Genomic DNA, 144179 nt, shown 5'->3' with positions numbered 1-144179 from the left:
TTGTGTAATAATATCATAGGAATAAAAACATCTCTTAACTGCTTACTAGGTTTGTTACTATTGATGTTGTAATTCTGAAAGTGTTATATATTGCAGTTTGGGATAAATGAGTAAATACAGTGATGTTGTCAGGAACCTAGAGTTTCATTGTGGGAGGAAAGGGATATAAAATGGAATAGGGGAAAACTCCTGTGCTGTTGAATTTCATTGGAACTATCAATACTGAGTTTTTAAAAAATTATCTTAGCTCTATTTATTGAAAGGGCCTAGGTCTCAATTTCTAAATACCGTTCTCCACTAAAAGGGGCTCAGGACTGTTTGGAGAAATAACTGATTCCAGAGCAGGGGGAGCCCGGAACAACTCCTTGTACCACAAAGCAAGGAGGTACTCAGATATCAACAGGACACAGGAGCTGGCTTTTGCAGTGGCACACGTGGGCTACATTTGGAACATTGCTGGCGTGAGAAAGAGTAACGATGGCCATGGATTTTGTCACATTGAGCAGGACAATCCTGAATGTGGGGCGTGTGCAGGACAACATGCTTGGACTCTTGAATGGACTCAGTGTCTTGAAGCACAGAGGGAGGTTATGGGATTGTTCTAGACTGAAGGAGACTTAAGAAGGACCAAAGAAGATTGGAAGGTGCACATAATTTCAAAGGCATGCAAAGAAGCCCAAGGGAATCATCCCAATATAAAAAAATTCACAAATTCATTTTTTTAACCTTTTGTACTTGGATGTCGAGTGTGACTCGACACGGTTAGCATTAGAATAAAGGAATCGAGAAAAAAGCAAGCTAGTGCAAAGGGTTAAAAAAGTGCAAAACTCCTCAAGGTTACCAATTGTGCACTCATCTCTTCCTAATGGAAATACAGCAACTTTTATGATTAACATACTAACGAAGGTCTTGCAATCTACTCTAATATTAGCACTGTAAAAGTTAAGGATAGATTTGCTTTTGCTAGTGACCTCTGGTTTATGGTAAATGTTCAAATTTATTTTGTTTGTTTGTTCGGGTCAGAAATACCCGGGGACACCAGTTACTTTTGCTTATCTCAGAGGACAACGTACTTTTTCTCTCGACTGTGGTGGCTTATGTGAACCATAACATAAGATACTAAAGAGTATCAGTTTTGCATCTACAAGAGAAAGAATAGCCATGCGTAAAGTAAAGTATGCAAAAATTAAAACAAATTAAAAAACTACAATAGATGTTTGGGGATAATTTTGGAACACGCAATATGGACTTTATGTTAGTTGATTCTATTAAATTAATGTTCACCAAATCATTTTTCCCTTCTTACCTATGAACCCAACAACTAAGGATTTGGTTTCTGTAGAATAGTGTTCTTGTTCTTGGGATAGACACGTTGAAGTGTTTAGGGTGAAATGCCATGATTATGTATCCTATTAATGATTTGGGGAAAGGGAAAGGTCTTAAATAGCTGGGCCAATTGTGGAAAGATTTGATGAATTTATGAAAGGCATATATGAGCTTTTGTTTTACTCTTCCTTTAATTTTTCTGTGGGCTAGAATAGGTTCTTCTTTTTAAAATTAAAGAAGTAATGGTCAACCAAAACCCCCATAATAGCAATAGGTTAAAAAAAAATGGCATGCAGAAAAACAAGATGATCAATAAATCAAAATTTTTGTGGTCAACTTTCCATTGAAGAGAACTGATCTTGGTGAAAGTAATTCAATAGAAGAGATATAGTGAGAAAAATCAGAAGGGTTTTAAGTATGCTATATAAAAATGTTTGATCAGGTGATTAAATTGAATTAAAGAAGATTGTGAAAAGTCCTCAATGTTGGCTCAATTCCATTAAAATATTGTAGTCACCAGTCATTTGTTCAAATATCTATATTGTCTAACTAGGGTACGTGGGGAAGGGGTCTCTCTAAACATGAATGTATTTCTTTGGTCAAAATGTCTTGGTGGGGGGGTGGGGGAGAGAATAGTATACACTTGTCCTGAGAATGTGACAAATACTAACTTTTAAAAACCTGCACCTTGGAGTTGTTAGGTCAGGTGGCTATGACTAGCCAGTTAGTGAGAAGTCAACTTGGGAGAAGGAGGAGAGAAACCTGGAGGAAAGGCCTGATTCACAGACTTTCACTGAATCCCAGGGAGCGGGAGTCAGCACAGGTTAGCCACTCTCCAGTCTTCCCTGCAAGCAGTTTCAGGGTTCTTGACTGAGAAGCAGGCTCCAAAACTTTTAGGCTCCTACCTGATTCTCATTCAGCGCTGTGAAGAAATAACCATTTTATAGATGAGGAAACCGAGGCTCCTAGAAGTAAAGAAACTGTCCCAAGCTAACAAAATCAAGCAAGACCCCATCCTGTTATCCCCTTAACTGCAACATGTTTTAAAATGTAAAGGAATGTTGGAGGTCTCCAGGGGAAAAGGTCATATTCAGCATAATTCTGGCTCTGCTTTCTATACTAGACTCTGTGTTCTGTAATAATACTGATGAAATGAAGGAGATGGGTCTTTCTTAAAAAAAAAAATGATCTTTGATTTTATTTTCCAGTTGTCGTTACGAAGTGGAGAAACCAGGGTTTTGTTTTGCTATTAAATAACTGCTAACACATAACACAGAGATCAATGAACCGTTGCTCTGTAAAAGATGCACTCAGAACAATAGGCATCCTGCCATTTGATAAATGGTTAAGTGATTTGATAAATTATTTTAAATTTTTGAAGATTATGGGTGAATCCATACGAACTTCACAACAGTGTTCTTAGACCGTAAAACTTAATCCTGCGCTCCATCATGTTGTGGCAGTTGTTTGTGCCTATAAATTACCATCAAGTCATCCCACAGAGCAGAGGCCTGATTTAATAACACCGTGGTATCCTTCTTACCCGTTACAAAATCATTGAAAGCCACGGTACACTTTGCCCTGGGAAGTCAGCATGTGAAGAGACCACATCAGCTTGCCTGGTCTGGCCGAGGAGCCCGGCCTATGAATGCCTGTGTTTAAACAGACAGGGAGGGGCTGCGGGAGTGGGAGGGTGAAGGTGGGGGCGCCCCATGAAATGAGGCCTTCACTTCAAAGGGGCGGCTGGCGAGTGCAGGTGGGCGGCTCCCTGGGGAAGGTGCGGGGGACAGTGGCTCTGCTGGAACACACATGTGGCCGGGCAGCAAAGGAGGGGGGCTGGGAGATCAAAGGGAAACCTGAAAATCACAGGTCACCCCCGACCTGCACCTCTCCACTAGGATTACAATGTCAGGCATTTGAAAGGGAGCGCCTGACCTTGACAAGGTCAAGAGCCACAGACTCCGTGAGTCTGTAATGGATCCGAGGCGGCCAGTTTCATTACTGCCAAGTGCAGAATCCATTCCGGCCCAAGACACTCGGGGTGGTTCCCGCAGCCCGGGTCAAGTTCGCGGGGGACACCTGCACGCCACAGGCTCCCAGGGGCTCCTCTGAAGGATCTCCAGGAGCCCAAGCAGCCTGTCCGAGGGCTCATTTAACGCGCTGCTAAAGAAGGATGCTCCCGAGTGGCCCGGTCCATCCAGCCAGAGAGAGGACCACCTCCTCCTCCTTTGGCCTGGCACCAGAACGCAATCTGGCCGCGATTCCATTTATAAACATTTCCTGTACAAATGACATCCAGTTTCAAAGCAGCACTCTTTAAGCCCTGGTCTCTCTTCTTGGTGAGAGAAAAAGAGCCTGTCTCTAGGTTTCTTTATTTGTTTTTGTTTGTTTGTTTGTTTTTGTTTTTAATTGATTTTTACAGAGAGGAAGGGAGAGGGATAGAGAGCTAGAAACATCGATGAGAGAGAAACATCGATCAGCTGCCTCCTGCACACCCCCTACTGGGGATGTGCCCGCAACCAAGGCACATGCCCTTGACCGGAATCTAACCTGGGACCCTTGAGTCTGCAGGCCGACACTCTATCCACTGAGCCAAACCGGTTTCGGCTCTAGGTTTCTTTAGATGGAATTTCCCATATGGAATTTCAGCAGAATCGAGTCAGGTGAACCGCGTATCTTATGCAGCCCTGTGGTTATGGCGCAGGACCTGGTGGGGGTCGTTTCCTTACACATCACGAAAAGCAAAGCATCTGGTCGTCCACGTTGTTAATGAACTGTGTGACGATCATCAGTGGTGCATGGGCCTTTGTGTTCTGGTTTCTTCCTTTTGAAAGCCCCTAATCCAGTCTCGACGGAGGTGTACAGTATCTATGAAAAATTTTGACTAGTTCAACGTAACATTTTAAATAAGCTGGTTAAGGACTAAACAAATCAGCCAAATGTTTTTCCCATTCCAAAATTTAAAATTTTGATGGACTTCTACTGTTTTGCTTTAACTAAATACATTGAAAACATCTGCAAAATGTAGTTGCAATTTTGAGGTTCCTTGGAGGAAAGACCCTCGAGACTGAAAAGAATGCATTTTTTTTCGAGCTGTAATCACACGTATGCAGGTGATATAAGCCGCCATAACTCAGGCCTTTCCCCCCTTAGCAGGTGCTAAAAAACTGGACAACACATATAACAACAGATTTTGCTCTGTGGATAATATGTGAGGCTTATTACATTTCATATCTCATCTTGCCTGGTTCAGTGTGTCCATCAGCAAAACTCCACAAAAATAACAAATCCTGTCCAATACTTGTTTAAGCCGTGTTCTCTCTGCCTGGGTACCTAGAAATGTCAGCTTATTTGATTTGATTACAAAAGAGCAAATCAATCAAACACTATGGCCAGAAAATTTCAAGCTATGCACACTCAATAAAATTATTCATTTAGTTGCCAGAAAACATGCCAGATACTCTGGCAGAAAAATCAAAATTATCTGATTCTATTTGATTAAAACTGATGTGAAACCAATGGGGAGAGAACATCAATTGTTGGAAGTGATATTCCAATAGGGAAACAGCTCACATAAGTTTTCAATTGGATAATGTTTAAGACCCATAATTCGAAAACCCAGGTCTTTAGCGACAGGGACTGAAACAAAATCAGGTCCATTATATAGGTCTCTACTTCTGAAATGCAGGTATCAACTTTTTATAATAATAACTCATTGCCCAATGGATGCGTGAGGTGGTTTACTGTGGGGAGGGGCTTGGCAGGGAGGGACAGGGGTCCAGCTGTATGGGAGCAGGTGTGAGGTAGCAATGCTCACACCTGCTCCCATTCAGCCTAAGCAGCCACCACTATGGCAGGATTTTGGCTGTGCTTTATCTGTCCTGATTCCTGCCCAGGTTCTTTTCCAGCTTTCCCATAGATTCTGTCAGCCTAGATATACTTTTAATAGATTCAATTTCAGCTTAAATCAGCCACATTTGCACTGTTGTTTGCAACCAAGAACCCTAAAAGGAAAAAAGTATGATACAAAAAGTACAAAATATGAGAAGGAGGTATGGCAAACAGAGAAACGGACGATGTAGATGCATTTGACTGGAAACTATAGGGAAGAAATAAACAAGAACCCAACTAATGCATCTAGCTGGCAACTTTCTTAGGACAGTGGTCGGCAAACTCATTAGTCAACAGAGCCAAATATCAACAGTACAACGATTGAAATTTCTTTGGAGAGCCAAATTTTTTAAACTTAAAACTTCTTCTAACACCACTTCTTCAAAATAGACTCGCCCAGGCCGTGGTATTTTGTGGAAGAGCCACACTCAAGGGGCCGCAGTTTGCCGACCACTGTCTTAGGAGGTTGTGACAGGGCTGACACAACAGTACTGTAGGGTGCTGAAGCTGTTGCATAAAGTGAAATAGGAGAAATGTATGATGTTGGAACATGACTGTTTATTTCTCAAAAAGAATGGAAGGGGTGGGGAGAAAATCTGGGCAGATGGTAGGCAATTTGAAAGCTGAGCTCTTGAGCGTGATTCATCTGCTAAATCCACCAACTTGGGGATCTCCTCTTGTCTGAGTTAATGCACTTCCCGGTATCACCCCACCTTGAGTTGCTGTCAGTTTCCAGCAAATCCATCTTAATGGCATGCCAAGAAATTGGGTCCTCATTTGTTCAGAAGATTGAGGGCCTGCTATGCATCCCGTTGCCCAAAGTGGGACCCCAGAGAGCCTGCCTCCCTTATCTTGGGGCTTCTCCACACACAGTGCTAACTGAATTTTGTCTTGACTCATATGGAGGGGGGCCAGGCATTCAAGGGGTAGACTGTCCAGGCATGAGTCACCCCTTCATCAGGACTCATACTTGGTTCTCTTGGCAGCAACGCCCTCCAGGACGCTTGGCCATTTATTTTGCATTAGATGCCATGGCCCAGGCCCACAGGGCCCTGCCTCATGCCCCCTCCCTCAGCTCCAGCTATGGCTCTGTAGTGGGGGAAGCCAGGCAGCCTCTTAGTGGCCAAGTGTGTGCACCCGGGACCTATACAGTTAATATCCCATGAAGAGTTAACATCCTGTGGGGTAAATCTTTGACTGATGGGAAGTGGGGGTTGTCAGATAAATTCTCCTCCTTTCTCTGCTCAGAAGAACTTTCCTAAAATGCAATTGTCCTTATGGCCTCTCAGAAAATGGCTCTGGAAAGGGGAGGGGAGACGGTCATTCACTCTTGCTACCCAATGTGGCCAGTCCTGTAATGCACTTCCTTGTACTTGCTCTCCCTCCTCTGCCTCATTTTCTGTTTCCCTCCTTCCTGCTCCTGTGGATTGCAATTCCTAGTAATGTATCAGAACGCAAGCTTTTACTGGCTCTATTTTCTACAGAATCAGGGCTAAAATACTCCCCCCGCAACTCCAATATTTAAAAATAGATCCCTTATGTCCAATCATCCTCTTAAATTTCAGCCTTGGCTCCTAACTTGGAAAAAACTTTACTATTTATAAAATGTCTTTTCCAGTTATGCACACACATGTACTTTGGCTAATTTATCTCAGGATTCCTGATGGCCCACCCTTGCCCCCCACTCCAGAGAGAGACTCTGACCTTTGCAAGTACTGTATATTAGCCTTTGGAACCCCATCTTGACAATCTTATCTTTACTTATTATTAGTCTGAATTGAGCTGACAGTGGCAGATGTCATCACCAGAAGACACTATGTCAGAGCTTCTTCATCTCTTCTAATAAGTCAGATAGCAAATCTGCACATAAGTGTACCAACTACCATGTCCTCTCCTCACTAACATCTATTTTTCCAAGAGTATTGATGAGAAATAAAGTGATTCAGTGTTGTAATTGCTTGTTTTTTGATATAGGCCCCTCCTGTCATAGGAGAGGTAAGGTTAGAGTTAAGGCTACCAGACCGCTGTACCGATTTTTCGGTAATTTCCGAATCTGCCGCTATACCGCTTTACCTAATTTTCTGTACTTTGCCTAGTACCTATTTTCTACAATGTCTCCAAGTTCCATCTTATTCTAACCACTTGTTTGCATGTAACTAACATTTTTCTACATCATGTTGATTTTTTTCTCTTTAATGCTCAGGAGCCCAGGTATAGGGGACAGTTAGGTTCAGGGCCTCAGGTCTGGTAGGGTTAAGGTAAAAAAATGTCTATGGTTAAAAAAAAAAAAGTTTCCATACCTGCCATACCTGAAGCATCCCAGTTAACGTGGACAAGGCTACCCTGCCGAAACTTCTCCTATTGAGGCTCTAACAGGCCTTCTGCAGTTTCATAGTTATTTTCTTTTTCTTTTAAACATATATTTTTATTGATTTCAGAGAGGAAGGGAGAGGGAGAGAGAGACAGAAACATCAATAATGAGAGAGAATCATTGATTGACTGCCTCCTGCACGCCCCACACTGGGGTTCAAGCTCACCACCCAGGCATGTGCCCTGACAAGGAATCGAACCGTGACCTCCTGGTTCATAGGTCATGCTCCACTCAGTGTCGCTGGCCAGACTTCACTTGATAAAAGTGCAAATAACACACTCTTTTTGCCTTATCCCACACATTTCCTGAATCCAAATATCACCATCAATGATGCAGCAACTGATCTGAATTTAGGAGAAGAATCAACATTTCATTTCTAAATGATGGGGATTAGCAAAGACATTGTTTTCCCCCAACAAAGATTTGGACTAAACGGTTCATTCTATCCACTATGTTGATGCTCCAAGTTTCTGCTAGAAAACATTTATCTCTAAATAACAATTTCAGCCTATTTACAGAAATAATCGGAGACAGAAAGAGTTTAATCACTCCTATATGTAAACAAAACTCTGGTAATCAGCCCAAGAATTCGACGACTGGTATGACAAAATGCTAAAAGAAACCCCAAACCCGAAAACAAAACAAAACAAAAAAACATGGTTGGCTCAAGTTAATAGCTCAATTTCGAAAACGGAGCGGGAGAGACTTTTATAAAATAGAAGCTGCACATAAAATCAAGGTCCCAGGAGACAGTGGGACAGAAAAACACCAGGATGACGTTAGCTGTGCCCTCAGCCATTCACATGATATATTCTCTGGGTCTGAGCAAAGTGGTAGCCTTGGACACCAGCCCCAAAACCCTGTCCTCAGAGAGCCGGTGGGCTTGGCAACCAGCCATCCGGCTAAGCGCACACAGCAGGCAGCTATCCTGAGAATACACCTTTCCTCTGAAGTGGGTAGCAATGCCTACTCCAGATTAGGAAGTTTGGAGGGTTTTAAATAAAATGTAAAGCTGTCAAACAATGATCATAGAGCTGGCACAATGTAATTCTTCAATAAATTATCATTATTTTCTTATCCTTGTTGTAGAAAAATCACATGTGCTCACAATGTGTTTAGTTCAGATAATGTCCTTATTCTACGTACTCTCCCCCGCCCCTGACTATAGAGTGTAGCCTCATGTTGCCTTACCTTCCCTGTTTATATGGAAATCAGACATTATTCTGTCCTGCTTTTTTAAAGAGAGCAACTGAAGCTAAATGTTTTTACTCACATCATCTTGCTGGGCCGAAGCAGAAGATAAACTAGTATTTAATAATATATGCTAATCCAGTGTTCCTCAAGGACAGTATTTCCCTTCACGGAAAATTCTGGGAACTTGTAGGCACATCTTTAGATGTGCCAATATCTGAGGAATTCTAATGGTATTTAAGGTAGGGCAATAGATGCTAGACAGTCCAGAATTACTAAAAAACAACAACAAAAAAAAAACCTCACATTCCTCTGAATGTTCAGATATTTTTCTGGACATTCTTATGAATCAGAAAAACATATGTTATACCTGCTCACAAACATCTGAGCCAAGACCCAATTTTTTCATATATGAAGACAGAATACATATGAACACACTGCTTTAAAAACTCAGAGATACAGAACAGAAATTATTTCCCAACTGGAATGGGAATATTTCATTATTTTAACAACTAATATATCCATATTGGAACAAACCATCCATCAGCCCTGCAAATGTACCTGTGTACTTTCTTTTTTTAAATTGAGGCTACAATGAATCACCAAGATCAACTGAACATTTTACAAGAAACACGTTAATGGAATTGTCGAAAAAGAATGATCATCCTTGTAGGAGTCAGAAGGGAAGTGTGAAAGCTATTAATATTGCATTGGAAGTTTTAAACAATTTTTTAATCAGAAAGATCATCAAATAGCACTAATGATAACAGATGGGGTAAGACACCAATATTAGAGAGTAATCTTACCAGGTGTATGATCGGCTTTTAGTGACGGGGGGGGGGGGGGGGGGGATCTAACCAAAAGTATTGCCCTCCATTGAAGAATGATACTGTTTTGTGAATAACCAATAAGATGGTGAAAGATGGCAAAATTCAGCTGTGTGATAATTAGCAGTCAGATGGACATGTATTCTGCAAATAATGAGGCTTTTTACTTATGTAACAGTTTTAAGGAGAAAAATGATTTTTTTTTCATTTTAGACAATGGATACAAAAGAGTTGCCAATGTTTGATTTGTTATACAAAAGGTAAAGTTACAACTATAATTGGTTAGAACAGTGGTCGGCAAACTCATTAGTCAACAGAGCCAAATATCAACAGTACAACGATTGAAATTTCTTTTGAGAGCCAGATTTTTTAAACTTAAACTTCTTCTAACGCCACTTCTTCAAAACAGACTCACCCAGTCCGTGGTATTTTGTGGAAGAGCCACACTCAAGGGGCCAAAGAGCCGCATGTGGCTCGCGAGCCGCGGTTTGCCGACCACGGGGTTAGAACATAGTATAAAAGGTAAAGTGAGGGGCAATGGGGGGATAAAGACACATATGTTATACCTTAATCAATAAAGAAAAAAAAGGTAAAGTGAGGCATGTTAAAAATGTTTAGTTTATTTGAGGGAAAAGTGGGCAGAATTCAATCTAGCAGGTAAAAAGGAGCTCCAAGAAGTTGCACAAAGTGAGAGATGTTTGTAGGCAGAAGGGAGCAGGGACACGTTATAATAGGAAAAGGAAAATACACCCCGGGTTGGTTATTGCAAAGCTGCTTTCCTTAAAGACAGCGGTTTCCCACCAGTGTGCCACCGAATGCTGGTGTGCCGCAGAACGTTTAAAACCCGCAGTACCTGACCGCTTAGCCAGGGGCACTGACCTCTTTCCCCTTGGAATCTAAGGGAAATCTTAGCCTCTACAGCAGCGGTTCTCAACCTGTGGGTCGGGACCCAGAGGTTGAGAACCGCTAACAGGGTCGCCTAAGACCATAGGAAAACACAGATATTTACATTACGATTCAAAACAGTAGCAAAATTACAGTTATGAAGTAGCAACGAAAATAATTTTATGGTTGGGGGTCACCACAACATGAGGAACAGTATTAAAGGGTCTCGGCATTAGGAAGGTTGAGAACCACTGCCTTAGATCGTCAAATATAAAAATGACAACAGCCAACACAATTGCCATCCATTGTGAATGAATCAAAATTATACTTTTTTTTTTTTGGTCAGAATATATTTTGTGGTGTGCCACAGAATTTTAGTAATTAGATCGTGAGCCATGAGGTGACAAAGGCTGACAATCGCTGCTTTAGGGGGGTTTCGGGGATCTGTCAAACAGATTTCTTACTGGTGCTTAGCAGGAGACTTCTCATTGGCTGGTGTAGGATTCCATTTCTGGGAAAACCGAAAATTGTAACTCCTGTTTTGGTGATATGTGACTCTATTTTGATCTCATGTCTTATTTTTTTTTAACAATAGATTTATAGTTTTTAAAAAATAGCACCAAATATTTTAAGAATTCATGATGTTATTTCTTGACAATTAATTACTAAGAATTGTACTGAGAGACTCAGCAAATCAATAGTTGCTACCAGCTCTATTTATAACATGAGATTAACCCCTTAAATGATAGATTATTTTATAAAATGCTCAGTGATAGGAAGAAGAGTTTGTATATCTTACCCTACAAAAGTAAATAAATTGACCTTTCAAAGGAAATCATTTGAGTGTTTTGGCTTAATATTTGATACTATTGTTGAATACTATTATTGATTTTTATTTTACTAGATGAAAAATTAAGCAATAAAACTAAAATATTATGAAATTACATTAACCCTTTTAAAATAGATTTAAAAGCTTAAATGAAATCTTTCTTAAGCCAGAAGGAAATGAGATTAAAGAAGAAAAAAAAACACCTAATGAGAGTTAATGGACAATTTTACATAATTTTAAAGTAAGCTTGCCCACAGAATTTCCAGAGCTTCTGTTTTTACAGTAATGAGAAAATGGTCGGCTTAAACTATTGATTTGAAAATATACTACTCCCAATTGGAAGCTGTTAAAAAGACTTGATGATGACATTTAAAGATTTATATGATCTTTACAATAGCATTTTCTGGGATTTATCCATTTTAAAAATGAAATGGAACGTGTTAGCCAGCATTTCAGAAAGAATTAACTGAGCTAAAAATTGACTTTGAGAGTAAAGCATAATTTAACTAGGACAACTACAAAAGAATTGGATCTATTAAGGCTTTTATACTTCTTGGGAAAGATCTCAATGACTTATTTATAGCATTTCGAATTACATATGTGGTTGAAAATGGCTTCACTGAAAAGTGAAGATGTTGCAAAATATCAAAGCAGCATTGCGTTAGAACAGAAGAGATTGGAGGTTCCGTGTTTTTACAGATTTACAGCAAAATCCTATTAAATTACCAGATATACATGAAATGCTCAGTTTCAGTGCTAAGATTGTTTTTAAGATACTTCATATAGTTGCCGCAGTCTTAAAATATTTTGAATCATAATGACAAGCAACCTCAGCTATGAAAATTCTATTTTGAAATTCCTTGTCCTCGTGTTGTCTGCTGTTTCCCACTCTCCCTCTGGTCCTGTGGCCCCAAGCCCAGGCCCTGCTGCCCTCATGGGCTTGTTTTTGTTCTCTCTGCCCTGTTCCTCAGCGCAGGGTATGGTGCCGGGGGCCTGTTCCCGTTTCTACTTGTCAGTCCTCGCGTGTGTTTCTCTAACCAATAAGCATATTTTAAAAATAAATAACGAATACTCCCTTATCACATCTCACACTGTGACCATATGTTATTTGGCCAAACTTGATACTTTTGTTATCCAAGTGTTCCGTTACACGGTGGGTTTATTTTTCTATTTCTCCGAGTTACCCTTACTCCTGGGGAACAGCCCCTTCTGACAGCCTTACTGGAAGCGTGGGTGTTTCCAGGGCTCCTTCTTTGGGGGACCCTGAAATCCTCGTGTGTATGGGGTGGGGGGAGTTTCTCTCTCCACCCTTGTGAGAGAGCGCCAAGCGCTCCGCAGATTTCTAGCTTCTGAGCAGCAGCTGTTTGACTTCTAAGCTTCCTGGGTTGGTGTCACTTACAGCTCCACTCAGGTTGGTTTTTTGGGGGGTTTTGTTTTAAATATATTTTATTGATTTTTTTACAGAGAGGAAGGGAGAGGGATAGAGAGCTAGAAACATCGATGAGAGAGAAACATCGATCAGCTGCCTCCTGCACACCCCCACTGGGGATGTGCCCACAACCAAGGTACATGCCCTTGACCGGAATCGAACCTGGGACCCTTCAGTCCGCAGGCCGAGGCTCTATCCACTGAGCCAAACCGGTTCTGGCTCCACTCAGGTTTTGACGGGGAAGGTCCACCCTTCAGGGCCCTTCTCTGCTCTCTGGGGTCGCGGTGCCCAAGTCTCCGATTGCCTTGGGAGTAATCTAATGTCCTAAAGCCAATGTTTGTTTCCTCTGCCCAGTGTTTCTAGATGAATTCAGTACGCGTGTTCGACGTTCATTAACTTCTCTGCTAATTGCCAGAAGCCCAAGTCCTGCTGTGTTAGCTGAGAGCAATTCCGGGAGGACTCATCCCTTCTCTCCCGTATCTAACACCACTGCTCACCAGGACCGGAACGAGTGCTTCCTCGCACAGTTCCTCCACTCAGCCTGCTTCCCTCGCTGCACCAAGCCGCATGTTGACCCCCGTTCTCTGGACTGGGGTTCAAGCAATCGAGCCTCGATGGTGATGGCATGTTCCCCTTGAGGGCCTAATTCAAGATCCCATCTTGACCTTTGATACTAAGACTTAGTAATAAATGATGCTGTTAAAATCTCCCCGGAGGCCTGAAGGCTATCAAAGATTCTACTCGCCCTGGTTCACAGAGCTATCACGACGTCAAAGGCAATGATTTCTCTGTAATTTGACATTGCATTATCAGCTCTTTTTACCTTGATTTCCTACGGGGGTAAATGAGACACAAAGACATTATATTTCCTGGTTCAAGGGCTACTTAGTAAGAGGTAGGACTGCAATCTATTTATTTTAATACATAGGCTGTTTTCCACAACACCCAACTATATTTTTTTAACTGAAATGCAATATGTTAGGTGGCATTGGAAGACCTTCCAGCGGTGGGGGGCATCCCTGCGTAGGGGCCTAGTGGTTCTCAAACTTCAGCCTCTGTTCCCTGTGATTCCTGCCAGGGCTCCGGTTAGGCTCCCGCGGCTCTGATCTTATTAACACTCCATCTCGTAGGAGTGGGAAGTGGTGAATCCCATGCACCTCGCTCCTCTCAGCGCTCCCTCCCAAGGTTTTCTGATCCCCTCGGGAGTGCCCACACTTCCCTCAGGGACTCACTGCCTTTGGCCGTACGTCCACATGGTGAACCTGAACCTGCCTTTTGAGTGCAGTTCAGTGTCCTCTGCAAACACATTTGCCTCACTTTGAGGATCAGATAACCTTAGCCTGACATTTTCCTGAAAAAAACAGAATCTCTAAATAAGTGGCGTCCATAAAGACTGAAGACCCGTGTGTGGGCTTCCAATTCAGTTACCCCAGCATTCACAGCTGCAAGAGGGGTGATCTAGCTGCGAGTTCTCACCCTGAGGGCTGGTGTTTGCTGGCTCAGGGGCGCGACATTCACAGGAAAACCTCAAGATCCTTTCTGCATAAGCAGGAGTTTCTGTCCCACGGGGGTGTCTACTAGTACATGTGTGCCCATCTGTAAAAGCCCTCTTTAGTTCACGCCGACACTGTTTTCTGGAAGGAAAATAGGGCATGCCCAACACTAGTAATGCCAATCGGCACTTGGATTTTTCAAAGTTTTCTCTCTTTGCTTTCTTTGCTCTGTCATCTACCTACGAGGGATAATTGGTTGGTCAGTAAATAAAACTGCTAAAAACAAACGATCAAATACATAGTTGAACTCCTAACATTAACCGTTCAAAAACTAGGAAGTGCCATGAACCCCACCCTCACCCCATCTGCCAGCATTGCCATCCAGTTCAGGAAAAAATATTATTTGATGCTATGAACTAGCAGACTTTGTGAATCAGCATGCTCCCCTGAGGCACATAAAAGAGAAAAGGTTTTAATGGGCGATGGGTATTTTTATGCTTTTTTGAGAAATTTTAATTTTCACTTTTATCAAACTGTCAACTTACAAGGATGGAGGTGGTTACAAGCAGAAAAGTTACAGTATGTGCAAAAACCCTTGAAATTAAAAAAAAAAAATCTGGCTTATTTATGGGTATCCCAAGACAATTTTAATATTTTCTTGAGAGAAGAATACACTTCTAAAAAAGGAATGCGGATTCATACCAACAGAGGGAAAAGGCAGTTACATGTGAAGGGAAAAAAGTGGCAAACACTTTTCTTTATATTTAAATGTGGTATCATTTAGTGCAAGAGATTTCTGTCCGTTTGTTCCAGATGTTTCCTTAATTCCTGCTAATAGTCCCTTTAACCATGAATAAAGATTTGCTTCTTTCTCATTATTTCTGAGGATCAGGTTGAGCATTTCTCTTGAGAAACAACTAATGTCTTTAGGACCCGTTCTCGTGTCATGGGAAATAAAAAGCATGTTTCAAAACAGGATTTCTTTCACCTAATTTCTTTCTTAGATTAATTTACCTCTTACTCTCAGTTACACTCTAGCATTCCAGTCTCATGTAGATATTCCCCGGGGCAAAAGCAGAAAATATTCTGTTGAACTCCCCGATTATAGGAAAAATGATTATCCAGGCTTAAAGTTTGTTTTGGAAATTTCTTGAATTTCTGACAGCGAACATTTATTGGGACCTTCTCCGTGCATGTTTACTACACAATACAATGAGGTTTATGAAATAGCTTGTAAGTTGATTCTTGCCCCCAGTAGAATTACAGAATTGCAAAGAAACTCAGAGCAACAAAAAAATAACCATCTGTCCTGCATGTAAAATATTACAAATTTTTAAATAATTTATAAACTTAAAATTTATAAACTTTCAAACACCACAGTCTTGTTTCTAGGAGCACATTTGTGAGCAAGCATTCATGAAACTTTTTGACAACCATAATATTCCCACACTGCTGAAAATTGATGGTAGAAATAAACTGTTTGTTTCAATCTATTTTTTATTAGCTTTGCAATACACAAAGGAAAAAAGGGCAATGACATAAACATAAGTGAAAATTCTGTGATCTCTTGATTTGGGATCTGTACTTCAAAACGAGGATTGTTTTTGTGCTTCATGTAAAATGATGACTGCTATGAAACTGAGAGAATAAAACACAAACTAGGTGTTTGTTTCATTAAAAATAAAGTATTTTTTCTCTCTAAAACATGGGGGGAGGGGGGTCCCAGAGAGCGTGAAAGCAAGTTTACAAGATGTGTACTAATTGTGTTAGCACACTTATGTGGAAGTGTAGGACTGTCTCTACTTGTACATAGGCTCGAGTCATATCACATCTGGGATTGTGTTCATCAAAGTATCAAACAATGCTTTGCTCTGGTGGAAAGACGTGGAATGAATGCTACTCAACACTTCATATTGTTCTTGATGGTTTGAGTAGTTTTCCAGGAAAGACAAATTCCTTTTATTAATACAGTCACAGCAAGGACTGCATCTCCCAAAAGGAAAATGTTGCTTCTTGGGCCACCATTGTGGTTCCAACTTGCAGCAAGGCCTCCGGAGGGCCTCAGACAACGCCTAGGGCCCAGCGTCCTGCAGGAACAGCCCACTGCTCCCAAGAGCACCCCGAGGACAGGAATTGGAATAACATCCCGTGGAGCTTTTTTGTTCCAATGTCTACTTGCAGGAACCTATCCGTTACCACCAGTCTCTGCCTTTATCCCACCGGCTGGTAGCATGCAGCAAGCAGCAATGTTCCCCTTTGAATTCGGTATACCTGGGGTGGAGCCTGGATGTTTGCATGGCGAACAAGATTCACAGGTGATGAGACACACCCAAGTTTCAGAGCGTCTGGACTCGGTACATCCCCAGGAATATTCTCGGCAATCCTGTGCCCTACCTATCAGTCTGTCTTCAACAACCAGCCAATAAATCCAGCATCCCGAGATGACTCCTCAATGAGGTGGGGAGCCAGGCCATGTCAGAACTATGTGCCTTAGAAACATAGCTAATAGTTTAAACAATAAAGAAATTAAATAAATACAATCTAAAAAATAAATTAATTAAATTTAAAAAAGAAACCAGGCTGGACCATAGGTCCCTGTAAAAGTTACTCCAAGCTCACTCTCTACTTCAGGAAAGTCTAACAGCAGTAGAACATTCAGATCAAGAATCCAGGTTTTGGAGTCGACAGACTGTTTTTTTGTTTTGTTTTGTTTTTTAATTTCTTTATTGATTAAGGTGTTACCTATGTGTCCTTATTCCCCCATTACCCTTCTCATCCCCCTCCCACTCATGCCCTTACCCCCCTGTTGTCTGTGTCCATTGGTTAGGCTTATATGCATGCATACAAGTCCTTTGGTTGATCTCTCCCCCAGACAGACTGCTTTTGAACTCCAGTTTCATTAGTAGCCCATTTGGCCTTCAGCAAGCTTCTATTACTTTATCTATTAAATAGAATATCTACTTCATAAGAATTTTTTGAATTTTCACTTATTAATAGCTTTATTTAGATATAATTCACATACCATACAATTCACATACCTAAAGAATACAATTCTGTGTTCTTTAGCATATTCACAGGGTTGTGCTACCATCGCCACTAATTTCAGAACATTTTCATCAGCCCCAAAAGGAATTCCATACCTATTAACAGCCACTGTACATCTCTCCTTCGGTCCTCACTCTCTATAGATTTCCCCATTTGGAACATCCTATATAATAAAAGGGTAATATGCAGATAGACTGAACGGCAGAACAACCAAACAACTAATCAAAGCATAATATTCTAATGACATGCTAAGGTTGCTCAACCACTCGCTATGACATGCACTGACCACCAGGGGGCAGACTGTCAACTGGTCGACCAGTCGCTATGACGTGCACTGGTAGGTTAGCTTGCTGCTGGGGTCCGGCCCATTAGGACTGAGATGGGCCGGACATGCCGTGGAGCCCTCCCGTGGTCCCTCCCTGGACAGATAGTGCACCAGTGGGGTCCCTAAGCCTGGCCTGCACCATCTCGCAATCCGGGATCCCTCGGAGGATGTCGGAGAGCTGGTTTCAGCCTGAACTCGCAGGCCACTACCCTTGGGAGGGCACCGTACGCAGGGCTCATAGCTGGTGAGCACAAGCCTCTCCCGATTGGGACTGATAGGGTGCAAGCCCACGGCAGGCACAGTGGGGCTGGGATGAGAGGGAGTGGCAGGTAGGAGCTGCAGGCGGCATTGGATTGCGGGTTTCAGCCCAATCCCTGCAGGCCACCCAGAGAGACCCCACCGTGCACAAATTTGTGCACCGGGCCTCTAGTTTTATATAAATGGAATCATGCAGTATATGGCCCTTTGTGACTACTTCCTTTCATTTAGCTTGTTTCCAAGGTTTGTACACTTACCAATATTTATTCCTTGTTATCACCAACGGATATCACATGGTATAAATATGCCACATGTTGTTTATCCATTCATCAGCTGATGAACATTTGTGTTGTTTCCAACTTTGGGCTCTGTGTTATGAGTAGTGCCATTATGAGCATTCGAGTACAAGTTTTTGTGTGGATGCACATTTTCTGTTCTCTTGGGTGTACGTGTAGGAATGGAATTGTGGATCATATAGTAGTTATGTGTACAAGTTTTTGTGTGGATGCACATTTTCCGTTCTCTTGGGTATACATGTGGGAGTGGAACTGCGGATCATATGGAACTGCGGATCAGACTATTTTTCAAAGCAGTTGTACCATTTTACATTCCCACCAGCAGTGTATTAGAGTTCTTATTTCTTCACATCCTCATTGTCCGATTTTTTTTTAAAGCTATTCTAGTGAATATGCAGTGGTATCTCATTGTGGTTTTGATTTGCATTTCCCTAATGATGTTGAACATCTTTTCACATACTATTGGCTACCTGTATGTCTTCTTTGGATGGATGTTAAGATCCTTTGCCCATTTTTTTAATTGAATAATTTGCCTTTTTATTCGTGAGTTGTAGGAGTTCTTTATATATTCTGGATACAACTCTCTTATCAGATATATGATTTGCAAATATTTTCCCTCTGTGGGTTGTCTTTTCACTTTCTTGATAGTGCTCTTTGAAACAAAACAAAAGTAACTGAGATAATTCATGTAAGTCCTGGGCATGTAAATAAGAGCAGAAAGTATGGTCATCATTAATATTATCATTTGAAAAATTCGGGGTTCTGTCTTCCACCCTTAGCTGGTTTCTCTGGTTTCTACCCCAGTGCCTCTCTCCTGGATTTTCTTCGTGGTTGGACTGCCTATCTGGCTTTGATTCAGACTCTTCCTGACGCCCTGCCTCAGGAAACTACAGGACCTTTAGCTTGAAGCACGTGAGCTGACCCTTGCTGAATCCAGGCTCTGGAGTGTCCAGGAGGGGGCATCAGATAACCAGAAGAGAAGCCCCTGGAAAAAATGAGCCTCAGCCAAAGATCTACCATTCACTGAGCACCCGCTGTGTGACATCCTGTCTGTATTATCTCCAGTCACTGGGATAACTGTGGGCACAAGTATTATCATCCTGATGTTACAAATGAGCCTCAGAGTTCAGGGAAGTATAGTAACTTTTTCAATGTTTCTCAGTTGAGTAATTGAGGAACTGAGGTTTGACTGACTCTGAGGCCTGTGGTATTTCCTTTACGGCAGCAAGTCTCTCAAAGCAGCACCAGAGCTTTCTTCTTTCTCGAGCAGCTCTGCCCAGTATTGAAATATTAACAAGAGTGAGCTAAGAGCGTGTGTACTGGACTTGGAGGACAATGACCAACCTGGAAATCAAGTTCACTGACCACAAGGATTTGCAATAGAAATAAGAATGCAACATGCAAACAAGCAACAGACCCTGGAAGCGGGTGTGAAGTAATAATGCCTCGATCAAGTCAACCTCTTCTCTCCTGGACTGGGTTTTGATATTTATTAGTAGTAAACCCTGGCTTCACTTTTAAGAAACTTGAACCTGACCAATTTCTCTAAGTCACTATGCTTGCAATTTGAGTATCCAGCCAGGGCACAGTGAGCAGGGCTCTCAGACTGCTGTCCGGGATCCCCTGCAGCAGAACCCCTGGTGTGCTTATTGAGATGCAGATTGTAGGGCCGCCCCCACACTTCCTGGCTCCAGGCCTGGGCCTGCCCTGCTGCAGGTCTAAGCAGATCTTCACTAAAAAGCAAGAAACGGCAAGTAACAGTTTTTTCCTCATCACTGGATCCCACATATCACCCACTCGCTTAAGGCCTCTCTCTCTTTCTTATTATAGTCCTAATCACTATTTTTAAAAAGTTTATAAAGCCAGTAAAATTGATATTGTTGCTAAACGGTTAGGCTCAGTGGCTAGAGCATCGGCCTGTGGACTGAAAGATCCCAGGTTCAACTCCAGTCAAGGGCACATGCCCAGGTTGTGGGCTCGATCCCCAGTAGGGGGCATGCAAGAGGCAGCCGATCAATGATTTTCTCTCATCATTGATGTTTCTATCTCTCTCTCCCAATCCCTTCCTCTCTGAAATCAATAAAAATGTTTTTTAAAAAGATGTATATTGTTTGTCACATAGTGATAATAATAACAACATTTCAATAGCAATTATCACAGGCCAGGCATTATTCTAAGCTCTTTACCAACATATTAACACATTGAAGACTCACAACAATCTCATGTTGTTGATACTGTTGACTTCAAACCCATTACACAGATGAGGAAACAAAGGCCCAAGGTCAAGGTCATGTAGCTTGAAATTGATATTAGTCAAAATGTGAATCCACAGGCAACTGGATTCCATAAACTCTTGAACATTATAATTCTCCCCTTCAAAACATGTTTTAAAGCAAGAGATTGGAAAAAAAAAAAAAAAAAAAGCCTGTATGTCTACCAATAGGGGCCTGGGTAAGGAAATTATGATTTTTCCCAAACAATGAAACAGCAGTAAAAAGGTATGAAGAAGTTATCACTAAGCTGAAAGGCAAGATGCAGAATGTGTATAACATGCTGCCTTTATGTTTTAAAACATCTCTTTTCAAATTGATTTTTGTTAGATCTTTTATGTATTGGGAGTTTAACCTTTGGCCTTACAATTTTTTGCAGTTTGTCATTTGGTTTTTTCATGCTCATGGCATAATTTGCCATGCAACAGTTATTTTTACTTATGTTCTTGAATTAACCTTTCACTTCATGGCTTTCGGATTTTGAACCATCTAAGTAGGAAGACCTTCCCCACTTCAAGGAGACAAAAGAATTCTCCCAGTGTTTTCTTCGGGTGCTTTTAGGGTTTCTTTTTAAAATATGGGATTTTTCAATGTATTGTAAGTTTATTATGATATGCGGGTGAGGTATAAATGAGCTCACCAGTCTCAGAATGCCCACTATTAAATTGCCCTTTGCCCTCCTGCTAAGGGATGCCCTCTTTATCACAAAGTGAATTCTCCTATATATTTGGATTATATCTGGACTTGCTGTGTCCCTTTGGGGACCATGTTTTTTGATTTACAAGGCAGCCAGAGGCCTTTGCCTTTGTACTTAAATATTATTTCAGTCCTGGAGTTAAATTTATGGCCTGTTTAATGTACCATGTTATTGCCAGCATCCCTCATTATCCCGGGGACGTTCCAGGAGTATGAACAGTGGTTTTACAGTGGTGGCTTCAGAAGCCAGCAGATCGAGAGGAGCCTGCCCCTGTTGATCAAGATAGTGGGCCCTCACTTGAGGAGATCTTTGAAGTCATATCATTCTGTCCACTCAACTCCACTGGTACCCTTTGGAAAACCACAGCCAGGAGGATTGGTTAAATTCTCATCGTCTGCACCCAAAAGAGAAAGTGTACTACCTCCGGCCACTCACCTCCCCCTTGACATTGTGTGAAAGTACAAAATCAAAATCAAACGTTCCAATTTGCCAGACTCCTAACCGGGTGTGTGTCTGCTGCTGGCTCCTAAGACCTGCCCATATCCCCCCGAAACCACAACAAAATAGCAGCTTGACTGGGGAGTAGGGTAAGAGGGCCGCACTGTTCATACCACAAAGCTCCCACCGGGGCCCCTCTGACCCAAACTCCCCTGAAACCCCTAGAAAGGCCTGTTGGAATGCGATGCACTTTCTGGCAGCTTTTGAACTTTGCGGACTCCATAGAAGGCTTAAGTTACCAGCACGTGGTGGGATAGATAGCAGGGCAGGGTGCTGGCCTCCAGACCTGCGTGTGACCTGGCCAATGCTCGTGGCTCAGCCCCTGCCCCGTGGTAAGCTCCCATTGCCATGGCTGGAATGTGTGTGCGTGCTCTCTAGGCCTGAGCAGCTCGGGGGCAGGGGGAAGGGGGCCTGTCACAGATTACATTTGGAGGTGCAAAACGCTGTGGGAAGAAAACACACCAAGATGCCTAAAACAGATACCGAAGAGCGTTTGTTCTCAGCTCCATCGCTACTTCATTTCTTTGTGTATGGTTGGCAGCTAACCGCCTCAGAGAAAATGTCGTGCTTCTTTAACCTCTGGACGTCCTGGAGAGAGAAAGACCGAACACCTGTTGCCGAAAGGGTTTCCAGGAGAGGAGGCACTGCTCCCCAGCATCTCACAGGCTCATGCACTGTGGATCCCGCACTGTGGATGGATCGGGAGAGCCTGTCCTTTAGAAACCAGCATCTTCAAGGACTAGCTGACAGGTACAAGTGTCCCTTTACTGTAATTCTGACAATTTATTGTCTGAGGATTACCTCTTGTTACGTCTGAACTTCTATCAGAAAGACCTTAGAAAGTTGCAAGCTTGCATCACACTAGTACTGATTGGTTTGTCATAGTCCGAAGCACCTCTCACGAGCTCCTAATGATTCACGAGCTCTAAGTGGGAGACCCAAAGGGCAGCATTTCCGGGAACAGCCACACAGCACCATTGCACAGTGAGCTTTGCCAGCACAGCCTGTAGGTAAACACTGGGTTGCAATAAAGCCACCAGTGACTGGTTCTCTGGCTCCACTGGTCCTGGTCCTTGCTGGGGGACCCATGAGCCCTCAAATTCCCCCTGAACTGTCCCGGAGGCAGCACATTGGTTCCTTGGCCCGGTCTTCCTGGCTAGCCCTGAGCTTCCAGCCTTTCTTCCTCGCCTGCCCTGGCTCCCTGTGCTGTGCTGATTAATGCCTGTAGAAGGCGCCCCAGGGCTGCTGACTCACCGTCACATCTCTGTGTCCAGGTTGCAAATACCGGACCTCCACGCTGAGCGATGGTGTCTGGTGCTGACACCCAAGTTCCTGACACCTAGTGCTCTCAGGATCCGGGCTTGACCTGATCTTTCATTATAGCCTTCACCTAAATACTCAACGTGAAAATAGGACTTGAGGGCCATCTAAATGAGTGACAGACATCTTCCCTTGAGGCCAACCATTCACTAATCTTCTGCCCTTAGAAGAGGCTCTAAAAACCCTCTTCCATCTCAGAAGGCTTCTCAGTCCTTCGTGCCACTGGAACCCGAGCCAGCCTGCTCCACCAGTCCTTTAGGCGTGTCTACGTCCCAGGCCTTCTGCTGTGAGATTGAAAGCAACGCTGACGTAAAACAACTTTGAAATCTCAATTCTTCTTGAAATCGGCATTCTGAACGTGTCATCCTTATGGGTGTGGAAAAATAGTTCTACCTCTGATACATACTGAAGGTCACTTGAATTTCCTTCTACATCACTGGAGGGGAGCAAGAATTGACAATTCAAAGGCAATGGTCTATATATCCATAACCATCACTTCATACAAACACTAATTAACATGCAGCATTAATGACGTTCCACATTCCTATGTCCAGCCCAGTTTTTGAGGAGCCATCCACTTCACCAAGTTATATATTCAGGGTTCCTAGATCCATGAACTAGTCAAGTTCATGTGCTTGTACTTCATGGGCCGTGGGTTTTCCTGACCTGGCCATTTGTCTGACTAATTCTGACCCAGTCTCCTTGCTTTCAAGCTTGGCTTTGCATCCAATAGCATGTCCCTCACTACTTGGAGGCAAGATGGCATAGTGATTGAGAGCAGCGTGGCATTCTGGCGCCACAAAGACTTAACTGTGTGACACTACACGGGTATGTGCCTTCCCCCAGTGAGTCTCTGCAGCTACAGAATGGGGATAATTAATAATAATAATAATGCTTACCTCATGGGGATTTTTCAAGGATTACATAAGGCCAAATATGGAAATCACTTCAAATGTTAAGCATTCCTTAAATGTTAGCCAGGGTTATTATTATTCACGAAAAGGCCCGCTATTAGCCCTCCATAAAAACAGGCTCATGAATGATGCTCTGAAATATAGCTAGAGGATGTGATGTAAAAGTACCTGGTTATTTCTTTATAAACTGGCTCTTGGTAAGTTTATCTCCATGATGACAGCTCAGCACCATTCATTGCTTTGCCTCTTGCTATTTGATGCTCTTCTATCCAAAAAAGAAAATCCCCCAGCTCAGCCGGCATGGCTCAGTGGTTGAGTGTTGACCTATGAACCAGGAGGCCATGGTTCCATTCCTGGTCAAGGGCACATGCCTGGGTTGTGGGCTCGGTCCCCAGTAGGGGGCATGCAGGAGGCAGCCGATCAATGATTTTTCTCTCATCATTGATGTTTCTATTTTTCTCTCCCTCTCCCTTCCTCTCTGAAGTCAATAAAAATATATTTTTAAAAAAGAAAAAGAAAACCCCCCGAGGAATCTGTGAACTCAGCAATCATTTGAGGCATTGGAAAGGGCTCTGTGAAAGAATGTGCGGGCCTCACCTAGGAAGCCTACCTCCTAACAGGGGACGAGGAAATCCAATGACTGAGGCCTGCAGGAGGTAACTCCCAGAGGAGTGGAGTGCAGAGGCGGGCCCAGGGCCAGGGCTCCGCGGGGCCTCGGGCCCCCAGCGCTGTGCCGGCCAGCGGTTCCCAGCTGCCCGAGATGTGCCCTGGTCCCCAGCCCCAAAGCTGCGGTGGTGAAGTGAAGAGAGTTCATCTCGCTCCATCTCTGAGCCGCACTCTTGGTTACATGGGTCCCAAATCATTACCCTGTGACACCGAGGCCTGGCGGGGATTTTGGAAAGACCCCGCTATGAAATGCTGCCCTGGCATTGTTCTTCCTTTCGGACCACTTGGGCACTGTTGTCTGACCAGGCTTCTATTCAGAGTCCCTCTCCCTTCCCTTGGGACGCACGCTCTTCCAGGGGGTCTGCAGCCTCTGGCACGTCTGAATTGGAGAACAGGCCCAGCGGAGGCCAAGGCTGGCCCTGCCCCAGAGCCATTTGTCAGTGCCCAGGGTCACGGCCGGGGGTCACAGAACTACCCCTTTCCCTACAGGAGTCTGATGCCACGCCCTTTTGCTTTTTACTTTTCCTCTCTGCATGCTGCCTACGCGTGAAACAGCCTGAGTCAATCAATGAGGAAGGAGCAGGGGCAGCTGTCAGGAAGGGACAAGTCTCACAGCAGCTGAGGGGAGGGGGGTGTCTTTCCCCAGGGACCCTCCAGCAGAGGGGCCAGTTAGCGAATTCCATTAAAACTTTTCTGTGTGCCGACTTCAAGCAGGTATAGTTTTGGTGAGATGTGTGATTCTGTCACAATAGGAACCCGGACCTGGCGTCTTATCCTCAGTATGTTATTAACTACATGATGGTAGGCGTGTATCATTTAAGCTTTCCTCTGCCTCCTCCTGTAAGTTCTAGGTAGAGTGGAAGCAACTATCTCCTACAAACTCATATACAGCTATGGACACCCAGAGGATGTCCCTGTCTACAATCAGAGATGAGCTTCTATGCAGTATTTCTGTCATTTAGGGCAGGGTATGAGAATTATCTTGATTTCCCTGTCCCAACGAATGATTTTGCTTTTCCCACCTTGCCCTCTCTCGCGTGGGAGAGGAGTCTGCCATTCCTGGGATTCAGGCCATGCCCACGCATCTCTCTACAGAAATCCCCCTGCCCTGCTGAGTCAGCTGCAGGCCTGCAGCTCTACACCCCGAAGCCCTGCTGTGGTGACCAGACAAGGGGCTCCCGACCCAAGGCTTTGTCCTGAAAGCTCCATCCAACGGAAGTGCCCTAAACCGAATGTTGGTTGAAGCCATCAAATCCTCTCTCCTGAATTCAACACAAAGAGAAAAAAAGCATGGCGACAAATCCCAGATATGTAGGATGCCATCAACTGAACTAATATATGGGTAAGTGGAGTCCCAGAAAAAGTAAGAGAGCAAGAAATAACATATGTAGATAATTTTCCAAAAATAATAAAATACATAAACTCACAGCTCCAAGAAGCTCACATAACTGTTCCAAGCAAGATGAAAATGACATACAGGTGCATGGGAACATGCGCACACACACAAACCTGGACACCTCATAGTCAATCTGTCATAAAGCAAAGATAAAGAAAACAATCTCAAAGACAGCTGGAAAAACAAAAGATGCAATGTGTATAAAGCAACAAAGAATTACATCAGACTTCTCATAGAAAACCAAGCAAGACAGACAACAGTGACATTTAAAAAAATCATCAATAGACTTTTGATAATGATATTTGAATTCCAGAATTGAGAGATAGTATAGAGTTCCGTATACCTATTCCATTAATAATTAACATATTAATATATTAATAATTACGCCCTTAATTATAGTCCATGGTTTACACTGTTTACTCTTTGTATTAGCTTTCTATGGATTTTGACACGGGCCTAATGACATGTATCTACTATTTATTTTATAAAGAATAGTTTTCCCAAACCTAGCCAGTTTGGCTCAGCGGATAGAGTGTCGGCCTGTGGACTGAAGAGTCACAGGTTCAATTCCGGTAGAGGGCACATGCCTGGGTTACAGGCTCGATCCCCCATAGGGGGTGTGCAGGAGGCAGCCGATCAATGATTCTCTCTCATCATTGATGTTTCTATCTCTCTCTCCCTCTCCCTTCCTCTCTGAAATCAATAAAGATATATTTTTTTAAAAAAGAATAGTTTCCCCAATCTAAAAATCCTCTTTGCTTCATCTAGTCCTCCCTCCCTTCCCACTTCCCAAAACCCTGGCAACCACTGATCTTTTTACAGTCACAGAGAAGCATAAGTCTATGGGAAATTCAGCCCAGAATTCTATGCACAGTGAAAATAGTGTTCTAAAATGAAGACATTTGTAAACAACAAAAATTGAGAGAGCTCAATGGCAACAGACATGTATCACAATGTTAAACTTACAATTTTCAGGCAGGAGTATTACTGCTAGGTGGAAACTTGGATTTGTACAAAGGAATGAATGCCGGGGTTCTTTTCCCAGCCTTACAAAGGGTTCAGCATTCTGGAGAAAGGGCTGCGCGTAGATGATTAAGAAGGAGTCAAAAGACAAAAGATAATTTTGAAAGGCATTGGGGGTCAGAGGATCTTCAGCTAAAAGAACTGAAGACTCACCTGGTCTAAGGACCCCGTGCTATTTATTTAACACCATTTGTCCTAAGGCAAGGTGGAGATATACACTTCAAAGGGTAAGGTTTCAAAGGGTATACAGAAGCATTGTCAGTTTGGGGAATAGCCTACAGCTGTTCAGGTATTTGGCCAACAGGAGGCAATAAAATGCCCTGAGCTGTCTGGCAGCAAGCAATCCTATTTAGGTTTGAGGGAAGTGCCATTTAGCTGTTCCAACAGGTAAACTACATTTGTGGCTCACCCTTGTTGAGCCGCCCAAGCTTCACCAACCTTTTGGTGAAACTCTTGTAATTATGACATGTTGGAATTGGTTCCCGGCAAATGAACAGCATTATAAATGGTAAAAATGAACATAAATATATACTTTTTCTTCTTTCTAATCCCTTTATGAAATGTTTGACTAACATAAAACCATTAATAGTTTACTGTAGGGCTTATATGTAAAATAAAATGTATAACAATAAAACAACAGAGGGAGGAATTGGAAATATATTATTGTATGAGTCTTACACTATAAAGAATTATAATGCTATTTTAAGGCATCTGTGATAAGTTGAAACTTTTTTTTTATCCTCACCGGAGGATATGTTTATTGATTTTAGAGAGAGAAGGATAGAGGAGGAGGAGGAGAGAGGAATACTAAGGGAGAGAGACAGACAGAGAGAGAGAAGCATCCACTTGAGAGATAAATGTCAATAGGTTGCCTCCCACATACACCGACAGGGAATTGAAACCAACACCTTTTGGTGTATAGGATGACACTTCAACCAACTGAGCCACCTGGCCAGGGCAACAAAAAACCTTTTAAACAGGGTCAACACACTATACTCCATGGGTTAAGTCCAGCTGGCAGCATGTTTTTAAAGACCTTTATTAATAACAGACAAAGTGGACACTTGAACAAAGATTATTAGCAGGGATAAAGAGGAACATTAGGCCATGATAAATGGGTCAATGCATTATAGAGACATAAAAATCTTAAATACATATGAACGAAGCTTCAAAACAGGAAGCAAAATCTGACAAAACTAATAGGAAACATAGACTCACAATTGTAATTGGAGATTTTAACACTCCTCTCTCAGTAACTGAGACAAATCAGAAAAATAAAATGGGTAAAGATAGAGACCTCAATACCACAACCAATCAACAGGACCTAAGCAGCAATCAGGGAACATTCCACCCAATAACAACAGAATATACATTCTTTCAAGTAAATATGAAATGTTCACCAAGATCAATCGAATTCTGGGCCACAAAACAAACCTCAATAAATTTAAAGGAACGGATATACGTAAAGTACATTCTCTAACCCAGTGGTCGGCAAACTCATTAGTCAACAGAGCCAAATATCAACAGTACAACGATTGAAATTTCTTTTGAGAGTCAAATTTTTTAAACTTAAACTTCTTCTAACGCAACTTCTTCAAAATAGACTTGCCCAGGCTGTGGTATTTTGTGGAAGAGCCACACTCACGGGGCCAAAGAGCCGCATGTGGCTCACGAGCACAGTTTGCCGACCACGGCTCTAACCAAAACAGAATTAAACTAGAAATAACAGATATACAGAAAATCCCAAAATGTTTAGATACTAAATATACTTTTCATTAACTCATGGATCAAAGACAAAGTCAAATAGAAAAAGCAATATCTTTTGAACTGAATGACAATGAATAAAAATAGTTGAGGCGGGTGCAAGGTGTTCCCTCCTGGGTGCCTGGGGGGGGGGGGGGAGAGAGGGAGAGAGAGAGAGAGAGAGAGAGAGAGAGAGAGAGAGAGAGAGAGAGAGAGAGAGAGAGAGAGAGAACAGGCTCCCTTTTACAACTTCATCCATGAACCGAAAATAAAGAACAAAACTCACCAATGTGTTGCAGCAGCACTGGGAGGAGGGAGGTCAGACACCGGATTGCAGGGAGCTGCTTTCTTTCCAGCAGGCACAAAACTTTTTTCTTTAAAACTTTTTAGTATGTAGTACTGTGTAAATCAGACAAACAGCACAGAACATTCTACCTGTGGCAAAAGAAACACCATCCGGGTGTAGGCTGCAACGTGACTGCCTTTAAAACCCCACAGGTGAAACCAACTGCCGGCCTAAGCTTGTGTCTGAAAGGCCAGTCGATACCAGGAGTCCTTAAGACGGGCAAACAAACAGACAAATGGCGGTTTGATGGAGAATCAGAAGTTCAGACGGCAAAAATCAGCTTCCCAACATTGCTGCCACCAATGGATTTATACAGCAGCTGTGCACTAATCAAAAGCAGAACCAGATTTGCCCAAGACCCAGAAAAAGAACCGGGAGGCGGGGGGAGTAAAGGGTCAGCAAGGATAACAGCTCTGATTGTTGGAGATGAGCTCCAATGGCGCTTCATCCCTGGAGGCCATCAGCGCAGGTGAGCCACCTGGGCAGCCCAGTGGATGGTGTGGATGGGAAACTCAGAAACAAGAGCCTTTAGGAAAGGTGTTCACTTGCAAAGAAGACTGAGAGGGAATTTTCAAGCTTTGAGAGGACTGGCTCACAAAATAACGATTTATAAGGAAAAGATCCCATACGTATCCACGATGCTAAGTTCGTAGCCTGGGCATGAGAGTAAAACAGCCATGTTTTCATTTAATCATTTATCTCACATCTTCCAAGAAAAGAAAAAAAACCTGTTTGTCTTATCTCAGGTTCTCTTCCACCACCTCCACCGCTGCCTCAACTATGAGATGCTCACTTAACAAAGTCAAGTTAAAATACTTGGTTTGGCAGCCTCCCCCAGCAAGGCAGACTCAGGCATCCTGCTTACATTCTCCCTACAAGGCAAGCCACAAAGCCGCCAGGTGTTTGCTTATAAAGACACAGATGTCCATAATTAGTCTTCAGTCCCTACTTGATCTTGCTTTTGTTTTCGCTGTTGTTTTTGATCCTCACCAGAGGATATTTTCCCATTGATTTTTAGTGTGTGTGGAACAGAGAAACATCAATGAAACACATCGATTGGTCGGCTTCCTCACAAGCCCAGACCAGGGCCTGGGCTGGGGAGAAGCCTGCAACCGAGGTAGGTACCCTTGACTGTCATCAAACCTCGGGACCCTTTGATCTGCAGGCTGACGCTCTATCCACTGAGCCAAACCAGCTAGTTCTCAACTAGTGCCAATCTTGCCCCAGACATCACTTGGCCATGTCTGAAGACATCTTTATCACAACGAGGGGTGGGAGTGAGGGTGAGGGGTGCTCCTGGCATTATCTAGTAAATGGAGGCTGGGATGCTTTCCCATCCATAAACTAAAGAGAAATGTACCTACACTCAAAAAGTTGTGATTAGTAAGTGCTATATAACTGTTGGCTATGGGAATCTTCCTTAGAAACACAATCTGTTCCTCCAGTTTTTTACATATGCATATGAATATCACTTTATCTTTTTTCCTTTCAAAGTCTACATCTACATTTTTTTCTGCCGTGTTTCTACTTCTAGGCATGGGGGCTTCTACACAGGGATAGACCTTTTTGAGCTTCAGGGCAACTCGAAACTTTCTATCAGCCATTTCTTTGCATCAAGGTATATAGTTGTACAGAAGAGTTAACATAGCAGGTGACTGCTGTTCTTTGAAAGGTTTGCTTACAAGGTTGGCCCCTGTTCTCAGAAATCTTAGAACTCAGATTTCAGGAGTATTTCTACAATTTCCCAAAATGATAAAAGTGCCTCACTATGCCTAAACTTGTTTGTACAAAATATATATGTATATGGTAGTTTCTGCAGAACACAAGCTTACCTTCTGAGAGTCCGGAATTTTGGTATATGCCAGGCAGAGGGTGCCTACATGAACTGCCTCCTATAAAAATCATAGGCAGTCTTGTCCCAACCAGGTGGTTCAGTTGGTTGGAGTATTGTCCTGCACACCAAAAGGCAGCGGGTTTGATTCCTGGTCAGGGCACATACAGGAGGCAACTGATTGATGTTTCTCACATCAATGTTTTTCTCTCTCCCCCTTCCTCTCCAAAAAAACAAAAACAAAAAGAAACCCCTCAGGTGAAGATTAAAATGAAATTTTAAAGTCATAGGCAGTCTTTTTTTCTCCTTTATTAAGGTATTACATATGTGTCCTTATCCCATTGCCTCCCCCAACCCCCACTCATGCCCTCACCCCCCTGGTGTCTGTGTCCATTGGTTAGGCTTATATGCATGCATACAAGTCCTTTGGTTGATCTCTCTCCCTTACCCCCACTCTCCCCTGCCTTCCCTCTGATGTTTGACGGTCTGATCGATGCGTCTCTGTCTCTGGATTTGTTTTTGTTCATCAGTTTATGTTGTTCATTATATTCCACAAATGAGTGAGATCATGTGATATTTATCTTTCTCTGACTGGCTTATTTCGCTTAGCATAATGCTCTTCGGTTCCATCCATGCTGTTGCAACTGGTAAGAATTCCTTCTTTTTTTACTGCAGCGTAGTATTCCATTGTGTAGATGTACCACAGTTTTTTAATCCACTCATCTGCTGATGGGCACTTAGGCTGTTTCCAAATCTTAGCTATGGTAAATTGTGCTGCTATGAGCATAGGGGTGCATATATCCTTTCTAATGGGTGTTTCTAGTTTCTTGGGATATATTCCTAGAAGTGGGATCACTGCGTCAAATGGGAGTTCCATTTTTAGTTTTTTGAGGAAACTCCATACCGTTCTCCACAGTGGCTGCACCAGTCTGCATTCCCACCAGCAGTGCAAGAGGGTTCCTTTTATTCCACATCCTTGCCAGCACTTGTCGTTTGTTGATTTGTTGATGATAGCCATTCTGACAGGTGTGAGATGGTAGCTCATTGTTGTTTTGATTTGCATCTCTCAGATGATTAGTGACTTTGAGCATGTTTTCATATCTCTTGGCCTTCCTTATGTCCTCTTTCAAAAAGTATCCATTTAGGTCCATTGCCCATTTTTTGATTGGATTGTTTATCTACCTTTTGTTAAGTTGTATGAGTTCCCTATAAATGTTGGAGATTAAGCCCTTATCGGTGATAACATTGGCAAATGTTCTCCCATGCAGTGGGCTTTCTTGTTTTGTTGATGGTTTCTTTTGCTGTACAGAAACTTGTTATTTTGATGTAGTCCCATTTGTTTTTCTCTTTAGTTTTCATTGCCCTAGGAGCTATATTGGTGAAGATATTGCTTCAGCATATGTCTGACATTATGCTGCCTGTGGATTCCTCTATTTTTATGGTTTCCCATCTTACGTTTAAGTCCTTTATCCACTTTTCTATTTTTTGTGTATGGTGTAAGTTGGTGGTCTAGTTTCATTTTTTTGCATGTACCTGTTCATAGGCAGTCTTGAATGAGCTTCCTGGTTGACAACATTTCACATGTCACAACTCATTGCTGGAGGGGGAATTAAGTGTATCCTTCAAGACTCTAGAAGAATCTTGGAAGGTCAGGCTTGGTTTTTTGGACTTAGCCCCACCAACCCTTTCCCTTTGATCTTGTTCTACATCCTTTTGCTGTATCAGATATTAGCTGTATGACTCTAGGTTGAGTCATGTGAGCCCTCTTAGTAAAGCCCCAGGGGATGGTCTTAGGGACTTCCAACACATAGTCCTCTATTGATTTATTCTACCCGATGATACGTGAAAGGTCGTTTACCAATTTAAAATATCACATCTCACATACATTTCAATACATTGTGCACTGGTTGATGACATGAGTTAATTCTAATTTTCAATCTATTAATTTTTTCCTTGTGAAACACTAGGTTCGCAGCTGCTGCAATTTTTGCTAGATCAAACACAGTACCCGCCATTACATATAGGGCAACGTTTGGCACACATTTTAAAAACTGACTGTACAATATTATATTTCTCTCTCCCTCCTGCATTTCCTAGTTACTTCTCTTTTGATCTCATTCGCAAGGTCCTTAGCAAGTATCTTTCCCACTTTATTTCCCCTCACTGAGTACATTATTCTGATACTCAGGGCAAAATTCAATTCTAACATCTACTAATCAGCCATTAATTTTTCCATATTCTTTTTATTCCAAAAACTGAACTTTCCATTGGAATGATAGGCAAAAATATAAAATCTTGTGTCCCCAATCCACTGCTTTTTCCGTTTAGAGTTAATATTCCTTAATTATAGTAGTTTCCTCCTATGACTGTTTTTCAAACCATGTTCTTTAGGTTTGAATATTAGGAATGTTATCCTCAAGCTATTAATAGTTGATTATGACAAAAGATTCTATGGATAACTAAGTTTGGGAAGTTAGGTAAACAAAGTGTTTACTTATTATAAAACTTTTCAGAACATTTGATATAATCGTTTGAATTGTGAACATTTTAGGATTTTGGCTAGCATGTAAATCTGCATAAGTTATATAAAAGTAAAAAATTATTCTCCCAAGAACATCATAGAGAGATAAATATTTTACAGTATGTATTTTGAGAAATATTGTGCCTGTCCCTGGTAAGGTGGCAGTATTCACACCTGAGGTCTGGGAAGTCTTGTGGATACAGATCCAGGGAGGCTGCAAATATTATGACCAACCAGATATAGCTACAATGCTGAGTAATGAAACAACTACTTTTAGAACTGAAATGTCTAAAACATTAGGCAAACTATAAATTAAAAACGAGAAAAAGTAAAAACTGTTAATAGATTATTATAGATCTATGGGAAAATTACTTTATAATTCTGAATGACAGGGAAGTATGAAGTTTCTTTAACAAAGTGGTAGTAAGTTACTTGCCCCATAAAAGGAAAATTAAATTCAGTTAGTTATAAGTCAATCACTCAATAGCTCATCTAGCAACCTGGATCTTGTATTGTTTGATTTCCAAAATGAAAAGGAAAAAAAATACACAGAGATACTAAAAATAAGGCCACCGAGCAAGCATTTTTTTTAAGTAATAAAAATGCATTACTACCAAATAAATTCAACAAAAAGGTTTGTTAATACTTTATTAGTATTTTCTAATGGACAGAACATAACACAAACCAAATAAAATTTTTACTCTTCTTTTTTAGTTCAATAAAAATAACACATTCTGATTGTTGTTTCTTCTTTGTTAAAGAAGGAAAGTATTGATAGAATAGTTAGGCACACAGTTGACACGAACTGTACAATGATATGCACAAGTTATCTTTTAACAATTATAATCCTAAGATGTGCTCTTTATATTTTCCCTTGTAATACAGGAGCCATGCTCCTATAAGCAAAATTTACTATTAACAAAAGAATTTTACAAGGAGTGACAAAGAGACTTTTAAAACAAGTCCTTAAATAAAAGGATGCAGCAACAACGGAATGTAAGTTGTTGGGTTAAGAAGACATTAGTTTAAACTAGATCTCAAAACATTAAAAATTCATTTATTTTACAATTACTCAAATATACATGCATTAAATGAAAATATTGCACAAAATTAAAATTTTAGATTGTGAAATTTATATTGTTCTTAGTTTTTTAAAAATCGGTACACTTTCTGGTAGCACTTAACTGTTTGATTTTTTTTCCCCAAACACCAGTAACACAACTTAAAATGAGCAAACTGAAATAGAAAAAAAGTTTTTAATGTTTGTTTAAAAAAATTTAAGGCTAACCAAGTGCATCCATTGGTCAATGGCACAATTATTTTCAGCAACTATTCAGTACACCCAAATTATAGGAAATGCCCATCTAACTGCTATATTTAAATCATACAATCAAATTTTTTTAGGTGAATAAACTATTGAAAGTTAATAATAATGGTTTCTAAATAGTCTGTTACCTGAAAAATCAGAAAACCCAAAGAATGATTAATTTTTATGGTTTTTGCCTACAGGCACCACTGACTTAATAAACATTCAAAAATCAAATATCAGAAGACATAAAGCCTCTTCATGTATATTTATATATGCAATAAATGCATTAAATGTAATAACTTCATTTAACATAGTACACTGTACTTATGGGTTAAATATTTTACACACAGCTTGACCAAGTCATTCAAACAATATCTCTAATTTTAGCATGACCACGGCTCTCTCTGATGTAAAACATAGATGTGCATGGAGAAGATGCACAACCGTTTACATAGACTACCATTTGACATTCCTGCTTTTGAAATATAAACTCTCTTAACAAAAATTATTTTAAAAACCCATTTACTCAAATATTTGTTTGGTATAATGCAGTTACCTTGCAGGGCTCTGTTATGAAAAGTTTGCAATCTTACACGACATCTCTTTCCCTGGTTGATGGCCAGCGCTCCTCCCATTCTCTAGAAACGTTTTTTCACATGTACACACTAGACCCTTACATGAGTGCTTCTGTTTACCCTTAGATTTATTTATGTCAAAAATATCCTTGAACTGGGCAGGGGTATATCTGAAAATCATTGCACTTGTGGCCATGCTGATGCTTTTGACAGACATGTTTCAAACAGCCTCATTTTTAAAGCCTGGTGCATGAGGAGGGAGGGAGGTACACTGAGAAGAAGAAATATTATTTCTTCCACCAGAGTTAATAAGGATCTTTTCTCTTTTGTTAAGTTTCAATGAAAGGGATTTCATTTATGTAATTTTGAAGACATGCAACACACAATGAATAGATGCATACAAGTATGCACACCAGCATCATTAATATAAATACGATTATTATTATAAAGCTTTAAAGGAAGGCTTTACTCTGCTATTAGGCTTCACTCTTTCAGTAGGACCTCAGTGAAAACAAGACGATAATATCTTGTTCAATTCTCAAAGCTCCCAAATAACTGGGATACCAATACTCTGTCCCTCTATCTTAAGCACCCAGGTGTTCTTTTAATACCAGGATTTTGGCTCAGTGGCCCAATAAGTAGCTTCACTATTTTAAGGTTTTAGTGTTAAATATTTTTAAAACAAAAAAAGCTGACACACTCAAACCCTTAGTCAGTGGAAGTGTTTAAAACTATACAGGAATCCTGCATATAAAGGATAGAAAGACTTCCAAGATGGACACAAGGAGAAGGCGAAAACTAAGGGAAATGCAGAGGCTCCAAAACTGGAAAAGGTATTTTGTTGTTGGTATAAAATTATTTGAGGGACTTAAATGTATACACTGAGGGGTTTTGCCAACTTGCTTTACTTAGTAAAATTTTACATTATGCAAAATATAAATAAAAGCATATTTTAAAAAATATTATAGTTCTGTTTTTCATTATTTTCATATATGTACACTATAATAGAATTAGGGATTTGTATGTTTACATATGACTAATAAACTCATTTAATCCTTTTATTTTCTATTTTTAAAATCACCTAAGGTATGTCTAGATCACACAATTTAAATTATCAAATGGTAACTTTCAATAGAGTGCTGTTTCCTTTCACATTTTCATTATTTTTAGAAGGACAGAATTTTTTGGCTGTCTTTCAACAAATTATACCCCTATTTTATAATGGTAATTAATCTCTTAAAGGTAAAGAAAACTGCAATAATTTTGAAACTTAAGTGAGAGCCACCATATGCTTCTTTTTTTTTGCATAAAGAATACCAAAAGAAAACGTGGATTGAGTACCGTAAGAGCAAAAGAGAGCCCTTAAAGCACATTAGAATCAATTAAAGCTAGTTTTATACCAGTGAACAAATCCAATCATTCTGTTTCTGATTGGTTTTATTTTATGTCTCAGAGCTGTAAATTTGGGTATAAGGTTAATTCATACCTTAAGGGCATTCTGTCACTTTTCCCAGACCCAAAATAGATGTTCCAAAGATCATTCATCTGGCTAACCTACAATATATCAAAATTCCAAGAGACCTATAAAATCATTATGCAAAACAAATCCCTCCAAATCACACATTGCACAGTCTCCCACTTCAGACAAATTAGCTAATGTATCTGTGAACCGTTCTTTGTGCTTTCCTTGGCTCTCATGCATACACTCTGGCACTGTGTCACTGCTGCAGAACGCTGATTAGTTTAAAACGAAAGAGACAGACGTCGTTCTTGCTTGAGATGGGGGCAGTATCCTCTCAGTGTTGCAAAAATATGCACCAAATCATTTAAGACACGGCAACTCTCTTGGTAGTGATGGATTACAGACAAGGATGAAAAAAAACCACAGTTTTGTGGATGTATTAATAATCTATTTGAGACATTAAGAGACTGGTGCAGGCACAACAGTATATGAGTTAAGCCCCAGAAGATCTGTCCACACTTTAGTTCTGGAAAAAAGGAACACCAGCTTCACAGATTGGAGTGTCACCTTTTCTGCAAAGAAGGCGCTTGAGATGTCTGAAGTTTCTGTTTATATTTCTGCATCTGCATTGATCGTGAATGCAGTTTGTTGAAAAGTTCACGGAATTTATACTGTGGAAATAAGGTTTCCAAAAAGCCTTCCAAGAAGACATAAACCATTCTCCTATTTAACTGGTTGTGCTGAAACATTTCAAAAACACGAAGAATACCTTTCCGTGTTGTCTCAGCCCCAATAATGTGCTTCAGTTCATCTACATAGGGGGGAAAAGAAACACAGTTCATTACTCAAATAAAGGAAGCACAGGGCCTACTAGTACACTATGCTCTACCAAGTATGCAAAGAACACAGCAGAGTAAGTAAAAAGTACTAGGTGTTCAGTTAATGCGTTTCAGCCATGTATTGTAACTGAGGTTTAAAATTTATACATGTGCATGCATGCCTCCAAATCACTGATGCAATAGATACTGGGAGACATGACAGCACATGAGAAAGAAACAGGACCCAGCTCAGGAACCCCAATGAGAATTACAATCCTGTCCCTAACACATATACTATATGATACTCACCTGCCCTGAGTTTGTTTCTTTATCTGTAAAATGGGGATTTATAACAACCAATATCCTTATAAACACTAAGGATTTATAAGGCTTTAATTAAATAATGTGAAAAGTGACCTATAAACTCAAAAACATATTCTTTTTTTTTAAAATATATTTTATTGATTTTTTACAGAGAGGGATAGAGAGTTAGAAACATCGATGAGAGAGAAACATCGATCAGCTGCCTCTTGCACACCCCCTACTGGGGATGTGCCCGCAACCAAGATACATGCCCTTGACCGGAATCGAACCTGGGACCCTTCAGTCCGCAGGCCGACGCTCTATCCACTGAGCCAAACCGGTTTCGGCTCAAAAACATATTCTTATTATGTGTAATGCACAATGAGAAATACGCTATAAGGAAATTATGTGTGAAAGCTGACATATGATCTCAAAAAAACCTGTGACACAGTAACAGTGCCATTAAAATACAAAAATTATAAAAATGTATATGGAGGGTAGAATTCTACACGAGAATATAAGGCAAGGTCCGTTCCAGGAAGTAACAAATGAAGTGGATGTTGCTACCTGGGCAGGAATTTGACAGATACAACCAGATGAAGGATTCGCTTTGGTGGAGAAACATCAGTGAGTGAGCACTTAAGGGCACAAAACCAGGCAGATGCCAGGAGTGGGGGTGGTGCCATCGGCTGAATCTAGGGTTTCCCTTGAGAAAGTGGAGAAGAGAATGGGACTGACAGTGCTGTGACTGTTGGGATGAGCGACTTTGGAGTTTACTCACAGGCAACATGAGGCCACTAGAGATATCTGAGTATGGGAACAACATGTATGATTATTCTTAGTTATTCATAATCAGGACCCTAATAGTAGTACTAGTAAATATTACTCTGGTGCTTGTGAAAGAAACATGCAACTTCAAAAGGTATGTTTCTAACTAGGGGTACAATATACTTTAAAACAAGTGAGGGATTATAAACATGTATTTTTATATCTACCTTCACTTCCTGCCAGTCTTCACACAAGTGTCATCTTCTCAGGGCCTTCCCGGTCACCCCATCTATGTCTGCAACTTACTGACACCTCCCTTGTCCTGCACTCTCTGTTGTCTATGGAACATACTGTGCTATATTATTGTTTTGTCTGATTTCTGTGTCCCTTCACTAGAGTGTTAGCTCCAAGTAGGCAAAGATTAGTGCAAAGAATAGTGTATGGCACATGATACGCTCTCAAAAAATACTTACTGAATAAATGCATTAAGAATTCTTTCAGCTGCATAATTGAGTCAGTTTATAGCAAGACCTAATATATTCTAGTGGTTTATTACATAATATTTTAAGTTATTGTGTCTTTTTATTTTTCTGAAATGTTATTTCTATAATTTGCTTTTAAAATCCAAATGCAACAATATAGTTTATAGGGCAGAATTAACAGCCATGTGGCAACTTTCCAACTTAACTGACAGAAGAGAAAGTTGATTATTAAAATCTATGATGGAAATTTAGTTTTAAATTATAGAAGAATAGGTATTCTATGATATTAAAGAACTTAACAAATACATATTTTAGATTCTCTACATCCATAATTTAAATGTGGAGAGAAGATACCTAGGTATGTCAAAGATATTCGTAACCAAAGGAGGGACCAAATAACCACGCAGCCACACAAACTGCTTGTCATATTACATACCTTCTCTTACTGAGAGAAGACAAAAGGGACAAAGTGAATTTAACTTAGTGAATAGGCGTGTTCTAAAGAAGTAACTCAAATTAGACCACAGGATGCCATTTTGTGTACTTTCTTTGAGATCATGTTTTAATAAAGATTAATATTAGATCAGTCAGTTGTTCCTATGTAAAGGCATTCTTTGAAAAAAGAACAAATATTCTTCCTAAAACCTCAAACTTCAGATTCCTTTATTAGCCCTTAAGTCTGTTACATATTTTATTTATCATCCAATTATCCTCAAAATATTTCAAGGCAGCAAAGTGAAGTGGTTGAAAGCACCACTTTTTTTCAAGTGGTTGAAAGAACTGGCTTTCATATCACTCAGAGCTGAGTCAGAATCCCAACACTTGCTTATCAGCTATAAACTTTGGGTACCTTACTTAATCTCTTTGAGCTTTTGTTTCCTCACATATAAAGTTGCAACATTAACAGTGCCTAGCTTCATAATATTGTAACGGGGACTGGTTAAGAAAAAACGAGGACTGCCAGAACAGTGCCTCATATATGGTAAGTAATCAAATGGTAGTTGTTATAATCAAACTAGAATGCTCAATGCCAAAATTCAGAACTACAAATTAGTGAGTTTTTTACCCAACATGTTCACTCACCTGGCATAATTGAAAGTAGTTTAGTTTTTCCTGCAATTCTTGTTCTCATTCGGATAGCTTTATCTCTGCATGGAACAGCTTCTGCTAAAATGCCATTTGGCCAAAAGGCATCTCTATTTAAAAAGATTAAATTTTATAACTATTTTTATTTTCTAATAATACAAGTTGGTACAATTATTCCAATTTTCTACAGAAAACACAAATGTAAACAGAAAGAGGAAATATTTCTGAAATTTTATAAAAGTATGATATTCAACAAATAGAAACTAAGTACAAGGTTCAATTTTAGGTATAAAAGGATACACACAAGAAAGATACAGATGAATTCTGCCCTGATATAACTTATAAACACTGACAAATGATAAAGATAGCAAAACGGAATACATAAACAACTATATCACAGCATTTAACTTCAAAGTAGGCCTCTCCTCTCATTGAAATTGAACATCTCATCTAAATACAACGCACAACATCCTGAATTTGGGTAGCGTTAATCTCCCTCAGGTCCTTTATCACTAAGCCAACATAAAACAAACTCTGCACCCACACCTTACAGCTGGATTGAGTACAATGTTCCTTTCACACATATAATCCGTTCTCCTTCACTTTCACAGCATGCTTAATTCTTGTTCCTTATTTATGAGGCCAAAAGCAGGAATTCAAGCACAATAACTAAGCTTCCGTCAGGGAATCTGGCCTAAGGGAGAGAGAATCCCCAGAACGGTCGTTCTTAACTTTACACAGTAGAAACACCTGGGAGCTTTAAAACTCTTAATGTGCAGGCCTTCCAACAGATTAATTAAGTCAGGCTCTGGAGAGAGGCCCAAGCACCGGCACTTTGTAAAGCTTTCCAAGCGATTTCACTGTGCAGCCAAGGCTGAGAATCACTGCTCCTGAGGAACACCATTTACCTACCCTGAAACAGAATCAATGTGCCAGGGCAGTGGTCCAACTTTTGGAAACAGTATGGTACAGAGGAAAATGTAGCTTCAGATTAGAGAAACCCGGTTCCCTGTTTCCAGCACCCAAGCTTTTGGGCAAGCTGCCTAACTTGTCTAATCCTCAATTTCCTCCTAACAAAATGGAGACAAAATCCCTATCTCGTGAAACATGATAAAACCAGAAAGTGTACATAAAGAAGTTGGCATAGTACCAAGCAAATAGTGCTTATACTGATAGCTCCCTTCTTGCTTCTATCATTTTAAAATACACGATGCCATGAATATTGATGTCTTTGCTTATCTTTCACTCCTAGAAAAGAGGTCCATTTCTCTGCTACACCAGGCTTTTCTTGAAGGAACTGCATCAGAGTCCCTGGTGATTGGCAAAGTGCTAGGCATAAAGGAGGGGCTCGAAATACTTTTATAGAATGAACATATAAACTGGACTATAACTGCTCTTAATGTGTATTATTTTCAGAGGTTCAAATAGTTAAAAAATTAGACTATGGCCAGAGACATACATACTTTTTAAAGTTTTCATTTAAAATCAAGGTTAGCAAACAAGCAGGAAAAAGAAATCCCCAACACTAGGTATTGGATTATATGGCCATGCCTTGTCCACACTCGTATTTCAATTATTTTAAAGCCACTTTAAAATGCCTAGCATCTTAAGAATTTTCTTTTATGCTTTTTTTCTATTCTGGTTTTAAAGAAAACAAAGATCAACATGCCCATGTAAAAAATGTTTATTACAATTCTTAGTCTTTTGGCTCATCAGTGATAACTAAAAACAACTTTGGCCAGGAAGGAAAGAAAAGCAATCAGAGTTAATTAGTGATAACAATGCTAAACTCTGTACTACCTGAAAGAAGTGACTGTGTCTTAGATATACCTGAAACGTTTCACTAAGTCCGCTACTTGCTCAGGTGAGGTCATCCAATCAACATGGTCGACTATTTTTCTGAAAGTAAAGAAATTTATATACAGTCAAAATTTAAGGTGAATAAAATAAACACTACTTTCATGGAGTAATAAGCAACTTAATTTGCATATAAATAATCTCTGAGAAAAATAGACTGCTTTAATAATGTTCTTAAAGGGCCCAGAGAAGGACATATCCTAAGAAGGTTGAACAATTTACTTTCAGAAGTAAAAGTTTAAAAGCTAAGTAATAAATGAAGGAATAAAAATAAAAAAAATGTGGTACCTATTAATAGTATCACCATATGTGGCTCTAATAAGCTGTTGAAGTAGGTTTTTGATATTTCTTCGCAACCACTGATTTCTCTCTTTTAAGTCGAACACTTCATCCATGAGAAGCAGCATTACCCTAAGCGGAATATTGTCATCCACCTAACAATGTATGAGAAGAAATAAGCATGTTTAATTGAGTTACCTACCTACCATAAATGGACACTTCACAAAATTATTGCTACCATTTCACAGGTCAGAGAACAAGTTATATTATAGCTTGCATAACCTGACATTTCATTCTAACTTAGAAAAGACATTTTTAAAGTCATTTTGACAGAATACAGAATTTTACAGCCCTATAATGATGAGTAAATTCCATGACTATAATAATGGTCTTGGGGAAAGATTATTGGCTCTTTTACTTTTAGTAGAGTCTGTATTAGCTGGATAAGGCAAATACTAGCCCCTTTGCCTATTTCCTAGGGCATGTTTTTCAAAAGAACAAAGTAGTCTCAACATTCCTCCTTATCCTACCTAATAATAGACAAATATGCAAATTTACCACACCTTCGCTATACCCAAGCCACGCCCACCAGCCAAGCCACGCCCACCAGCCAATCAGGATGAGTATGCAAATTACCCCAACCAAGATGGCGGTTAATTTGCATATCAAGACAGCGTAGAAAGAAGCCAAGAGCTGCAGAAGGGAGCAAAGCTGCGGAGAAGCAAGCAAGCTGGGGGGAGGAGAAGGGAGGAGCGGAGGCGGGGCCGGGGGAGAAGGAAGGAGAACAGGTGGGCTGGCGGAGAAGGCGGGGCGGGGGAGAAGGGAGGAGAGCAGGCGGGGCGGGGTAGAGTGCAGCAGGAAACCGTATTGCAGGATTCTTCCTGCAACGGGAACGCTAGTCCTATATAATAAAAGCCTAATATGCTAATGAATGCTAAGGCTGCTCAACTACTCGCTATGATATGGACTGACCACCAGGGGGCGGACAGTTGACCAGTCGACCAGTTGCTATGACGTGCACTGACCACCAGGGGGCAGACGCTCTGACAAGTAGGTTAGTTTGCTGCTGGGGTCTGGCTGATCAGGACTGAGCAAGACAGGCCGGACATGCCCAGGAGCCCTCCCGCGGCCCCCTTCCCGGCTGGCCAACCTCCTGCGTCTCTCCCTGGCCCTGATCGTGCACCAGTGGGGTCCCTCGGCTTGGCCTGCGCCCTCTCGCAATCTGGGACCCCTCGAGGGATGTTGGAGAGCCGGTTTCGGCCCAATCCTGGCCAGGCCAAGGAACCCCACTGTGCATAAAATTCATGCACCGGGCCTCTAGTTTAATATAACAAAACACAATCTACACAAAATGTGTTGTGCTTGATTAGTGAGTTTTATGTATTTAGGTATTTTCAGGGAAAAGAATTGAATAAAATCTAGTAAACAGCTAGCAGTACTAAGACATTTCTCTAAACTATGAGAATTTTAACATTTAACCAGTAAAAATGTGAACACTTTTATAATGGGAATATTTGATTAACAATGTAAAAAGTAAAGGAAGACAATAGAACGCTTTGATGCAAAAAAAATATATACAAAGCCAAAACAGGAGCAGATTTAGAAATGCGAAAGAATTGCATATAATTGCCAGTTAAGCTTATAACACTTTCATCACTAAGATACTCTCTCTAATGATTTCTTCATCAGTGCTGTAATTTAAACAATGAGAAAACAGTATGAATTATACATTTTTCACTGTCGTGCTGTAAACATTTTCTTAGTGTACCTTCCCTTTCACAACATACTGAAAGCTCAGAGTTTAACCAAGGGGAGGGGAACATGGTAGTGGGGGAGGTGAGGAGGGATACATTTCATTACAGAGGCAAAATAAAAACTGTTCTCTGATTAAGTACATTCGAGTTTGGTGCCACATGGCAATTCTAATAAAAGGTTAAACTGTAAAAACCCTTAACAAAAGGTATGATGTTATGGATATTATACCATAATATAAATTATTCTGAAATAGTCTTAAAATAGATTAAAATATTGTATTTTTAAAGATAGTTTATCATAAAGAAGTTTAATGAGAAAATGAAGGGAAATAATCATAACTGTAAAATAAATCTGCCTAATACAATAGAATAGAGCCCAGACCCAAACATATACAATAATCTGATTTGTGACAAAGGAGAAGCACAGAAATTGGGGAAAAGAAGGCCTTCTCAGTAATTGGTGCTTAGGTCAAATGGACCCCTACCTCATCCATACACAAAAATCAACCTTAGATGAATGCCAAATGTAAGTTTCAGCATGGTAAAACAAACAGAAATATTAAAGAAAACCACATATATTTGTGACCTTGCAACAGGTACGATTGTATATACAATTAAACAAAAGCACACAAAGCAAAACACAATCTGACAAAGAATTAATATTTAGATCATATAAAGCACTCTTACTAATCAAAAGACAAAAACAGCCAAGCCAACAGAAAAATAAGGAAAAGCACTAGACACAAAAGACAAGACACCCAAAAGGCCAATAAACATATGAAATGGGGTTCAACATTTCAGTCATAAGAGAAATGAAAATCCACATGAGATACAAAAACCAGAACGACTAAAGATAAAAAGACACACACTGGCAGGCTTGGACCACTGGAATTCTCATGCATTGCAGGTGGCAGTGAAAGTGGAAAAAACACTTCGGGAAACTATGGGGCAGTATCCATTAAAACTGAACCTTTGCATACCCTCTAACCAAGCAATTCTACTCCTAGGTATAGCCCCAACCGAAACATGTTTACTTTTTTAATCAAAAGACATGTACCAGAACATTCATTGGAATACTATTCATAATACAACAAATAAATTGTACTATATTTACAAAATGGGGTACTGTAAGGCCACAAGAATGAAGAAATTACAATCACACAAAACAACATGAACAAATATCACAATGTTGAGCACAAAAAAAAAAAAAAAAAAAAAAAAAGCCAGACTTAAAGGAGTACGTACCTTATAGTTTCATTTACATAAAGTATAAAAGCAGGGTGGAAGTCAGGATAGTGATTACCCTTGGTGGGGGAGAGCATAGTGACAGGAGAGAGCATTAGGGGCTTTCTGGGGTACTGACAACAATCTGTTTCTTGTTTAGAGTGCTGATTACATGGACATGTTCAGCTTGTAAGAATTCATCAAACTCAATACTTACAATAAATGTACATTAACGGTAGCTATATGTTACTATACTTCATTAAAAAGATCTGTCAAGTATGATTTGAATCACAACTGAATACTATCCAAAATAAAATTAACTCACAGTATCATCAAGTTGAGCTGAGACTCGACAATGTTCAGGATCTGAATCAGTCTTTGGAATTAAAGGAGGCATCTAACATAAAAAAAAGAAAAAGAAAAGAAAAAAGAACAAAGTAAACCCACAAGCAGTGAAAGAACAAAATATAATAATAAAACAAAACAATTATCAAACATAATAAATGGCATTTGATTTGATATATAGTATTTAAAAAGTATTCACAATCTATAATTAGAAACCAAGTGTGATTATTTCATTACTGAAAGATTTTTTTTTAAATGCTTAACTTTTTAGTTGGAAGGGGAGATTACTTAGTCAAAATCCCATACCTTTTTGAAGAATTTAAAGCTAAGAAAGGTTAAATGATTTAAAGACCAAAAGTTAGTAACACAGGGAATAAAACTCCAATCTTCTTTCTTTTACCACAGAGAGCTTGACAGTATGATAACAGGATGAAAAAACTAACCCCATTGGACAAATTGTGGTAAAAAAGGACAGGAAGAACAGTACTAGCTGATAATTTATCAACACAGGAAGAACCATCCAGATCACCTATTATAACCCTTTCATGTTATTGATGTGGAAAAAGAAGCCTGGAAAAGTTCAGTGACTTTGTACGAAGTCACAGAAGTGGCACTGGAAATCCTCCTTTCAGTGAGTGTACTTCCCATGAATAGAAATGAAGGTGAAGCATCAGAGAAAGTATGAGAATTAATGGAGAAGTATGCTTGACACACACTATTTTAGGAGTTGTCTCTTTCAGTAAAAACATTCTGTGTTTCTGTATATTTCCTCTTCATTCAAACTGATCTAATGAAAACTGTAATAGCTATATGTTTTCTTTCATAATCTTAATTATTATGACAAACAACTAGATCAAAATTTGAAGGTACAAATTATGAAACAACCAACTACTTGGTCCACTACCTGTACTTTACCAATTTAAAATATTTGTTTCACATAGATTTTAAAATTATACCATAGCGGAGACTGAGAAGTGACTGGATTTTATAGTATACATTTCTGGTAAGAATGTATTCTCTTTAGTTATTTTGTTTGTTTGTTTTTTAATTCTTTATGAGACTGTATGTTAGAGGGCTTTGAACTTTTGAAAGAAATAGGTAAATCTAAGCAGGGACTCAATAAATTTTAGGTGACTTAAAAATAATTTGCTTTACACATTAATGCAAATTATCTTACCTTGAAAAATGATTGCTTTATGTCTTGACCTAGTCTTTCTGACATTCTGCCCATGTTGTCTGACATTTTAGTCATTCCCTCTGCCAAGCTATCAGGAAGGGATTTAACTGCATTGGAAACATTCCTCATAGAATTTCGAAGTGGATTCACAAAAGTGTCCATCTAAAGAGGAAAAGATATTATACCAAGACTTTATTGTATCAGATCCGTTATTCAACTGAGAAGTTTGTGAAAACACAGAGTGTAACATATGGAAGATGCAATAATTTTCCAATCTATAATAGCTCATTTCATTTAAAAAGTATGTAAATGTGTCTTTGATGTGTCTTAAAAATGTATTTTCACACACAAATGTATAACTAAAAAAATTGAGTGATAATGTTATTGATAGAAAATAAATATAAACTGTGGCTGCCTTATTTATTAAATTCTGAAAATAAAATTTTTCAAAACAAAAACTGATGCAAGTGGAATTAGCTACAACATCCTTCTGCCACAATTCAAGGCAACGATGACAGATATTTTGAGGAGATACTGAAAAGTGAACAAGCTGATAAGAAACCGAAAGCTGAAATAACTAACAAGTGGCTATTTAAAATCAATATTTAAAAATAATTTTTAGGATACATACATTCTATGTAGGGAATCTGAAATCCATTAGGAAGAAGAAAAAAAGAAGTTGCAAACCAGATATGTAAATAATATTTGTATAAGGAGAACACAAAAACTATAAAGAAAATATGATCAGAGATATAAAATGGAATAATCTTCAGAGGATTTGGAGCAGTAAAATAGAAATGTGGCTGCTCTATACAAATGTTCGATAATTTCAATGAAGAAAGGAAACAACATCTAAAGAAACAAAGCAGCTGAATACAGAACTATCTGAGGTTAAAAAAAAAAAAAGGGTGGGGGGTGGACACAAAACCAGTCATACCAAACTACAAGAATATTTTCCAGAAAATGCTGAGTCTCATAAAAACTACCACAAAACAAATTATGTGCCCTGCAAAAATAAAAAAGCAAATGGTAGAAAAACGAACCCCACTGTTTAAAGAACATGACATAATGTTAATACATGATATAAAGAAGACAAAATTACTCTAATATGCTTTTGTAGTTTCCATCAAGAAAAGCACTCTGGAAAGGTAGAATAAGACAGCAATAACAACAACAAAAAAACTGAATTTCAAAAATAACTGTAGAAGGGATAGAGTTTTGGTTACTCCCCAGCTTAAGTTGAGCCAATAGAGCTATAAAAACGCTTGATAGAATATACAACCTACAGGGGGACATTGTCAAAGTACAACAATTTAGAGTAGAAACAAAGGACAGAAATGAGCATGAAGAAAGGTTCTGAACAACACTACCACTGGTGAAAAGAAAAATGGAAATAAAAAGGATAAAAAGATGAAGCGTGTGTCCGTCTGTAATTCTAATTCTATACACAGTAATTTTTTGTTAACCATTAGAGTACTCAAATCAATCAGAACATTTTTTCCAACACTGACATTATTGCCAGGAGTTTTTGTTTAACTGGAATGACATTACAAATGAACTATTATAAGAGCACTAGAGGCCCGGTGCACGAAAATCGTGCATGGAGGGGGGATGTCCCTCAGCCCAGCCTGCACCCTCTCCAATCTGGGACCCCTCTCACAATCCAGGACTGCTGGCTCCCAACTGCTCGCCTGCCTGCCTTCCTGATTGCCCCTAACTGCTTCTGCCTGCCAGCCTGATCACCCCCTAACCACTCCATTGCCAGACTGATTGATGCCTAACCGCTCCCCTGCCAGCCTGTTTGCCCCCAACTTCCCTCCTCTGCCAGCCTGGTCACCCCTAATTGCCCTCCCCTGCAGGGTTGATCGCCTCCAACTGCCCTCCCTTGCAGGCCTGGTCCCTCTCAACTGCCCTCCCTTGCAGGCCGGGTGCCTCCCAACTGCCCTCCCCTGCTGGCCATCTTGTGATGGCCATCTTATGTCCACATGGGGGCAGCCATATTTGACCACATGGGGGCAGCCATCTTGTGTGCTGGAGTGATGGTCAATCTGCATATTACTCTTTTATTAGATAGGATAGAGGCCTGGTGCACGGGTGGGGGCCTGTGGTGGTTTGCAGGCCAGCCATGCCCCCTGGCAACCCAAGCAGAGACCCTGGTATCTGGAATTTATTTACCTTCTACAATGGAAACTTTGTAGCCTGGAGTGGAGGCTGAGGCCGGCAAGGGCAGGTGGAAAGTTTGCCTTCCTCCGTTGCCTGGGAAAACCAAGCCTCCCGCTCTTTCCAGCTCTGTGGCTGCCGCCATTTCTGTTTGGATTTGTTTACCTTCTATAAATGAAACTTTGTAGCCTTGAGTGGAGGCTTAGGCTGGCAAGGGCAGGCGGAAAGCCTGGCTTACTCCGTTGCCTGGGGAACCCAAGCCTCCCTCCTGCTCTCTGTGGCTGTAGCCATCTTGGTTGGATTTATTTGCATACTTGCTCTGATTGGCAGGTGGGCATGGCTTGTGGGTGTAGTGAAGGTATGGTCAATTTGCATATTACTCTTTTATTAGGTAGGACAAGCAGAATTAAGAGATAAACATGAAACTACAACATTTAAAATACACAGCTTGAGGGAAAATTGTCACCTGTCTACTAAGTTATAATGTTCACAGAAGAGGTAGAATTTCAGAAGCATAGAAGGCATGAATTTCACTTTAATCCACAACCTATATTAAAAACTATTTGATGAATCTATCTTCCCACCCCCAGAGTCATCAGTCTGTTGCACACTTCCATGTCTCTAAATCTATTTTGTTTGTCAGTTTATTTTGTTCATCAGATTCCACACGTGAGGCAGTGAAGGCCTGGGAAGGGGGAAGAGTGAAGAGGTGGGGTAATGGAGGGGAAAAAGGGGACACCTGTAATACTTTCAACAATAAAGATTAAAAAAAAATATTGTCAAGGAACAAACTGATGGTTACCAGAGGGGGGCTTGGGAGGCTGGTTGGAAAAGGTGAAGGGATTAACAAGTACAAACTAGCCACAACTGGTTTTGCTCTGTGGTTAGATCGTTGGCCCATGGATTTGCACTAAAGGGTTGCAGGTTCAATTCCGATCAAGGGCAAGTACCTCAGTTTCAGGACAGGGCCCAGGGAGCATGCAAGAGGCAACCAATCGATTTCTCACATTGATGTCTCTCTCTCTCTCTCTCTCTCTCTCTAACCCATCCTCCTCCCTTCCTTTCTCTCTAAAAATCAATGGGAAAAAATATCCTCAGGTGAGGATTAACAACAACAACAAAAAAGTACAAATTAGCAGTTACAAAATAGTCATGGGGATATAAAGTACAGCAAAGGGAATATAGTCAATAATCTATCTATAATAATAAAAGCATAATATGCTAATTAGACTGGACAGTCGAACGACCTTCCAGATGTCCTTCCGGACAAAGCTGCTGTGGTAGGGGCCGAGGCAGAGGTGGTTAGGGGCGATCAGGCAGGCAGGCAGGCCAGCAGTTAGGGGTGATCAGGCAGGCAGGAGAGCAGTTAGGGGTGATCAGGCAGAGAGACCAGTGGTTAGGGGAGATCAGGCAGGCAGGTAGAGGTGGTTAGGGGTGATCAGACAGGCAGGTGAGCAGTTAGGGGTGATCAGGCAGGCAGGCAGCTAGCAAATGGAAGAGCAGGGATTTGAACCAAAGGCTATCTGATCCCAAAGTTTGTATTCTCACCCACAAAGCTAATCTTGCCCAATTTTAGCACTTTAATTATTTATTGTTTTAACCTAGTATCTTATTCCAAGTATAGGTCTTGCATCCAAAAAGAAATTTTAAATAATAAGGATTTCACTTAGGCATGAAAAACATATCCTATTTAACACTTTTCTTATTCTTGCTCCAAGTTAAGACATTTCCTCTTAGTAAGAAACAGTTCCTTCTGAAGCTAATGAAAAGCTTGGGACCTGTTTTAGGCAAACCTTTATCAATGCATCATTTCTAAATTTTTTTCCCCCTTTCTTTGAAGCTACTAGTTCTGGTGGATTTAATCCACATATAAAGATAGGATTTTATGCTTATTAGGTCTACCTATTGAAGGCTTAGTAAAGCACAGAAGATAAATATGCCATGATACACTTAATAAAATTGTCTAGTTTTAAAACATAAATAAGTATAAATTTATTTCCTTATATTGAAAACGAAGAATGAAAACAGATCTGTAAGAAAATCAATGCAATGGTCTGCTTACCTTGCGAGCAAAATCCCCCTTCCCTTTACTGTAGGCTTTGTTCTCAAGGAAATCATACACATAGTGAGCCAAAACTGGGGATGCTTTCATCATTTCAGGAGTTAATAGTAACTAACAGGAAAAAAGGGTAAAAATTTTAATTTTACATTTAAAAAAATAATTATGCAGTTAAAGTCATCAATAATTCTATGACTATTAACATTAGGATATATACTATTCTCCCCATCTGCTATTTTTACTTTCAGTGCATCCTATCTAATAAAGAGGGAATATGCTAATTGATTGTCATGCCCTCACAAAGATGGTGGCACCCACAGCCAATAAGGAGGGAATATGCTGACTACCACGCCCTCAAATATGGCAGCACCCACAGCCACAAGATGGTGGTACCCAGTCCCCTCAGCCCCACTGGGGCGGCAGGCGTGTGGCACGGCCGGGTCCGTCCCAGGAGGATCTGGCCACTCTGTGCGCATGCCTCCAGAGTCCCCCAGTCCCCTCAGCCCCCCAAACCCCCAAGGCCAACCCGAGGCACAGGCAAGCCTCGGATAGTGGGTACCCAGCCGCCCTAGGCTCAGGTAACCAGGGCTGGCCGAGGCTTGTGCTGCCGGCAGTGGCAGCAGCAGAGGTGTGATGGGGGCGTCGCCTTCCTGATCACCAGGTCACCTCCCGCCCCTGAGGGCTCCCGGACTGTGAGAGGGGGCAGGCCGGGCTGAGGGACCCCCTCTCCAATGCATGGATTTTCATGCACCAGGCCTCTAGTTTAATATGAAAGTTGTCCAAATATATTTACTATTCCATTTTCAGGTTTTACAGCTAATCCTAAAATCCACATTAGTAAATTATTATGTTATTCACATACTAATTTCAAATTTAACATTAATAGAAAGTACATTAAAAAATCCAGGCAAACATTTTTAAATGTTACCAAAAAAAATACTGTTTTCACCAAAAATATTTCATGATATAACCTAACACTCTAGCTTAATTCCTTCAATGAAACACGTTTTGACATACTGAGTTCATTAGCTATATTAAAATGAAAATCTGTGGGCAAAAATAAACATAAACTTACCTGCAAATATGCATTAAGATCCTTTTTTCTCTTTTCTAAAAAATCCCTATCCATATTATTAAAAGTTTTTTTCCCAGGAAGCTTCAATATACTTGACAGATTTTCAAACTGGAAGATAAAATTTATTCAATAATCTTAATTTTTTAATAAAAGAGAAAAGTATTTCCCTAGTTACAATTTATCTATATATTAAAAGCATCTTGAAACAGATCCTTTTGCAATATATTTTACTAAGCAAAAATCAGAAAATAGAAAATTATTTTCCAAGTATGTCCAAATCAGTTCTTTTAAAAAATTTTTATTTTAGCCCTAACCGGTTTGGCTCAGTGGATAGAGCATTGGCCCGTGGACTCAAGGGTCCCAGGTTCGATTCTGGGCAAGGGCATGTACCTTGGCTGCCGGCACATACCCAGTGGGCGGTGTGCAGGAGGCAGCTGATCGGTGTTTCTCTCTCATTGATGTTTCTAACTCTCTATCCCTCTCCCTTCCTCTCTGTAAAAAAAAAAAATCAATAAAATATATTTTAAAAAATTTATTTTAGTTTTCTCATCACCATTTATCCCCTCTATGCCTTCTTCCATCTTGACCTATCCCCTTCCACCCCCGCAATCATCACACTGTTGTTGTCCATGAATTCTCTCTTTTTTTCTTTTTTGCTCAATCTCTCCACTCTCCCATCCCACCCCCACTCTCCCAGAGCTGTCTGTCTGGTCTCTAGTACAAGTCTGTCTCCATTTTGCTTGGAAATTTCTTAAATTCCACATATGAGTGAAATCATATGGTAGTTGTCTTTCCCTGACTGGCTTATTTCACTTAGCATAATGTTCTCCAGGTCCATCCATGCTGTTGCAAAGGCAAACCACAGTTTTAATGTTATATGTTATAAATTTCAATAAAGAATAACAAACATGGACAGCTGATGAAGATGGGTGATATTCACATGGGGTATCATTTTCATACTTTCTCTAATTTTGAGATTGTTCAAATTTGTTATAAGAAAAAGTTTTAAAAATATTGTCTATAACCATCCTTTGACTTGTAAATAAAGTATTAGCAAATAAGTTTTTAATGATCAAAGTTATGTGTTTCTGGCTTGTTAAAAATCTTATAAAGAATTATTTTTATATTGATGAGTTCAAATAAATTAATTCTTGTAATGGCTAATTATTAAAAGTAGAAAAGGAAAATTTTAAATATAGCTTACAACTGTATTACAATTCTGTATATACACAGCTGGAGTATTACACTGATACTTTCCCTCCAACCACATGAAAAATAAAGCGCTAGATTACTTAACACTTGGGTGCACCTTCAAAGCTCCAGCTACGCAGTAATCTGCCGTGCCTCCCTGAAGCACAGTTTTAACCACACTAGCTACTAACAAACATTTTAAGATGAAAGTCATTTAGCTAGTGATTGTGCCTGGCCAACAGCCTAGTATCTGAAACTTCAAGCAGCCTCATTGCTTTTCCCATGTGATACATATTATGAAGTGAAACAACTTTCTAAAACCATTCTATGTTCAAAAACACATTCATTCCTGGAGCAGAGATTAAAGAGAAGAGGAATGAAAAGGTGTAGGATAATTTTCATCCCCAAACCGGAAGATTCTGATAAATTAAATGGAATGGCAAATCAGATAGTTGCTTGGAGCTATAATGTGAACAAGTTCATTGTATGTTACACATGAAAAGTAAAAGCAGTTCTTTTGCTCCAGGCAAGGTAGGGGGGAAAGTGGAGAGGCAATTTATAGGGGAGAAGTTATGCTGTAGTAATATTCATAAATTTGGCGATTCACAAAACTATTAGCCTTTTGCACTCGGATGTCGAGTGTGACTCGACACGGTTAGCATCGGTAGCAGCTCTTTTTATACTCTTTGAATGTATCAATAATTTGAAATATAAAAAAATCCAAATAAATAAGTTTGTATGAAAAGAAACTCCAGTTTTTTATTCTACTGCCGCGCTTTGTAAAATCTGGGGTATTTAAAAAATTAAATCCAAAAGTAGAATAAATCCTAACAGATGTAAATTAAAATTTTCAAGGAGTCCTAAAATATTTAATTTCCTGGAATATTATCGACATTATCTTAACTATGGACTCAATTTTACAGAACACACAGTTTACTCTGGCATTACCAATATGGTATGGACTGAACTGTAGTTCCCCAATAAGACCTAACCTCCAGTGTGTCAGAATGTGACTATGTGTGAAGACAGAGCCTTTAGAGAGGTGATAAAATTAAAACAAGTTCTTAGGGTGGGTCCTAATCTAATCGGGCTATTGTACTTATAAGAGGATGAAATTTGGGCATGCGAAACACCACCAGGAATGAGAGCCCACAGAGAGGCCATGTGAGGACACAATGAGAAGGGCAGTCACTAAAAGTCAAAAGAGGCGCTCAGGGATAGATAAGCCCAAAGCTGAGACCTGGCCTTCCAGCCTCCAGAAAATAAATATGAGAAAATAAATGTTTGTTGCTTAAGCCACCCATTCTGTAGTATTTTGTTAGGATGAAATACACTATGGAAATATAACAGTATCCAACAAAACAATTTATTTCAGAAACTTTAAAATATTAAACATTATTAATAAAAAGAAAAAATAAATGTTACAATAACAGTTATTTTCTTAAAGTCTAAATTATCAAACTCCTTTTAAAATTATCTGTCTGGAACAGAGGTATTGATGATTAATAGTTTTCTAAAGTATTGTTATTATAAAAGGAAAAATGAGAAAACTTTATACTTCATATTGACATATTATAAACTTGGTATTTGAAAGATTGTTTATAAGTATAAGGTAGTCCATTCCTGAAAAATAATATAATTCTATGCCAAAAATTCATAAAAATATTTTTAAAGAAATGTAAAAGAAATTGGAAATTTACCCAAAGAACTCACAAGAATAAAAAAAAAAAAGAGTATTACAATGCTCACAAAAAACTCAAATACTATATGTAAATCATAGACATTCCAAAATCAAAGATTTTATTTTTCTACATCGAATATGTCAGGTTTAGATTCCAGACACATTACTGGAAAATTTAAAAAACATTCTTGAATTTTTTTATCAGAAGGATTCAAAATGTGTTTATATCCAGGCGCAAATATACATTTACTCAGTTACTTTAATGCATACTTAGTATCTTTTAAATCACTACTTTTATTTATACTTAGTTACAATTCACCCAATGAAAAAGACATGCACAGTATCTACTGAAATATAAACTCCTAGAGGCAAGGACCTGTCTTGTTCACGATTATATTTGCAGCATTGAGAACTGCACCAGGCATATAGGAAAAGCTCAATAAATATTTGTTAAATAAATGAATGGGGAGTTCAGCCCATTTCTAAAATAATATGACATTTAACATTTTAATTATTTCCTTTTATTTTTATATATCTTTATTCATAAAGACGTACTCAAAATGAACAGAAAAAGCAAACATGTCCAAAATTATTCATTTCCTTCGAAATATAATTCAAAAATAGTCTTTTTAATATGGGCTTCTGGAGTCAACACTAACCTGTTTTTAATCATTTTTAAGTTATTAATAGTTTATCTCATTCTCATTAAACAAACATTTTAATGAGATTACCAATGCCAACCATTTTCCCTCTACTCTCTTAAATGAAAAAGGCATTTTCTGATTACTAAACTAGTACAATGTCATTTCAAAGCTTTAGTCCACCCAATCAAATGTCACCATTAATTAGTATAATTTGTATTGGCTTAATACCAGTTGTATATTTAAAAGCCTTGAATAAAATCAAAGACTCTTGAGTTAAAATAAATTTCATAGATCACCTACTCCATTCATCTGGTGATAATTTATTTCCTTCTAAATTAAGGATAAGAAAACATATTTAATAAAAAGTAGAACAGAAATAATTTTTGTTATTTTTAAGAGTTCTTACATTTCTATAAAACAGGAGGGTTTTATTTAATACAAATTAAAACCATTATTTGGTTAATGTTAAATTTAATTCAGGTTATGGTTCTTAAATTAATGTAAATAGATCAAAGATTTAACTGTTACACTATTAAATAAGGATGTCAACTAAAATGACTATAGCTCTGAATTACACTGCTGAAAACCAAAAAATATTCTACAGTGATCCCCTTCCTTACTTTAAACCAAACCCAAATAACTCTAATACATGCGCGCGCACAAACACACATATACACACACACACACTCACGACTCAAAATGAGAAATACACACTCATGTTAATTTCCCAAGGTATACCATTGATATTTTGTCTAGTCCACAGTGTTTATGATTAGTTAAAGTCTGACTTATTGGTTAAATGTTCAAAATCATTCTAACGTTTATACTGATTATACACAAATTCTTACTTTGTTTTCTTTCATTGGCTTTGGTCAATACCTTAACATCCTCAGAACTATTTAGAATTAAACATTGAATCAGGAAACAATTTAAAGCACACACTTTAAAACCTCATTACCTGTTCAGTGATTCTCATGTGGAAGTCATGGAAGTCACTGTAACGACGATAGGTTTTCCACATCTCCTCACTGTTTAGATTGCGTCGGTGCACAGTGATGGCATACAATGCATATGTCTTGCCATGATCATTACAAACTCCTGCCACAGCATATGGGTCATAGTCAGCATATACTAGTCATTTAAAACAAAATGAAGAGGAACAAAAGACACAAAAAAAGGAGGAAGATGAAGAACAAAAACAAAAAGGACAACATGAAATGAAGAATTTGAAATGACAGACTGAGACAAAAGGATGTCACCAGGGGATAAAATAGAATCCCATCCTCTCTACTCGCACCCATAAGGTATTATATATGATTGGAGGCCCGGTGCACAACATTCCTGCATGGGTGGGGTCCTAGGCCTGGCTGGTGATCAGGGCCTATCAGGGCTGTCTGTCTCTCCCAGTCCAGATCAGGGCTGGGCCAGTCGGGGCCTGCTGGCTGCTGGACAGGGCCTGCCAGATGGGACCTGCCAGACCGCGGGGAGGGACCGGGGGAGGTTGGCTGTGGGAGCACACTGACCACCAGGGGCAGCTCCTGTATCGAGTGTCTGCCCCCTGATGGTCAGTGCATGTCAATGCAACTGGTCGACTGGTCGTTCTGGTCATAATGGTTGCTTAGGCTTTTATATATATAGATGGCTACATTGCAAAACAAGCTACAAGTTTATGATGACATGATCAACCACACAACCAACCACACAGAAATGTCTACTTTGAACAATCTCCCCAAGGACTTTTACCTATATTATTAGTTATGATACCACAATACAACTTCACAGCACAGCATTGGAGCCTGAAATTTAATAGAGGAAAAATAACAGAAACAAAATAATAACCTTTTGTACTAGCCTTCACTATTTAGTTACATTTCAATTAAAATCTCCACAGGTAAACAGAAAGCAAAAGCAATGGAATAAGGTTTATCTGCTATTTTGACAACTCATTTCTAATAAACAATTCACAAGTGTAGTTATTTTGGAGACTTTTTATAGGCATTTTCCTAATTTTCCACAAACTATCCAAGTCCATTAGTTTTTAAAATAGAAAACTGTTCACATTTTGTACTATTCTTATGGAAAGAGATGCCCTTTGAGTCCTTTTCTTTGTATTTCCTAGTTTCCACTTTCTTATTTCTCTGCATTGTATTCTCTTCTAGATCATTTGTCCAGGTCTCCAAAAAGTTTACTGAGTCTCTACTCATCTGTATTTAGTCTTATTCCATCCATTGACCTTAATTCCAATCACTATATTTTAATTTCTGTAATTTTACTTGGTTCTTATTTCGTGTTGTATTCTTATCTCTACGAATATTTTATACACACTCTCAGACTAGGACAGTGGTCGGCAAACTCATTAGTCAACAGAGCCAAATATCAACAGTACAATTGAAATTTCTTTTGAGAGCCAAATTTTTAAAACTTAACCTATATAGGTAGGTACATTGTTATTAACTTAATTAGGATACTCCTAAGCTGGCCTTTGCTAAAAACTCAAGGGGCCAAAGAGCCGCATGTGGCTTGCGAGCCACAGTTTGCCGACCATTGGGCTAGGAGATGCTGTGGCACACAATCACTTGAGGATAGGTGAATCTAGACATACCTATGTTGGGATATCCTATACAATAAAAATGTAATATGCAAATTGATCATCACACCATCGCACAAGATGGCCGCCCCCATTTGGTCACAAGATGGCCGGCAGGGGAGGGCAGTTGTGGGTGATCAGTCCAGCAGAGGAGGGCAGTTAGGGGCAACCAGGTCAGCAGAGGGGGGCAGTTGGGGGCAACCAGGCTAGCAGGGGAGGGCAGTTAGGGGTGACCGGGCCTGAAAGGGAGGGCAGTTGGGGGGGGTGGGACCAAGCCTGCAGGGGAGGGTATTGGGGGCGACCAGGCTGGCAGGGGAGGGCAGTTGGGGGTGATCGGGCCAGCAAGGAAGGGCAATTGGGGGTGATCGGGTCAGCAGGGGAGGGCAGTTGGGGGCAATTGGGCCAGGAAGGGAAGCGGTTAGGCATCAATCAGGCTGGCAGAGGAGTGGTTAGAGGGTGATCAGGCTGGCAGGCAGAAGCGGTTAGGGCAAATCAGGCAGGCAGGCAGGCGAGTGGTTGGGAGTCAGCAGTCCTGGATCGGGCCTAAACCGGCAGTCAGTCATCCCTCGAGGGGTCCCAGATTGGAGAGGGTACAGACTGGGCTGAGGGACCCCCGCCACACACACACCCCACTGCACAAATTTCGTACACCAGGCCTCTAGTAAGATATAATTTGACAAAATATAAAACTGGAGAAAGGCTGGTTATGTTGCTCTCAGGAGCTTAAACTGTAGATAACACTATATTTCACTGCTCTCCTCTTCCAATCATCCTTCTCTCAAAGACCTATGCATAACAAAGTGCAATACACTTTTTTCATCATGTTAGAGAACCACCATCATTGAAGAGAGTTAGCATGTAAACAAGGGAATGGCTTTATCTGTTGTGTTTAAGATAGGTTTGGGAAAGGAAAATAGAAAACAGAAGTCAATTAGGCAGCAAATCATAACCAGTTAGGAGTTAATAAAAGCAAGGAATAGAAAAAGAAAGAGAAATGTAAGAAAGCATTCTAAAAAGGAATAATCATATTTGTCACAAATTAATAGGCACAGAGATCATGACCAGGATGTATGCACCATAGGAAAAATAATGAGGTTATTATAAAAGAAGCACAGAAGACAAAAGGTAATTTGGTTTTAAAGAAGATAAATGAGGTTACATATATTGATTCTGAGATGATGGTGAGATATTACAGTGGAAATAGGTTTTGTTTTCATTAGGACTATGTTACCCATAGCAGGTGATGTGCAAACTATCTGTTATTAATCTATAGCCAGATAAAAAAAATAGGACCAGAATATAAATCAATCTCATCACTAAACATAGTGCTTAATTTAGCCAATGAAGGAAGCAGTAAGCACTTGTCTATGGACCACTCTTTGAGTAGCACTACACTAGACTATCAGTTCTTCCTATAATAAAGATGTTAAGAGTGTGAAGATCTAGACTCAGAATCAGGAGGCCAATCTATATATATAAAAGCCCAGCGACCTGAATGGCAGAACAACCAGAAAGACCAGTGGCTATGACACACACTGTGGCAGCCAACCAGCCTGATTTGAGCCCCTATCGGCTACCAGCCCTCCCTCCCCCCCCCCCCGGCCGGCCCTGCCCCCGATCTGCCCCCAACACCCCAATCAGGAGCAGGGCCAGCCGCCAACTGCCCTGGCCCCTCCCACCAGACACCCATGGCCCCTACCCCTGCACCTGCCCAGCCCAATGGGCCCCTATTAGGGCGGGCTGGCCGGACCACACCCATGCACAAATTTGTGCACCAGGCCTCTAGTTGATAGAATAAACATTTATAGAACAAACACTAATATAAAATCCCCATCATGTTATTACTATTGTAATGAGTTAACTAGTCCTATAATAACCCTATGAGGTAAGTATTACTAATTATTAGTATTATTATCCCATTTTACATATAAGGAAATTGAAGTATATAAGTTAAAGAACTTACCCAATTTCACCCAAGTATTAAGTGGCAAAGCTAGGGTTTCAACACAAGCAATCTGGACAAAAAGTTGTGCTCCTAACCACTATGTGTGCTGCTTCTTTAGTATTTAAATGTTTGTCTGACAGGAATAACAATTTATTAAAAATGCTTAACATTGTGCTTCCTACAAGAAGCTAATAAATACTTGCTGAATAAATGGATAATACAGCTGGAAAATCAGAACTCTCAGAGAAGAGAAAGATCCACAAAAGAAATATGGACATGAGCATCTTCCTCTAGACATGAAAGCTTAAGGTCTTCAAGAAAGAAGTAAAAGCACAAATACTAAATGTTTGCACTTTAACAAAGCCTTTCATATTTGGAAGACAAGCCAACAAAGAAAATAGAGGTTTATAAATAAATTTAAAATTGTAATGAAGGAAAAGGTGGGGCAACTCTAGCTAAAGCTAGAAAGAAAAGCAACCTGGTTTTATTGACAAGGTTTTTATCTAAGACCTTTAAGAGCAGAGTAATGTGTACACAAACTACTTGTAAAAGAAAAAGGAACTGAGACAGAAATTATAGATAAGTTATTACAGAAATTTAGCAGAGAACAGAATGCAAAATGAGATTTCAGCTCCAGTAAGAAGCAAAAGAAAACATTTAAAAAAATAATACCAATTATCTTAAACTGCACTTATACTGTAAATTTCATTTCAGTATCTAAAATGTAAGCATTAAATTGAACTGAGATCTATATCTCAGTATTATCTATACTTTAATATGTAATCTAATACAATACTCCTATATTCTAGGACCAGGGAGAGGCCACATAAGAAAATGTCATTATCTACTACTTACTGACTTTTTCTAATAACCTAATGGCAATGATGAGTATTGATTTTTTTCTCAGTTCACTAACCATATTGCTGATTGAGACACAAAATCTTAGGGGTTTCTCACCTAATCCAAGCATGTCTTGAACTTCTGTAAACTCCTATACCCAAAAGCTTCATTTATTCAGTTATCTAATTGGCTTTGCATTCATGAAAATAAATTCTGAACTAAAATATGTCTCCCAAATGATTTAATGAGAATTATGCAGACAAATATCAGCTAGATGCAAACAAGAAGAGAGAAAGATTGGTTCAAGTTTATTAGCAATGACAAAATACTTAGAATTTGAGCTTTTTAAAATGTTAACAGTGACAACCTTACAGAAAGAAAATACCTATATACACAAGTAAATAAATATCAAAGAATTTAATGAGGAACATGCTGCAGGGGAAAAAATTAACTTAAAAATATGAGTACAGAAGAATGGTTTATAAAAATAAATGTGGAAAATAACGTAAGGGTAATAATAAACAAATTTTTAAGACTCTTACCTGTGTCTGAAATGTAAGCATGAAGTTGTATTAAATCATCAGAAGATACACTTGAAAGGTCATCTAAAGACTTGGGGGAAAGGAGGAAGAAAAAAAAATTTTATTTTATAGGAAAAAAAGTGTTAAAGAATTTCACATCACATATGCAATACTCACCTTTGCCCCATATAATCTTTATATTATTTGTGTACTCCCCCACCCTCAACAATAATCCTCACTTTTAAACCAACAGGAAAAAGAAAAGCTAAGGTTAAGAAACTATAAAATAAAGTAATTTAGAAATACTCTTAATCAATCAGATTATTTCTTCCTTCACTGCTTATCCATATGCTAAAATTTGCTACCTCTCAGTTATATTCAATATTCAATACATGGCAAGACAACATGTGGATAAAAATAAGTGGACATATTTTAATTTAATGTTTCATTTTAATTTAATGTTTCAATTTTTTAAAATGTTGAGATATACTATAGCCAACTCTGTATTATTTAAATGTACTTCTGTTACTTTCAAAATAATTTGTTAATTTAGATTCTTTATAAAATAAAAATAAAGGCACCTACATCACAGGATTATGTGAGGATTAAACAAGACATGTAAAACATTTAGAAGACTGCCTAACCCAAAAAAATGTTAACTATTATGATGATTATGTATTAAGTGGACTGAATCCATAGCCCAAGATGGATTTTAAATAATTAATTTTCAAAATTAATTTCACAAACAAAAATTATTACTAATTGATCGAGATCTTTTGAAACTATGGCTTTTGGGTCTAAATTTAAAATTTTTGCTATGTATGTATATAGAGTCTCCACACATACAGAGAAAAGAAAATAATCATATAATAAAGACAGACTGTATAGAAAAGAGTTAATAGAGCAAGCTTGAAACTGTGTGACTGCTTGCAATCTTGGCCCTTGGATGGCATCTGGGAATTTGATTTAGGGAAGGTTCCCGCCATTCCCTAACTACTAAGAGTGGCTCACACTACCTGAGATGTTTATACAAGGATGTGGTTTATCCTGAACACCTGCTTTCCTTCTGGAAATCTGGAATTTTGGCATATGCTAGGCAGAGTGTTCGTATATGACCTGCCTCCAATAAAAACCCTAGGCACTTAATTTGTTAGCTTTCCTAGTGGCAGCATTTCACCTGTGCTGTCACATTCATCATTCATCATGGGGGAATTAAGTTTATCCCATGGGATTTCCATGGGAGAGGATACTTGGAAATATGTGCTGGGTTTACTCTGGGCTTTACTCCATGCAACTTTTCCCTTTGCTGATTTTGCTTTATTTCGTTTTGCTATAATAAATCCTAGCCATAAGTATGACTATGTCGTGGTCTGTGACACCTCTTAGTAAATCACTGATCATAGGAGTGGTGCTGGAGACCTCTAATACACAAACATTATATGATTCTGACATATTTTACACTTCAATAACCATATAAACTGAATGAACCTTGAAGTCCTAATGTGATATTACCAATTATTACTAAAAGAGTCATCTAAATGATTAGAATGCAGCCATACTGATGACATAAAACCATTTAAATTAAGGCAATTGCACTCTAAGATAGCCAAATGTGTATCTACTAAAGACTGATCATTAAGAGAAACAAATGTGATAAATCCATACAGATATCACTGCACTCCTCTGGTCAAGTCAAGTGGGAGAATCATCAAATTAAATCAGGTCTAGTCCAGCTTCACCACTGATACCATAAGAGACTTTAGCCATATCACCTAGTCTCTCCTGAATCTAATTTTCCCAATAATACAATGCCAGCTCTAAACTCTGTCAGGATAGAATATGAATGAAAATATTTTTAAAAGAAATAGAATTTATTTTTAAGTGCTCATATGACCTATAATAAAATATTACAGTAGAAATAGCACAATCTTTGCTTTAATATTACCCTTACATGAAAGAGAGAAGATGCAGAGGATATTGAGTATTCTACAAAATTTATATTATCTACGCTGATTTTCAAATTACAAACCAGCACAGGGAACATAAAACAACCAAGTTTTGATCCTGGCTAGTGTGGCTCAGGGAATAGAGTGTTGGCCTGCACACCTAAGGGTCCCAGTTCGATTCCTGGTCAAAGGCACATATCTGGGTTGCAGGTTCCATCCCCACCCTGGTCTGCGCATGTACAGAAGGCAACCAATCCATGTGTCTCTCTCACATCGATGCTTCTCCCTCTGTGTTTCTCTCTCTCTCCCCCCGCCTCCCTCCCTTCCACTCTCTTTAAAACCAACCAAAGGTTTTGTTACATTGGAAACTTATTCTAATCTAGAGGCCCGGTGCATGAAATTCGTGCACGGGTAGGGGGTCCGGGGGTGTCCCTCAGTCCAGCCTGCACCCTCTCGAATCTGGGACCCCTAAACGGGCATCAGACATCCCTCTCACAATCCAGGACTGCTGGCTCCCAACCACTCAGCTGCCTGCCTGCCTGATTGCCCCTAACTACTTCGGCCTGCCAGCCTGATCACCCCCTAACCACTCCCCTGCCAGCCTGACTGCCCCTAACTGCCTCCCTTGCCCCTAACTGCCCTCCCCTGTTAGCCTGGTCGCCTCTAACTATCCTCCCCTGCAGGCCTGGTCGCCCCCAACTGCCCTCCCCTGCTAGCCGGTAACCCCTAAATGCCCTCCCTTGCCAGCCTGGTCGCCCCTAAATGCCCTCCGCTGCTGGCCTGGTTGCCCCCAACTGACCTCCCCTGCTGGCCCGGTCCCCCCCAACTGTGCTTCCCTGCAGGCCTGGGTCTTCCCCAACTGTCCTCCCATGCAGGCCTGGTCCCTCCCAACTGCCCTCCCCTCCTGGCCTGATCGCCCACAACTGCCCTCTCCTGCCAGCCATCTTGTGGCAGCCGTCTTGTGTCCACATGGGGGCAGCCATCTTTGACGACATGGGGGCGGCCATCTTGTGTGTTGGAGTGACGGTCAAATTGCATATTATTCTTTTATTAGATAGGATAATGAAAATTATTGCTAATATTTTCTTCCTGCTCTAGGAGCTATATTCCTTTTTATTATAAGGCTATAGAATATAACAAGTAAATGATAATGATACTAAATGATTTAGGAAAACATTTTAAACGTTGCAAAATATCCTATCTAATAATAGACAAATATGCAAATTGACCATACCTCCGACACATCCACAAACCACGCCCACCATCCAATTAGAGCGAGGATGCAAATTAACCCAAACCAAGATGGCTACAGCCACAGAGAGCAAGGTTTCTTAGGTAACAGAGGAAGCCAAGCTTTCTGCCAGCCGTTGCAGGCCTAAGCCTCCACTCAAGCTACAAAGTTTCAATTATAGAAGGTAAACAAATTCAAACAAATGGCGGCAGAATGGAGCTTGAGAGAGCAGGCCAGGGTTGCCGCTGGCAACAGGGGAAGCAAAGCTTTCCACAAACCCTGGCCAGGCCCACCCGCTTAAGGCAACAAAGTTTCAATTATAACCCCAACACAAATGGCTGTGGGCCTCGGAGGGAGCCCCAGGCTTGGCTCTGCTCCAGGCTACAAAGTTTCAATTGTAGAAGGAAAATAAATTCCAGATACCAGGGCCTCCGCTTGCGTTGCCAGGGGGCGTGGCCGGCCTGCAAACCAACCACAGGCCCCTCACTCAGGCCGCCCCACGCCCCAAGGGAACCCCACCCTGATCCGGGACACCCTTCAGGGCAAACGAGCTGGCCCCCACCCCTGTACCAGGCCTCTATCCTATCTAATAAAAGAGTACTATGCAGATTGATCATCACTGAAACACACAATATAGCTGCCCCCATGTGGTCAAAGATCCTGCCCCCATGTGGACACAAGATGGCCACCACAAGAGGGCAGTTGGGAGGCACTCAGCCTGCAAGGGAGGGCAGTTGGAGGTGATCAACCCTGCAGGAGAGGGCAGTTAGGGGTAACCAGGCCGGCAGAGGAGGGAAGTTGGGGGCAAACAGGCTGGCAGCAGAGTGGTTAGGGGGTGATCAGGCTGGCAGGCAGAAGCGGTTAGGGGCAATCAGGAAGGCAGGCAGGCAAGCAGTTGGGAGCCAGCAGTCCTGGATTGTGAGAGGGATGTCCGACTGCCCGTTTAGGCCCGATCCCAGGGATCGGGCCTAAATGGGCAGTCAGACATCCCTTGAGGGGTCCCAGATTGGAGAGGGTACAGGCTGGGCTGAGGGACAACCCCCCTCCGTGCACGAATTTCGTGCACCGGGCCTCTAGTCTGACATAACACTCTGGCTGTTTTGCTATAATATTTTGTTGAAGGTTATACTTTGTATGGTAATAGAGCAGTTACTCAGTGAGGTTATTTTAGAAATATGTGTATAGTATAGACAACGTAAGATAATGGACCTGTAAACCACTTAGCTATTGCAAAAAGTCTGAGAGAAACTTATGTAGGTGGAAGGAAAAACCAAGCAAACAATCTCCTGGGACACCCTGCAAACTCTGGACTGAAACTTTAGAGAACACTAATATTTCATATTAGCATTTTATGCAATAAGTTATTCAATGGAACTACTATAAAGAAAATGAAATGTTCATTACTTCACAGCTCACCTCGTATAACATAAAACATCAATGACAGCTTATATGCTAAAAACCTGTCATTCTTAAACCTATAATCATAGAATAGTTGCCCAATTCACTATAAAACTCTATACAATTAAAAAAATGTACAACCACCTGAATTTATTATACTGTAGATGTTAAGAAGTATCTAGAAGTTTTCAGGTATCCTAACTAGTTTTATATTTCTTTTCTAAATACAAAAGAAGAAAAACTAATTCCAATGTAAATTATTTATATGTCACAAATTTACTATCATTGTACTAAGCACAGTAATTTAAAAATACTAAATGAATATAAGTTTCATTTTAAAATTCTATTTCACAGATGTCTTATAGCCAAGTTTAACATTTCTTTAAAAGCACAACTTCTTATAACACTAACGGATGATTTGGGGGCTTCTAAATATATTATTCATTTTCATATCTTAAAGCTCATATTATTTTCAAGCCACCTTAATAATTAAGTACCCATAACAGTACATACCAAATTTATGCTTCCTGTAGGAGACCCATTAAAAGATTCTGTGGGAAAGAAAATTCAACTTAGTATACAGTAAAAGACTTTTGAAACAGCTGCTTTATCTAAGGTTCAAACACCAAGAATGAAAGTCAGCCAAGCCAAGACATAACAGAAGAAAGAAAACTGTCATACACTACTCCCAAACACCTGCTCCCTTAAGCCCCATGATTTCTCCAGCCAAGAATTTCAGTGAATATATATATATATTGGTGGGGCAAAAATAGGTTTACTATTGTTCATATTGAAGATAATACAATAATTAATTAATAATAATGTAAAAATAAACTTGTGTTTTGTGTATTCACAACTGTAAACCTACTTCTGCCCCACTCTGTATGTACCTAAGTTGCCTACACACACACAGGCATTCATGTATAGAGAGAGCAACTATTAAATTATTTTATCCTCATAGTGCAGTATAAAGTTGTCTAATACAATATAAACATGAGGAAAATACAGCAGACTGCGTGTTCAATATGTGAGAAGTATTTTGTTATTTCTGTTTCACTGGATTAAGAATTATTACAAATAAAATTATTCTTTAGTGTGAAAAACAGATTGATTTTTAATGTATCTTTATACTTAGTCTTGGTAGATTTGGTTCAAAAACATTGTAAGTCTAGATTTTTAAATCACTGTGAATAACAGGACAAAATATATGTAAAACTTCATATGCAATGCCACTTAATTAAAAAGCAACCAAAATTATTTTTTAAAATGTTAGAAAATAAGTCAATTATACTTTATGAAAATTAACCCTTTGCACACCTTAAGCGTCTATAGACGCAAGCGGCAAACCTTCCCCCCCACATACCACGCGCATCTATAGCCACAAACCTCGCGTATCAACTCTGGTCGTTCAATTTTAAAATCAGACTTGTTAGTGACATCTCTGGGTTTGTAAAGAAAATTACGGTAACTTAAATTCGTAAATATTCCAGCACATATGGAAGAAATTCCAATATCGATTTATTGGGCTGCCACTCAGACACGTGAGAGATAAACACTGCGACACTTGAGATTTCTTTTGTTCATTGTGACACTTGAAATTTGTGTTACTAACATGAATTTCAGGCCTAAAATGGTAAACAGGATGTGCATTCTTCATTATTGTTTTTACAGATTTCGACTTTGGAACATCAACAAAATTTAGTGTTTTCAAGGCTTTTCGTGTTGATGGTTTATTTTTATTTTGAACTTGCTTTTGTTGACATTTCCGTAGAATTGAAAATTATTTTGTTATTGAATTTATCGCTGTAATATATCATATTGTGCAAGTAAAATTCAATCCCCATAAATGGCATCAGATGAAGAAATAATCGAACCAAGCACCTTGCAAGAAGAAAATGCCATCCTTTATTCAACTCCAGAGTCAGATGATGTTTTTTAATTAAATTCAAAATATTGTGGTGTGTGGGGATGGTTTCCATTTTGGATGCGTGGCAGTTAACCAGCTAATGTCTTTTGCCTCAGGCTTTATCTACATCATAGCAAATTAAGTCACTGAATAAATATATGGTAAAGAAATATTCATTTGCAGTTTAAAGTTAATACATATGGTTTCTAGCACTTAAGAGATTATGAATTTGGATCTCTAAAGAGATCTTAAAAGCAAATTTCTATTAATTTGAGAACCGTAGCCAAAATTTCAGAATGTATAATATATACCAAGTGTGAGTACACTTAAATTTAGAAGTCAGGAAATAAATTTGAAACAAAAATTTGGAGAAGGCCTATTTTTTATTAAATAATCTTATAAAGACAAGAAAATATAAGCATTATTATTTGAAAAAGTTGTAATTGCCTAAAACCTAAACACTGGCAAGGACAATACACCTAACAGCTAACTATTATTTTATTTTATTTTTTCTTTCATTCATTCATTCATTCATTCATTCATTCATTCTTTCAAATCCCCACCCCAGGATATGTTTATTTTAGAGAGGATGGAAGGAGAGAGAAAAGAAGCATTAACGTGAGAAACATCAATCAGTTATCCCACTGTGTACAAGTCTAGACCAGGGATGGAACCCAAAACCTGGGTATGTGCCCTGACCGGGAATTGAACCTGCAACCAACTGAGCCACACCAGCCAGGGTCTGACAGCTATTTTTAATAATATTTTGTATTATACACACTATTACACATGCTTTTTTCAAATGATTTCTAAAGAAAAGGGAGAGGCAATTTCTTTGTGATAAAATATATAAAAACTCATTAATTAGGGCACGGAATGTTAAAAAGCATTATCTAGAAAGACAAAAAATACATATGTATACAATTCCAACTACAATCAATGATTCCAATGCAAGGGATTACTCAATTACTGATGTATAAGAGAAGTACACTTACTTCAGATCAAAACCAGTTGCAGTAAAACTTTTTAAAAATATACTTTACGTTTTAAGTAAATATGAGGTTTGAAGAAGTTTGAAATGGCTCATTTTGTTTCTGTTAGTTGCATAAAAGAAGGTAGACTGGCTAAAAAAAATACCTATATGGAAGCTAAAAGTCAAGATGACCTTGGAAGAGTTCTTACACTACAGCATCAAAAACTACTCCCACAGGATATATTGTTACTATCACCACTTTAAATGATAGAATTATGATAAAAGTGATCTCCCTTCATTCTGAGTAATGTAACAAATGCATGTCACAATGGTAAGAAATTTCTAAAGCACATAAAATTAAAATACTTATAGCAATCCTCTCTGGAAGCAGAGCTGCTACTGCACATTTCACAGTGGCTCTATAAAAGATTTTTCCAACATACACTAAATACAGATATATCACCTAATAAACCTGAGGTAAACTGAATTTTACTATTCAGCTCCCATAGAAGTACTCCTTAAAAAAAAAACTTTCTGGCTGTAGCCAGCATGGCTCCGTGGTCAGAGTGGCAGCTGCTCCCCGGAGGGTCGTGGGTTTGATTCCTGGTCAAGGGTGCATACTGGGTTGTAGGTTTGATACCCATCCCCGGTCAGAGAGTGTGTGGGAGGCAACCAATCGATGTGTCTCTCTCATATCGATGTTTCTCTCTCTCTTCCCCCCAAAGCCCCTTTACTCTGTCTGGTTAAAAAAAACCAAATCAATGAAAATATCCTCATTCCTTGGGTGAGGATTAAAAAAAAGAAAGAAAACTTTCTTAATTATGCAATCAAATTCAGTTAAATATTATTCTAATTTTACAAATAAGACAAGAAAGAGTAGCAAATTAAAAACCCAAGATATCAGATCAATAATTAAGACAAAAGATATTAAAACTCAAATGCAAACATCTGTAAATAGATTTCTTAGATTACTTGAAAAGTAAAATCTCACTAATATAGGACACCATATGGTCCTATTCATAAACCTATTCTTAAGTAAAGGGTTATAATTAAAGTACTTTCTTAAACTATTACTTAGTCAAATCTTTCCCATTTACTTTTTATTTACATTATTTATTTGCTTAGAACATACCAGGAAGTTTATCAAACCCTAGATATTTAACCAGAATTTAGCAAGAACTTCTGAACTGGATCACAAGTGAAATAGACACTGGGCCTAAGAATCTGGAAACTTGTGCTCTAAGGGCTGCCTCTCCCGCTATTAGTAAATAACTGATTGTTTACTACCAATAAAAATTGACATGTGTTTTAGTTTATAAATAATTTTCATATGCATAATTCCATTTAAATCTGATGATAAGTCAGAGGTAAGGTAATTATTATGAGAAGACTATTAATCCAGACTCACAATTTAGAAAAATGAGGCTTAAAGAAATTGTTTAGCCAACATCACACAGGTAATAAGTAGAACAGGAATAAATATAAATATTCTGACTCTTACAATCTGCTTTTCTAACTGTACCAAGCTGATAGTAACCTAATTTGAAAAAACTATAAAAATACAATAAATGACTGCTATAGCTTTTCTAGCTTGTACTGTACAGGATTTGGAAAAACAGTATAATTAGAGAGAAAAAAACTGTATTTTTAAAAATAAAGTTTTATAGTTTATGGTATACTCTAGAATCATTACTTGTATTTCTCATTTAATCTTCTCACTAATCCTACTGTTACATCTTAGTCATAAGTATTATTTACCATAAAAGTATTTGTATGAAAAAACTAAAAAAAAAAAATTATTTAAGAATTCAAGGCTAGCCCTAACCAGTTTGGCTCAGTGGATAGAGTGTTGGCCTAAGGACTCAAGGGTCCCAGGTTCGATTCCGGTCAAGGGCATGTACCTTGGTTGCGGGCACATACCCAGTAGGGAGTGTGCAGGAGGCAGCTGATTGATATTTCTCTCTCATCGATGTTTCTAACTCTCTCTCTCTCTCCCTTCCTCTCTGTAAAAAATCAATAATATATATATATATATATATATATATATATATATATATATATATATATAAAGAATTCAAGGCTTCTAGTTACACATTTTAATCTATTGTTATATTTTCAACATTTTAATTTAGTATGGTAACTAAACATTGTCACTCATTTATAGCTTTTAAATATATTACAATTTATATTTGGACTTCAAGAAAATTTATATTGTCTGAAAGGTCATTTATTTGGTAGAATATATAGGAATACAACCCTAACCAGTTTGGCTCAGTAGATAGAGCATCACCCAGTGGACTGAAGGGTCTGGGATTTGATTCCAGTCAAGAGCATGTACCCCAGTTGCATGCTCAATCACTGGTCCTGGTTGGGGAGCATGCAGGAAGCAATCAATGTGTCTCACTCACATCAATGTTTCCCTCTCTATATCGCTCCCCATCCCTTCCACTCTCTCTAAAAGTCAATGGAAACATATCCTTGGGTAAAGATTAACAACAACAAAGAATATATAGAAATGCATACACATATAAATGTACAATGTGTGCCACATACCTCCATCACCATCATCTGATCCTCTGAAACTAGGATCTTTTAACATGTCCAGTTCAGCTAACATGCGCACATAAAGTGCATTCTGTCTGAAGGAAGGATAAAATCTTTCATCTCGTAGCATCAGTTCATACACCTATTGAATAAATGAAGATATTCTATCATTAACAAAGAAAATGGTCTTGCTGTAATGAATCACAGGCTCCATATTTACAAGAAGTTGTCACAACTAATGATTCCTCTGGTCTATCGGTACTGAAATTGCATTGAAAAGGGTCTCACTATAACATATGTCATATGATAGCAGATTATACATAACTAGAGGTCCGATGCACGAAATTCATGCAAGGGGCTCTAACCTCGCAGCCCCAGCTTCATCCGAAGGTTGTCTGGAAGGATATCTGGTCTAATTAGTATATTACGCTTTTATTATTATAGAAGACTAGAGGCCCGGTGCTCTAAAATTCGTGCACTCAGGGGGGTCCCTCAGCCCAGCCTGCACCCTCTCACAATCCGGGACCCCTCGGGTAGGGTCCCTAGGCCTAGCCTGAGATCAGAACCTATCAGGGCTTTCCTTCCCTGGGCTGCAGGCAGCTGGCCCCAACCCCGCCGCTGCCACTGCTTGCCATCTGTGCAGCGCTGCCCCCATCCCCAGCCACCGGTGGCCTCCTTCTGCAGGTGACAGGCTGGGATGCAATGGCTTGGCTGGCCTGGGCCTCCCTTTTTCTTTGCTGGGGGGCGGGGCCAGCCCTGCGAGTGGCCGTCTGCCTACCTGATTGCGCCTAACCACTCTGCCTGCCTGCCTGATTGCCCCTAACCGCTCGTCTGCCTACCTGATCACCCCTAACCACTCTGCCAGCCTGCCTGATTGCCCTGCTTTCTTGGGGGCGGGGCCAGCCCAGTGAGGGGCCGTCTGCCTATCTGATCTTCCCTAACCACTTGGCTGCCTACCTGATCATCCCTAACCACTGGTCTGCCTGCCTGATCACCCCTAACCCCTCTGCCTGCCTGCCTGATTGCCCCTTACCACTTGCTTGGGGGCGAGGCCAGCACTGACTTCCGGGTGGTCAGGCTCCGTTTGTTACAACCCAGGGTTTTTATATATTAGGACTAGAGGCCCGGTGCATGAAAATTCATGTACTGGATGGGGGAATCCCTCAGCCTGGCCTGCCCCCTCTCACAGTCCAGGAGCCCTCAGGGGCGGGAAGTGACCTTACCTGGCAATCAGGGCAAGGTGACGCCCCCATCACACCACTGCTGCTGCCACTGCTGGCAGCGCAAGCTTCGACCAGCCCTGATTACATCCAAGGCTTGCCTGCACCTCGGGCCAGCCCTGGGTGGCTGGGGGGCTGAAGGGACTGGGGGACTCTGGAGGCAGGCGCCCTGGCGGGGCTGAGGGGACTGCGCACCATCTTGTGGCTATGGGTGCTGCCATCTTTGAGGGCGTGACAGTCAATTAGCATATTCCCTCCTTATTGGCTGTGGGCTCTGCCATCTTTGTGAGTGTGTGACAGTCAATTAGCATATTCCCTCTTTATTAGATAGTATGTTCTAGAAAGTGGTATTCTCTAAGAAACAAGTCCACCCTAAGACTCAAACACATTCAAATCAATTTGAGTGATGTTATTTATTTACATCATCAATTCAAGAAATTCTAAGATTGTATATCTGGCTCTGCAGTCAAACCGATATAAAATAGCCTAAAATAAGCATTTCCCTCACTTGTTAAATACATAAACTAGCAGAGTGGCCCACCTTTTTTGTAATTGAGAAGTATTATTACCATAACTCATTAGTTTCCTCTTTCTTTTTTTTTAAATCCTCACCTGAGGAGTCACTTAGAGAGAGGAAGGGAGAGACAGAAAGAGAAACATTGATGTGAGAAAGAAAACATGGATTGACTGCCTTCAGTGCATGCCCCGACCCCGGATTGAACCTACAAGTCAGGTACATGCCCTAACCGGGATCAAACAGGCAACTTAGGTACATGGGATGATACTCCAATCAACTGAGCCACTCCAGCCAAGCAATTTTTTACAATTTTCAATAAGTTTTTTAAAAACAAACTATATGCATGTGGAAATATACATATTTTTCAAGAAAGATCTAATAATAAATGTTGTATATAATACCTTTCTTTGAATGTCATCAAAGATTTCAGGAGTTGGATCTTCATGATTCAAAGTATCTGCTAATTTTGCTACCAAATAATCATCAACAGTAACCCGTGGAGATGCCTAACAAATAGAAAAATTACAGTAATAATTATCTTTGGAATTCCTAAATACAATTTAAACCTTAATATTATTGAAAGTAACTGCCAGAAAATGCTTGGTTTATAAATGATAACTTGATGTTTAAGAAGGCTGATATAAGAGCTAGAATTTCCTTGTCATCATGTAATATAGTAGCCTGGTAGACAAACATTTACTCAATCTGCAAAATGGAAATACTACTACATAAAGTTGTTATAAGGTTTAAAAGAAATTTACTGTATTTTCCGGCGTATAAGACGACTGGGCGTATAGAAGATTTTCCTGGGTTAAAAAGTCATCTTATACGCCGGAAAATACGGTATGTAAACCATACAAACACAATAACTGGCACATAGGAAATACTTTCATTAGGAGTTTGTTTTGAACATTCAGTAGTCCTGGGTGTGTATTTACTACAACTGCCAAAATAATAATTTGTTACTTACCACTTAACAATAGAAACAATCCTTTTGAATGTCCTTTAAAAGAGACAACCTTTATCCTAAAGTTGGTTTTATAACACTGAAGCAAAGTTCCACTGTGATATGAGAGAAAATTTATCTGAAAAGTTAATCTGTTCCAACAACTTCCAAAATCTGATGTTCAATGTGAAAAATTACTTTACTGAAAGAAAAAAGTTCTGAAATCTAGGAATATGGTCATCTTTATGATGTCAACTTTGAAGTTTTAGTTCTGAAGGCTTCTGAGATCAAGTGATCAGGATGTTAACTCTTAGAAAACTAGCAAAAGAATGCATTGTTTAAATAATTTCTCCATGCTATCCAATAAAGTATCTAAGGAACAGAATGAATAAATCAAGAAAAGGGATAAAAGAAGAAAAAGTATACAGCAGGGTATAAATGTGTAGAAAAAGGGCTATAGAACTTATAATGCTCCCTTGTTAATTCAACATTATTGTTAGTAAATCCAAGCAGGTTGTATGGTGGTTTTCATTTTTGGGGGAAGAAGGGTGCTTATCTGTTGTTTGTGTATAGGAGGGTGTGGTGTAGTGTGTGTGTATGTTTTCCCCTGAAACAGGAATAGGAGAGCTAAACAACTCCGAGTATGTGACAAAGATTAGAGAAGAACATGATGTTAGTTGGTTCTGTCCTTTCATTTACCCTCTAAGCTCACTAAACTCAGTTTCTAGGAAATAATAAGAGGCAAATTTAAAAATAACATTTTATATTTATTTAATTTTTCCTATAAACTCTGGTCCCCAGAATTGGATTAAGGTTCCCTAGTATAGGTTGACCAACAATTCTGGAGAGCTATTATAGGTCACAAATTACCAGACTGCCCCACTCAGAAAAGTAATACAGAAGAAATAAGTTTACACATTTATTATTGCCTTAATAACACAAAAGTGATTATTTTCCAAAATTATCTATTAATCTGTATTCTTTACTTTTCTATTACACAAATGTGGTTATTTAAACAAAATAACAGGACTAGTAAACAATGGCAATTAGTAACTAATAGGACCAATACAAGTATTAATAAAAATATATAATAATGTATTTATGTTTCTGTCCTCTGATACAGCAATTAATTTTAACTTTTTAAGCATTAGATATTTAAATATTATAGGCTCATTATTGTATATTCTTAATATACATAAATATGATTTTAAAAGATTATACATATAATAGGGTATTATCTATATTTAATTTAAAAAGTTCCTTTTTATTCCATGAACCCATAGGATATTTTTACTTTGTGTGTTTCTCTTTTTAGTAAGACTTCTCTGATTTGCCTGCAGCCTTTAAAAAATCCTTTTCTTTTACATAGTGGTAAAACAGCACAATCAAATGTAAAATTCACTTTGACTTTCAGCTCTAATCTTAAGCCTACATCACACTTATTTCTCTTACCAATTTAACAATTCTATCCTATTGTTCTATCAATTAATGAGACTGGGTACTGAAGTCTTAAACTATTATTGCTAAATTATCTATTTCTCTCTTCAATTCTGTCAGGTTTGTTTTGTGGTGTTTTTTTCATGAATGTGGGTTTTTATGTTTCTGATTGTTTTATCACCCTGATCAATTAACCCTTTTATTATAAAACTAGTGATCCAGGGCACATTGAAAGGAAATTAATTAAAAGATGGCCAGCAGGGCAGGACTGGGTGAGACGGGCCAGACACACCCTGGAACCAACCTCCTTCAGATGGGGTCCCTCAGCCTGGCCTGTGAGGACTGGGCCGAAACCAGCTCTCTAATATCCCCCGCAAGAGGTCCCAGAGTGCAAGAGGGCACTCTACAAAGTTACTGTTTGCAAACGCAAGTGTGCAATAAACCAGATTTGGGGCCGACAATGCCCCAGCAACAACATAACCCACAGCCAAAGGTAGAATTGCGCAACCCCGCGAGAAATCAGGCTCCCTCCTCTCACCCAAGAACCGCCACTGCCAAGTCACTGCAGCTCGGCAGCTCCTGCGTTGAGCATCTGCCCTCTGGTGCTCAGTGCATATCATAGCTACTAGTCGGCTTAGCATATTAGCCTTTTTTATATATACTAGAGGCCGGTGCATGAAATTCGTGCACGGGGGTGTGTGTCCCTCAGCCCAGCCTGCACCCACTCCAATCTGGGATCCTTCTCACAATCCAGGACTGCTGGCTCCCAACTGCTCGCCTGCTCGCCTGCCTGCCTTCCTGATTGCCCCTAACCGCTTCTGCCTACCAGCCTGATCACCCCCTAACCACTCCCCTACCAGCTGATTGATGCCTAACTGCTTCCCTGCCAACCTGATTGCCCCTAACTGCCCTCCTCTGCAGGCCTGGTCACCCCTAAATGCCCTCCCCTGCAGGCTTGATTGCACCCAACTGCCCTCCCTTGCAGGCCTGGTCCCTCCCAACTGCCATCCCCTGCTGTCCTGATCACCCACAACTGCCCTCCCTTGCAGGCCTGGTCCCTCCCAACTGCCCTCCCCTGCTGGCCATCTTGTGGCGGCCATCTTGTGTCCACATGGGGGCAGCCATCTTGTGTTGGAGTGATGGTCAATTTACATATTACTCTTTTATTAGGTAGGATAGACTAGAGGCCCTGGAGTCCCTCGGCCTGGCCTGTGGGATAGGGCCGAAACCGGCTCTCTGACTTCCCCCAAGGGGTCCCGGATTTAGAGAGGGGGCAGGCCAGGCCGAGGGACCCCAGCGATGCACTATCGGGGCCAGGGAGGAACCGCAGGAGGACTCCAGGGCATGTCTGGCCTGTCTCACCCAGTCCCAATCAGCCAGACCCCAGCAGTAAGCTAACCTACCAGTCAAGCGTCTGCCCCCGGTGGTCAGTGCGCATCATAGTGACTGGTCGAACAAATGGTCGGACAATTAACATATTCGGCTTTTATTATATAGGATGTTCCTCTTTTCTCATTAACAATTTTTGTCTTAAAAATCTATAGTCTATACTAAAATCTATTAGCATAGCCATTCCTGCTCTGTTTTAGTTACTGTTTGCATAATTTACCATTTTCATTCTTTACTTTCAACTATTGTGTATTTGAATCTAAAGTGTGTGTGACTTTATCATTTAGTATTTTCATGATGTGGGCCAAGTTAATTCAATTTCCTAAACATTAGTTTCTTCCCTTCAAAATGATGATAATATACACAATAAGACTGTGATCAGGATTAAATGTGACAATATTAGTGAAAAAGTTGTGCCTAGCATAAGTAATGGATATTTATAAGTACTATAAAAATTACTTATATTATTATTTTTAAATATATTTTTATTGATTTCAGAGAGGAAGGGAAGAGGGAGGGAGAGATAAAACATCAATGATGACAGGGAATCATTGATTGGCTGCCTCTTGCACATCTCCCACCAGGGATCAAGCCCAAATCCGGGCATGTTCCCTTGAGTGGAATTAAACCCGGGACCCTTCAGTCCGCAGGCCGACGCTCTATCCACTGAGCCAAACCAGCTAGGGCTATAAAAATTATTATTATTAATGATACTGCCAAAGAAGATAAGAACACATTAACCAAAATACATCCTCACCTTTTCTGATAAATACTGTTCATAAATTCCAACAGCAGCTGCTCTTAAAAGACCTTTGGTTTGGTTGGTTTGATGTTTTCCATCTTTCTGACGGCTTAATAAAACTTCTAGTTGTTGTTGGGCTGTAACCCGGTACCCTTCCACTGTCATCCAGAAGAAGAGATGTGCTTGACCTCCAGTTTGCTGCATGTAATCTACCAAATAAAATCCACACATAGGTATTAGTGTCACACATTTCTGGGTGCATGTAGCTGTATCATAAGATAAGAAGAATTAAAGTTTCAAATACTTAAAATTTGGGCATTTTAAAAGGTATAAAAAATGTTTGAGGTGAAAATATAGTTATATCATGAATTAGTTAAGCTAAAAAAGACCAGTTATGTAGAAAACATAAATAAAAGCACAGTTTTTAAAATATCTATTTTTCATAATAAAATCTCTAGTGGATAAAATTGCTACACAGTTTCATCAGAAATAAACCATTTTGCTAGCATTCAGCTTTTGTTCTCAATAAACATTATTAATAATCATAACATGTATTAATGTTTATGTAAATATTAAAAGTAAAAATTAAACTTTTTAACAAATCATGTATCTATATTTTTTATCATGAAAATTAAGAATCAGGAAGTTGTGCTAAAAATGTTCTCGAAATAAAAGGAATTATGATGTAATTGTAATAAAATTCCCACCCCATTCACACACAAAAATGATACAAACAAGTTATATATGCCACATACATACTCCTCATAAAATACTCTTCTTCAAATAATTTAAATTCATAGTAGACTCTTCCAAGGTTTATTTTAAAAGCAATTTAGCAAATGCACATCAGAGTTATAATAAGCATTTGTTTCTTCAAAACAAAATAAATCTCTGCCTCTATGTTTTCCAGTGAAAAAAATGAACATTTCAGAGAATAAGAGGAAGAGGTGAGACAGATTTGGCATGCTTAATACTGAGTACTTAAAATTTAGTAATAGTTACAATTATTAAAAATTTCAAGGGTTATATTATTTTCATAAAATAGATTTACCTACCCATAAAAAATTGTAGTGCAACATTGTCTACAAGGATGCTGGCCAGAGGGACTGTGCAAAGTTTCCCAAAGTTTGCTGCCAGTTTCACAGTATTTATTTCCTACAGATGAAAGTGAATGTAGGTTAATATTTCATCTATTCACTCATTAGGTTAAAGATCTTTATATAGGAGTAAAATATCAAATTATAAATTAAAATGGAATAAAAAATAAAGTTTTTCCCTTCTCATACATGTGAGTTCCCAATAAAATAGCCTCAGCTCAGTGAATGTTATTTTCAGAGTTGCTTAGTAAATATATATTAAATATGATAAGCATTCATTTCTTCCAACACAAAATAATTCTAAATTACTGTGTTTTCAAATTCTCTCTCTCCATACTCCAAATGAAAATGGGTATTTTAGAGGCTCAAGGGGATGTTTAGAATGCTTAATATGTCCAAGAATAAACAAATCCCAACCTATTTAAGTATAGATTGAAGTCTGTCTACTGGGAAAACAGAAAATATTCCTAAAAGAATAATTTTGCTCCCAAGAGAGTAAAATCTCTATAAAGTATTTTATAGAAATATAAATGCAGAAAATATATTTCTCCTCAGACTATGTAAACAATAAATTATGTATGCTTTTCAGAGTTATAAAAACATGATAACTACCTACATGTAAAACACAAGAAAAAAAAGGGTACAAAATCTACATATCAAGCACTATGCTAGGTATATTACACACATTACTTCATTTAGTTTCCACAACAATTCTATTGGATTAAGTACCACCAAAGCCATCCTATATAATAAAAGTCTAATATGCAAATTGACCCCTCGACCAGGAGTTCGACTGGGAGTTCAATTGGGAGTTCGACCAGGGGGCGGGGCTGGCCAGCCAACTGCCATGGCCCCTCCCCTGGCTGGCTGCATCCCTTGCCTTCCCCCAGCTGGCCTGATTGGGCCCCACCCATGCACAAATTTGTGCACTGGGCCTCTAGTTTATGATATAAGAAAGCTGAAGACCAAAAAGTTTACCTATGACCACAAAGCTGGTAAGAGTGAGTTTGTTTTTAAAGCCTACTGTTCTTTCTTCTAAAACCGATGATATTTCTGTGAACTATTTTAACCAGCTTCTCTGTACATATTCCCAAATCCGTATCTCACAACACTCGATTTTAAAAGATAGGCATGTTCTCTGGAAGTTAAATAGGCTCTATTATTCAGGGGCAGATACTAAATTAGGTATAGGTGATGCATAAAAAAGAAGGAAGATAATTTGAAGGAGGAAAATAACTTCTTGTGGAATTAGTATCCCTTCATATAAGTACTGAAAGTAAGAGGTAACTGACTTAAAATATCTGGCATAAACAACTCAGTGCCAGCACATGATTTCTCTCCTATATTTCCCCTGCCCAGCAGCAGCTCCACAAAAAATGGGATGGGGGAGAGTGTTCACTATAACTTTATTAGTAATAAAAAGGTATGATAAAAGATCTTCTAAGATTTCAAGATGAGTAGCATGGTTAAAAAAACATCTCTGGGGGATTCTGCGGTTACTTCCAAAGGAAAATGCATAACCAGATGAAGTTTAATATTCAAAACAGAACTGACAGGTTTCCAAACAAGGCACTGAAATTTTAAAAGGATTCAATGTCAAAAAGCATCTGGGCAAGAAGACTTTAAATAATGATGATGAAGGACCACTAACTCTAAGATCTAGATAGTGTAACTACTTAAAAGAAACAATAAGCACTAGTGAAACCATATCTTTTTTCTATTCTGAATTTGCATGAGTGGGTATATTAAACTAATTTTAACACAGCTAAAACAAAGACAGGCATACACACAATTACATGATCAGAGTCACAAATAAATTTCCAAAATAGAAAACCAGCCCAAAGAAGTGACTACACTAAAAACTAAATTAAAAATGTATTTTCCTAACAGCCCCAAATCTCTGCTCTATTTTATAGTAAAACTCTTCCAAACAGCTAACAACAATCACTATTTCTAATTCATCTCTTCCCATTTCCTCCTGGACTGACTCCCCTCATTAAGGTTTCTCTCCACTATTCCACCAAAGTTGTTTATCATCAGATCACCAATAATCCCCTTGGTGGCATATCCAATGGGCAATTCTAAGTTTCATCTTACTCAACTTATTAGTAGCCTTTGACATACCTGATCTCTCACTTCTTTAAACACTTTCTACACATGGCTTCTAGGATATCACACTCTCAGGTTTTCGTTCAATCTCACCAGCCACTTACTCTGTATCTCTGATTTTCTACTTTGTCTTAAACTCTAGCAACTGAAGTGCCTCAGGACTGAGTTCTTGGTATCTTCTTACACCCACTCTTTTAGGTAACCTCATCCAGTCTCTTAACTTTAAGTAAACATCTGATAACCCTTAGAATTCTCAAAGTTATTTCCACCACTAAACTTTCCCTTGGACTTGAGTTTACTAATTAGCATGTCTACTTCAATATTGAACAGGGAACACAAACTAAAACATCCAAAGTTAGATTCACTCCTCCAAATCTCCTCTTCCCTCAGTTTTATCCATTTTTGTAAAAAGTGACTCTATTCATATACTTGCTCAAGACAAAAAACACCTACAAATCATCCAAGTCCCTTTTTAGTTTATCACCCCAAATTTAATCCATTAGTAAATCCTATTAGCACTATATCTAGTCTCTACTTCTGACAACCTCTAAGACATCTATTACTGGAATGCAATAGTCTTGTAAATGATCTCTAAGTTTCCATTCTTGCCCCCACCACTTTACAATTTATTATCACAAAGAATCAAAGTAAACATTTTAATTCACAAATCAGATCACATAACTCACCAAGAAAAATATCCAATGGATTCACAATACAATTAGAATCTTTAAAAAAAACCTACTATGGCAGGTAAAACCACATATAATCTAGCCTCAAGGTTCCTCTCCAATTTCATTCCTATTAACAATTCCTCTTTCATTCCATAGCAGCCACACTGACCTCCACGAACTCACCAACCATTTTCCTATCTCAGGATCTTTGCTTTCACCTTGCCTGTAAAACTCTTTAAAAAATAATCTAAAAAAAAAAAAAAAAAAAGTCATAGGACTCTCTCATGTTACGCCTTCCTATGCTTAAATGTCACCAGATCTCTCAGCACCTATAGAAAATACTGCTGGACATTCTCTATCCCTCTATTTTGCTTTACTTGTGTGTTTTTTCACTCTTTACTTATTTTTTACCTTTTTTTTTTTTACATTATATATCAATTTATTTATTGGCTTATTTTCTGATTGCAACTAAAATGTAAAGCTGCATGGAAGATATTTTGTCTATTAGGTCAATCTACCATGGTGTCCATGAATAAAACTCAATAAATATTGATTTTTTTAATAAATAAAAGTGGATAGATGACTAAGTAAATTAAGGAATAAAAAAATCTTTAATTACTTTAGCATTTTTTAAGCAGTATTTTAATCTCTTTAGCTTGGTTTCACAAATATTTATACTACATTATATCAGAGAAGTTTTTTAAAAGTTCTTTTGTAGCGTAGTGCACTGGTTAATGTACTTTTCGTTATTTGCTAGACATTTTAAAAGTTTACTTTTATATTAGACATACATTATTAGTTTCAGATATATAATTATAGTCACTAGACATTTATATGCCTTATGATGTGATCACCACAATAAGTCTAGTAATTATCTGCCCCCATACATAGTTATTACAATATTATTAACTATATTTCTTATACTGTACATTACTTCTCCACCACATATTTTATAACTGGCAGTATGTACTTTTTATTGACTTTAGAGAGGAAGGGAAGAGAAATAGAAACATCAACAATGAGAAAGAATCATTAATCAGCTGCCTTCTGCACTCCCCACACTGGGGATTGAGCCTGCAACTCGGGCATACGGCCTGACCGGGAATCAAACCGTGACCTCCTGATTCATAGGTCAACGCTTAACCACTGAGTCAGGCTGTCTGGGCCGCAGATTGTACTTCTTAATCCCCTTCACCTTTTTCACCTATGCCCCACCCTGCTAAACATTTTAATAAATAAAGAGTATTTATAACTAAATGTTAACTCAAAAGTACTTTACTTACTTTGCCTGACTGCAACCGTTGTATTCTTGAGTCACATACTTTCTTTACAAATAATAAGCTATTTATTTGATTTTTGATAGTGTTGATATCTAAAAACAAACAAATTGATTATGAACTAAAAAGTGGTAGTTATATGTGAAATACTTAAAACATGCACTTACTGTCATCCTATACAATAAAAGGCTAATATGCAAATAGACCGAACGGTGGAACAACCAAACAACCAGTTGCTATGATGTGCATTGACCACCAAGGGGTGCACGTGAACCATGGTGGGCATCGGTCACAGCGGGATGGTGGAGCAGGTGAGCAGGGGCACCAGACCAAGGTGGGGCGCCAGTCGCTGTCATCAGGGCGAGCCTTAGGTGGTTATTGAAAACTAGAAGCCCGGTGCACGAAATTCGTGCACGGCGGGGGGTTGTCCCTCAGCCCAGCCTGTACCCTCTCCAATCTGGGACTCCTGGAGGGATGTCCGACTGCCCGTTTAGGCCCGATCCCAGGGATCGGGCCTAAACGGGCAGTCGGACATCCCTCCCACAATCCAGGACTGCTGGCTCCCAACTGCTTGCCTGCCTGCCTTCCTGATTGCCCCTAACCGCTTCTGCCTGCCAGCCTGATCACCCCCTAACCACTCTGCTGCCAGCCTGTTTGCCCCCAACTTCCCTCCTCTGCCAGCCTGGTCACCCATAACTGCCCTCTCCTGCAGGGTTGATCACCTCCAACTGCCCTCCCTTGCAGGCTTGGTCCCTCTCAACTGCCCTCCCTTGCAGGCCGGGTGCCTACCAACTGCCCTCTCCTGCTGGCCATCTTATAGTGGCCATCTTGTGTCCACATGGGGGCAGCTATATTGTGTGTTGCAGTGATGACCAATCTGCATAGTACTCTTTTATTAGATAGGATTCTTTGCTCCAATGCACCGCAGTCCTGCCCAGCACTCACACCTGCTGCTGGCACTGGACCCACTTGCACCCGCTGCTGGCGCTGGCCTCAATCACTCTATGCCGTCAGCAGGTGCGAGCATGACTGGCACCGTCAGCACATGGGAGCAGTGGTGGCAGGAGCGGGGGGCTGCTGGCAGATAGGGGGCTGGGGGCCATGGTGGGAGGGGCCGGGCAGGGGCGCGGAGGATGGGCTGAGACCTGCCCCTGTGCCCACCCCAGCTTTGTGGCCCACAGTTCTTTTCAAGGTGCACAAATTCATGCACTGGGCCCCTAGTTTAATATAAAAGCCAATGCATAGAGCAATTATTAACCTAAAATTATATACTGAAATTATTTAGTTAATATTAAACCATACCAATTCTCTTTACTTTAGAGATAACTGCAATAATAGTCTCACGTTCAAAATTATAATACCTTATTCTTTGTTTTTTGTTTGTTTTTGTGGTTTTTTTAATCCTCACCAGAGGATATTTTTTCCATTGATTTCTAGAAAGATGGGAGGGAGGAGGGAAGTGAGAGAGACACATCGATTGGTTGCCGCCCACAACGCTCCTACCAGGGCTGGGGAACCTGCAACTGAGATATGTGGTCTTTCCTGTGACTCTTGGGCCTGCAGGCTGACACTCTAACCACTGAGCAAATGCCCACAGCTATAATACCGTATTCTTAATACATGTTGTAACACAATAAGCTAGATTTCAATTTAGATAAGGCTAAAACAACTAATACCATAAAATGACATTTAGGTAAATTCCAGTTTTGTTTGAGATATAGTAATCAATAAAGAAGTAAAACATTCTTTCACTTAAATCACTTACCATCACCAGCTGTATCTAGAGATCGAAGATACTGTAATTCTTCTATTGCCTTATCTCTGACTGCTTCTAGCTCTCCAATATTGTCACTCAATTTAATAATGTTCATAAAGGCCTCATAGTTGCAATTAGACTCACGGATCTAAAAAATGAAGTTTAAAAAACAGATGGGAGGGAGACTCACTTATTAGGGGAAAACAGAATCTTGAGTGACTACCATGTGACAGGCATGACTTGCTATATTCCTAATGCTTATAACAAAACAAAATGAAAATCTCTATACTCAGAGTACTTAAATTCCCATGGTTCACAAACTAAACAACGTAAATAAACAATTCTGTAGGCTAGAAAGTAGAAAAGCATGCTCAGAATGTTTGACCATAACAAGGAAGGCATGACGGTTGAGCTATAGCAAAGAAAGGTAGAAGAGTAGACAATAAGATCAGTGGCAATGAGAGCAAACCAGTAGATTACAGTAAATGTTTTGACTTTCATTCTATGTGGAATGAAAGTTACTAAAGGATTTTATACAGAAGAGTGGGATTCTCTGACCTAAATTTAACAGAATCACTATGATTATATGAATACTATTATTCTGTCTTTTTTCTCCAGTCACTTGCTGTTTAAGAACAGAAATAGAGTAGATGGATGGTTAAGTTGAATTTAAGCAGAGTGTCATTTCACCAAGCAAGTACAGTGAAAGAGAGAGAAAGGTAAGTGAAGATGTTGTGAAGGAACTAATCATGACTGTCAATTAAATTTAAACCAAGTAAAGCAGTAAAGGGAGCTATGAAAAGGTAGCAGACTGAGGATATACCATCATCATTTTTAATGGCTGCATAGTATTCTATTGTATTAATATGCATAATTTATTAAACTAATCCTCTATGTGAGACACTTAAATTGCTTTCAGTTTTTTAGTATTATATGCAATGTTTCCATTAGTGGCCTTAAATGTTGTTGCAAATCTGCTTATCGTGATCCTATATAATAAAGAGCTAATATGCAAATGGTCATCATGCCGCACGCCGTTAATGGCTCAGACGCTCAACACTGGGGAGAGAGGAATGGGGACCAGCCAGACACAAACAGGCTTGTGAGAGAGGAATGGGGACCAGCCAGCACAAATGAACTTGCGAGAGAGGAATGGGGACGAGCCAGGCTGCAGCCCAGGAGAGGGACAAGCCGCCCACCACAGGGTCCTGGGTGCCAGCGGCTGTGCCTGTACCTGCAGCCTGGGAGAGGGACAAGCTGCCCGCCCCGCCATCTCAGGTGCCTGCGGCTGCGGCCCAGGCAAAGCCGCCGCCCATGGTCCCCTGCAGCTGTGGCCAGCCCAGGCGGAGCCAGCCCAGGTCTTGGGTGGCTGAGCTGACCAGAGGGAGGGAAGCCTGGGTCCTGGGTGCGGGGTAAGGCAGAGGCAGTTAGAGGCAATCAGGCCAGCAGGGGAGCAGTTAGGGGCGATCATGCAGGCAGGCAAAGGTGGTTAGGTACGATCAGGCAGGCAGGCAGGCTAGTGGTTAGGAGTCAGCGGTCCTGGATTGCGAGAGGCAGTCAGACATCCCCCAAGGGGTCCAAGATTGGAAAGGGTGCAGGCTGGGCTGAGGGAACCTCTCCCATGCACGAATTTCGTGCACCAGGCCTCTAGTTTTAGAATAAATTTCAGGAGAATTCCTAACCAAGGGATATACATTTAAAAAATTTTAATGATGTGGATATGCATATTTTTAAACCTCTTGGTAGAGAGCCCTAGTAGGGATCTATAAAAGTTAACAAAAGAAAAGAATAATCAGGTTCTGTGACCTCCATGAAAGGGACTAACTTTAAAAAATACTAGTCATCTATCTCCACATGGGCAGTAAAGTATTCCTTTTTAAATTTAAATAACTAATAACAACACCAAACTTGTCTCTTAAAGAGAATTTGACTGACACATATAGCAAACAGAAATATCTATACTAATAAAAGCCAAGTTGGCCCTTGCGCACGATGTCGCCACAAGATGGCCGCGTGCACAGTGGAGGCGGGGCCTGGCAGCCGCTCCGCGTGGTGAGGTCTAGGGGTCCCGCAGTTCACGTGGCATGGAGGAGGCTGGTCCTGGAGGAGGAGACAGGTCGCAGCAGGGGGGTCAGTTGTGGGTCATTGGGCCGGCAGGGGAGGGAAGTTGGGGGCGACTGGGCCAGCAGGAGAGGGCAGTTGGGGGTGATCAGGCCAGCAGAGGAGCAATTAGGTGTCAATCAGGCAGGCAAGGGAGAAGTTAGGTGGCGATCAGGCTGGCATGCAGAAGTGGTTAGGGGCAATCAGGCAAGCAGGCAGGCTAGAGGTTGGGAGCCAGGGGTCCCGGATTGTGAAAAGGATGTTTGGCTGCCGGTTTAGGTCCAATCCCATAACTAAACAGGCAATCAGACATCCCCCGAGGAGTCCCAGATTGGAGAAGGACACCTCCCCCTTGCACAATTTCGTGTACCAGCCACTAGCTGAAAATATAAAGATTATCTCTAGATACATCTTTATTTAATAAATTGTTGCTTAATCATCCTAATCTCCAAGTACTATTTCTACATTTAAAAAAACTGTTTTAAAGAGTTGTAATTTAGAAAGTACATACCATCCATATGATATATTGATTAATATAATCAGGATCACTGAGTTGATTTATTAATGGAAGAAGAATTCCTTGTGCAAGGATTTCCTGAACAAAATTTTAAAAAACACAAACAAATTTAATCTAATACACTGTTCAAATCAATAGCATAATATAAATTCCCTAACACAACCTATTACTTAAGAAAAGTGCAATACACGTAAAACTAAAACTTGATAACCAACATAAGCTTATAAACAGATGAGCTAGTTTACCACAGTCAAAATCAATTAAATAAATTGAGATACAGCTACCTAGATCTACATGTCCACAATGACACCTAGAGTTCAATGGAGAAAAGCAAAAAGACAGTTCTAGTATGTATTTCTGTAACTTTTAAATGGCAAAACATCGCAGTATAAGTATTTATGGATTCCTATATCTATACTTAAAGAATAATAACAAGAAGAAAAGGAAAAGATACACACCAATTTCAGAATAGTGATTATCTTCAAGGGAGGAACAGATTAACTATAGTAAAACTAGAGGCCCAGTGCATGATTGAATCATGCACCTGTAGGGTCCCCTACTCGCTTCTGAAAGGCCTGGTGTACCAGCGGACAGGCACCCAGCTCCCCCGCTTTTGATGGTCCGCGGCGGGACGTGAGCTCGCTGCCCCAGAGGCCCCTTCTGTTCCGCAGCACAGCCATGGCGCAGACGCTGAGTTCGCGCTGCCGCTGGTGACGTGAGCTCAGCGTCCCGCTGGCCCAATCGGCTACCCCGGCCACCCCGAGTAGTTGGTACATAAATGTCTATTCTATTATTCACTATACTAATGGAATGTGGGTTTGTATATTCTCCTGTTTCTAAATTTCTTAGTTTTAACTTATAATACAGTAAATATTGATACATAAAACCCACATAAAAACAAAGCTCTTTGAGGTCTTCAATAATTTTTAAGAGTGTCATAAGGACCTGAGACCAAAACTTCTGGAAACTACTACTCCAAGTTTTCTACAGCCATTTGTTTGGTATGACTTTAAGCTTACCCTGACAAAGTATCGCATGGTCTTGTTCTGGAAATCTCCAGGAGGTAGCAATAAGTATAATAAGACCTCACACAAATCCCTTAGGAACCCTAGAAAAAAAAGGTAGCTATAATAACATTAGAAAATACTTGATATAAAACACATAAAGGTAGAAATAAGCAGTTTTATGATTATACTGGCTTATTATTTTAGTAATTAGTACATATCAGTATTCATTAAAAACTTTTTCATTCTTCTCCAAATAGTAACTACCCAATAATCAAAATGGTATTTTTAAGTCTGCTCAGTTATATCCCACTCTCTGAATCACTGAAAAACTTCAATTATAAAAAGTGCTCCCCAAACAACTTTTGTTGTACCATGTATCCTGTACTCTACCACACTAATTATGTTTGCATACTTAAAAATTATTTGCACATTTAAAAATTACCTGTAATTATTTTTTCCACTATTTTGGCAGAAAAAAGAGTATGCTCTTCTAATTTACAGATTTGAGGGCTTGGGTTACATAAAAGTTCTGCACATCATTATATCTATTTCTTACATTTAACTATTTCATATTAGTGCTAATATAATGGCAATTGAAAACTGAATTGCACAATATATACAAAAAGAAAAAAAAAAGAGGAAAGGAAGGCAAAGTAAAGAAATAAAAATGTTAAGCATTATAAAAATCAAAGAAAACAACTTCCACAACTAGAAATGTTCTTCCGTAGTTGTTACATACTGACACTTCATAGGAATTTATTATACACCTGATACTATAAATAAAAAAAGTGCCAAGTAGGAAAGACTCTTGTCATTGCAAATCTAGGGGAAAAAACAACATCCTCAACTAAAGCTTATCTGATCTAACCTCCCAAAAAGAAGACAAGTTCATTCAATTCTAAAAATCGTATTTAAAATTATTATAAGCATTACCTTAGAAAAATTTTTAGGGTACCAGATATATTCTTGAATTAGAAATAATAAATTCAAGGTGAAGATAAAATTACTATAGATCAAAAAAGTAAATTTCAATTATAAAGTGTTAATGCTTGTTATATTTTCCAAGAAGACAAGAGAGGTAATCTTGAATTACCATCTTTAACTTTTAAAAGTAACCTTCAAAACAGAAAAAAAAATTGGAAATTACTTTTAAGAATTAAAAAATAAAATAAAGTGAATAGTAACAGTATCTTCACTATGCTACCTGTCCTAAAAGAATAATTCCGTCCTTATATTTGTTCACTGGTCTTACTAACTCATCTCTGACCAACTTGAACAGTTACTGTTCTCAAAAGTGTGAAACTGAAAACAAAACCTTCTTCATCTTTGGGAGAAGTGCACACTAGATCACGGCAAACGTCCTTCTCCATTTCAACTTCAACTTCAAAGAAGGTATCTACAAGATCTTCTGCAGTACCTGCAGAAAGAAAAGAACAATTCAAGCTATACTGAATGATAAAAACAAAACAGATTTTAAAATCATAATTTTCAGGAATAAAGATATTACCTGTTACTTGATCATCTTTCTCTGTTATCTTCTGTTGAGCCTTTCTAAATACTCGTAGGTGTGTGCCAAAATCATCTACAATGCGTGTTGTAAAATAAGGTTGCCAGTCTATTTCTTTTGACCTTATAAAAAACATATGACATAGAAGCATTATGTAAATGCTTTTTAATCAAGAAATACAAATTATTTTAATGACTACTAAAAGACATCATTATCAGAAACTGAATTTATTTATACTGAGGTTTTGTTCATTTAATTACTATTACATCTTAACACTATCTTTCATTCATAAGACCCAAGGTGTATCAAATCTATTTGACTAAGACGTAAGTATTTTATGTGCCAAAGCTTAAAGATTATAATAGAAAAAAATATTTTTTCCAGTTAAATCTGAAATGAATCTAACCGATATATCATGAAAATTCTTACCCCAGACCTAAGAATACATTAAAATTCAGAACGTTTTTTGCCTGCTTTTGAAAGAGCAGACTAACAGCTGTCAGAGGGAAGGGGGTTTGGGGAAGGTGAAGTAGGCAAAGGGGGAGATAAAAAGAATAGAAAGAGACTTGACTTAGGGTGGTGAGTATACAATGCAGATATTTTATTAAGTTGTATACCTGAAACTTGTATCGTTTTATTAACCAACTAGAGGCCCAGTGCATGAAATTCGTGCATGGGAAGGGTGGTCCCTAGCAGCTGCCAGCTGCCGGCTGGGTCCTCCCTTCATTCCGCGCCACCCCCCTGGTGGTCAGCGCATGTCATAGCAAGTGATCAAATTCCTGGTTGGTCAAACTCCGAGGGGACACTTTGCATATTAGGCTTTTATATATATATAGATGCTACCCCAATAAATTCAATTAAAAAAACACACAAAATAAAAGAACATTTGAAATATTTCTTGGTTCTTTTTCAACCACTTCTAAAGTCTTCACATTCTTCTTTTAGTTATATAGGCCAAGTTCTAAACTAAATACCTTTGGTATGAGCCTGATTGGTTTCTGCTTGCATATACTAGCACTTAAAAACTAGTGTATTCAGCCAGGACCGGTTTGGCTCAGTGGATAGAGCGTCGGCCTGTGGACTGAAAGGTCCTGGGTTCGATTCCGGTCAGGGGCATGTACCTTGGTTGCGGGCACATCCCCAGTAGGGGGTGTGCAGGAGGCAGCTGATCGATGATTCTCTCTCATCGATGTTTCTAACTCTCTATCCCTCTCTCTTCCTCTCTGTGGAAAATCAATAAAATATATTTAAAAAAAAAAACTAGTGTATTCAAAATAACAAAAAAATGGTTCAAAGAATGTGGCTGCACTTAGCCATGAAAAAGGTGATGATTACTAATTATATTATGTAGTACTCTATCTCAAAAGCAAAAGACCTCAAGAGACACTGCTAATTTAGTATAAAAGTGAAGCAAATAATAAACACAACAGATAAACCCAAAACAATTTACACCTCTCCTTGAATTAAGTAACAGTTTGTTTTGTTTTTTAATCCTCAAGGATATTTTTTCCATTGATTTCTAGAAACAGTAGAAGGGAGGGAGAAGGGGGAGAGAGAGAGAGAGAGAAAGAGAAAAACATTTATGTGAGAGAGACACACTGGTTGGTTGCTTCCTGCATGTGCCCCTACGGGGATGGAGAACCTGCAACTGAGGTACTTGCCCTTAACCAGGGATCAAACCTGAGACCCTTCAGTCCACAGGCTGAGACTCTAACCACTGTGAAAACCTGGCCAGGGCAAATTAAGTGTTAGTTTTAAACAAACGTTTTTAGTGCTGTTTTCCTTAAATTAGTACTAAAATTAACTTCCTCTTTTAGGTGTTTATTCATGAAGATGCTAGGCAATGGAGGGGCCATAAAAAGTACACCCTACATTACGTTAATTACCTACACATGTATAATAAAGAAGCTAGTGAAGAAATTGACTTGATTACACTGCCATTTTTTGATAGAAAGCATTCAAAAGATAATGGCATTAAGAAATATAACAGATGGCTGTTTTAAAATAAAAAACCTAAGTTATTAACACTCATATACTTTTTAAAAAATTTATACAACTATGATTTTATTATATATATGGAAAGAGAGAGTAACATTTAAGGGTAACCTAAACTCAGGAATCTGAGGAGAGTTACCATTATTTAGAATATAAGAACCATGTATTAACCTTCGTAACAACATTCAGCTTCAACATAAAAGCTTAAATTTAGGAATCTCTAGAGTCTCTTTCAAAAAAAAAATCACAATCTATATATATATAAGCACCTTTCAAAAACACTTTTAACATGAATATTTGTACAAAATTATACACACTGAAAATTTTATGAAAACAGAATTTACTTGGTATAAGCCATTACATTAGTTCATTTAATCCATAAAAGGATCCTTCTAGCAAATTTAGAAGAAAGTAATCTTTCAAGTTAGAGCTGTAATCTTTCAAAGTTAGAGCTGTTCCATTTCATGGTACAATATATATAAAACAGTGACATTTTCAAACAAAGTAAAATTTACAAAGGTATTTTAAACCCAATTCAATTCTATTACCCATCACTATAGAGGAGGTAATGACATTTAAAATTAGTAAAAATAAAAAAAATTAGTGAAAATCAAAGAGCAATGCATCTATATAAAAATAATTTTAAATATAGATTTTTACTTTCAATATACAAATATGAGTAGGGTGGGGAGAACAGGGAACACAGTATTCTGCATCTCTATCCAAGGTCATTAGTTTCCCTCTTCTTGACTCGTTTCCCCTGAATACATGAAACCCTAATGTAAATCTCAACTAAAAGGGACTTTTCTAGGTTAGAAAGATAAAAACAACAGTAATACATTGCTTCCCATTCATAAATTAGGAAAATATCTACTATCAATTTCTAGTAGTATTTGTATAACAAAATTTGAAACTATTTTGATGACAGTACTTTCTAAATTTATGGTATATGATAAATATGTAATAAATTTTAAAAATCAATTTATGTAACCATCATATTTCTTTGTATTGATCCACGTGTAACTATTAAAGTTCTTAATATCCATTACTTTTAAGTTATGCCTAAGTTCAAACCTCTTTTCACTGTTTAAAATATTTCCCCACACGCTTCCTATTCTAATAAAAACAAAAGAATTATTACACAATGAATCCCATTACCTACACTTCCACTTTATTATTACTTACATGTGAATCTATAATAATAAAAGCATAATGCTTATTAGACTGGACAAAGCCTGGGCTGGGAGGAAAGCCGGTGCCAGCAGCCAGGGGAAGGCCTACTCTTGCACAAATTTTGTGCATCGAGCCTCTAGTTTAAAAATAAGAGCATATTTCCCATATGTTCAAAAGGATAAGTGATATATTTAACCCTACCCTGAAAGTATAAAATCTATAGTAGGGTCCTGAAGCTTATATACCTGGTAGTATGGGTGCAAAAATTACTCAGATTACTGAGGAATGCAAAGAAGCAATAAAGTTATAATTTAAGCACACAAGCAAAAGCCAAACTATAATGTGTACCTCTCTGACCATATATTTTGCATGTCTGTATCTCCATCTCTAACACCAGGATCATCTCCTTGCTTTTAATTGGTCTCCCACGTCTACTCTTGTCTCCCCTCCATTCTATTTTCCATAGAGCAGCCAGAGTGATCTTTTTAAAATACAAATGTGATAGTACGAAATAAAAGCTTTAAAAACCTTTCAATAACTCTCCATTGATCTTAGGCCTGAGCACAAATACCTTCTCTAAAATCTTACATACCCGGAACACTGCTTACTTCCTTATCATCATCTGTTCCACCCTCTTTCTTCCCTTCTGTTCTGCACACTCTCAGGCTTTCTTTCCATTTCTCAAACTTGAATATGCCTTTTCTTATATCAGTGCCTCTGGACAAACTTTCCCCTCTGACAGGTTTGCTCATCCCTGCCCACTCTCCACAAATGCCCCTTCTTTCTCACACATTCAATTGACAATTCTCACTTGTAATTAATTCATCTAAAACATCAATTCCATACATCAGCCTTTGTTGACCCTCTCCCTTTGCTTTATTCCTTAAGACCAGGTCTGGATCTCTGGTGACACATTCTTATAGCACCAAAATTTTCACTTTTTATAGCACTTACAACAAGCATGTCAAACTCACAGCCCACGAGCTGCATGTGGCCCACAATGAATATTTTTGTGGCCGAGCCAATACAACAGTATGTTAAGAAATTTTCATAACTTAATTTTTACAATACCCTGTTATACATAACTAGAGGCCTGGTGCACGAAATTCGTGCACAGGTGGGGGGGGGTTGTCCCTCAGCCTGGCCTTCACCCTCTTCAATCTGGGACCCCATGGGGGATGTCTGACTGCTGGCAGTCGGACATCCCTCTCACAATCCAGGACTGCTGGCTCCTAACTGCTCGCCTGCCTGAATGATCCTAACCGCTTCTGCCTGCCAGCCTGATCGCCCCCTAACTGCTCCCCTGCAGGCCTGATCGCCTCCAACTGCCATCCCCTGCCAGCCTGATGGCCCCCAACTGCCCTCCCCTGCTGGCCTGCTCGCCCGAACTGCCCTCCCCTGCCAGCCTGATCTCGCCCCCCAACTGCCCTCCCCTGCTGACCTGATCTCTCCCCCAACTGCCCTCCCCTGCTGGACATCTTGTGGCAGCCATCTTGTGATGATGTCACACAAGGCATGATGCCACCTAGGCTTTTTTTTTTTTAATTGATTTTTTTACAGAGAGGAAGGGAGAGGCATAGAGAGTTAGAAACATCAATGAGAGAGAAACATCGATCAGCTGCCTCCTGCACACCCCCTACTGGGGATGTGCCCGCAACCCAGGTACATGCCCTTGACCGGAATCGAACCTGGGACCCTTCAGTCCAAAGGCCAATGCTCCATCCACTGAACCAAACCGGTTAGGGTGAACTAGGCTTTTATTATATAGGATTATTAATAACAAGCTACAAAGTTCGCTAATGACTTGATTACTATAATCATGTTGCATTCATTTCCCTCACGTGCCTATGCGCAGATTCACCATTTCTCTCCACTAATACTAGCAACGAATATTTTAGCAGCCAATTGCCACGCCATTAGTCTTGGACTGACTTGTTTGGTGTGCGCCACAGGAAATATTTCGCTTTCGGAGAACAAGAAAAATGGGTTTATTTGTGTTACACTTATTAACTTGTGCAGTTATTCAGTGTCTGGTAAGTTAATGTTCACGAAAAAATATTAATTTTTATTAAAATGTTCTATTATTTTATGTTAATGATTATTCATTTATTTCAGCCCTTTGTATTCAGCATGTCTCTATCAAAATAAACCTACGTTTCTATGATAATTGAAGTTTTTTGCAGCCCACATAGACTTAAACCTTGTGTTAGCCTTTGAGTTTGGCATGCTTGACTTACAAACTGCAGTTAAATAACTCAACTGCTAGAAATAAATTCAATTACTGAGATAAAAATCTAGGAAAGTCAAGAACTTTGTTTTATTCTGTGTTCATTTTATTCACAATTCTATCCCTGATGGCTAAGTAATGTGTTGAACATTGGGAGGCACTCAATACATATTGATTTATTGATCCCTCTTTCAGGGTCAGATCCCTCTTTTCAGGGTCAGGTGCTTGAAAAATAGCACAAGACACATACAACAGTTGCTTCTTTACTCCTTACAGTTCTGAAATAGAACATCAACTGAGCTTTTTTTTTGCCTCTCTAAATCCCTAAGCTACTTCATGCTAATGCCTAAAAAGGGCAATGAATGTCCCAAATATGTGGGCTGTGACTGAGCTGATATAAATTACTTCACTGGTTCTATCTATTCTAAGCAGTGTAGAGCTTATCATCCCACAAACACACAATAAAAAACCCTCCAAAAATCAACCAATTTCTGTAAAAAGCACTGGACATGTACACACACATACATGTACACACACACACATATATATCCTTAATTAAAGAAAGATTTATCATTTCATTAGTTGTGAAATTCAGCAAGTCACATAACTCCCCAAGGTTTGTTTTCTCTAAGGACATTTAGGGTTTTAAGAATCTATGATTATATTATCTAAATACCTACACACACACACACACACACACACACAGTAAATGAAAAACTGGTAACTGGTATATACTTGTAAATCAAAATATTTGATCAAGAGAGGGAGTTATGAATACATTTCATTTAACTTGAATCATATAAATCAGGGGTCCTCAAACTTTTTAAACAGGGGGCCAGTTCACTGTCCCTCAGACCGTTGGAGGGCCGGACTATAGTTTAAAAAAAACTATGAACAAATTCCTATGCACACTGTACATATCTTATTTTGAAGTAAAAAAACAAAACAGCAAAAACACCCGCATGTAGCCCGCGGGCCGTAGTTTGAGAACGCCTGATATAAATCTTTCAACATTAGGCTAAGACCTTTTATTTGAATAATGTTTTGCTTAGTGATATTAATGTAGTCTTTGTCATGGATAAATCATTCCCACACTGCAAAAGTTATGCTTTTAAGTGGCATGACAACTAAAGACATTTGTGAACAAATCTGAATCCTTCAAAAGAGTCCTTCAAAACTCTTCACCAATATTTCATAGTTGTCTTTTGCACACCTAATTCAACTGCAATCTATCTAGCAACTAACTACGAGTAAAACTCCAAAGCGAGTGACTTAGTTTTCATAGGGACTACCTTGCCATACTCCTATTCCTTCCATCTGGGCAGGAGTCAATTATATGATTATAATACAGGTTCAGAAGCAAATACAACTTTCTTTTTTAAAACTCTTAATTATCTTTCTCCTCTAAGTCATGAATGTGCAGCTTGCACCAGACCAACTGTATCAAATTTTCCTTTTCTCCCACATTCACTTGACAATTCTCACTTATACTTAATCTAAAACATTAATCCCGCACGTCAGCCTTTGTTGACCCTCTCCCTAAAATACATAAACCAGGCATCACACAACTGACTTCTGATAAGCTTAAAACTCAAAAGATGGGAACAGAAGTGGACAGAAGTACTAGAAAGTGGTCTATTAGCCTAGCTTTATTGCTAGGAATATAAGTCAGTATATCCTACAAAGAGAATGAAGAATATTCGCTAACTAAATGTAAGTTAAAAGAATGATAGTAGTATATATAGAATTGGTACCATTCCAAAAATAGCTTAAAAGTTCATTAACCATACACAGAAATAAGAGGTTAATCAAGTAATATGTTGCAATTTAAATAGGATTAAATAATAAGCAGTATTTAATCGGAGAAAGAAACAGTATAGGAATGAGCAAAAGGACGGAATGAACATGGTATATGGAAGAGTCATTGTGTAGACTTGCCTGACTAGAGAAGTGGGTGACCGTTTGGCAGTAAAGGCAATCTTCACATTCTTGGCAGAATACTTTCCTGGAAAAGGTCCTTTTGTCAAAATGATAAAAGTAAATACTGATTTTCCCATAGAAACAATCCTATTAAAACCATGTTCCTAATGCCACATATTTTTTCACAGAAATGACTAGGAAGACCTTATTTAAAAACAGTTAAGAATGTCACAGTACACTATTTACTGAACAGTGTGTGTGTGTTTGTGTGTGTGTGTGTGTGTGTGTGTGTGTGTGTGTGACAGACTACATATATATATACACACATATAAAGATTTATTTAAAGATACATCAATCAATAAAGGACAATATAAAAACCAATCACATAAAATTGAAATAAAATGTACTAATTTCCCATATGAAGTTTTTTTTATGTAGAAAAATCAGATATTTTTTAAAAATATCATTAGTGTAGGAAAATTCAGTTTTTCTGGGCAGATTTTGACAAGTATTTTTGAGGAGATGTTGATAAAAGTTTAATTCCACTAAAGGATTTTAGAATCAACTGACCTACAGGCATGTTTCGTAGAAAGCAGTGGCCTATCTATGAAAGAAGAAATTTATTTCTCTTTGAGCCACTGAATCAGGCAGTAACTTCCCCCTCATAATAATTCTCTATAAGAAAGTATATAAATAAACCTAAAAAATAAATAAAATACATAAACCTTTATTTGTTTCCATCCTTCTAGAGTACTTGAGAAACTACTTTGTTACACTGTCAAAAGCGTCAACCTGAAATTGAGTAAGTCAAATTTTAAAGGCACAGAATTATAAGCTTGCTGCTAAATTAAAAGAATACCCCTTCTTCCAACCTCAATTCACTGATAAATACTACATGTTACATCTCTCTAGAGTACCTTTGTTTCCCTTTTAAAATCTATAAGGATTTAGCTATAAAATAAACTGATTTTTTCACAACACTGTAAAGTATATGATAGTCTAACCACTATGCTGTACACTTGAAACTAATACAAAATAACAGTGAATAAAAAAGAAATAGAGCTGAAAATAATTTTTATTTAATTATTTTCTTTTTTTAAAATATATTTTTATTGATTTCAGAGAGGAAGGAAGAGGGAGAGATAGAAACATCAAATGGCTACCTTCTGCATGACCCCTACTGGGAATTGAGCCCATAACCCTGGCATGTGCCCTTACCTGGAATCGAACCATGATCCTGGTCCATAGGTCAATGCTCAACCACTGAGCCATATTGGTTGGGCTATATTTTTGTTTTCTAGATAAAACTACCAAAGCCATGTTCCCACAAAATAAGTATACAGTAGTAGAAGTTTTGTTGTATCACTGACAATGAGTGTTTGAATTCCTTTCAACTTATGCATCCAAATCACATAGTTATATGTCATCAAAATTTAGTTTTAGTAATACATAAGCTGATAATCTGATAAGGCTCTCCTCTAATTTTTTTGAAATTAAGGAATGAAAATGACCTGACTTCCAACTGGATTTGTTATGGAGTCATTAATTATACCCATTATTCTTTACTTTTAGGGACCTTGTTGAATATGATATACTCAGAAAGGACTAGAAAACAGAAATACTAATTTAAGACACTTTTGACAATTCAATACTTTTAATAAAAAGCTTTTATTTCTCAAAGAAAAAAAAAAGATTAGTGTACTATGTATGTCTTCTATGTTTGAGGTCAAGCATCCTATCTGACCATGTAGAAATATAATAAAATGTTTAAATAAACTTTATCATCCTACTCTAAGACTCCTACTAATAAAATAGACCAGAGTAGTGCTTAATCCCAAAGTCAATTAAATCTAATTATCAACCTTATACACTATAAAAAATAACTCCCCAGTTTCCTCAAAAAGTTAAAAATGGAACTCCCATTTGACCCAATAATCCCACTTTTAGGAATCAGAAAGAATATATGCACCCCTATGTTCACAGCAGCACAATTTACAATAACTGAGATTTGAAAACAGCCTAAGTGCCCATCAGCAGAAGAGTGGATTAGAAAACTGGTACATCTACACAATGGAATACTATGCTGCTATAAAAAGAAGGAACTTTTACTATTTGCAACAGCATGGATGGAATTGGAGAGCATTATGCTAAGAGAAATAAGCCAGTCCGAGAAAGATAAATATCATATGATCTCACTCATATGTGGAATATAATGATCAACATAAACTGATGAACAAAAATAGATCCAGAGACAAGTTAGCACTGAACAGACTGTCCAACCTCAGAGAAAAGGCGGGGGGGGGGGGGGGGGGAGTGGTTAGAGATCAACCAAAGGACTTGTATGCATGCATATTAGCATAACCAATGGACACAGACACGGGCAGTGGGGGCTTGCCCTCAGGGATGGGAGTGGCGGGGGGAAGGGTCAATCAGGAAAAAGGAGACATATGTAATACTTTAAACAATTAAAAAATAATAATAATAAATAAAAATTAAAGAAATAAACAACTCTCCAAATGGTATTCAAAATGTGGGGTGTGACAGGATATGTGAATGTTTGAGTAGGAGGTATGATTAAAATCAAACAAATTAAGATCAGTACCAACTTGACCTGGGAATCTTTAGTATGTTAGAACTGAAAGGGATCTGAAATAATTACCATAACCCGGGTTAGTGCAGAGCCAGAAGTTAACTTACTTAGTCTAGGTTACATAGTGAGATTAAGACTTTTCAAAAGAGGACACAGAGAATGCCAAGAGACATGAAAACATGCTCAAAATCACTAAGCATCCGAGGGATGCAAATCAAAACGACAATGAGGTACTATCTCACACCTGTCAGAATGGCTATCATCAACAAATCAACAATTGACAAGTGCTGGTGAGGATGCGGAGAAAAAGGAACCCTCTTGCACTGCTGGTGGGAATGCAGACTGGTGCAGTCACTGTGGAGAACAGTATGGAGTTTCCTCAAAAAACTGTAAATGGAACTCCCATTTGACCCAGTGATCCCACTTGTAGGAATATATCCCAAGAAACTAGAAATGCCAATCAGAAAGGCTATATGCACCCCTATGTTCATAGCAGCACAATTTACAATAACTAAGATTTGGAAACAGCCTAAGTGCCCAACAGCAGATGAATAAATTAGAAAACTGTGGTACATCTATACAATGGAATACTATGCTGCTGTAAAAAGGAAGGAACTTTTACCATTTGCAACAGCATGGATGGACCTGGATAGCATTACGCTAAGCAAAATAAGCCAGTTGGAGAAAGATAAATATCATATGATCTTACTCATTTATGGAATATAATGAACAACATAAACGGATGAACAAAACAGTTCCAGAGACAGAGAAGCTTTGATTAGACCGTCAAACCTCAGAGGGAAGGTAAGGGAGGGTGAGGGTAAGGGGGAGAGACTTGTATGCATGGACTTGTATGCATGCATATAAGCATAACCAATGGACTCAGACACCAGGGGGGTGAAGGCATTAGTGGTGGTGGGGGGGAGTAGTGGAAGGGGAGGAACAATGGGGGGAGAAGCACACAAATGTAATACCTTAATCAATAAAGAAAATTTAAAAAACAACAACAGGGTTCTTAATTTTCAATTTATTGTTTTCTCTACTAACACCTCAACAACATGAAACCTCCTGCTCATAATTTTTTTTTTTAATGGTGGAAATGCAGAAAAATGTAAGCATGTACCTGTATCTAACCATATTAAAGAAATGGTACTTAGTGATCTACAACACCACATAAAAGCTCTAGTTCTGTGTCCCAATGCTTCAAAGAAGTCAAATATCCAGACGTTCTAAAGGACTTGGATCTCAGGATATAATGAACAACTTAGGAAGAGGACACACATGAAGCACACTCCCTACTTCAGGGGTTGAATATAAAGAACACACAGCTGAAAGCCATACATGAGCTACAAGAAAAGGAAAAAATAACCTAGGGCTAAGGGTCCATCCTCTTCAGTATAACATTAAATAAAGTATTAAAAAATTAAATTAGCCCTAACCGGTTTTGCTCAGGGGAATAGGGCGTAGGCCTGCGGACTGAAGTGTCCCAGGTTCGATTCTAGTCAAGGCCATGTACCTTGGTTGCAGGCACATCCCCAGTAGGGAGTGTGCTGGAGGCAGCTGATCGGTGTTCCTCTCTCATCAATGTCTCTAACTCTCTATCCTTCTCCCTTCCTCTCTGTAAAAAATCAATAAAATATATTTTTAAAATATTAAATTAATGCTGTTAAGAAGTTTAATAAATAAGATTTTTAGTAAATTTTTCTTGATAAATGAAACATTCCTAGGCCCAACAGTGAAATATATTAAAATTTTGTGGGGAAAAAAAACATGGAAGTCATAAATGGGAATTTAATTAACAAAAATTTATTATGTATTCACTATTCCATCACAAACAAAACACTACATTAAGCATTAGTTTCAAGATCACTTCCTAAAGAAATAGATAGAGGCTGCCTAGTCCAAACATGTCATCTAGAGCTGAAAAATAATGATTCCTATGTTTATATCTTCATAGAACATAAAAAGCAGAGAAACAGGAACATCATTTTTTAAAAGTCATCTTAAGATATATTTATTGCTGATTACCAAATGTTTCTGTCTAATAAAAGCCCATTTTGTAAAATGTAATTTTCTTCTTTAGATTTTCTGCATCAGTTATAATCAATCATAAATCCACAATCCAGAGATTGCTGTTAATATTTTAGTGTATTTACTTTTAGTCTCCTTGCCATGCATACAGTTACAACTTTTTAGAGCTGAAATCATATAGTATACACTATTTTGTATTATTTTCATTCTAATATACTTCCTATTTGTTTAATAATGCTTCTTAAGTGTTTTAATGGCTACAAAATTATCTAGTCCAAAGGTCAGCAAACTTTTTCTCTAAAGAGCCAAAGAGCAACTATTTTAGGTTTTGCAGGCCACATCATCTCAGCAACAACAGTCAACTCTGCCATTTATAATAATAAAAGCGTGCTATGCTAATTAGACTGGTCATCCTTCTGGATAACCTTCCAGATGAAGCCGGGGCTGCGAGGGAAGCTCGGGTCCCAGGTGCCAAAGGGAAGCCGGTGCAGGCAGCCGGGGGAAGGAAGGCCTACTCTTGCACAAATTTCGTGCATCGGGCCTCGAGTTGCTATATAAAACAACTATGGACAAAGTGCAAACATATAGTATGAGTGTTCAATAAAACTATTTACAAAAAAAGGCAGCAGTATATTCAATAATAAAATAATTTGAAAATGGGGAAAAGTGACTGATAGTGGATATAGGTCCTATGAATAGGCATTCTCTAAAGAAGATATACAGGTGACTAATAAGCACAAGATAAAATGCTCAATACCATTTGCTGTCATGGAAATACAAATAAAAACTACAATGAAATACCACTTTACACGCAGTAGGAGGGCTAAAATAAAAGAGACAGAAAATAACAAGTGCAGATGAGGATATGGAGAAATTGAAACCCTCATACATTGTTGGTGGGAATGTAACACACTTTGAAAAACAGTTTGCAGTTTCTCAAAAGGTTAAACAGAGTTAGCATATGACCCAGAAACTCCACTCATAGGTATACTATCAAGAAAAATGAAAACATATGTCCACACAAAAACTTGTGCACAAATGCTCATAGTAGTAGCATTCCTCATAATGTTCCCAAAAGGTGGAAACAACTGAAAAGCCCACCAAGTGATGAACAGATAAACAAAATATGGTATATCCATGCAATAAACTGTTATTCTTATGAATGACTACTAATATATGCTACAACATGGATAAACCTTGAAAGCACTATGTTAAGTGAAAGAAGACATTCCCAAAAGACCACATATAGTATTTAATTCACATAAAAAGTCCAAAATAGGCAAATCCACAGACATAAAATATAGATCAGTGGTTGTCTAGGGCCAGAAGTTTTGGAGGAATGGGGAAGGGACTGATAGTGGATAAAGGTCATTAAAATGTTCTTAAATTGTGATGAAGGTTGCACAACTCTGTGAATATACAGATTTTTTTCAATAAATACATAGTTGACTCTCCATATCCCTGGGTTTCTCATCGATGATTCCAAGGGCCAAATATATGTACTGTTCCAGGCAAAAGGTAGTGAGAAAAATGCAAAACTTTCAGAACATAACCCCTGTCATTCCAGAAACAATGTTACAATTACTACCATAACCATGAATCTTGGGACCTACACTTCTCCCCCATGGAAAAACCCTTCAGAATAGAACACAGTGACATTAGAATATATCTTCTTTCTGCTAATCTTGGGGTTAAGGGGAATAAAAATGGAGGGAGTTAGTAACCACTTTTCACTTTTAACATGTTAAGCGCCCAGCCTATTTTATCTTCAGGACGGAAAGTATAGTGTCAGTCACCGGTGATTGACTGGGCGCTTAACGTGTTAAGAGCAATAATGTTTCTTATTCATTTGTAGCTCCTTAGCGTTTCTACCACCTAATCTTATGCCCCTTCACAGAACTTTGCTCATACCATGTCTCTTTTCTAACATTTCCTTTATCCCTCTCTATCTCAATATAGCCATTCTTGAAGACCAGTTTTGACTTCAGTCCACATGAGGTCTTCATCAGTTACTCTGGTCCACTCTATCTCTAGATGAAAATTTGCTCTCAGTACCATAAAATGATGACTTTATTTCTCTCCATTTCATGTACCTTAATTTTATCTCCCCACAGCCCCACAAAAACAAACAAACAAAAAAGAATGAAAGCTAAGATAAGGTCAAAGAATCTTTATATATATCCTTGAAACATAAAAAATAACAAAAATAGTAACCAAGATAGCCCTGGCTGAGTGGTTAAATTGGTTGGAACATCGTACCATACACCAAAAAAGGTTGCAGGTTCAATTCCCAGTCAGGTCAGGACACATTCCTAGGTTGCAGTTTGATTCTCTCATCGGGGCACATATGGGAGGCAACCAATTGATGTTTCTCTCTTTCTCCCCCTTCCTTCCACGCTCTCTAAAAGGCAAAGGTGAAATATCCTTGGGTAAGGATTAGCAACAACAAAAAAGTGCTCTAGCCCTGGCCGGTTTGGCTCAGTGGATAGAGAGTCAGCCTGTGGACTGAAAAGTCCCAGGTTGGATTCTAGTCAAGGGCATGTACCTTGGTTGCGGGCACATACCCAGTGGGGGACGTGCAGGAGGCAGCTGATAGATGTTTCTCTCTCATCGATGTTTCTAACTCTCTATCCTTCTCCCTTCCTCTGTAAAAAAATCAATAAAGTATATATATATTTTAAAAGTGCTCTAGAAAGGTCTTCTTCCTCAAAGCTACTAGAATAGCAGGTGCTGTACTAATGCTAGCTTAAAATACCATCATTCCAAAGTACTATCTCAAATGTGATGTCATTTACTCCTAACAACCTGATAAATACTTATGGGTGATCATCAGATTCAAATAATTTATGTGTTTTGCCTATTCAAGGCTACTGAGCTTAACAAATAATAAAGCTAAATCTCATAATCAAGACTTTAAACTTTAAGTATGTCCTCTTCTTCCCGTTATGTCTCAAAATTAGCATTTCAATTTATGCTGATATTCTATAATTGTTTCTTCAAGGTGATGAATAAATATAAACACTAGGTTCTAAATTTTTTCTAAGTATAAGCCCTTTGTAAAAATGAAATCTATGGAAGCACTCAATAAGGGGAAAAAAGTTTTGGATACATTTTCAGGCCTTCATGAGTCCCGGGTTAATAACCCTATAGAAGATTCTTACGTGAAGGATAGGGGTGATAACTTATGCTCTTGTCATATGCTTCACAGTGCATAGCAGAAAGCACAGAACAAGATTAAGAAATATTGGAATGATTGTAAAAAGTCCATTTTCTTGATATTGACATTCGAAACAGTCAAGAGTTTCTATTAAGATGCACATTTTAGCAGTAATAATAAAAAAAATGATGAAAAGAAGACAAATGATAGAGAAAAATAAAGTAATTCAGCCCAACCGGTGTGGCTCAGTGGTTGAGCGTTACCTATGAACCAGGAGGTCACAGTTCAATTCCTGGTCAGGGCACATGCCTGTGTTTCAGTCTCAATTCCCAGTAGGGGGCGTGCAGGAAGCAGCTAATCAATGATTCTCACTCATATCTGATGTTTCTCTCTCTCCTCCTCCCTTCCTCTCTGAAATAAATAAAAATATATTACAAAAAATAAAATCATTCAGAGAGAAGGCACAAACAACTGCTGAGCTTTACTGTATGCTAGGAGCTTTACTTCATATTATTTTTAGCCTGAAAATAGCCTCAAAAGTAGTTATTATCATTCTTTTAGAAGACAAAACCAAGGATTAAAAGAAGCTGATTAATTTGCCCATAGCTTAAGGCCAATGAAAAAGCAAAGAGATAAATCAGATCAATCTAGGAAGGAAGAAATCTGGCTCGTAGCCTGTAATCGCCCAAATATTTAGCTTGATAGCATAAGACTGCTACAGAAGGGAGGAAAAGTTCAAAATTCTTTCCATGAATAATTTGCTATATTTTAATATACTCTTAGGCAGTCAGACACAAGAATAATGAACTCTTCTTGTTTCCACCCTTTCGAAGAAAAATCATTAGGATGCTGTTACTACAGAAAGCAGTAACACTTCCTAGTGTTACATATACTATCTAATAAAAGAGTAATATGCAAAATAACCATCACTCCACTATACCCACAAGCCACGCCCACCAGCCAATCAGGATCAAGTATGCAAATTAACCCAACCAAGATGGCTGCAGCCAGGGAGCAAGCAGGAGGCTTGGGTTTCCCTGGCAATGGAGGAAGCCAAGCTTTCCACACATTCAAGGCGGGCCCAGGCCTCCATTCAAGGATACAGAGTTTCAATTATAGAAGATAAATAAATCCCAACAAAAATGGCGGCAGCCACGAAGTTGGAAAAAGCAGGAGGCTTGAGTTGCCCCGGGCGATGGAGGAAGCCAAGCTTTCCGCAGCCCTGGCCTGCCTTGGCCTCTGCTACAAAGATTCAATTATAGAAGATAAATAAATCCCAACAAAAATGGCTGCGGCCACGGAGCAAGCAGGAGGCTTGGCTCTGCTCAGGGCTACAAAGTTTCAATTATAGAAGATAAATAAATCCCAGATACCAGGGCCTCCACTTGGGTCACCGAGGGGCGTGGCCGGCCTGCAAACCACCACAGGCCCCTCGCCCAGGCTGCCCCACATCCCAAGGGAACCCCCACCCTGATCCAGGACACCCTTCAGGGCAAACCAGCTGGTCCCCAACCCCACACGTGCACCAGGCCTCTATCCTATCTAATAAAAGAGTAATATGCAAACTGACCATCACTCAAACACACAAGATGGCTGCCCCCATGTGGTCAAAGATGGCTGCCCCCATGTGGACATAAGATGGCCGCCATAAGATGGCCAGCAGGGGAGGGAAGTTGGGAGGGACCAGGCCTGCAAGGGAGGGCAGTTGTGGGTGATCAAGCCAGCAGGGGAGGGCAGTTAGGGGGGACCAGGCCTGCAAGGGAGGGCAGTTGGGGGTGATCAAGCCTACAGGGGAGGGCAGTTGGGGGGAACCAGGCCGGCAGAGGAGGGAAATTGGGGGCGACCAGGCCTGCAGGAAAGGGCAGTTGGGGGAAACCCAGGCCTGCAGGGGAGAGCAGTTGGGGGGGACCAGGCCTGCAGGGAAGGGCAGTTAGGGTGACCAGGCCTGCAGGGGAGGGCAGTTAGGGGTGACCAGGCTTGCAGGGGAGGGCAGTTAGGGGCAAACAGGCTGGCAGGGGAGTGGTTAGGGGATGATCAGGCTGGCAGGCAGAAACAGTTAGGGGCAATCAGGAAGGCAGGCAGGCGAGCAGTTGGGAGCCAGCAGTCCTGGATTGTGAGAGGGATGTCCCAGATTAGAGAGGGTGCAGGCTGGGCTGAGGGACACACACTCCCATGCATGAATTTCGTGCACCGGGCCTCTAGTCTGTAATAATAAAAGCATAATATGCTAATTAGACTGGACATCCTTCCGGATAACCTTCCGGACAAAGCCAGGGCTGCAAGGGAAGCCCGGGTCCCAGTGCCAGAGGAAGCTGATACCCACAGCCGGGGAAAGGAAGGCCTACTCTTGCACAAATTTCATGCATCGGGCCTCTAGTATAAAATAAAGGAGATCAAACCCAATTTCTGACCTTCTTTGATTATCTTTTCTGTGTTCCACAATGAGTCTACACTCATACTTACAGCTGGCTACTTTGCAAATTTTTGGTGTTAAATATAAGGGAGACGTTCAAACCTATCTCAACAAGTAAGGTTATTGTTCAAGCCATAAACCTTATAGCAGGCCTCCCCCAATGACCTAAGATTGAGGAATTAACCTCCCATTCTCAAGCTCAGCATCAACTGAGTTACAGAGGAAAAGTCTTGACAGAGCAGATGAGCTAGAAATATCTCTATATGCAGAGTGGGTTTTAGAGCAAATGAGGCCTGAAACGTTGCTGGAGGCAAAAATGACAATACTGAAGCTGTCCTACTTTGGGCACATCATGAGAAGACAGAGTTCTTTGGAAAAGATAATAATGCTAGGAAAAAGAGAAGGCAGTATGAAAAAGGAAGACCAAATATGAGATGGTTTGACTGCATAAAAGGCATGAGTCTACAGGAGCTGAGCCGGGCTGTTGAGGACAGGACATTGTAGATTTCACTCATTTACAGAGTTCCCAAAAGTCAGAGCCCACTCAAAGGTAAGGCAGCTAACATACATATAACAGAGATAAAAACACAGTAAGAGTTCTAGGGGAAAAAAGTATCCAAGATTCTCAAAAATACAAGAATGTATTTCAAGAATCTAAGTGAGAAAAAAAGAGATTGGCTAGAAAATAACACTTTCAGACTTGAGTATACTCATGGCCATGACATGCAGCCTAAGGCTTTGATGATCTAGGTTAGTAAGAAAATCTTTGTGTGTACTGGGAAGCAAAAGCTTTGATAAAAAAAAAAAAAAAAGACTGTAAACTCATAGAAAAACAAATACTTTCTTTCAAAAATAAATCATTTCTGGGTATAAAACGGCCCCCTCAAAAAAATCAAGTACAAGGATATAAACCAAAATATTTTGTTATATGGAGATACAAGTGGCTGTTTCTTAAAGCAAAATCACCAAAATACACTTCTCTCCTATAAACAAATAATAAACTGAATAGTCTCCAATAACTTATGCTCTTTTGGTTTCTTCTTTCATTAAGAGGACTTCTATTAGGTATATGCCAAAAGTAAGAGAAACTAATTTCCACAGCACTCAAATAAAACAGAGTATCTGGGTAAGGAGGAATAAATTATCAATAAGGGGGGGGGTTTGAAACGTGATTGGACCCGAGGAAGAAACAAACCTAGAGACTAAGAGAACAGGGCTTAATCAAAATTAACATTCTGTAAATGTAAAGATTAAATTTAAAGGTTTTTAGGGTTCTAATTCTATAATCCAAGTTATCTATAATCTACTGTTCTACTTACCTTTTAATACAGTAGACCCTTAAACAACATGTGTTTGAATTGCACAGGCCTACTTATATGCAGATTTAAAAAAATATTTGTACAGTACTAATAATGTATTTTCTCTGTATTATGATTTTCTTAATAACATTTCTATAGTTTTATTATAAAAATATAGTATATAACATATATAAAAAACAAAATGTGTGTCAACTGACTGCTTGTTATTGGTAAGGCTTACAGGTTGGGGGAGTCAAGTTACTTGTGAATTTTCAACTGTGCAGGGGTCAGCATGCCTAACCCCCAAGTTATTCAAGGGTCAACTATAATTAATTTTCCCCTCCCACTTAAGTTATTTCACTATTGGTACGAACAATATAAAATTTTCAGCAAAAAAACAATGCAGTGACCTTACCTAGTAGCAAACTGAATGAGTGCATTTTGAAGAGTCTGTCTAATTTCAAGAAGAAAAGATTCATCATCACTTAGTGTATAATACCAATACTGGACATAATCCCTCAAGGAAAACTGGATAACCTAGAACAAGAATATTGGGAGAAAAATACAACTATTTAGGATTTTAAAAGTTAACAGTGGCAAACGAAAACCTAAAGGATTATTTGCCAATTGGTAATTATTCTCTATACACTAAATTGTGGTGGTAAATAACTTTTATTTTAAAAGCATCAATATGCCAAAAACCATTTCAAAAATTTTAAAAATTATTTTAGTATCCCAATTCATAAGCTGCCCAAGTTTTTGGGTTTTTTTTTAATTAGCTATCTATGGCCAAGGCTACTCCAAATTCACGACAGTGCCTGCAAAAAAGGTAAACTTTCAATGTTATAATATAATGAAGAGTTTTAATCAGTTTGATTTAATAAGATGCAAAGTAATGCCAATGGACCCTAATTCTACAAAAAAGCTCCACAATTTTTCCAAGATTATATCTTCAGATTCCTTTCAGTCAAATTATAAAAATGACATAGTTCAATTAATTCTAATACCTTCTACACTGCCAGCAGTATTAAGTTAGCCAATAAATAGCACATAATACAACTTAATGTATAATGTTTTTGTAATTCAGATAAACTAAACATGGGTTTATCTATAAAATGACTGTTAGAATTTTAAAGTACACATTACTTATAATAACCATATAATTTAAAAAATCAGTGAAAAATATGTGGGGGAAGAATATTTTTAATTCTAATTTTTTAAAACATTTAATCACCTTTATTTGTTTGTTTTTGTTAATCCTCACCTGAGGATATTTTCCCACTGATTTTTAGAGAGAATGGAAGAGAGAGGGAAAGAGAGAAACATTGATAGGAGAGAAACACATCGATTGGTTGCCTCCTGCAGGATCCCTAACCTGGGCCAGGGCTGGGGAGGAGCCTGAAACCAAGGTACATGCCCTTGACCAGAATCGAACCTGGGACCCTTTGGTCCGCAGGCTGATGCTCTATCCACTGAGCCAAACCGGCTGGGGAAAACTTAAGACTTTTTTTTTGTTAATCCTCACCTGAGGACATTTTCCCATTGATTTTTAGAGAGAGTGGAAGGGAGAGAGAGAAACATCAATGTGAGAGAGACACATCGATTGGTTGCCTCCCGCACGGGCCCCAACCAGCCTGCAACCAAGGCACATGCCCTTGACCGGAATCGAACCTGGGCCACTTCAGTCCACAGGCCAATGCTCTATCCACTGAGCCAAACCTGTCAGTGCTTAATTCTAACTTTTGAATGTTGTTGAATTGAAGGAAGTATATGCACTTTACAAAGTAATAAAACTAGTAGGGAATTATGTCTGATTTACCAAAGCACTAAGTTTGTTCATTAGCTAAAGATTACACTTTAACTATAAAATAACTAAAAACATTATCAAATATGTCAGTAAAAACTTTTTTTCTAAATGCAAATTCAATCAAAAGGCTTACTATTAAGTAAAGTATCTCATTATAAATTAGTTCATAAATAAGGCAGCATCTTTAAATTTAGAACCAAGGGTAGAATTATATTTCTAGCATGTTACATAAATAGCAAAATTATTTTCAAAAGAAATATACCTAGCACACAATATATGGAATTCAAATACCACATACTGAAACTCACTTGCTGGAGAGGTTCATCAATTATATTGGCACCAGTTAATCTTCTATCAATCTTTATAGTCCCGGCTTCACGTTTCATTTCTTCTAAACACTTAAAGGAAACCATCACATCTTACTGCATAGTTTCTTGATTTAAAATCTCTGTGGTTCACTTCTAACTGAATATTCATTGTAACTTTCCTGTCATTATCTTTAAGTACATAAATAACCTTATTTCTTGATACTCTAGTAAAAACCAAACACTACTTCTCAAGTTAGCAAAACTACACATCCAAAAATAAAAATCTATTCTTAACTTCAAAAATTTAATAAAATCTGCTAACATTATTTAGAATGTGAGAAAACAAAATATACAGAGACAATGTTGACATATTTTAATGAAACTTTAAACCATAAGTTATTTTAAGTGAGTTATTAATTTTCCTCTTCCCTTCCCCCGCCACCCCCCCCCCCCAGCCCAAAACAGTTGGCAAAAGAATATCTTTCAAATTGATTTTACTTAGGGATAATTTATAACAACTAATGAAAATTAATTTGTCTATTTCTCTGTAGTCTTCAGAAAGATCAGTGGTCTGGAAACAAGATGAAAAGTAGTGGTTTACTCTTCAATTAAAAATACAAACCGAAGCCTACTTATATTTTATATATATTTACTAGAGGCCTGGTGCACAAATTTGTGCATGGGTGGGGTCCTTTGGCCTGACTGGAGATCGGGGCAGGTCGACCAGGGGGAGGGACCGCGGGACAATGGCCAGCCGCAGGAGGTTGGCTTGTGGGAGCACACTGACAACCAGGGGGCAGATCCTGCATTGAGCATCTGCCCCCTGGTGGTCAGTGCACATCATAGCAACTGGTTGACTGGTCGTTTGTTTGCTTAGGCTTTTATATATATAGATGTATATATTTATACATATAAAACATGATTCATGTTTATAAAACCTCTAAGAATTTTTCATAAAGCATGCTTATAAAGCATTTTAGAAAAAGCAAATCAAAATCACTATTTTTTATACCATCTATTAAAATATATAATAAATACAAATCTTGACTATGATATATTACTTTTTGGGATCTTACTTTTTTTAAAATAGATTTTTAGAGAGAGATAAAGGAAAAGGGGGGGAGAGAAACATCAATGTGAGAAGGAAACATCAACTGGCTGCCTCCACACACTCCCCCCTCCGCCCCAGAGGTAATGGAGCCTGCAACCTGGGCATGTGAACTGACAGGGCACTGAATCAACCTTTCAGTGCTTGGAATGATGCCCAACCACAGGGGCCAATCCTGGGATCTTAATTATAAAATATTTCCATCTTCTATATTTATCCCTCAAATAAATGGAAACTATGATTGGCTAAGAATTGATTCAAAAAAAGAAAAGGTTCATTTCCTCAGAAAGATTTGTGAGCAAACTCAAAGAATACATTAATAGGAGTCATAAAGGAGGACAAAAAAGTTTCAGATTATTTTAAAAGTTACAGTATTAGAAAAAAATTATTAATATGAAAATCAGTGGGATAGGGTTATTTCAGTAATGTAAAATAATACTTTATATATTACTTTCTCTGCATCTCTTACATCAGGCGTCCTCAAACTATGGCCCGCGGGCCACATGTGGGTGTTTTTGCCGTTTTGTTTTTTTACTTCAAAATAAGATACGTGCAGTGTGCATAGGAATTTGTTCAGTTTTTTTTAAACTATAGTCCGGCCCTCCAACGGTCTGAGGGACAGTGAACTGGCCCCCTGTTTAAAAAGTTTGAGGACCCCTGTCCTACATTTTAGCACAAATGGAACAAAATAATAATTGCAAAGTTAAATTCCTAGCAGCAGCTCCAGACCATTTGTCTCTCTTTATAAAAGATGAAACCATCCAAATCCTACAAAAAGAATTGAGGCAATGCAAAACTGAAACCTATCTATCTTACTCAATTCCAATTTTATTTATATGACACTAGAGGCCCAGTGCACGAATTTGTGCACCAGTGGGGTCCCTTGGCCTGGCCTGCAGGATTGGGCCAAAACCGGCTCTCTGACATCCCCTGAGGCGTCCTGGATTGTGAGAGGGTGCAGGCCAGGCCCGAGGACCCCACCGGTGCACAATCGGGGCCGGGGAGGGACATGGGAGGTTGGCCAGCCAGGGAGGGACTGCAAGAGGGCTCCAGGGCATGTCCGGCCTATCTTGCTCAGTCCCAATCGGCTGGACCCCAGCAGCAAGCTAACCTACGGGTCAGAGTGTCTGCGCCCTGGTGGTCAGTGCACATCATAGCGACTGGTTGACTGTCTGCCCCCTGGTGGTCAGTGCATGTTATAGCAACTGGTCAACCGGTCAACTGTCTGCCCCATGGTGGTCAGTGTATGTCATAGTGAACAGTTGAGCGATCCTAGCATATCATTAGCATATTACGCTTTGATTGGTTGAACGGATGACCAGACGACTAGACACTTAGCATATTAGGCTTTTATTATATACGATTGAAAAAAAATTTTAAAAAGCAACATTCAAGATGATATAAAATTGGCCCTAACTAATTAAAATTATAAATAATGCATAGCCTAACTGCAAGCTATAGTTTTCAAGTGAGTTAAATAAAAAGTATTCCTTTACTCCCTCTGGTTCCTTTGTTATTTATTTCATTCAAAACATTATATTCATTGACACAAATCATACATGTGATACTTTCAAAGTCTAGTATAAGGATAGAAGGAAACACTCCAATTTTCTGTCTTTTCCTCAAATTTGTATTTGCACTTTTAACATCTGAGGAAGTTTAAAAGGTAACTTGTTAAAATGCATTTTTCTAGGCATGATCAGAAAGTCTCCCATAACTTTATAATGAACATTAATGAGTTATAGAAAAATCTGCCAAGCCATAAATGGATTGTCACTTTGTAGTTATCATTGTGTAGAGGACTTGAAATGAGGTTTCACATTCCTTTACACTATTTACCTTAGGAATTCCAGTTGAAGTTGGAGGAAGAAATGAGTGTTCACACTGCTCTAGGTACTTCTCTGAGTTTGTTTTTCCAAACAAAAGAGTAACCACAAAACCCCTGAAAAAAAATTTAATTATAGATATGAAAACAAAATTTTACTATAATCTAATTCTAACACATCTATTAACAAATATTTTTTTCAGATTTAATAGGTGATTTATCATTCACTAAAATATCTATTTTTGACTTTGACAAGGGAAGGAATTGACAGATTTTGCTATTCTCTGAAATTTAAATTAACTATCAACATTTGTAAATTTACACAATAATGCCTTTCAAAGTTTTTATCCAGAATAGTTTATAAAAAAAAAATCTCAGGCAACATTTTCAAATTTTAGGAAAATCAGCCCTCGTTAAATAAGTAGGCTAGCTAATAACCAAAGACAAGAACAAATGAGATCTAAATCTATAGTTAAAACACACGTTCTATTGCTAATTAATTAACATGAGATATTATAACTTGCCACTATGACTAAAAAACAAAGGCTACATGTAAAAAAGTAACCCAATTTATTATCTATTTAAATAAGCCTGGAATTTATAAAGGAAAATTAAACTCAAGGTAAGATAAACACTAGTGTAGAACTACTTTACTGTAAGTATTAACTAAATGCTATCAATATTTTCTATATTTAAAATTTACCAATTAACTCTAAGTACTACTAAGTAGATAGAAATTCCATCAGGAAGAAAACTAAATTTTAATTTTGTAATAATCATACAATAATCTTACAGTGATTCAAAGATTGTAGGGACAAGAAGGGAACAGTGAAAAATCATATATAGGCAGCTTCAACTAACAACTGAAGATTCTCAAGGTTCTCTGCTTTGTGTGGCTGCCTGCCACTTCACTGCTCTTCAGTACAGGCAGCACAAAAGCAGGGAGGAAAGTGGAAAACACAAATAAAATAAAATCAGCTTATGTCATAAATTCTGTTTTTATTTCATTTTAAAAGGCTGGTCTCAGAATTACCAGTAAATTTCACCTGTGTTCTATCTGATGTTAATACTAAGACTTACATTGGCTCTGTATTTCAGTTTTACCTGGTTATAAGCACATTTACAGACACAATAAAACAAATATATAAAGTAAACAATGTACTTCTAAAAACATCATCTTGGAATAGACTAATAAAATATAAACCTTTGCCCAGAGTATGAAATTAGGGAAGTAGGCTAAGGAACAGTCTGATCTTACAAGGAACCTAATAGCTTTAGCAATGAGGTTAAGTAAAAACAGGTAGAACAAATGATTGCATAACCAAACAAACATAATAGAATGCCATTAAATAACCTATAATACAGTATAAATGGTATGCCAAAGTAACAATCAAAAACAAAACAAAAAATTCATCAGTGCTTTTCTTTCCAAAAGTATTCTTATAACTAGAAAATAAGGGATTAGCTTTAACTATACACAAAATATAATCATTTTCAACATTATAAACTGCAGAACTTAAAAACTTAAGTGTTATTAGCAAAAAATAAAAAAGTGGTTTTCACAGAAAAATGTATTAATTCCTCTCAAGTTAGAATTTTAAGAAAAAGAAATGTTTTTACTTGAGATTGATATTTAAAAGCCTATTTTTGCTTTTAAAATTCATAGCCATTAAACTATACTAAGTTAAAGAAGGGACAATAGTCTTCATAACTATCGCCAAAGTAAGAAAGACTTCCTTCGGGAATTATGGTACCCACTGCCCATAACTGAATAACCTAGGAGTGCTTAATTAACTAATTTCCTTCTGAGAGGATTGCTAATACGTAAGTAGAAGTCTCCTATTGTGGCAGTGAGTTTCAATGGCATCAACAGTCTGGAACAGAACATCAATTTATGTAACAGCAGGAACTTGGAATTTCACACCCTACTATGTGACTTAATATTATATAATGAGTTTTTAGTGGCTCTCCCACACTTTCCAATGCCCCATCTTATCTATAAATGTTTACACACTTTACAAGTATCCAAAAATGTCTTTGAAAATTATTCCTTAAAAAATTAGCAGATGTAAAGAGGAAACAGCAGAGGCTCCCATGACTTAGAAATGAATGCACTCATCACACTTCTCTCTTTCCCAAATGTTATATACAACTAGTAGCCCTGCGCACAAACCCGTGCGCCAGTAGCTCTCTGTGGAGCCTAGCCGCTCTGCAACTGCGGCCCAGAGGCTCTCCGTGGCCTAGAGGCCCATCCATAACCAGGCACGAAATGCTTGTCTCGTCGCCAGGGCGACGATGCAAGTGTTCCCCCCAAACCCCAGTTGCTCCGTGCCCACTGCCCAGAGGCCCTCTGCGGCCGGGGTGGAATGCTTGCCTCGTCGCCACAATGATGAAGCAAGCATTCCACCAGGCTGCTCACACTGCCCGCTCTCAGCGGCCGCCCCCCTGGGACTGGGGGACTCTGGCGGGGCTGAGAGGACTGGGCACCACCATCTTGTGGCTACGGGCACCGCCATCTTTGTGATGGACTGATGGTTAATTTGCATATTACCCTTTTATTAGATAGAAGGATAGTTTAGTCAAAAAGAAGTAATTCTCCACCTCTCCATCTTCCAAGGGATCCTACCTTCCTCTATAAACCTAAAATTTCCTTCTTCTCTGAAGTATTGGGAAATCCTTCTCCTTCACTTTTGCCAAGCACTTATTCAATAAGTGAAATAGAAGAAATCTCTTCTTTCAAAGAAACACCTCAAGACAATCTCCTTTCCAATAAGTAAAAGCAGTTATGACCCTACACAGGAAAGGTGCAACCATGCAGCTATGCAACCCTGCTGCTCTGGCCTTAACTTAGGACTAAGGAACGCAATTGAGAAGCCAAATGGCTACAGACCTATAATCTTCAATCATCTTTTTAATCAATAAAGATATTCAGGACTCCATTTATCTGATTCCTATAACTTATTTCTTAATTGTTCAATACACAGTTATCATATCTAAGCAATTCTAATAAAAATACTAAAACTAAAATAGAAAGTAATTTTATGAATAGTCATTTAATTAATTCTCACTTGTTCAACAGTCAGTGGTGCACTCCCTATAAAAATGGCTATGCATTACTTTCAAACCCATATCCTGAAAGAGGTAATAGGTAGTTGATATATTCAGAAGGCACCCCTTTAGGGTCTTATACACTCAGGCCACAGTTTATATATGCTATTCAATTAAGCGAAGTCCTTTAAACCTATAAATCAAATAACGCCTCCAAATTTGGGGATTCTCAAAATATATTTTTAAAAGAATTCATAGGTATTTATCTCACAAATAATTACAGAAATGTATCATCTATATATGTGTGCATACATATGTGTGTATGTGTATATACGTGTGCATACATGTGTGTGTGTGTGTGTGTGTGTGTGTGTGTGTGTATATATATATATACTAGAAGCCCAGTGCACGAAATTCGTGCAGGGCGGGGGGTTGTCCCTCAGCCCAGCCTGCACCCTCTCCAATCTGGGACTCCTGGAGGGATGTCCAACTGCCCGTTTAGGCCCGATCCTGGTGGGATCAGGGGGCCTAAACGGGCAGTCAGACATCCCTCTCACAATCCAGGACTGCTGGCTCCCAACTGCTTGCCTGCCTGCCTTCCTGATTGCCCCTAACCGCTTCTGCCTGCCACCCTGATCACCCCCTAACCACTCTGCTGCCAGCCTGGTTGATGCTTAACTGCTCCCCTGCCAGCCCGATTGCCCCCAACTTCCCTCCTCTGCCAGCCTGGTCACCCCCAACTGCCCTCTCCTGCAGGGTTGATCACCTCCAACTGCCCTCCCTTGCAAGCCTGGTCCCTTTCAACTGCCCTCCCTTGCAGGCCGGGTGCCTCCCAACTGCCCTCCCCTGCTGGCCATCTTGTAGTGGCCATCTTGTGTCCACATGGGGGCAGCTATATTGTGTGTTGCAGTGATGATCAATCTGTATATTACTTTTATTAGATAGGATAGAGGCCTGGTGCACAGGTGGGGGCCAGCTGGTTTGCCCTGAAGGGTGTCCAGGATCAGGGTGGGGTTCCCTTGGGGCGTGGGGCGGCCTGAGCGAGGGGCCTGTGGTGGTTTGCAGGCCGGCCACGCCCCCTGGCAACCCAAGCGGAGGCCTGGTATCTGGAATTTATTTTCCTTCTACAATTGAAACTTTGTAGCCTGGAGCAGAGCTAAGCCTGCTGCTCCCTCCGGGGCAGCAGCCATTTTTGTGGCAGTTAATTCACCTTCTACAATTGAAACTTTGTAGCCTTAAGCGGGTGAGCCCGGCCAGGGTGTGTGGAAAGCTTTGCTTCCCCTGTTGCCACCGGCAACCCTGGCCTGCTCTCTCAAGCTCCATTCTGCCGCCATTTGTTTGAATTTGTTTACCTTCTATAATTGAAACTTTGTAGCTTGAGTGGAGGCTTAGGCCTGCAACGGCTATGGAAAGCTTGGCTTGCTCTGTTACCTGGGTAACCTTGCTCTCTGTGGCTGTAGCCATCTTGGATGGGGGTTAATTTGCATACTCGCCCTGATTGGCTGGTGGGCGTGGCTTATGTAGCAGAGTGATAGTTAACTTGCATATTACCATTTTATTAGAGAGGATACTAGAGGCCCGGTGCACGAAATTCGTGCACGGAGGGGGGTTGTCCCTCAGCCCAGCCTGTACCCTCTCCAATCTGGGACCCTGGTATCTGGAATTTATTTTCCTTCTACAATTGAAACTTTGTAGCCTGGAGCAGAGCCAAGCCTGGGGCTCCCTCCGAGGCTGCCGGCAGCCATTTGTGTTGCGGTTATAATTGAAACTTTGAAGCCTTAAGCGGGTGGGCCCAGCCAGGGTGTGCAGAAAGCTTTGCTTCCCCTGTTGCCAGCGGCAACCCTGGCCTGCTCTCTCAAGCTCCATTCTGCCGCCATTTGTTTGAATTTGTTTACCTTCTATAATTGAAACTTTGTTGCTTGAGTGGAGGCTTAGGCCTGGCCAGGGCAGGCGGAAAGCTTGGCTTCCTCTGTTACCTAGGAAACCTTGCTCTCTGTGGCTGTAGCCATCTTGGTTTGGGTTAATTTGCATACTCGCTCTGATTGGATGGTGGGCGTGGCTTGTGGGTGTGTCGGAGGTATGGTCAATTTGCATATTTGTTTATTATTAGATAGGATTATTAGATAGGATACACGTATACATATATATATATATGCACACATATGTATAAACAAAATGCACTTTTCAGCTAAGCTGGTTAGAATACCTAAAACAAGAATCTCTCGTCTATACATTCTCTTACATGTCTGATATCAAATGTTCTGCATGGGAACTATACAAAATCATGACTGAAACCTCTCTTGTAAAGGTTTATCAAGGCAAGGTAAAAAGTATAAACTGCAAACAAAATAACCATAAAGAAAAAAACTGTAAATTCAGGTGTTTGAATTTTCTTAAACAAAAGAAAAGCAATTAACATTATTGTTTGAAGTCTAATCAATAACACCAAGTAATATCTCCAAGTAAAAGTTGATGTGTTATCTCAATATAACTTACTTATCTTGTTACTGTTATAATAGATAAAGTAATTTCAACCTTAAAGGAGTAATACCAAAAGGAATTTTAAAAAATTGTAAAAATTTATCACAAAAAAGTTTGTATCATTAACAATTTTATTTTACTTTTGAAGATGACTAACCATATTTCTGGCACAAATAATTTTATTTCTATAAGCGTCTCAATTTTACTTTTAAACTTTGGTAAAAACAATTTATAAAAACAGCATTCATAATAAACCATACTTCCATTTCTCTTAGTTATTTTTTTCAATTTTGAAAAACAGAACATGACATGAATTGCAAAATTATCACTGATTATACTTACCCACCCACAAAGCAGAGGATATAAAATGCCAAATAAAATATTACAAAGGGTCCAAAGGTTATTAGAGAAAGGACAACGCCAAGGCTTCCCCATCCCCATATGGACAGACTGGTCTGAAATAAAGCAAAAAAAAAAAAAAAAAAAGTTTTTAAAAATAAATATGAATGATAAAAGAACCAAGAAAACTTTTATATAGTTTTAAATTTCTCCTTTTGTACATTTATAGTACTGTTTTAATTACTGTTAAAATATTTACTTTTGAAAGTGTTAAGTACATTTTTGGAAATTTACCTCCAAGAAATGATATACAAAACCTGAATGTAGGAAGAGATTTATTCATAGAACATCAACAATGATTTTTTTAAATCTAGTGACAATGTAAAGGTACAAGATTAAATAGTTACACACATTGTTAAATAATATGCTAGAATGAGAAATGATAAAGTATTTATAAAAACATTTGTGTATTTATATATGCAAAAGCATATGTAAAATGTAGACTAACTTTGTGCTTATTTTGAATGCTTCATTTCAAAACTAAGTTGAAATATAACTATAGTATAACTTTTTTTTAAATTAAAATTTCCAGGTAAGAAATCCATATCTCACTGAAAGCTGTGTGTAGAAATTTGTAAAATTATAATCACTAAACTTCCAACTTCCACTTAGCAAAATTTATCATGAGCGCAACAAAACATCTCCAAAAATTATCCATAATTAAAAAACAACAAAAAACCTTATTTCATTTAGAATCCAATAGAAATACTTTTGTTGAAGGCAAACTGGATTTTAGCAATTTAAGTCATTATGAATAAATAAATAAGTGTATTCAATTCAACAAGTGATATCCATCAACAAGTTATATCTATCTGTGAGGTATACAGGGAAGCATTTGTCTCTCTCCATCAAGGAGCACAGAGAAGACTGTCTTATAGGAATGAAACAATTAGACACTGAACCAAAAGAAAATAATACAAAGCATTATAAGATGCTAAACTGAACAAAATTAATGACCAAAAAACTATGCAATAGACAGTAAGTGCTGTGAATTAGGAGAGAAAGGACAGTTGTATTTATTTATTCACTCATTCATTCATAATCATTGAATGCTTCCTATGTACTGTAAGTTCTAGATGCTGGGGAAACCAGTGAATAAAACATATCCTGATAAGTCTACATTCAATAAGGAGAGAAAGATGAGCATACCCTCAATAATTTTTTTAAAAAGCACAAGGTGTGACTGCTTTCATGCTCCTACTCTATATCCTACAGTAGTCTCCATGAGAATCTGGATGTAATTTCTTGCTACTGGGAACTACTTTGCAGTGATTACTTGATTGCAGTCCAAGCACTGCCTTTTGGTCTGAGCCTGGATATTTCATAGACCTGCTTCTCCCACCTCTGGGGTTAGATGGAAAAAATGTGAAATTTCCCAATCAGAGGATTATAAGGTACCATCACATCATTCATTGGCATTGAGTAATTTTGTAGCTGGAATTGGGCCCTGTATTGTGGTCTTGCAATTATTAGTCCATATGCAGCCAAAATGCCTAATCCAGAAGTCTGGTCTGTTAGAAAGGGAAACAGAAAGTGACCTCCTTTGTGCTACAGGAGATCCCCTTGATGGTGTTTCTCTCCCACTTGTAGTACAAACTGGCAAAGCTTTTCTTACCAGTGTTTCTAAACATGCTGCACTTTCTTCACAGGCATATCATTTTGACCTGTTTTCCCCCCAATCTTTTGGAAAGGGAATGGAGGCAGAAGTGGGTTGGGACAGTTAGGGATCTGCCATCCTCCACTCTGGGTGTAGGATATACACACATCTTTTTAAGTTTACATTCCAGAAAGGGAAAAAAGACAAATAAGTAACTATATAGTTCTTGTAAGATGGGGATAAGCATCATGGTGAAAAATAAAGCAACTTCATCTGGTTGATCTAAGAAGCTCTCAAAGATTAGATGATACATGAACAGAAATCTTGGACAAGATTTAAAGAGAATTTATAATATTGATTCTTCTATTTTTCCATTTATTTTTATCTTTTTTTATGTCACTCAGTGTTTTGGGTTTTCTGGTTATTTTTACTTCTTCTATATAGGAATGGTACCACAGTACTGCCAGATGTCCAACTATGGGAAACAGATGCTATTTTCCAGGATTCACTCAAAGTCTTATCCATGGACTTCCCTGAAAAGAGTTCTTGTCAACTCTCAGGAAAGCAGAAATGAGACTATTCAACCTACCTCCTTCAGTGAGACTTGATCTAATAGTAGCAATATTACTCTTTCTTTACACAGTTAAGATTTATGCTTGCAAGTCCATTTTCCAAAGTTAAACAACTAATTAAGGATAAATTCTGATCTATTTGAAGGTCTTAAAAATAAAACCAAGCAAAGTTGCTCTCTCTGGGGATACAGGAAGAGAGCGTGCAATGGGAGGACAACACCTGGGGCCTTCTCAAATACTTAGTAGTGTTCTGCTTCTTAACGAGGTGTTTGCTTTTTAACCACTTAACTGCCATATTTTTAATTTAATTATATTAAAGAAGGTCTGCTGCTTCGTCTATAGACACTTTATGGCAGTTAACTGGTTAAATGTTTTATTTGTTCTTTTGTTTGAATCGTATCTTCCACAATTAAAAAACTTACCAAAAAAAGAACCACAATTAAGTTAATATGGGGAAGATTATTTAATGCAACAATTAGTTAATATGGGGGAGATGCTCAACTGTCTAAAAATTCCTTTTCGCCGAAACCAGTTTGGCTCAATGGATAGAGCGTCGGCCTGCGGACTGAAGGGTCCCAGGTTCGATTCCGGCAAGGGCATGTACCTTGGTTGCGGGCACATCCCCAGTAGGGGTTGTGCAAGAGGCAGCTGATCAATGTTTCTCTATCATCAATGTTTCTAACTCTCTATCCCTCTCTCTTCCTCTCTGTGAAAAATCAATAAAATATATTTTAAAAAATAAATAAATAAAAATAAAAATTCCTTTTCAGAATCTTGTAAGTATGTTATGCACTTGAAAACAGTGGCAAATTCACCGAAAACAAACTTTTATTCATTAATTGAACAAATATTTGAAAACACCTACCATGGTAGTGATTTAACCATGAACAAACAGACATTACTACCACATTATTTTTTAAATCTTGAGACAACCCTTTCCTAAATTAAGTTTGAGAGAAATTTTCATATTCTAGAGATTAATAAAATTAAACAATTCCAATCAAGCAAGTTTGGTGCTCATTTGCTCAGGTAATCTGCTCAATGAAACATCAGAATAGGGAACTGTTCAAAAATAAGAAAGCTTTGTGTTATTCTTAGTGTTCCCATCTATATATATAAAATCCTAAGCGACCATTATGACCGGTCGACTGGTCACTATGACAACGCACTGACCACCAGGGGACAGATGCTCAATGCAGGAGCTGCACCCTGGTGGTCAGTGAGCTCCCACAGCCAACCTCCCATGGTCCCTCCCCCCACCCGGCCAACCTCCCTTGGTCCCTTCCCCAAGCCGGCCGGTCTCTATTGGCCCCGATCAGCCCCAAATGCTGGCCAGGCCGAGGGATCCCACCCATGCACAAATTTGTGCACCAGGCCTCTACTCTGTGTGTGTGTGTGTGTGTGTGTGTGTGTGTGTGTGTATCTTATCTAATAGAGGGAATATGCAAATTGACCATCATGCCATCACAAAGATAGGGGCGCCCATAGCCACAAGATGGTAATGCCCAGTCCCCTTAGCCCCACCAGAGTCCCCCAGTCCTTTCATCCCAGCTGGGGGAGCGGCAGGCACACAGTGCGGCCAGACCTGCCCTCAGCCCCCCAGCCATGTAGGGCCGGCCCAAGGTGCAGGCAAGCCTCGGATGTCGGCTGCCCAGCTGCCCAGGGCCGCCCAAGGCTCAGGTAACCAGGGCTAGCAGAGGCTTGCACTGTCGGCAGTGACAGCAGCAGAGGTGTGATGGGGGCCTTCCTCTGATCGCCGGGTCGCCTCCCGCCCCTGAGGGCTCCCGGACTGTGAGAGGGGGCAGGCCAGGTTGAGGGACCCCCCCTCCAGTGCATGAATTTTCATGCACCGGGCCTCTAGTATATATATAATTGTCTGAAATTATAATCTTGGTGGGATTAAGAAAAACATTTGCCTTGCCCCCAAGCATGTCAAACTCGAGGCAGGCAGGCTGCATGCCTCATTTATTTAAATGCTTGCCTGGTTTGGCTCAGTAGATAAGCATGTCGGCCTGCAGACTAAAGGGTCCTGGGTTCAATTCCGGTCAAGGGCATATGCCCAGGTTGCGGGCTCAATCCCCAGTAGGGGCATGCAGGAGGCAGCAGATCAATGATTCTCTCTCATCATTGATGTTTCTATCTATCTCTCCCTCTCCCTTCCTCTCTGAAATCAATAAAAATATATTTAAAAAAACAACATTTGCCTTAATACCATTTAAAAAGCTTAAGTTATAATTATTTCCTCAGATAATACAGGATAAAATTTAGGACAACTTGGTACTATGTCAGAAACCTTTTACAAATCCAAACAGGTATTACTTCAGGAGCTGACTTAAAATGAAAGCCAAAACAAACCAGGAATAAATCTATATTACAATGACTTACATTAAAGTAATTCTTGATAGATTACCATTTTCCTCTCTAAATATAATACTTAAGACTGAAATATCCACACTGGCTGGTGTTCTAGAATCACTGACCAACTGTGAGTTGGCAGAAACCTTCAACATAACCTAAGGCAGAAGTTCTCAAACTGTTAGGTTTTTAAATGCCGATTTTGCTGCAGGATGTCTAGGGTGGGGCCTGTGATTCTTCCATTCTAACAAGCTACCAATACTGTTTAGAACAGTGGTCGGCAAACCGTGGCATGCAGCTCTTTGGCCCCTTGAGTTTTTAGCAAAGGCCAGCTTAGGAGTACCCTAAGTTAATAACAATGTACCCACCTATATAGTTTAAGTTTAAAAAATTTGGCTCTCAAAAGAAATTTCAATCGTCGTACTGTTGATATTTGGCTCCGCTGACTAATGAGTTTGCCGACCACTGGTTTAGAACCAAGGAAAACGACATAATTAAAACTCTCCCCAAATTAACCTCTAGGTCCACAAACTGTATTCACAATACTGTACCCCAAAAAGCTGTAAAAGCTAAAATTGTACCAAGCATTCTACATATCCTATTCTCATTTACTTCTCAAAACTTAAGAAGAAATATAGATGGTAGTATAGCATAGTGCTCAAAAAGTATGGACTCTGGAGTCAGAGTAAACAGAGTGCAAATCTCACCTTTCATATTTATTTATTAGCTGTGTAACCACTATATGCCTTTATTTGCTCACCTCTGTCATGTGGTTGTTGTGGGGAGTACATAAGTCCATGATGCAATGGTCAATGTTAGGCTAATTACTGTTATTAGAAATTAAGATACATATAAAAATGCAGGTCTTAACCCAGCTGTTAAAAGTACCCTGGCCCTGGCCAGGGAAACCAGTTGATTTGAGTGTCGTCTGGATGCGCCAAGATTTCAGGTTTGATCTCCAGTCAGGGTACATACAAGAATCAACCAATGAATGAATAAAAGGGGTGGAACAACGAACTGATGTCTCTCTTTCTCTCCTTCCTTCCTTCCTTCCTTCCTTCCTTCCTTCCTTCCTTCCTTCCTTCCTTCCTTCTTTCCTTCCCTCCCTCCCTCCCTCCCTCCCTCCCTCCCTCCCTCCCTCCCTCCCTCCCTCCCTCCCTCCCTCCGTTTCCCCAACACTATTTCTGTTCCCCTCTCTCCCCCTCAAATAAATAAATAAATAATTTTTAAAAAGCATCCTTTTGATATAGCCTAAATCTCCATGATCCATAATAGGCTTCATCTACTTGGTGTCAGAGCCTAGAAAAGTTACCTTTAGTTGCGTAATTCAAACACATGAAATAACGCCACTGTATACAAAATCACCAAATTTTTAAACGTTTAAGAGCCTTGCCCTGGCTGGTTTGGCTCAGTGGATAGAGCATAGGCCTGCAGACTGAAGGGTCCCAGGTTCGATTCTGGTCAAGGGCACGTGCCTGGGTTGCAGGCTCGATCACTAGTGGGGGGTAGGGGAGCGTGAAGGAGGCAGCTGACCGATGATTCTCTCTCATCATTAATGTTTCTCTCTCTCTCTCCCTTTCCCTTCCTCTCTGAAATCAATAAAAAAATATTTGAAAAAGAGGTATAAGAGCTTTAATCATGGCATATATTTGCTTAGTAAAAGCAGTGGGTTTTAATTACTAGTTAACAAGATATACTATAATCATATGAAAGTGTTATTTTCCACTTAGCATATAATTTTCTTATTTCTACATCAAGCTGTTACCAAACTTACTACTTTACTATTTATCTTATCCTGACCAAAATTATATTGAAAATTTTTTACTAATAATTCTTCATTCAAAGGTGATTTCAAAGCTTATTTGCATAACTAAGGTAGCGCTTGAAGACTATATTATACTTTAAAAAGCTTGCTTTAATTTTAAAAGAAAATTAAATTTGTTGTGCTTTGTTGAGTGATGACTGATGTTCTTCTCATTTTCCAAGTTTACAAGTTCAAAAAAAATTGAGTTACATGTCAAATTAATGAGTTAATCAATTTATTCTTAAAACAAATCTGAATCAGTTTAACAATTATAAATTTCTAGGCTCAGATACAGTTTATACTCTAATCTAGGCTGAGCAGTTTCATTGTGAAACTCATTTTGATTCTCTATGCATGAATTTCTAATGTATAAATAAATAAGAGAAGTTTGCTTAGGTAATATATAAGGTCCCTTTTCACTCTTCTAAATTTAATACAATTCTTATACATTAAAAAAAATGACACCTTTCAGTCGTTGTTTAGAAATCTGAAACTGGACAATTAAAATTGTTCCTAAAAAGCATCTAGTATAAAAAGTAAAGAAACAGTAAAGGCTTTGTTAGGTACAGCAGTGTCAAACTCTCACAAGCAGCATGTCAGAGTGAGCAGAGCTATGCTATGCAAAACTGACCAAGCCTTGACACTCCAGTCTCAGCCTGCTGGTGTCAAAACAGATGGGCCTTCAACCACTTCAGCCTGGAACTATGGGCCTCTCCATGGGTCTTGAAGATCCAACCACCTTCACAATCAATCCAAATCCCTTAACAAAGAGAAGGGTACAAGGCTAGGACTTTCAATGAAGTTCAACCCATTAAGGTCTATCAACCACTATGGGATTGCTGAAACTATTTTCCAGGCCAATATGCCCTGTTATCTTTGGTCACCCCCAAGAGCTAAATTTATTGGTCTTCTCCTGTACTCTAATCACTGTACTGTTCTTGCTTTTTCCTCCTCTAACTTCCCACTGTTTCCCTCCCTACCAAAGCTTCCCTCTAGGTTTACTCTGTTCCATGAAAAACAAATGCATTAGTATATTCAAATTTTTCAGTTTGTTTTAAGTAAAAGCTGCTTCTCCTGCAATCCTCTCAACTTCATGATGTAGGATCACAGTCCCAACCATAGCTCCCATCCAGTTTTCTGTAAAAAGCCCTTCCTGTGCAACTTCTACACGTTAGAACTACCTGGGGGGCATTTTAAAATCCCACTGCCCAGGTTACACTCCATACAAAGTAAATCAGAATAGCTAGGAATGGGAGCTAACCATTAGAATTTCCACTGTGCAGCAAAGTTAGAATGGAGCATTAGTAGTGTGTGAAGTTCTCCAGGTAATTACAATATGCAGTCATAGTGAAAACCACTGATCTCCAAAGGACTCAAAACTCTTGACATGTGGCACACAACATTCTTCTCTATCCCAAGTACTACATACCTTGAATTATTTCAACATATGTAAGGGTAATACATCCAACAGTCCATTTTTAATATCATAAGCATTTCACCTCCACCATCTTTCACGCAATTCCACTTTAGGCACTATAGACCACACTCTAACTTCATCATATCTTATCTTCTCTGAATGAGAAATTGGAAAATTAAAATCTTCCAGTTCTACATTAGTTACACCATCTGCCTCTATTTTTTATTTACACTCACAGTTGTAGACACTAGATTCTTCTACTTTCTCCTTACTTTACCCACTTCTATTAGTATATTCACTTCCCTATTGAGACTGGACTCCATGGTTCCTCATTGCCAATATCCTCATTTATCACATTATACTGTAATTGCCTGTTTATTTTCCTGCATATACTATATGCCATAAGTCACGTGAGGACATAAACTGTATATGCTTTGTTCAATGGTGTATTCTTAGTACCAAGTATAACATATGACACATACAGTCAGTAAGTATTATTGAATACACAGATCTTCGGATTCGTCATCAAAATCAATGTTATATAAATCGAGATTTCTTTCCCAGTGATAATCTTCACCAGTTTATCTTCCTTTATGATCATTAATTAATTGGCATCTTAACACTTAAGTTCCACATGCCCTTGGTCTGTGTCAAATCAACTCATTGAGCAACTACTATTCACAGGACAGAGGGACAGGGAGAAGAGTATAAAATATAATAAATAAAAACTACTGGAAAAGTTAAGTAAACAATTGAGAAACTTATCAAAGTAGGAAAAGATAGTTCATATCACTATCTTTAAGAGTAATTTTTAAAATTGAATGAAAATTCTCTATGTGTTTAAAAAAGAACAGTATGGAAGTACCCAGACTCTTTTTAAAATGGAGAAAGCCAATCATACTTTTACTTTTTACTAAATACACTTCTGTAGATTTACTTTTTAAGAAGCTTGTAATATTTTTAACAAAAACTGTATTACAAATACTTTATTATTTTTATGTATTTCTTTATTTTTAAATATATTGTTATTGATTTCAGAGAGGAAGGGAGAGGGAGAAATAGAAACATCAATGATGAGAGAGAATTATAGATCATCTGCCTCCTGCATGCCCCACACTGGGGTCAAGCCCACAATCCAGGCATGTGCCCTGACCAGGAATAACCATGACCTCCTGGCTTATGGGTTGATGCTCAACCATTGAGCCACACCAGCTGGACTATTTTTTTTTTTTACGATATATTTTTATTGATTTCAGAGGGAGAGAAAAGGAGAGGGAGAGAGAGATAGAAACATGGATGAGAGAAAAACATCGATGGGTTGCCTCCTGCATGCCCAACCTCCCTACTGGGGATCTAGCCTACAACCCTGGCATGTAACCTGACCAGTTACAAACCCGGATTGCTAGCTCAATCCCCAGTAGGGGAAGTGCAGGAGGCAGCCAATAATGATTCTCTCTCATCATTGATGTGTCTCTCTCTCCTAGGGATAGAAGGTCATCAGAGTGTAAAGCCCCAGGTGCCTAGCAATGGACAATCAATTATAGAGTGGGACCTTGCCTCCTGGGTGACTTTTACTCCCATAGTATATTCCTGGTCCTGAAGTTTGGACCCCCTGATCTTTCCTCCCTAGAGATAACATCTATGCCTCAGTTGTATTTCAGCTCCACTCCCAGATAAGCAACAATACCAGCCATGACCAGCTCCACTGAATAATGTCCCCTCTGCCCTGGTGCCTGCCAATCAATCAGACCACAACCCTGAATGGACACACCTGGAAAACTGCTGAATATTCTATTGAGAACTTCCCCTGGGACCTCCCCTAACATCTCTGCTCTTAAAACCCTTAGGATGGAGGACCCAGTGCATTCTTTCTCTCTCCCTGGAGTAGGCCCCTGCTTTTCCCTTTCTTTCCCCACCCCTCCCCCCAGGCACGTTACCATTAGCTTCCTCACTCCCAAGCTCCAAGGGCCCTTCCTGTACCTCTAGCCCATTCTAGGAATTACTGTTTCTACCTCTGTAATTCACCAAATAAATGTTCTCTTACAGTGTGGGTCTGGACTTTGAATTCTTTCCCAGCCAGAACCCAAATACCTACACCCAAATACCCACCACCTACAACACTCTTACTCTGCTAACTTTTACCAGGACTAGAATATTGCAACGGTTTAAGTGTTGAGCACTTAGGTACTATTAGTCAAGAAAAAACATCAAATGCTAGTAAGTAAAATAACACTGGATATAAAAATAGCTGATTTTATTAATAGTTGCAAACTGATTAAACACCCTGAGAAAAATTCTGAGAACAAATTGTCATCTCAAACTCAGGAAGAGAAATCAAGAACGAATTCTAAACTACAATATTATGATTTAAAGAAATACTGGAGAGCAAATAAGACCTTAAAATCATACCATTATTTCCAAAATTTTATGTGATAACTAAAATGAGATGAAATTTTACTTCATACTTAACTCTTTCATTAAAATTGTACAACTTCAATCAGTTTTATAATTTCCAAGCCTGAAATGATGGTGAATCTAAAAGCCATTCTCCACACATGCATGTTGTCATACAACTCTAGCCTGAAAATAAAAGTCACAATACAAAGAATCACATACTCATGTGCCAAAGCACAGCCAGGCTAAAAATAGCCCCAGGGTTCCAGGAGCAAAAGGAATTCAGGTTTAAATAGAGTAACATCCAAGGAGTCTTTCAACAATGCAGGGCTAAGGTCAAAAGCAAAGCAGCATTCACCTTAGGGATTTCACAGAGGCATCAGAATAAAAAGGTCCCGCAGGAAACTGGAGAAAACAGTGCAATAAGCCCACAACTGTGAATTACTCCACTTGATATATATGAGTCTCTGGGACTAATTTAAAGATCATTAGAACAATTTAATTTTCACAGTTGAACACAGAAATTACTATTGAACTTTTCCGGCTCACATTATTTCTAAACATGCAATGGAATTGTAGATGGGTGAAATGACCTAATAATGCAACACTGAGAGGCACCTGAGTGGAGAGATTGTGGTAGCAGCTGCACTCCTTGAAAATGTGCCTCCAAATTTTCCAACTTGTTGAAATCCATGACCAAATTTTTACTCATACTTGCAACTTTCAAAATAGCATTAAAGGCTACAAACTGTGAAATATTCAATAAAGTGCCACAAAAATCAGCAATATTATTATAAACAAAGCTTTCTTTCAGTTTATCTAGTTTAGGAATACATTATTAAGTGGTACACATGAAATCATAATAAAATTTAAACAGCGCAAGATACAAGATAAAATCCAAGTTGTTCTTGCATTTATAATTGGTTATATAATAACATCAATCTAATCAGATTTTTTCCTATAGAAAAATTTAAGAGACTTCCATTCTAACTAAAAGTTTGATATTTAACTTTTCTGTCAATTTTTTGTGTGTTTTGTGATCCCAAACACATTATTAAACCACAGTGCACTATTAAAAAAATGTCTAATGGACATTGATAATAAATAATCCCTGGAGGGTAATTAATGTGATAGTTTAAATTTACCATAGACAATGTCTGTCTTGGTAATTTTTCACTTTTACCTTAATTTAACTACAGAAAATAATCAAGCTTCATCCAACAGATACTGAGTGAGGACTACTAAGCATCCAACTCTGTTCCAGGCACTGGAAATACAACTTGTAAGCTCCATCTTCAGGAATTAACATTCAAGTTGGGAAAAAGTGAAAAAAAGCAAATAAATGAAAGGTGGGTAAGGACCAAGTATAACTTTCACCAGGAAAATTGAATTCAGCTGGGATTTTTCAGTAAAATTTGATAGACCTCTTAAGATTTAAAAATCTTTTTAGGAAAGAAATAATGATAAATTCACAGGTTTTCTTCTCTGTTCTCACTTTTTCTTTCATGCCACACTGTGAATTAGCTTGGGGCAAATACAGACAACAGAGATGGGCTGACTCCAGTTTTAAGAAGCTCATCTCAAAGCTGCCATCTCATCCAAACGGGTAGCTTTACCTGGAGTGATATAACTAATACAAGTAATTACCTTTTAATTACATTCTCCAACCTTTTCTTCCTCTTCATTTTCACCTTTTAATTATGTTATTTGTTTTATTCTGACAAAAGATCTCAACTCTTCAGTAGAATGATGGCCAAACTGGCACAACTTAATTGATAGTTAATTTACCTGAGGACAGGTTTTAGGTCTGACCCACCACTTCAGCAGCAGAACTTAGCATATGCCTACCACACTAGTAGGTGTGTTTGTGTTTGGTGAACAAATTAATCCACACAAACTAATGTCCAGTACAAGTCATAACTAAAGCCTTATAAAAATCATCCTGAACAACAGCTTCTCCTTTTAAGAATGGTACCGGGATTTTTAGAATTACCAGGACTGGTTAAAAATAAATTATTTCCTACAAATATCCTATCTAACAAAGCGGGAATATGCTAATTGACCCTCACGCCATCACAAAGATGATGGCACCCACAGCCAATAAGTAGGGAATATGCTAATTGACTGCCCCACACTCAAAGATGGCAGCACCCACAGCCAATAAGGAGGGAATATGCTAATTGACTTCCCCACCTCAAAGATGGCGCCACTGCCAGCAGTGGCAGCAGCAGAGGTGTGATGGAGGCGTCACCTGTCCCTGATTGTTGGGTCACCTCCCGCCCCTGAGGGCTCCAGACTGTGCAAGAGGCAGACTGGGCTGAGGAACGCCCCCATCCAAAGCATGAATTTTCATGCACCAGGCCTCTAGTTTCTTAATATATACACACAAATCATTGCTAACATTCAAGTAAGTAACCTTCTACAAAATATTTTTTGGAATTTTCCTTTCAGAAATTCTTTGGCATCAGTTTACCAGCCACACAATAAACCACCCTCATTATTAGTTTGCAGGACATGCTCTCAGCCTATTTTTTTTTCCTTTCACTTCTTTTTGACGTCTATTCCCTGCCTCCTGAGGTAGGCAGTTAGACAGATCTGAGCATAGCAAGGACCAAAGGGCTAGGTACAGAAAGTCACTAGGGTGGAAAGCCCCGGGGGCCCAGCAAGGACTATCAACTGTAGGGTGGGACCTCACCTCCAGGTGGCTTTTCCTCCCCTAGCATATCATTGGACTTGTGGTTTGGATCCTCTGACCTTCCCTCCCTACAGCTAGTATCTATGCCTCCCTTGTACTTCAGGTCCAGGCCCAGATAAACAACAAAACCAGCCAAGGCTGACCTCAGGACCCTGGTGCCAGCCAATCAATGAGTGGAGACCACCACTCTGAAAGGACACACCTGGAAAACTGCTGAATATTCTATTAGGATCTTCCCCTGGGACTGACCCTAAAATCTCCACCCTTAAAACGGTTAGGACAAGGACTCAGTGTGTTCTCCTTCCCTGGAATACACCAGTGCCTTTTTCTTTCCCTCTCCCTTTCCCCTTATCACTCCCCCACCCGCTTCCTGCCCCAGATGGGTTACCATTAGGTTCCTCACTCCCAAGCTCCAAGGGCCCAAACTTTACCTCTGTAACTTGTTTCCTAAGCTCATTTCTTTTAGGAATTACTTCTTCTACTACTGTGATTTACCAAATAAATGTTCTCTTACAGTTTGGGTCTCAACTCTGAATTCTTTCCTAGCCAGAAGCCAAGTACCTGGGTTGCTAAACCCAGGTCAGGTCTGACCCCACCACTCAGACACCTATTGCCATTCCTGAGGCCTACAACACCTCCGCTGTAATTACACCAATGGTCAAGGCACACCTTTTTCCTGGGATCCACCCACAACGGAGAAACTAGCAAGCCATAAAACTAGACAGAATCAGGACTTGAATTCACATTAGTACAAGGCATATAGAGAAAAACCTGATGTACTAACCACTGACATCTGTATGATGACTGACAGTTTACAAAGAATTATATACCTTATTTCATTTTATTTGATCTTCACAACAATGAGAAAGCAGCTTAGAAAGGTGCTATTATTATACCAATTTTACACAGAAGGAAACTAAGGCTCAAAGTTCAAACATCTTCCCCAATGTCACATCATAAATAAGTGAAGTTGAGACTCATCCTTATAATGTTTAACATATAGATCATTTGTGTGTTACCTCACTACTGTGGTAGGTATCATATGTTGATAGATATAAGTATGCATTACCATGAGTCCAGCTTATTCTCTCAATTTCAACCACTTTTTAAAAAATGGTATGTTAAGAGCTGTCCACTTGCTTTATTCAAAATTCCCTCTCCTCACAACATTTTCTAGCTCTTAACATCCTTTGAATGCCAATGGACCTGAGGTGCTTTTCCTTGTTAGTTGTGTGTGTGTAAGAGAGAGAAAGAGAGAGATTGTGTCTGTATAAAAGATCCCTGCAAGTCCAGAGCCCCTTCCTTGAACAACTCATCAACACTCAGGATTTCCTAAAATAAAATACAAGAAATTCTGTAACTCTCCGTATTAATGAGAGTTTGCCAAAACCAGTAAGTTAAACAACTTTGCAATATAATGCAAATTCTATCACCTTTGAAAGTAAATCACCTATCAAAAGCTATGAGCTTCTCCAGAAAAGAAATCTATTTAACTTCCTTTAGGCAAATATATTCCAAATTTATTTGAACCACAAAATTTTACTCCCTTAACTATTAACCTGGGACTTCTAAAAGTGTTGCAGTTTAACTCTCCTACAAGGGCTTGCCTATGGTTCCCTGTCTTTGGACACATAAGAAAAATAAAATAAATAAAAGTGCTGCAGTTTATATCTTTTCTCATCTGTATCATATTTGTTAATCATAAAGTCAAGAATTAGTGCTAATATATAAAAATCAATAAATCTGATGGAAGTAACACAAATATAAACCATTTTTAACATTATCTAATTCCCCACGTTTGCACACAACCCAAACTAATAAGTTTAAATAACTACAATTTGTATTCACTATTTTTAAAAGCACAAGACAAGTGTCAATAGGCTGGTAATTGGTTTTTATGCAAAAACAACCTCCAGAGCATTAGTATAAATTTAGCATGTTTTCCTACATTTTCTATACCTTCATTCTCTGTTATAATAAATGCTCAGAATAACCCTATTAGCTTTTGAAACATTAAAAAATAGTTTAAAAGTATGTTTAACAAAAACTCACTGATAAATATTTTCTTATATTCAATGTTGTGAAAATTCGGATGAAACAAATTATCAGGTAAATATCCCATATCTAACTAATTCTGATATATGGAAGTTAATTCTTATTTTTAAAATGGGGATGAGGAGTTAGAAGGTGAGGGGGGATTAAACAAATAACTTCCAAGTCTACTGTGACAAATTTTTTGTCAAATATCATAGGAGTAACATTAAGAGTAAGAATTCCTAACAGGGGCAAAGACAGTAGGAGAGGAAATTTTAACAGACATTAAAAAACAAAACAAAAAAAAGGCAATACGACCTTTTGGAGCAATACGACTTTCAATTCACACTAATCTATCATAGTTTCAAGTTTCAAAGTTCATTGTACATATTTGCTCAATTGACCAATTTTCTCTTTTAACTTAACATAGCCCTTAGTTGATCACTTGCATGGTTTCTCATTTCTGAAAAGGTTTCAAAGATCTTTGACAAAAAGCAAAACTGAAGTTTCATATAAATGTTTATCACTATGTTATTATTTGTCTACATACATGGAATCCCCACCTTGGTTAAGAAAAGGTTTCAAAGATCTATTATGACAAAAAGCAAAACTGGAGTTTCATATAAATGTTTACCACTTTGTTATTATTTGTCTACATACCTGGAATCCCCACCTTGGTTAAAAAGAAAAACAACTAAAAATAGTATGTTGCTGATTATCAGCCACAAAAATTTTATGATGCATTCCATACTGAGCGCAAACACAGCACACAATGTGGAATAAGAGGACTTAGGTGTGGCAGCTGGCTCCACCACTTATTACAAGCAAGCCTCTTTATAAACTTTCAATCTTGGTCTTCTCATCGGGCTAATGGAGATAATATCACCTACTTCAATGTCAAAACATAAAAGAACCAAGCAGATGGTACAATCTGAGCACATTATATGCTTGTTGAACATAAGAATCGTTCAAAATATAGTTTTTCATTATACATTTTAATATCTAACACAAATTAAATCACATCTCCTAAAATTTTCTTATCTAAAGTTAGCACTAAAAGATAGCAGTAAAAAGGAGTCCCACACTACTAATTTTTTAGTAGTTAACAATGAGTAAAATTTGTGTATCTAAAATATTTCAAAATAGGACTATTTTTGAGCCTTGTTCAAACAAACAAAAAAGCTAGAAGTAAAGCAAAAAAGTTTTTCTCAAGTAATGATAACTTTCCCAGTTTATTTACTGACCATATTCAGACAAGTAGCCTATTTTAAACTTTATCAAAAGAGCTGAAAACTACTCATTGAGAAATCAGAGTTCTGTACTGAGTCAGAAATGGGATTCTAGTTTCACCTTTGCCACTAGTAATTGCTTGACCTTGGACAAGTCTCTGGACTTCAGTTTTATAATCTATACGATGACTACTGAAACCATAGATAAGACCCAAGTACCATTTAACCTAGAGGCACTCCAGTGAGGTGGTTAGCCGACTTCGCCTAGACTGCCAACGCTGGGACCCGGGCACTGCCTCTTATACGCGATGCCCAGTACACACAAAGCACTCCAGTGCCTCTCACTGCTATCACTGACGCACTGCTGAAGATATGTCGCCGAAACAAAATTATTTTAAAATACAAAAGCTTAGAAAGTTCCATCTTTCCAAATCAAGACACTGATCTATTTATTTTACTAGCAAACACAATGAGTGCATGTGCTAACCCAAGCCAAATTTAATCAAAAGATTACCTCATAAAAGACTGTACATTAGAGACAACAGTGGAAACTTATAAGGCTAATGATTCCCACCAAAACATCACACTGAAGGTAAAAATAGAACTTCTGCTACTTCTAAGGTGTGTTGTGTTTTTTTTTTAACCTGATAATGCTAATGACCACCGAAGCTTATGATAGACCACAATCTTCGGGAATGAGTAAGACTCCAGGAATGAAAAATCGGTGGAATTTAGAAATACAGAGCGAACTACAAACTACTAGAAATAAGAAGTTGATGAATTAAAAATCAATCAGTACGTATTGAATAAACAAATCAGATGCCAGGCTCTGGGCATAGATTATTCAGTACACAGAATCACCCAGGTAGGAAGTTCCTCAGAGGTAGCCAAGTTGGAAAGGCAAGTAAAGTCCTTTATTATCAAATTTCCACACTCCTCTACCAATATTTTTTTATGTCCCTTTTCTGGCCCAAATAAAAATACTTCCCATGGCCCCTTTAAATGGTTTCCTACCCTTGGTTCATAGTTCAGCCCCAAAGAGGCCCAAGCTAGTAGTCCCTGAGAGCTGACCCCGGGAATCCTCCCAGGACTTCAGCTGGAGGAGCTTTGAAGATGTCCCCTTAAACCCACAGGCTGCGGAGTGCATCTTCAGAGATGCCTACACCAGCACCCACCGCTCCACACCACTGGGTGCACCGTGTCCAGGGCCTGGCTACGTCGGTTGCGTCCTTCCCAGCGCTGCTAGTAAAGGCAAACTCTTACTTCTCCAAAAAAAAAAAAAAAGTCTGCTTTTTGCCATGGGCACTGGGCACCAGGAAGGGAAACTGGCGGGCCAGTTACAGCTGCCCCATTTGCAGTTCAGGTCCCAGGAACATGGTCCCGAGGGGGGGAGAGAGCACCCAGGGAGCCTCAAGCAACCAAGAGGGTGGGTGTGCAACAGAACTTTCTTATTCCTTCCCACGGTGTCAGCGAGAGGTGACCGGGGTGGGGGTGGGGGCTGCCCAGCTCCCTTTCGCTGGAGGAGAGAGCAGGTCCACGCCACCAAGCAGTCACGGGTGGGGTGGGGTGGGACCCACGCCGGTCTGGCCGAGGGACAAACGCAGGATGCTGACCGCGCATGGAGGCGGAGGAGGGCCGCGGAGGCCGAGAGCGGGGAAGGGAAGGGGAAGGGGAGGGAGACCGCGAGCAAACGGGGGGCAACGCCGAGACCCACGATGCCACCGAGCAGCGTGGAAGGGACACCGCGAAGGGAGCGGGGCGAGTTGGGAGGCTGGCGACCGCCGGAGGGAGACCGGAGCCGGGGGGCGGGCAAGCGGCAACTGCGAAAGAAGAGCGCGCGGGCAGCGGGAGGCGGCGGGACTCTGTTGAGTCAGCACGGCCCCGCTCAGGGGGCACTTGTGGGATCCCCGCTGCTCCGCCGGCCCCGCGGCCATGCTGTCCTCCGCCGGGCCGGCGCCGGCCCCTTCCCCGGGTCACAGGTAAACACCGGCCGCCGCCGCCGCCGCCGCTTACCTCCGTTAACATCATTACACCCCGGGGGAGTGAGCTCCTCCCTAGCCTCGCCGCATGGCAGCAGCCGTAGCAGCAGCGGAACCTGCCCGAGCCGCCGCCCACGGCGGCAGCAGCCCCTTCAGTGCTTTCCCGGGCGGCGGCTTGACTCGGCTTCGCTGGCTTCCCCCCGGCCCGGCTGCTCGCGACGGACGCGCCGCCATCTTGGAAGAGCGACGTCCGCGTCTCCCCGCGACGTGCTCTCCCATTGGCGGGCGCGGGAGCCGCCGGCGTCTCGTGATGGTCTCCAGGGCGCCGGCGCGTGGGGGAGCGGAGCCGGGCGTCCGGAGGCCCGCGGGGCGGCGGCGGCGGGGGCCCTGGAGCTGGGCGCCCAGGCCGAGGAGGGGCCGCGGGCAGTGGAGAGAGGGCCCCGCGCCAGGCCAGCCGGGCACCCGGCGCGCTCGCCTGCGGGAACCGCTCGTCCTCCGCCGCTCGCCGGGGTCGGCCGGCCCTGGGGTGGAGCGGTGAGACCGGCGGAGGCCGAGCCCGCGGCGGACGGCGCTGCGGAGCTCGCGGGTCGCGGGGACCAGGCGGCGGGTGTCCTGTAGGAACGCTTCCCTTTCGCATGGCCCCGGGCGGCGGCCGGAGATGCACGCGGGAGGTTCGGCTCTGTCCTCCACGGTCTGAGGCTTCAAGGTGACCCGCAACTGCTCCCGGCTCCGCCACTGTCTCCCAGACTTGGACAGAAACTTTCCTTCCTCCGTCCTTACCGGTCCTCGGCGCGGTCGCTGCTGGGGTGCGCGACAGGTCGTGGAAGTGATAGGGGCGTATCATCTTCGCCCAGATCCCCGCGGTCAGGGCTGTCGCCGATCGGTTCATTGGCCAGCCACCTGCACACCAGCGGGGGCTTGGAGACCTCTGGGGGGGGAAAATAAATAAAAGCCACTTTTGTTTTCTAACAGCCATCTCTACACAGTGAGCAGACTTCAGCAGGTGTCATTGCAAACATTCCCAACTTCTACGGGACTTGAACCCCGGAACGCGGTGTGCCTAGCAGCCCCTCCATCTGAACCCGCCTCTGGCTCCCAGGTGTTAGTTGTCCTGGACCTGCTGCCAAAGTGTGCTGCCCTATTGCAGAGACCATCTTCCCAGGAACGGAGAAGTACATTTCCAGAGTTGACATAGAGAACCTTTCCAGGCCTTATTTGCAAGGGATAACACAAGGCATTTTGCAAAACTTAAGGCCAGGTGGTTCCCTTTGCCAGCGTCTCCCCACCTCAATGCCCCTTCCTTGACACCAGTACTCCTGGGAAAGGGAGATTTATTAATACGTGACTGTCATCTCTCTGCTGCTGTGTCCTCACCAAGGGAACAGAATGGTTCCTTTCCGTAGCCAGCCAGACATTAAAGAAAAATCCTGGTTTTACCTGATTCTACTAATTGAGGACAAGTAGGTTTTTGTTGTTTTACTCTACATCCCATACATAATTTCCATACTTCCTGGGCCAGCAAAATTCTGGCCTCTGCAACACCATAAAACGTGTTCCTGGTAAAATGTGACAGAGTAAACCATGAATAGGAAATAAGATTGGAAAATAACTACCTGGACTGAGATATTAAGGGAAACCAAGAGATGACTAGAGACAACGGGAACCTGGAAAAAGATACTCTTCCAACCTGTAAATAAAACAGAGAAGGAGGCTCATTAATATTTAAGATCCTAGCTAGTGAATTAAAACTGTAATTTAGGTGTCTGACCTAATATTTAATTTTCTACATGTTTTCCCAATTCCACAAGCAAGGCATTTTCACTTATTTTAAGGGTGATACAGGCACAACTTGAGACATCAACCTGTGACATGACATGGATATGCTTTTAACATTTAGAAGTGTGTCTGTGGACCTTAGATCAAGCCACAATCATCAGCTCCCAGCTTTCACAGCCAGCGTCCTTTCTGTGACCTAAAAAACATTCCTACCAAGTTCCTACAGTCACCCCTCTGACCTCGTTTCTACTAAGCACTTGGTTCCAGCACCGTGCTCCTAGAAAAACAGGGAATCCTCTTGCCCTGGGGTCTTTGCACTGACTATGTTCTCTTTATCTGGAACGATCTTTCCACTAGATGCCCTCATGACTAGCTCCCTCACTTCTGTCCCAGCTTTGCTCAAATATCACCCTTTTCAAGGAAGCCTACTCGGACCAGCTCATTTAAAATGCTGTCCCTCCCCCAGCATACTCCCTTCCTTCAGTTTTTTTTTTTTTTTCTTAGCACTTAACACCTTCTAACATAAATACTGTTTTTCTTATTGTCTGTTTTCCTTCCATTGGAATGTAAGTTCCATGAGGTCAGGATTTTTCTGTTTTGTTCAAAGTTATTTCCTCAGCACCTATTCTAGAATTCAAGAATAGTGCAATAGCACATAGTGACAATAAATATTTCTTAAATGAATGGGCAAATCACTTCCTAAAAGATCCCAAAAGGAAAAGGCCTCATTAACATTGATTTTTTTAAAAATCCTAATGTTGAAAGGATAATTTTTAAAAAATTTTTTGTCATTGCATGTTCTTATCTTGCAATTATGGGGGAATTACTTTTATTGTCACCAAGACTGCTGGAGCAAAGTTTATGTCATGTGTTACTTATACCTTTCCCTTCACCTTACACACTGCATATATTTTCAGTGGTGGTAATAGGAGTGGGAGATGATAAAGATAAAATATGTTAAAAGCAAACCTATTTTAAGCACGCATCACAGTTATTTGCTAGCAAGGGAAACAACAAAGTGAATAAGGAATGTCATTTCAGGGAGTTATGGAGATTTAGGAGTTACATAGTCGGGAAAGAATGCTCACAGAAACAGCTAGCTTTTTTTAAAAAAGAAAAAAAAAAGTAAGCACCTAATTTGGTACAGTTTGCAGTTTTATTCTACATGGTCTTAAAAACATCTTATCAGTTATTATAGAGGAAACCTGAGACAGGCTGATCTGAGATGCTGGATTCTTTGGCTGTCAATCAGAAATTTAAAACAAAACAAAACAATCCATCTTAAAGAAATACATGATAAGGATACATCTGTGTCTATCATTGCAAAAGGTTTGATTCGCCAACAGAGTGTCCAATCTGTCCAATTAACACAGGAAAGGATGACAAATGAGGTCAGGGGCAGTGGACAGAGCATGGGCCTGTGGACTGAAGGGTCCCAGGTTCAGTTCCGGTCAAGGGCACATACCTCAGTTGCAGGCTCAATCTCCAACCCTGGTCAGGGTCTTGCAGGAGGCAACCAATCAATGTCTGTCTGTCTGTCTGCCCCTCTCTCTCTCTCTCTCTCTCTCTCTCTCTCTTTCTCTCTCTCTCTCTCTCTCTCTCTCTCTCTCTCTCTCTCTCTCTCTCTCTCTCTCTGTCTTTCCCCCCTCCCTTTCACTCTCTGGAAATCAAAGGAAAAATATCCTCGGGTGAGGATTAACAAAAAGAGGTCAGGGGCAAAGATAAAGTGTCTGGTGCTTTCAAATAGGTCACCAGTGATTTAGAAACCTCCAAAGAACAATTTACAATGTCCAGTTTGCTTATTTTTTAGTTTTAAAACAAAAGAATTCTAAATAGTGTCACAAATTTGCTATAACTCATTTTGAGAAACTGGAAAAGTGTAGAATCAACCTTTCAAGCAAATTGCATCTATCAAACAATTGTCACATTTCGTATTCTGATTTATTAAGCCATATTATTAATCCAGTTTTCCATAATGCAGAGTCATTTACCACCTCTACTGAACACTGAACATTAAATAGTAGGATGCATTCAATAACAAGGTCCAGTGTCAAAGCCAGTGAATCAGTATTGAAGTAATGCATTGCCAACAGAGGAGACACTGTCTAAGAACAGACAACAGCAGGATATCCCGATTCTTTGTTATTGCTTTAGTAGGGCAGCAGTAAGCAGAAATCTGAGGGCATTTATGTGTGATCTGATATCTAGCTTCAAATAGCCCAGCATGCACTTTTTTCTTGTATTTTTTGAGGAAATACTAAGGCAAGTTAAGCCTAAAGGACACAGACAAATAATATGAAGCTTTGCTAACAGCAGATGCAGCCATAATAATAATGTTCACAAGTGTCTTCAATAAAAGCTCCACAACAATACCAAGATCTAAAGCAAAAGGACCATGTTATTTATACATATACATATACATATACATATACATATACATATACATATACATATACATATGTAGAGGTCTGTAGTATATTTCAAAAGTGTTACTAAATCACTGGCAACCTCAGTCAATAGTTTATAAAAGATTATTACATCAAAAAAATTAGACCCAGAGCACTTTTCAAACATTTAATTCTCAATTATGAATATTATTTTTCAGTAGTTATTATGGTCCAGGTGCTGTGGGAGGCATTTTACATATATTTAACAATTGAAAAAGACCATCACAGTAGATGTTACCCTCAGAGGCCATGAGAGGTTTAGTAACTTGCCCCAGGTTACCTATCAAGGATACATACTGTCAACATGATTTATCACTCTTGATGTTGCCTCTTAGACCACCTGGCTGAGGTAGTGTTTGCCAGGTTTCTCCACTGCAAACTTACTCTTTTTTCTTCCTTCCCATACTATACTCCTTGGAAGGAATTCACTTTGTGCAGCCCACACTTAATGATCAGGGATTTATGCTCCTCCTCCTTGAGGGTAATCTACATTAATTATTTGGAATTATTTTGCATAGGAAATTTTTCTTTTTTCCATTTTATGGATTCAATAATTTGTTTATATGAGTGTGGACTTATAGATATTTATTTTATACTAGAGGCCCGGTGCATGAAATTCATGCTCTCAGGGGGGTACCTCAGCCCGGACTGTGCCCTCTCAACAGTCCGGGAGCCCTCGGGGGATGTCCAACTGCCGCAGAGGTGGGAGAGGCTCCCCGCACCACTGCTGCACTCCTCAGCCGTGAGCCCGGCTCAGGGCTTCTGGCTGAGCAGCGTGCCCCCTATGGGAGCACACTGACCACCAGGGGCAACTCCTGCACTGAGCATCTGCCCTCTGGTGGTCAGTGCACGTCATAGTGACCGGTCATTCCACCGTTTGGTGGATTTGCATATAGCCTTTTATTATATAGGATTTTAGGTTAAATCCAGTACTATTTTATTTTGTTACTCAAATTGTCCCAGCTGTGGCCATTGGGAGCTCTTTCAGTTGTCCTATATTTTTAAAATATCCATCAATGTGAGGTGGTTTTTTGTTTGTTTTTGTTTTTGAGCACTTCCTTACTTTCTGGTACTACATCATACCCCAATCTTAGAATCAGCCATTTCTCCAGGGAACTTTGGTTGTTTTATTGGAGAACTAGTGGCCCGGTGCACAGATTCGTGCACATTGAAAGGAAATTAATTAGAAGAAATATTTTAATATCGCTATTTGCCACTTCTCTATAATAGAAGTGTCAGAGATGAAAGAAAATTAGTAAAATGAATATGAAAATAATATATAAATTTATTAAGAAATAAACAATAACAACATGATATAACAACAACAAAGACATGATATAAAAACAACAAAAACATAATATAAAAACAACAAAAACATGATATAAAAACAACATTGATAAAAACAATGACTGACAAATTGATTAAACTTATTCTAATATCTCCCTGTATACCACATTAAGAGTGAAAACACTTTCAGAGTACTTGGCTAATTTCCCTTGTGTTGAAGTATTTACAACTTTAATTTTAACATCACACGCCCTTCGAACTCAAGAGAAAGGAACATATAACTGACCATGTCCGAAAACAGGTTCGGGTAGGAATAATCGTACTCTGTCTAGAGTTTGTTCTTGTGATTTATTAATAGTCATCGCAAATGCTGGCATCATGGGAAACTGTCTTGGAATTCATTTAAATGGGAGGCCAGTGTCAGACAGACAAATCAATTCTTGGAATCAGAACAACCTCTCCTTCCGCAGATCCTCACATTGATTATGTTAGGTCACAATCTTTTGTGCCAATAGTTGGTTTTTAGACATACTCTGTCGACGACGACGATGCTTTCTTTCAGCTTCAGAATGTCAACAAAAACAACCAAATTCACGATCAAAATGACAAATCGAAACACGCACGTGCGATTGGCACCAGTGAGAGCTTTATATGTATCGTGCATGCGCGATTCAACATTTGTTTTTAAACTAGAGGCCCAGTGCATGGATTCGTGCACCAGTGGGGCCCCTTGACCTGGCCTGTGGGGATCAGGCCGAAACCAGCTCTCCGACACCCCCGAGGAGTCCCAGATTGGGAGAGGGCAGTTCTAAGATGACATACCCCCGAATCAGGCTCCCTGCTCTCTGGTTCCGGGTGCATCACCCGAGAACCGCAGCTCTCAAGTCAGTGTAGCTCGGCAGCTTCTGTGTTGAGCATCTGCCCCCTGGTGGTCATTGCATGTCATAGCTACTGGTCAGACGGTTGAATGGTTGAATGATTGGACGATTG

The 144179-nt window shown here is 39.4% G+C and overlaps 1 protein-coding gene across 8 annotated transcripts; it reads right to left on the bottom strand.

Annotated features, from left to right (window-relative positions):
- Nucleotides 1-30825: 30825 nt before the first annotated feature.
- Nucleotides 30826-138498, bottom strand: SNX13 (sorting nexin 13). Of its 8 annotated transcripts, none has more exons than XM_079786081.1 (26): nucleotides 137714-138498; nucleotides 119547-119659; nucleotides 113690-113792; nucleotides 110743-110832; nucleotides 109043-109164; nucleotides 89824-89945; nucleotides 89632-89733; nucleotides 88329-88417; nucleotides 87304-87387; nucleotides 84702-84840; nucleotides 82943-83031; nucleotides 78838-78937; nucleotides 77798-77991; nucleotides 73670-73774; nucleotides 71541-71673; nucleotides 66622-66659; nucleotides 61555-61624; nucleotides 56599-56771; nucleotides 52125-52232; nucleotides 51053-51163; nucleotides 46831-46992; nucleotides 45634-45705; nucleotides 42340-42485; nucleotides 42025-42093; nucleotides 40192-40304; nucleotides 30832-37548 (listed from the first exon to the last, which is right to left on the bottom strand). In XM_079786081.1, the coding sequence occupies exons 1-26, from the start codon at nucleotides 138314-138316 to the stop codon at nucleotides 37301-37303; spliced, it is 3498 nt and encodes a 1165-aa protein (XP_079642207.1). In that variant the 5' UTR covers nucleotides 138317-138498; the 3' UTR covers nucleotides 30832-37300. The 8 variants fall into 8 exon arrangements, with proteins under 8 accessions (XP_079642208.1, XP_079642209.1, XP_079642210.1 ...); XM_079786077.1 differs by having other exon boundaries at nucleotides 30835-37548; nucleotides 56599-56738; nucleotides 137714-138455; XM_079786079.1 differs by lacking the exon at nucleotides 46831-46992 and having other exon boundaries at nucleotides 30830-37548; nucleotides 137714-138458.
- Nucleotides 138499-144179: the final 5681 nt, after the last annotated feature.

The sequence above is a fragment of the Cnephaeus nilssonii genome (genome assembly GCF_951640355.1).
Source record: "Cnephaeus nilssonii genome assembly, chromosome: 12".
In the NCBI taxonomy this organism is placed as follows: Eukaryota; Metazoa; Chordata; class Mammalia; order Chiroptera; family Vespertilionidae; genus Cnephaeus; species Cnephaeus nilssonii.
The sequence above is the reverse complement of the archived record's forward strand: the minus strand, read 5'-3'. Positions and strand labels throughout refer to the sequence as shown.

Coding starts and splice junctions, on each gene's coding strand:
- SNX13 (XM_079786081.1), bottom strand. CDS start 138,316: ATGCGAAAGGGAAGCGTTCCTACAGGACACCCGCCGCCTGGTCCCCGC. Junction 66,660..71,540: donor ATCAGATGATGGTGATGGAG/GTATGTGGCACA, acceptor TCTTTCCCACAG/AATCTTTTAATGGGTCTCCT. Junction 45,706..46,830: donor TAAAGCAATCATTTTTCAAG/GTAAGATAATTT, acceptor TTTTTATGTTAG/ATGCCTCCTTTAATTCCAAA.